The sequence below is a fragment of the Leucoraja erinacea genome, chromosome 24, assembly GCF_028641065.1.
Source record: "Leucoraja erinacea ecotype New England chromosome 24, Leri_hhj_1, whole genome shotgun sequence".
NCBI lineage: Eukaryota > Metazoa > Chordata > Chondrichthyes > Rajiformes > Rajidae > Leucoraja > Leucoraja erinaceus.
In genome coordinates this window covers 9,147,351-9,291,529 of record NC_073400.1, presented here as the reverse complement: position 1 = coordinate 9,291,529, position 144,179 = coordinate 9,147,351, and the positions used below count along the sequence as shown (strand labels likewise).

The 144,179-nt window shown below is 43.5% G+C and overlaps 3 protein-coding genes across 4 annotated transcripts; 1 reads left to right on the top strand and 2 right to left on the bottom strand.

Moving 5' to 3' along the window:
* Window positions 1-7,145: 7,145 nt before the first annotated feature.
* LOC129708629 (protein FAM187B-like) lies at window positions 7,146-9,981 on the bottom strand. The gene is made up of 2 exons (XM_055654505.1): window positions 9,777-9,981; window positions 7,146-8,880 (listed from the first exon to the last, which is right to left on the bottom strand). Exon 2 carries the CDS (start codon window positions 8,803-8,805, stop codon window positions 7,579-7,581), a length of 1,227 nt encoding a protein of 408 aa, XP_055510480.1. The 5' UTR covers window positions 8,806-8,880; window positions 9,777-9,981; the 3' UTR covers window positions 7,146-7,578.
* Window positions 9,982-11,815: 1,834 nt separating this feature from the next.
* Window positions 11,816-17,862, top strand: LOC129708628 (protein NYNRIN-like). The gene has a single exon (XM_055654504.1). It carries the CDS (start codon window positions 12,742-12,744, stop codon window positions 15,388-15,390), a length of 2,649 nt encoding a protein of 882 aa, XP_055510479.1. The 5' UTR covers window positions 11,816-12,741; the 3' UTR covers window positions 15,391-17,862.
* Window positions 17,863-30,545: 12,683 nt separating this feature from the next.
* Window positions 30,546-143,928, bottom strand: def6a (DEF6 guanine nucleotide exchange factor a). Of its 2 annotated transcripts, none has more exons than XM_055654502.1 (12): window positions 143,743-143,928; window positions 106,504-106,644; window positions 85,592-85,777; window positions 54,476-54,700; window positions 52,776-52,922; window positions 52,554-52,662; window positions 47,151-47,341; window positions 44,963-45,070; window positions 43,282-43,448; window positions 39,241-39,439; window positions 35,330-35,420; window positions 30,546-31,834 (listed from the first exon to the last, which is right to left on the bottom strand). In XM_055654502.1, exons 1-12 carry the CDS (start codon window positions 143,836-143,838, stop codon window positions 31,761-31,763), a joined length of 1,734 nt encoding a protein of 577 aa, XP_055510477.1. In that variant the 5' UTR covers window positions 143,839-143,928; the 3' UTR covers window positions 30,546-31,760. The 2 variants fall into 2 exon arrangements, with proteins under 2 accessions (XP_055510477.1, XP_055510478.1); XM_055654503.1 differs by lacking the exon at window positions 143,743-143,928 and adding an exon at window positions 143,536-143,684.
* Window positions 143,929-144,179: the final 251 nt, after the last annotated feature.

The following is a 144,179-nucleotide window of genomic DNA, read 5'->3' as shown; positions in this document are numbered from 1 at the left end:
CCCAGACCCTGGCACCAGGGAGGCAAACTACCATCCGGGTCTCCTGACTGCGTCCACAGAATTGCCTATCTGACCCCCTAACTGTAGAGTCCCTTATTACTATTGCCCTCCTCTTCTTTTCCCTACCCTTCTGAGCAACAGGGCCGTTCTCTGTACTGGAGGCCCGGCCGCTGTCGCTACCCCCACGTAGGCTGTCCCCCCCAACAGTACTCAGTACTTAGTCTAGTAACTTTATAAAGACAAATCAATTGAAAAACAAAATTATTAGCAAGGTTAGCAATACCTATATTCCTTGGAAGCCTTGTTATTGTTTTGATGTAATTAGGAGGCAGCCATGATCCCAGGGGCCTAGCGACCATAAAACAAAGCGCGGGATTGGTCAATTTGCGTCCGACCTCAAAGTCAAACGTGCATTGATTGGACAATTGCTACTCGGAAAAAATTGAGGTTTTTCTCATATTTAAAAAAAATCTGCAGGTTTTGGTCTTGACGAGTTTCAGGTATGACTTGTATAATATTTATACACAATGTGTTAAAAATTCAGGTAGTTCCGTGAGTTGGGTCACGAACTTGAACAAAAAAGCTCCTCTGCCCACAGCCTAATAATCCTCCAACATTTCTGCCACCTCCAAAGGGATCCCACTGCTGGCCGTATCTTCCCATCTCAACCCCTTTCTGCTTTCCACTTAGGAAACCTGACCGGAAATCTCTGGAGACTTTGCGCCCCACCCAAGGTTTCCGTGCGGTTCCCGGAGGTTTTTGTCAGTCTCCCTAATGGTTGAAAGTGCTTTTCCGGTCCGGCGATTATTTCAAAAAATTCAAAACTGGCCGCGACTAAAAATAGGTTGGCGTTTTAGAAATCGGTAACAGGTTGCAGGTAGTGGAAGGCTACCTGCAATCTCCGGCAACCACCTTCAACTAGCATCGCAACCGGCTTCGACTAAAAAATTACCGATTTTTAAAACGGCAACCTATTTTTAGTCGTGGCCGATTTAGAATTTTTTGAAATAATCGCCGGAACATAGAAGAAGCAGAAACCACTTTCAACCATTAGGGAGACTAACAAAAACCTCTGGGAACCTCCGGTAACTGCATGGAAACCTTGGGTGGGGCGCAAAGTCTCCAGAGGTTTCCATTCAGGTTTCCTAAGTGGGACAGGGGCATAGGCATTTTCCTCTGCAACCACAGGAGATGCAAGACCTGTCCCTTTACCTTCCCCCCTCGACTCCATCCAAATGACCCAAACAGTCTTTCCACGTGAGGCAGAGGTTCACTTGAACCACCTCCAACCTCATCTACTGCATCCGCTGTTCCGGGTGTCAACTTCTCTACATTGGCGAGACCAAGCACAGACTCGGCAATCATTCGCTGAACATCTCGGCTCAGTCCGTCTCAACCAAGCTGATGTCCCGGTAGCTCAGAACTTCAACTCCTCCTCCCATTCCGAATCTGACCTTTCTGTCCTGGGCCTCCTCCATTGTCAGAGAGAGGCCCAGCACTAATTTGAGGAACAGCACCTCATAAAGTGCATTCAGAAAAAGCTGTTTAGAAATTTTTGCAAAGTAATTAAAAATAAATAACTGAAATATCACATTTACATAAGCATCACAAATATCAAATGTACATATATTTATATTTACCCTTTGTTATGACACTCAAAATTGCTTGGGTTCATCCTGGTCTGGGAAGTGACCAGGAACCTGATGGAGCTCTGACAGAGCTCCAGAGTTCCTCTGTGGCGATGATAGAGCCTTCCAGAAGGACAACTATATCTGCAGCCCTCAACCAATCTGGCCTTTATGGTAGAGTGGCCAGACGGAAGCTACTCCTCAGTAAAAGGCACATGACAGCCCGCTTGGAATTTGCCAAAGGCATGAGAAACAAGATTCTCTGGTCTGATGAAATGAATGCCAAGCACCATGTCTGGAGGAAACCTGGCCAATACCATACCCACAGTGAAGCATGGTGGTGGCGGCATCATGCTGTGGGGATGTTTTTCAGCGACAGGAGACTAATCAGGATCCAGGGAAAGTGCAACAGAGCAAAATACAGCGAGATCCTTGATGAAAACCTGCTCCAGAGCATTCTGGACCTCAGACTGGAGTGGAGGTTCACCTTCCAACAGCACATAGCCAAGACAACGTTGGAGTGGCCATGAATGTCCTTCAGTGGCCCAGCCAGAGCCCGTACTTGAACCCGATCGAACATCTCTGGAGGGACCTGAAAATAGCTGTGCTTCGACACTCCCCATTCAATCTGACAGAACTTGAGAAGATCTGCAGAGAAGAATGGGTAAAATTACCCAAATACAGGTGTGCCAAGCTTGTAGTATCATACCCAAGAAGACTTGAGGCTGTAATCACTGCCAAAGGTGCCCCCAACAAAGTACTGAGCAAAAGGTCTGAATACTTATGGAAATGTGATATTACTTTGCAAAAATTTCTAAACCTGTGTACATTGATGATAAAAAAAAATGAAAAGGGTTGTAACGTAACAAAATGTGGAAAAGGTGAAGGGGTCTGAATATTTTCTGAATGCACCATATTTCACTTGGGTAGTTTACACCCCAGCAGTATGAACATTGACTTCTCTAACTTCAGATAGCCCTTGCCCTCTCTCTTCATTTCCACCCTCACCCCACACACCTTCTCAGTTCTGCCACTTGTTCCACTATCTTCTTTGTCCTATCCGCTCATCAGTCTGAAGAAGGGTCTCGACCCCTCTCCAAAGATGCTGCATTTTGTGTCTACCTTCGATTTTACCAGCCACTGCAGTTCTTTCAGTTTCCTTTAACACACCTAGGGTGCCATTCTTCCAATGCAAGCCAGGTTCACGAGCAGAGCAGTCACCAAATGCAGCGCCGTAGCTGTCTGCTAACACACCAATCGAGCTGTTGCACCAAGTTCCATTGTGCTGCCTCTGTCCCTTCACTGCAGCAAGCTCACGTGCATGCCGCCCAGGGCTGTGTCCAGTGCAGCTCTGCCCCTAGAGCAGCTAAGCGGGCAGTGACTGTTGAAGGTGGTGGCATTGCTCCCAAGGTGCTCCAATGCAGCATGGTCACTGCAAGCAGCAATGCAGTCGGCACTCTACCATGCAGCATGTTGATTTTCCTAAAGCAGCCCACGTGCACCAATGTTATTCACACAGCAGCTCCACCGGAGGCAACGCAGCCCAGTTGCACATTTGCCCCTGCTTCTGCAGCCCAGCTGCGTCATCCATGGCCTGGGGCACGAGAGGCCAAGTCCTTGAGGGATGGATAATTAATTATTAATAATAAAAATGATTACGGGGAGAGGGCAAAAGGATTGCGGGGAGAGGGAAAAATGAATCAGCCGCAATAGAATGGCGGAGATGGGCCTAATTCTGCCCCTATGTTTCGTGGTCTTAATTCAGATTCAGATTCAGATTCAGATTCAATTTTAATTGTCATTGTCAGTGTACAGTACAGAGACAACGAAATGCATTTAGCATCTCCTTTGAAGAGCGACATAGCAAACGATTTTGAATAAAAAAAATAAATAATAAGTGTCCGGGGGGTGTCCGGGGGGGGGGGGGGGGGATTGGCAGTCACCGAGGTACGTTGTTTAGTAGAGTGACAGCGGCCGGAAAGAAGCTGTTCCTCGACCTGCTGGTTCGGCAACGGAGAGACCTGTAGCGCCTCCCGGATGGTAGGAGGGTAAACAGTCCATGGTTGGGGTGAGAGCAGTCCTTGGCGATGCTGAGCGCCCTCCGCAGACAGCGCTTGCTTTGGACAGACTCAATGGAGGGGAGCGTGGAACCGGTGATGCGTTGGGCAATTTTCACCACCCTCTGCAATGCCTTCCGGTCGGAGACAGAGCAGTTGCCATACCATACTGTGATGCAGTTGGTAAGGATGCTCTCGATGGTGCAGCGGTAGAAGTTCACCAGGATCTGAGGAGACAGATGGACCTTCTTCAGTCTTCTCAGGAAGAAGAGACGCTGATGAGCCTTCTTGATCAGAGTAGAGGTATTGTGGGTCCAAGAGAGGTCATCGGAGATGTTGACTCCCAGGAACCTGAAGCTAGAAACACGTTCCACCTCCGTCCCGTTAATGTGGATAGGGGTGTGCGTGCCGCCTCTGGACTTCCTGAAGTCTACAATGAGCTCCTTGGTCTTCTTGGAGTTAAGGGCCAGGTTGTTGTCAGCGCACCATGCTGCTAAGTGCTGGACCTCCTCCCTGTAGGCCAGCTCATCGTTGTTGCTGATGAGGCCAATCACCGTTGTATCATCTGCATACTTGATGATGGTGTTAGTACCATGTACAGGTGTGCAGTCATAGGTGAAGAGGGAGTAGAGGAGGGGGCTCAGCACACAGCCCTGAGGAACGCCGGTGTTCAGGGTGAGGGTTGAAGAGGTGTGCTTGTCTAACCTCACAGACTGGGGTCTGTTGGTTAGAAAGTCCAGTATCCAGTTGCAGAGGGAGGGGTCGATGCCCAGGTTACCGAGTTTGGTGATCAGTTTTGATGGAATAATGGTGTTGAATGCTGAGCTGTAATCGATGAACAGCATTCTTACATAAGTGTCTCTGTTGTCAAGGTGGGAGAGGGCGGAGTGAAGTGCCGTTGAGATGGCATCCTCCGTACTCCTGTTCTTGCGATAGGCAAACTGATAGGGATCCAGTGTGGGGGGTAGGCAGCTTTTGAGGTGTGCCAGGACCAGCCTCTCGAAGCACTTGGTGATGATGGGGGTAAGTGCAACTGGGCGGAAGTCGTTGAGGCTTGCCGCAGTGGAGTGTTTTGGCACTGGCACGATGGAGGTGGCTTTAAGGCAAGTGGGGACAACTGCTTGGGCAAGTGACAGGTTGAAGATGTCAGTCCAGACGTCTGTCAGCTGCGCAGCACAGGCACTGAGCACGCGCCCGGGATGCCGTCAGGGCCAGCAGCCTTACGTGCATTAGTCCTACTCAGTGCCACGTACACGTCGTAGGGGGTGAGTGTGAGGGGTTGGTGATCGGCAGGTAGCACAGCCTTGATGGCTGTCTCTAGATTGTCCCTGTCGAAGCGGCCATAGAAGTGATTCAGCTCCTCAAGGAAGGAGGCGTCGCTGGATGTGGGGGTGATGTTGGAGGGTCTGTAGTCCGTGATGGCCTGGATGCCTTGCCACATGCGTCGGGGGTCGGAGTTGTTGTTGAAGTGCTCCTCAATCCTGAGCTTATGGCAGTGCTTGGCCTTCCTGATGCCCCTCTTCAGGTTAGCCCTGGATGAACTGTAGGCTCGAGCATCGCCTGACCTGAAAGCGGTGTCCCGTGCTTTCAGCAGTAGCCTGACCTCGCTGTTCATCCATGGCTTCTGATTCGGGTATATGGTCACCTGTTTGAGGGAGGTGACACTATTGATGGTGGAGTTTATAAAGTCCAGAACAGAGGATGTATAGGAATCAATGTCCGTGTGAGAGTCAAGGGTGGCCTGGGCTGCAAACGCCTTCCAGTCAATGTTTCCAAAACACTGCTGAAGTGTGAAGTCCGCTTCCTCTGACCAGACTTTAACTGTCCTTACAGTTGGTTTAACCCGTCTGATGAGTGGGGAGTACTTAGGGAGCAGGAACAATGAGACATGATCAGACTGACCAAGGTGGGGGAGGGGGATGGCTTTGTAAGCTTCAGCCATATTGGTGTAGACTTTGTCCAGTGTCTTGTCTACTTTAGTGGGGAAGGATACATGTTGGTGGAATTTGGGGAGTACAGTCTTCAGGTTGGAGTGATTGAAGTCACCCGCAACAATGAAGGCTGCCTCGGGGTTGTGCGTCTGTTGTTTGCTAATGGCAGTATGCAGCTCTTTCATTGCAAGCTTGGCATTAGCATCAGGAGGGATATAGGCTGCAGTCACAACAGTGGAGGTGAACTCTCTGGGCAGATAGAACGGTCTGCATCTAACCAAGAGGAATTCAAGGTTAGCTGAGCAGTGACTCTCGATGATGGTGGAGTCCGTGCACCATGCTTTGTTTACATAAATGCACAGACCCCCCCCTCTGGTCTTACCAGAGTCTGATGTCCTGTCCGCTCGGAGTAAATGACGCCCCGATAGCTGGATGGCGCTGTCAGGAACGTCAGTGTTGAGCCAAGTTTCAGTGAAGATCAAGATGTTGCAGTCCTTGATCCGGTTGTGGGAGGTGATCCTTAGCCGGAGTTCATCCATTTTGTTTGCCAGTGAGCGCACGTTGGCGAGGAAAAGGCTAGGAATCGCTGCCCTGTGTGGGGCTAGCTCTAACCTGGCCTTTAACCCACCTCTGCGTCCCCGGCGGTGTTTTCGTACCCGTCGCCGTCTGTTGGTGCTTCTGGTGGGCCGAGCTGGCTTGGTGCGCGCTGGTGTTCTGCCGCTCCGTTGCTCCGCGTCTGCGTTACTCCGCGTTACTCCTTCAGCCCCGCGGCTCTGCTGATGGTCTCCAGCCCCGGGGCTTACCTGGCGTTCTCCAGCTCCACGGGTCGGGTGGTGGTCTCCAGCTCCACGGGTCGGGTGGCGTTCTCCAGCTCCACGGGTCGGGTGGTGGTCTCCAGCTCCACGGGTCGGGTGGTGGTCTCCAGCTCCACGGGTCGGGTGGCGGTCTCCAGCTCCACGGGTCGGGTGGTGGTCTCCAGCTCCATGGGTCGGGTGGTGGTCTCCAGCTCCACGGGTCGGGTGGTGGTCTCCAGCTCCACGGGTCGGGTGGCGTTCTCCAGCTCCACGGGTCGGGTGGTGGTCTCCAGCTCCACGGGTCGGGTGGTGGTCTCCAGCTCCACGGGTCGGGTGGTGGTCTCCAGCTCCACGGGTCGGGTGGTGGTCTCCAGCTCCGCGGCGTTCTCCAGCTCCACGGGTCGGGTGTCGTTCTCCAGCTCCGGGACTCACCTGGCGTTCTCCAGCTCCGCGGGACGGTTGGGCTCCGGGGATCGGGTGAGTACCGGGAGTCGGGTCAGGACCGGGGATCCGGTGAGGACCGGGGGTCGGGTCAGGGCCGGGGATCCGGTGAGGACCGGGGGTCGGGTCAGGGCCGGGGATCCGGTGAGGGCCGGGAGTCGGGCCAGGACCGGGGGTCGGGTCAGGGCCGGGGATCCGGTGAGGACCGGGCGTCGACGCGAGAACCGGGAGTCGAGCGTGGGCCGGGAGTCGGGCGAGGACCGGGGATCCGGTGAGGGCCGGGAGTCGGGCCAGGACCGGGGGTCGGGCGAGAACCGGGAGTCGAGCGAGGGCCGGGGGTTGGGTCAGGGCCGGGGATCGGGCGAGAACCGAGAGTCGAGCGAGGACCGGGGATCCGGTGAGGACCGAGGGTCGGTTGGGCTCCGCGGGTCGGATGGCGGTCTCCAACCCCGCGACTCACCTGGCGGTCTCCAGTCGGGTGCTCTGTTGCTCTGATGAGCTCAGACGGAAGAGGGAAATTGTCCAAAAAGTTGTTGCAGCCGCAGGAACCGAAGTCCAGAAGTTCCTGTCGGCTGTACGAGATGAGTACAAGGCTGCTCCGAGTGAGCAGCCTTGAAGCAGGTAAGGGGATCGTTGCTATTTTTCCCATTCTAGGGAGACACAGGGCGTCGCGGTGTGCTTAATGTGGTCTTGAGGAAGCAGTTGTGTACAGGAAGATCGCAAACAATTAGGCGTACACTAACTCCACCATGGCGCTGAACATGAAGACTATGGCGATCGTGCGAACGATGTACTTTATTCCTTGAGGCAATCTTCGGTTGACGTGGCGGTGTACCGGTGGCATCTCGGGCGTCTTGAGTTGGAATGAGGCGACCCTACGCCCATGCACCCAGCAGCGGTAGATGCCGCGGTCGGAGGGCATCACGTTTGTGATTTCGTAGATGCCGCCTCCTATGGCGTCGTCCAGCCAGTGTCTCCTGTCAATGTTGCCTCTTCGGGTGATAAATGTGGAGTCGCGCTGCCAGAGAACAGGCGTGTACACTGATGCCCCCGGGCATGTCATCCGGGCGTTATCAAAGATGTCATGGTACACCACCTGCCGTATCTTTTCGCGAGGCTCCATCCATTCGAAAGCGGTCTCCTGACCCAACGACCACCAATCGTCAATCTCCGGCAACCCCACTGGTATTTCCTCCTTCGCACACGGCTCGCGGCACATCTGGTACTGGAGCTCGGCGCCGCGCCGGGGCAAGGACTGCCCAATGTGCAGCTCCATCAGGCCGCAGGGCAAGGTGACACTATTCACCTCCAGTGCCTCGTCCTCATCCATGTCCTCATCCATGTCCTGGCTTAGTCTGGCATAACAGAAGCCCAGAACCTTCTGCTCCCCTATTATGTTGCACCGGTCACAGTCCTGCCATGGTCCCCAGCGGGTGTAGAGCTTGACCATGTGATGGGAAGAGCCCAAGTTGACCGTCAGGCTCTGGTTTGGCATAGTGCTCTCCCCCAGCTCTCGGTGGGACACGTAAAGCAGAGACGAGTCCTGCACATCGACCTGGTAGGCGGCTAGGGTGGAATTAGCCGACTTACACAGGTACAGGCCCGTGTCTGAGGTCTCTGCCTTGTCCATGATCAAGGAGCCGCTCCGTAGATCGGCTCGCCTTCCCATTTTGCCCATCGCCATGCGGTGCTGCCTCAAGTACCCGGAGGTGATGAAGGTGCGGGGTTCGGTTTGAGGCTGGCTGAGGTCTTGGTACTGCCAGTAAATGGTGTCATCTGGTACTTCTGTGGCACTCGGGCAACGCAGGCTGAATGGGTTGTTTGACAGGAAGGCCAGGGAGCAGGGGGCTGTGCCCGAGCAGTTAGCCCAGTCGTCCTCCTGGTTCATGAAGATGAGCAAGGCGCTCATTACAGCCAACGTGACCAGAGTCGAAAGCAATACTCTGCGAATCATGCTTCACTGATGGTTCGTCCAGTTGACTGTGGGCTGGAGCAGGGACGTAACTGTCACATCAACGGCTCCCCTGACCTCATTCAAGATGGCGGACAGCGGGGGTGATGCGCCGTTGTGTATGGCCGCTCCTCCTGCTGTCCGTCCTTTCACCCTTTTTTATTTTTATTTTTAGTCCTGTTCGTATGAAATGTTTATTGGAGGACTTCTTTTATGTGGTGGGTGGGGGAGGGGAAGGGGGAAACTATTTTAACCCCAGTTCTACCTGGTCGGAGATGCGGTTTTTCTCCGAACCGCATCTTCGTCCTCTCTGTGCGGCCTAGTCGAACTGGAGCAGCGCTGGAGCGGCGTTTCCTGCGGGGACTGCAGCTTCGACGGCGGTGTAGATGCTGGGACATCTACAAGGAGCGGGCGATGCCTTACCGGGTCGCCTTGCGGTAATCTCCGGGGCACTGTGACCGTCGACAGCACCGCGGAGCCTGGGATCCGAGATCGCCAGTGTCGGGGGTTCGGCCGGCGCGGCCTGTGAACTTTGGTCGTTGCAGTCTTCGGGGGGGAAGCGGCCGTTTCAGTCCTGGCCGCTGATGGACGTTCACCGACGCCGATGGTCCAGCTTCACGGCAGGAGGGCCTGAAGATACCGGGCTGGCTGAGGAGGCCAGATATAGGCCCCGACCTCGGGTGGACTATGAGGGGGAGAACTGGATATTTTTGGTGCCTTCCCTCACAGTGAATTCTGCTGTGGGGGGACGTTTCATGTTGATTTCTATAGTGTACTGTTTCTGTGTCTTTTTTCTTTTTCTCTTTTTTCTCTTTTTTTGATTTGTATGGATTTATTGCATTGATCTGTTCAATTAATTTAATCAATCTCTGTAAAGCACTTTGGTTCAAATACTGGTTTTGTTGAAAAGTGCTATATAAATAAATATTATTATTATTATTATTATCAATGGGCCCCTTGTGACTCCCCGTGACCTCATCAATGGGCCCCTTGTGACTCCCCGCGACCTCATCAATGGACCAAAAAAGGTGAATTTTTTAAGGGGAAACAAGGAAATGACAGATGCGTTGAACAGGGACTTTGGATCTGTCATCACTAAGGAGGACACAAACAATCTTCCTGATATAGTAGTGGCCAGAGGATCTGGGGTGACAAGAGGAACTGAAGGAAATCCACTTGTGAGGAAAGAGTTAACAGGCATAGTTGATTTAGACTAGGGATAGAAAAATAACTTAGAAAGAAATAAGGCAGAAACCAGACTGCTAGTAGATTAGAAAGTAACGATATAAGAACAGAGAGAAATTCTAGATAAAAAGTAACAGAGAAAGACTTCAGCAGGAGATAGTAAAGAAATTAGAACGAAGGGGAAAGGGACACGAAGTCACGCTCAACTACGCATGCTTGATGAGATTACATGAATATGTACGCACACCCACTATGACAAGATGCCTAATTTAAATGCACATGCGATGCATGATATGGGAGGTGTCTTTGACGTTAGGTGGGCGTTCCGAGACGTTCTCGTGGGAAACAGGGCTTTATGTTATGATTGGAAGAAGCTCAATGGGGAGGGATGAGAATGTGATAATAATGAAATGAACTGTATAAAGATAGAAAGCATCTCCATCTTCTTTGTGCCTCTAGTGGACCTCAGAGGAGGGGCACCTATTCTGCAGAATATGAAATTAATAAAAACACTTCTTTGTCTGAATTTGTCTCAAGAGCATTTGTGATTTTTGAATCTCACAACTTGGGGGCTCGTTCCGAGATCCAATACTCTAGACAGCTGACGGGAGTAGACGGACGAAGGGAAGGTGCACCCTGCTGAGTTCAGCAGTCTCAGACTCCTTGCTTGCCATCAGCTGTTTAAGCAGTAGTATCCGGACCACACAGAGACTCGGCAAAGAAGTGGGAGTAGTTGGAAATCGTGAAAAATCAATCGAGCAATTTCTGTGTACAGAACCCAGGTAGGAACAATGACTAATAAAGTACTTCCTGGGCGATTGTGGAAAGACCTTGTGGTTGACGCCCTGAAGCATTCAGGGGGCTGCAAGGCTGTAAGAAGGGAGGGGAAGATAAGAAGTTCTGTAGAATTTAAGACCTTGTACGGGCAAGGCAGATATGATGAACACTGTATTGAGAATATGATGAACATGGTATTAAGAATATGATTATGATAAATAAGGTAATTAAACACGGTGTTTAGAAAAAAGGGAGGGGAAAAGGCTGTGGGCCAAATCCCCGCATTCTGCCCAATAGTCCGTTGGGGCAAATGCTGGACCCTGGAGGGCAGGAAATACCCAGGGGTTGGAGGAGCCAACATGATAAGGTATAGTCCGTTGGGACAAATGCAGAGCCGGAGGGGGCCAAAATACCCAAAGGAAAGAGAAGACAGGGGCCGGGGTGGACGAAGATCACCCGGCCAACAGGACGGGGAGTCAAAGGGCAGAAGGGGAAGATAAGTTCGGTTGAAATTAGACCCCCGAGGGAGGTACCTAGGAGAGGACCCTGAGGGGGAAGGGGGTTTGTTAAATAGCCTCCTTGAAGATCCTTTAGGTCTGACAAGAACAGTTAGATCAATTCCTTTTCACAGAAGTGAAAAACAAGTAGTAAAGATTATGTTGCAGGCAGTAGAAAAACAGCAAATAAGGAACAGAGAGAGACAGGATGATGAGGGAGTTACTCCCGAAAGTAGCAGATAAGAAGACGGCAAAGGCCGGAGACACAGAGATACAGACAGAGAGAGAGAGCCAGACACAGAGATACAGGCAGAGAGAGAGAGAGCCAGACACAGAGATACAGGCAGAGAGAGAGAGCCAGACACAGAGATACAGACAGAGAGAGAGAGAGAGAGCCAGACACAGAGATACAGAGAGAGAGAGAGAGAGAGCCAGACACAGAGATACAGACAGAGAGAGAGAGCCAGACACAGAGATACAGAGAGAGAGAGAGAGAGACAGACACAGAGATACAGACAGAGAGAGAGAGAGAGAGAGACACAGAGATACGGACAGAGAGAGCCAGACACAGAGATACAGATAGAGAGAGAGAGAGAGACACAGAGATACAGACAGAGAGAGAGAGAGCCAGACACAGAGATACAGATAGAGAGAGAGAGAGCCAGACACAGAGATACGGACAGAGAGAGAAAGCCAGACACAGAGATACAGGCAGAGAGAGAGAGAGCCAGACACAGAGATACAGACAGAGAGAGAGAGAGCCAGACAGCTTTACTCAGAGAGTGGTAGCTGTGTGGAATGAGCCTCCAGTGAAGGTGGTGGAGGCAGGTTCGATATATGGTTTTATGGTATACCCTTAGAAAGTATTTGCTGATGTGGACAATTTGTTGGTTTGTTCCACAAGTGAAGAGAGAGAAATACTTCAGAATATAAGACAGCAGATGATGACCTTGGGAAAGGCAGGATATAGTTCAGACTAGATTGGAAATTTTGAAATTGTATGGTGAAATGGAAAAAGTACATGTCAAAGAAGTTAAATTAAAATGCAGACAAAGCAGCTGAAACAGCATCTGGAAGAGATGTCCAGGGTAAGTCTGAATCGATTTAGGTATGAGCACTGTAGTGTCGTTTATGCTGAATAAGGTAATTAAGAGGTTTGGTAAACCCACAGAAATCAGCTTTGACAACGGATTGTTTTCATTTGATGAAAAGAATAAATGGAACATTGAAGGTTAAAATAAATAAGATTTGTGTAATGCTCTGCCATTGGCACTGAAGAAATGTTGCATGCAAACTAACCAGCAGGTGACACAATGGAGAAGTTCCTGCAAGGGACCGAGTTTGGAACAGTTACAGATAGAATTTAAAAAGTATATGAAACAGTTAATAATGATATACAAGTCTATTTATGAACAGGTAAAGTAAAAGCTGTCGGAGATGGACCAGGAGGAAGGACCCTTTAAACCTGAAGACAAGGTGTATGTATTTATTCGGCCAAATTTTAGAGCAGGTATTGGAGGATTTCCCAGGTCACGGGGAAACGCAACTATTACAGTATGTGGATGACCTCCTTTTGTCAGGAGCAAGAGAAATGGAAGTGAGGGATGCCACAATAAGCCTGTTAAACTTCTTGGGAAGGAAGGGGTTAAGAGTGTCCCGTAACAAGCTTCAATTTGTGAAACAAGAGGTAAAATATCTGGGACATCTGATAAGTGGAGGAAAGAGACGAATAACCCCCGAAAGGATAGCTGGGATCACGAGAGTACCACTACCAAAGAATAAGAAAGAGATCCGAAAATTCCTGGGATTGATAGGATACTGTCGACTGTGGATAGATGATTACTCCAGACAAGTAAAATTCCTGTATGATAAATTGGGAGAAGAAAAAGACAAAGTTCAGTGGACTCCAGAACAGGAGGTGAAATTTGGGAAATTAAAGAACAGTTTGATTACTGCTCCCGTGTTGGCTCTGCCCTCAGTAGAACAACCTTTCCACCTGTTTGTAAATTCAGACAAGGGGGTGGCACTAGGGGTACTCACCCAGAAAAGAGGGGGAAATCGACAGCCAGTGGCCTTCCTATCAAAAATATTAGATCCAGTCTGCAGGGGATGGCCGGGATGCATACAAGCGGTAGCAGCTACCGCAATATTGGTGGAAGAGAGTAGGAAATTAACCTTTGGAGGCACTCTGGTTGTTTCTACACCACACACAGTAAGAACCATACTCACTCAGAAATCCAACAGATGGTTAACAGACTCCAGACTTTTAAAGTATGAGGCCATCCTGATGGAAAAAGACGATTTGATGATAATTACGGATAAGAACCTTAACCCGTCCCAATTCCTGTATCCAGCAGAGAAACAGGGTGACAAGGAAGAGGGCCCAGTACACTGCTGTAGTGAAATAATAGATTTACAGACAAAAAGTAGAGAAGACTTAGAAGAGCAACCTCTGGCTGAGGGCAGCCGGTGGTTCATAGATGGATCCTCCAGGTGCATAGATGGAAAAAGACATAGTGGGTACGGTATAGTGAACGGGGAAACTATGGAGGAAATTGAAAGCGGCAGGCTGCCTGGTAGTTGGTCAGCTCAATCTTGTGAATTATATGCATTAATGAGAGCTTTGGAATTATTGGAGGGGAAGGAAGGAACAGTATATACCGATTCAAAATACGCTTTTGGAGTAGTACACACCTTTGGGAAGATCTGGAAAGAGCGAGGAATGATAACAACTCGAGGTAAAGAACTAGCACATGAGCAATTGATAGGACAGACACTGGAAGCATTGCAAAAACCAGAACGAATAGCCATAGCACATGTGGCAGGGCATCAGAAGGGTAACACCCTGGAGGCCAGAGGAAATAGGGCAGTGGATGAGGTTGCAAAAAGAGCAGCCACAGAACAGATGGTAGAAATGAAGTCACTAATACCGTTAAGGGAACCAGAGGAAAAGATACCTATCTTTAGTGAGAAAGAACAGGAAAACATGAAAGAAATGGGGGCTCAGCGTACTTCAAATGGGAAATGGTGGACACCAAATGGAAAGCAGCTATTGAACAAAGAAATAATGAGGGAGTTATTAGGGAGATTACATGGACAAAGCCATTGGGGAACACAAGCCCTCTGTGACACCCTCCTCAGAACCTACGCTTGCTGTGGGATGTTTACCATGGCCAAACAGGTCATAAGGGGCTGTGTAATATGTCAGCGAATTAATAAGAAAATCATGAGAGCAGTCCCAGGAGGAGGACAACCATTAGCAGTTAGGCCCTTCCAAAGAATACAGATAGATTTTACCGAGCTGCCCCGGGTACGAACATGGAAGTACCTGTTAGTGGTAGTGGACCATTTCACCAGATGGGTAGAGGCATTCCCCACGGCAACTGCCACCACACAGGTGGTAGCCAAGATATTATTAGAACAAATTATACCCAGATATGGGATTGTGGAAACAATAGACTCAGATAGAGGGACCCATTTTGCCTCAAAGACACATGAAATGATATGTGAAGCACTGGGAATAGAATGGAAATTGCATACACCATGGCATCCCCAGAGCTCAGGAAAGGTGGAAAGAATGAATGGCACCTTAAAGACACAAATTACCAAGTTGATAGAGGAAACGAGACTCCCCTGGACTAAGTGCCTCCCGATAGCCCTGTTGAGAATCCGAACGGCACCTCGAAAAGACATAGGGATATCACCATATGAAATGTTATTCGGGCTCCCATACTTAGGGAAGATAGAAGGAGTCCCAACAATACAAGGGAACGATGTGTTCCTGAGGAACTATTTACTGGCAGTGTCCCAATCTCTTGCAGAACTAAAAATTAAAGGATTGCTGGCCCAGAGCCCACCACTGGACTTTCCAATTCACTCAGTCAAGGCTGGAGACTGGGTATTAATAAAAACGTGGAAAGAAGAAAAGCTGCAACCTAAGTGGACTGGACCCTACCTGGTGTTACTAATCACCGAGACAGCAGTACGAACAAAAGAGAAAGGGTGGACACACGCAAGTCGAGTTAAGGGTCCTGTGGAGGCCCCACCAGACGATATCAGCCCGTGGACAGTGCGCAAAGGAGAAGAACCATTGACTTTAATATTTACCAAGAACCCGCAGGAAAAATGAAGATTTCGTGTTGGTGGGTCGTGTGTTGGGTGGTTACCCAACTTGTAAGTAATGTAACATGCATAAAAATCACAATACCACAAAATAGAAGGTCCACCACCATCCCATTTAATGTATGTAAAGGAAAAAGGTGGTGCGGCTATAGAATGTATGTATGCACCCATCCCTGTAAAGATTGGCACGCGGTGTTTACTTCATCAAAATATGGGTGGCATCGGACCACCTATCAAACTGATAGGTGGAGAGTATATCAAAACCCAAACGAGAAATTGCCAGGACGCGTATATGTGAGCATACAGAGTGTTCAGATACAGGAAAGTGGTAGGTATTGGATATGTGCAGATAAAACAGGGAAGGACGCATGTCTGAAGTTTGAAATAGAAGTCAAGCGAGATGGGAAGATGGTAATATACGAGGATAGGGGAGAGGTGTTCAAGATAGATGACAGTCAGAATAGGGATCCCAGGGCAACACCTGTACCACCAGTAGTCAGCAATGTCACCAGGGAAAATGAGTCTAAGAAGCTGAAGATAATGATAGTAGCAGGAGAAACAGGATTAAGGCAGTTATATGAGAAGGGAATACCAACAGGGGGAAAAGGAGCCAACACCTGGCTTGCCTGGATGATGTACACAGCCAGAAGTATGCAACAAACCAATTGTTACGCCTGCGCTGGAGCTAGGCCTCAGCTGGTCCCAGTACCATTTCCCCTGAATTGGGATAGAACACCTAGGGCTATGACATGTATACTACAGCTATTCACGAATCCCCTCTTACCAAAAAATGCGATATGCCAGAGTTATCATTACCTATTTCCGGCCAGCAACAACAATACGAAGGGCCGAAGGGAAGACCCTCGACCTCCTCCATTTACCATTCCTTTTGGGGAGGAGGGGTTTGAGTGCTATACAAGAAATAACCCAGAGGGACAAGACATGGGGGAGGTGCTCAACTGCAATCAGACGTATAACATAACGGCTGAGGAACAGGGCCCACTGTTCAATAGCTCCTGGCTGAAAAAGCAGATAGTCAGTAGAGCCGATGTCTGGTGGTGGTGCGGGGAGAATACCCTGTGGCCCCGGTTACCAGGGTCATGGACGGGAACCTGTACCCTCATACAACTGATGATGCCCTTCACCATAGCAGTAGAACATGCTGTAGAACTCAATAAAGGAAGCAGACGACAAAAGAGAGAGGTGAAAGGATCATTCGACACACACATCTATATAGATGCGATAGGGGTGCCAAGAGGGGTACCCGATAAATTTAAAGCCAGAAATCAGATAGCTGCGGGCTTTGAGTCCATGCTCTTCTGGTGGTCCACAATTAATAAAAATGTGGACTGGATCAACTACTTATACTACAATCAACAACGCTTTATAAATTACACTCGAGATGCAGTTGAAGGATTAGCGGAACAACTGACAGCTACCAGCCAAATGGCCTGGCAAAATCGCATAGCCTTGGACATGCTACTGGCTGAGAAGGGAGGGGTGTGTGTAATGTTTGGCGAACAATGTTGCACATTCATCCCCAACAACACTGCTCCGGATGGGTCAGTGTCAAGAGCCCTAGCAGGGCTCACCTCTCTGTCTATCGAATTGGCTGAGAACTCTGGAGTTGACACCTCCTGGACCAGGTTTCTAGACTCCTGGTTTGGAAAATGGAAGCACATCTTTACATCTGCCCTAACATCAGTGATAGTCATGGTGGGGTTACTGTGTTTGTTCGGATGTTGTATCATTCCCTGCGTACGGGGATTGGCTCAGCGATTGATAGAAACAGCCCTGACGAAGAACAGTGCAGCCACCATAATGGCCCTCAGAACACAGTATGACCTACGAGAGGAAGATAGGGAGGTGAAGAACCTTCTGCTAGCATTAGAAAAGGAGGAGATAGTATAAATCAAGGGTGCGTAGCAAAAAGAAAAGGATGGATTGTGAGGAAAGAGTTAACAGGCATAGTTGATTTAGACTAGGGATAGAAAAATAACTTAGAAAGAAATAAGGCAGAAACCAGACTGCTAGTAGATTAGAAAGTAACGATATAAGAACAGAGAGAAATTCTAGATAAAAAGTAACAGAGAAAGACTTCAGCAGGAGATAGTAAAGAAATTAGAACGAAGGGGAAAGGGACACGAAGTCACGCTCAACTACGCATGCTTGATGAGATTACATGAATATGTACACACACCCACTATGACAAGATGCCTAATTTAAATGCACATGCGATGCATGATATGGGAGGTGTCTTTGACGTTAGGTGGGCGTTCCGAGACGTTCTCGTGGGAAACAGGGCTTTATGTTATGATTGGAAGAAGCTCAATGGGGAGGGATGAGAATGTGATAATAATGAAATGAACTGTATAAAGATAGAAAGCATCTCCATCTTCTTTGTGCCTCTAGTGGACCTCAGAGGAGGGGCACCTATTCTGCAGAATATGAAATTAATAAAAACACTTCTTTGTCTGAATTTGTCTCAAGAGCATTTGTGATTTTTGAATCTCACAGATCTGTCATCACTAAGGAGGACACAAACAATCTTCCTGATATAGTAGTGGCCAGAGGATCTGGGGTGACAAGAGGAACTGAAGGAAATCCACATTAGGCAGGAAATGGTGTTGGATAGAATATGGGACTGATAAATCCCCAGGGCCTGATGGTAGCAATGTTACAAAATTTTGAGATTTTAAAAATCAAGTCTGCAATTTATCCCATCAGCTAAAGCATAAAAATAAGTTTAATTTGACACCTAATTCACTTTCATATCTCAAATATTAAAAAGGTTATGGCCATTTTCATACTCGGAAATTAGCATCTTGTTCCCTATTGATTTTCAATGGACATAACAAAGAAGCTGTGATCGTGGACAGTCAAAAGCCCATAACTTTCTTAAAAATTAAGAGAACTGAATGAAATTTTCAGTTATCATAGATTGAAGCATTCTGAAACAAATATATATAATAATCTTACTTGGATGACCTGAAATTAAAGCGTATAATCAGTTGGTTACCTAATTGTAGCTAATTCCAAACTTCAATTACTAGATCTAAACATCTATCCATTTCTTAATAAATGATTAACATTTTTAAATATCCTAAGTGTCCAAATAATATTCACAAACAATTCACAATAAAACATGATATTTAAATCTCATTTACATTAATTTATAGGCCAAATGGAAGGAATTTAGTGTTTAATTGCTGTAAATTAAAGTCCATTTAAATCAGCTTTCTAGTGGGATCCTGTGAACGCGCTGGTTTAGAACGTTCACATTGCGATAGATTTGTGCCTTCAAATGCCCAGAAAAATACTGCGGGATATAATGGGCCCAAAATGAGCTACTCGCAACTTTAAACTTTGTATAAAAGGATCTTAAGAAGCCCTTTTTAACGTAAAAATAAACAGCTTATCTTCTGTTGTCCCCTGTATGAGATCGGGCCGGTTGCCGGCGGTCGGGGGTTTAGAGGTTAATTTTTAACCTACTATAACAATTAAATAAAGCCCTTAAAACTAAAAATAGCTCAAGCGAGGAAATCTTCCAGCGATTTTTCGTTAATAATTAACTAGGCTGAAAAACCTCGATTTGAACAGCCTAGGGAAAATCGCGTTTTAAAACCGCCCCCCTCTAAACGGCGCCAAAATAGCGCACACAGGCTGGGACAGATTTTCAGCGACGCTTCAGGTACGTTTTGCAACATACCTACTGATGGTCTGCATCCCAGGGTACTATTAGATATTAAGGAAGTGGCTCAAGAAATCGTGGATGCATTGGTGATAATTTTCCAATGTTCAATAGACTCAGGATCAGTCCCTGTGGATTGGACGGTGGCTAATGTTATCCCACTTTTTAAGAAAGATGGGAGAGAGAAAACGGGGAATTATAGACCAGTTAGCCTATCATTGGTGGTGGGGAAGATGCTGGAGTCAATTATAAAAGATGAGCTAGCCGCACATTTGGATAGCAGTAACAGGATTGGTCTGAGTCAGCATGGATTTATGAAGCGGAAATCATGCTTGACTAATCTTCTGGAATTTTTTGAAGATGTGACTAGGAAAATGAACAAGGGAGAGTCAGTGGATGTAGTGTACCTGGACTTTCAGAAAGCATTTGATAAGGTCCCACATAGGAGATTAGTGGGCAAAATTAGGGCACATGGTATTGGGGGTAGAGTGCTGACATGGATAGAGAAGTGGTTGGCAGACAGGAAACAAAGAGTAGGGGTCCCTTTCAGAATGGCAGGCAGTGACTACTGGGGTACCGCAAGGCTTGGCGCTGGGACCGCAGCTATTTACAATAGACATTAATGATTTGGTTGAAGGGATTCAAAGTAACATTAGCAAATTTGCAGATGACACAAAGCTGGGTGGCAGTGTGAACTGTGAGGAGGATGCTATGAGAATGCAGGGTGACTTGGACCGGTTGGGGGAGTGGGCACATGCATGGCAGATGAAGTTTAATGTGGATAAATGTGAGGTTATCCACTTTGGTGGCAAAAACAGGAAGGCAGATTACTATCTAAATGGCGTCAAGTTGGGAAAAGGGGAAGTACAACTTATGAAAGTAAGCATGCAGGTACAGCAGGCAGTGAAGAAAGCGAATGGCATGTTGGCTTTTATAACAATAGGAATCGAATATAGGAGCAAAGAGGTCCTTCTGCAGTTGTACAGAGTATTGTGTGCAGTTTTGGTCACCTAATTTGAGGAAGGACATTCTTGCTATTGAGGGAGTGCAGTTAGGTTTACAAGGTTAATTCCTGCGATGGTGGGACTGTCATATGCTGAGAGAAGGAGCAGCTGGCTTGTACACTCTGGAGTTTAGAAGGATGAGAGGAGATCTCATTGAAACATATAAAATTGTTATGCTTGGATATGGCAGAGGCAGGAAACTAGTTCCCGATGTTGGGGAGTCCAGAACCAGGGGCCACAGTTTAAGAATAAGGAGTAAGCCATTTAGAATGGAGACGAGGAAATACTTCTTCTCACAGAGAGTGGTGAGTCTGTGGAATTCTCTGCCTCAGAGGGCAGTGGAGGCAGGTTCTCTGGATGCTTTCAAGAGAGGGCTAGATTGGGCTCTTAAAAATAGCAGAGTCATGAGATATGGGGAGGAGGCGGGAACGGGGTACTGATTGGGGATGATCACATTAAATGGCGGCGCTGGCTCGAAGGGCCAAATGGCCTACTCCTGCACCTATTGTCTAGTGACCCGTGACCTTATTAATGGGCTGCCTTGTGACCTCATCAATGGGACCCTGCCACATCAATGCCGCTCCTCTTACCCCTTCCACAAAGGGTGATGGAAACGTTGTCACCTCAGTTAATAACATCCGCAGATCCCATGATGATACAAATCGCCTCTTTCATTTCCCATTTCCACAGCAAATCAGGCAAACTATTCACTGCACAAATCCATTTGAGATGAAATAAAATACATCTTTCAAATATCCAAAGGCTGAGTTACCCCTGTACCCTGTTCTCATGAGTCAAGATATGTCCCGGACGGGGCAATGAAATTCTTACTTGCTGCAGCACAACAGAATATGTGAACATGTAAACATCGTACATAATGGGGGAAAAAAAGAAAAAGTTCAATAAACAACAAATATAGTGCAAATAACAAATAGTAATATAGTCTTTTGCAGTTCAGAGCTCAGAGCTTATTCGTTGTTGTGTTTAATAGCCTGATGGTTGTAGGGAAGAAGGTGTTCCTGAACCTGGACATTATAGTTTTCAGGCTTAAACCTTCTTCCTGATGGCAATGGTGAGATGAGTGTGTGGCCAGGATGGTGTGGGTCTTGGATGATTTTGGCTGCCTTTTTGAGGCAGCGACTACAATAGATCCCTTCGATGGTGGGGAGGTCAGAGCCAGTGATGAACTGGGCAGTGGGCACAACGTTTTGTAGACTTTTTCGCTCCTGGACGTTCAAGTTGCCAAACCAGGCCACGATGCAACCAGTCAGCATGCTCTCTACCGTGCACCTGTAGATGTTTAGGAGAATCATCGTTGTCATGCCGAATCCGTAATCTGCTCAGGAAGTAGAGTCACTGATGTGCTGGGTCCAGGAAAGATCTTCTGACACATGCACGCCCAGGAATTTGAAGTTATTGACCCTTTCCACCATCTTCCCATTAATATAAACAGGATTGTGGGTCCTCATCCTTCCCCAACCAAAGTCCACAATCAGTTCCTTGGTCTTACTGATGTTGAAAACCAGGTTGTTGTGCTAGCACCATTTGGTCAGTCATTCAATCTCACTTCTATACTCTGTCTCGTCCCCATCTATGATTCGTCCAACCACAGTGGTGTCGTCGGCAAACTTTATGAGCATTATGTCCGTTGACAAGCATTATGTCCGGCTACGCAGTCATGGGTATAGAGTGAGTAAAGCATGGGGCTGAGCACGCAGCCTTGAGGTGCTCCTGTACTAATTGTTACTGAGGATGAATTGGTTCCTCCAATTCAAACAGACTGTGGTCTGTGGATGAGAAAGTCGGGGATCCAGGTGCAGAGGGATGCGCAGGGGCCCAGATCCGTGAGCTTGGTAACCAGCTTTTTTATATTTTTATTCTTTTTTTAATCAAAAATATTTATTCAAATATTAAAATAGTATTTACAATACAATAAAACAAAACACCACCATAATACAAGACAAACAAATATGCTAAGCAACTATATTGCAATCCTTGTCCAGGATACATTCAACCCCCCTCAGTGCCCAGCGGTCGCGGAACTCTCTCAGGGTGCCCGTGGACAGGGCGTATTCCCTTTCTATCCGCACCCGGGCACGGACGTATCCTTGGAATAGGGGCAGGCAGCCGGCTCGGGTAGAGCCCTCCACCGCCTGGCGCCTTGACTCGCGGATGGCCAGCTTGGCCAGGCCCAGGAGCAACCCAACCAGGCCATCTTCAGCCCTACCCTACGCTCAGGGTGTCCAAAGATGAGGAAGATGGGTGAAAAATGCAGCCAGAAGGCAAGGAGCAGCCCCTTTAGGCATTGAAACAGTGGCTGCAGCCTCACGCACTCCATGTACACGTGGTACACAGACTCTTCCAGCCCGCAAAAGTGGCAGGCGGGTGGCGAGTCTGTGAACCATGAGAGAAACAGGTTGCAGGGAACACCTCGGTGCAATACCCTCCACCCCAGGTCCCCAATGTAGAGGGGGAGAATCCTTGCGTAGAGGGACCCCCACCGGGGGCCCCTCGCGACCTGAATGCAACACCGACCGCCACTTGGTGTCTGGGCGGAGAACCAGGGTGAGGAAGTGCAGGGTTTGGAGGAGGAGCCTGTACAGGACACGCCTCCCTGCGTCTCGGAGGGAGACGAAGGGTGTCGAGAAAAGGCGGCTCAAATTGTGTGGGACCGGCTCCCGGGATGGATTGTGGCGCCTGGGTCCGATGACTACTTCCGGCTGAGCGGGGGCTTGCTCAACCACAAGTACTCCACACGTTTGAGCCCCCCTTGACAAGGACCGGCTGCTCTCACTCCCGGGCCATTCACCCTCCGCCGGTGGAGGTGGGGCCCGGTCAACGGCAACCAGGTTCCAGACTCAACAAGTCCCTGTAGCAGCCGGGCATCCCCATCAGGATCGCACAACTGATGCCCACCATCGGGATCCGCGTACCTCCTTGAAGGCAGCGGCTCCGTTGGAAAAAGTGCGTCGCCAGCACGTGCCACCTGGGAGGATGCCCTGAGTACAGGTATCTCTGCAAGGTCCTGAGGCGGAGAGCCGCCAACTTGGTGCGAATGCACACCAGCAACTGACTGCCCTCCTCGATCGGGAGACTCAGGACCGCTGTAGAGACCCAGTGCTTTCCGTTGCCCCAGAAGAAGTCCACCAACTTCTTCTGGATGATCCCAGCAAAGGTGGCTGATGGGACCAATGTGGTCAATCTGTACCAGAGCATGGAGGCCACGAGTTGGTTAATGACCAACACCTTGCCCCGGTAGGAAAGCACTCCGAGGAGACCCGCCCAGCGTCCCAGCCGGGTGATGACTTTCACCTCCAGCTCCTGCCAGTTCGCCAGCCAGGTCTCCGCACCTGGGACTCAGGTAGATTCCCAGGTAGAGGAGGTGTGTGGTACTCCACGTGAAAGACCTCATCTCCTCCGGGAAGGAGTCCACCTGCCAGGGACCCACCATTAGTCCAGAACATTTCCCCCAGTTGATCCTGGCAAAGGAGGCGGCTGAGAAGACTCATTGGCACTCACACATCCTCTGCAGGTCGACGGGGTCAGTGACCATGAGGAACACGTCATCGGCGTAGACCGAGAGGACCACCTCCATGTCCGACTCGCGTAGAACCATGCCCGTCAACTTCCACCGAAGCAGATTAAGGAATGGCTCCATGCAGATGGCGTACAGTTGGCCTGACACGGGGCATCCCTGACGTACTCCTCTGTGGAAGGGAATGGGGGCTATCAAGGATCCGTTGACGTTCACGAGGCACTCTGCGGTGGCGTATAAAAGCCGGATCCGGGACACAAAGTGCAGACCGAACCCAAACACCCTTGGAGTCCTCAACAGGTACTCGTGATCCACCCTGTCGAAAGCCTTCTCCTGGTCGAGGGAGAGAAGGGCAGTGGGTACACCGGTCTCCTGAGCCAGGTAGACCAGGTCCCGGACCAGATGGATATTGTCCTGGATGGACTGGCCCGGGAGTGTGTAAGACTGGTCAGGGTGAATCACTTGGGCCAGCACTGGGGCCTGGACGGTTTGCCATTGCCTTGGCAAAGACCTTGTAGTCGGTACAGAGGAGGGAGACTGGGCGCCAGTTTTTTAGACGGCAGAGATCGCCCTTCTTGGGCAGAAGGACCACGACAGCCCTTCGCCAAGACAGGGGCATCTCTCCGGTCGCCAGGCTCTCCCTCAGTACCATGGTGTAGTCCTTCCCCAGGATCCCCCAGAAAGTGCGGAGGAACTCTGCTGTCAGTCCGTCCAGGCGAGGGGATTTGCCCCTTCGGATCTGATGGAGGGTCGCGGTCAGTTCATCCAGTGTCAGGGGGGCATCCAGATGCTCTGCACCCTCCGGGTCGACCGTGGCTAGACCTTCCCACAGATCATTGCACTTGTCCCCGCCGGAACTATGTGGTGAGAACAATGTCCCATAAAAGGAACGAACTGCTGTGTTAATGTCCTCTGGTTCAGTGACGGAGGAGTCATCATCAGCGAGCAGCTCCACTAACTGCTGACGGACTCCCCCCGCCACTTCTCCAGCGAGTAGAAGGGTGAACCGCAGTCCAAATCGTGGAGCAATTGGATCCGCGACCTCACGTACGCGCCTCGAGATTGCTCCAACGGTAGCTCCTTCAGCGCGACCTTCTTCTCCTGGTATTCCCTCCAGAGGATCGTGTCCCCGACGGTCTGACTTAGACGCAAATCCAAATCGAGCAGCTCGCTCCCGAGCTGTCTGATCTTGGAATTGCGTCTCTTGGTCGACCCTCTAGTGTACTCCTGACAGAAACTCCGGATGTGGGCCTTGCTCACGTCGCACCATAGCCGCAGGGAGTGAAATCCTCCCCACTTCCCCTTCCAGGTATTCCAGAACCTCTCAAACGAGTACCGGAAGCGGCGATCCTCCAGCAGCCGGTTGTTAAAATGCCAGTACGTGGACCCTCCCCTCGTGCGCAGCGGGGTAAACTCCGCCCACACCAGGCGGTGGTCCGAGCACGGCACCGGCAGCATGGAGGCCGCCGAGACACGGGAGACGTACGCCCGAGAAATGTACAGGCGGTCGATGCAAGACCCACCACCCTCTGACCTCCTGGAGACGGCCCGAGAGTCGGGGTGGAGGTTCCTCCAGGTGTCTACCAAGTCAAAGGAGCCCACGAGCTCCTTCAACTTCTTCACCGACTCCTGACCTCGCTGGAGACCGGAACCGTCTCCTTCCTCGAGGGTACAGTTGAAATCACCCCCGAGGATCACGCAGTCACCAGGGTCGATGGAGCTCAGCAGCGTAGACACCTCCCGGAACAGAACTGCATGCAAAACTAAATGGACTTTGACTTAACCAAAGTCCTATAAAGCAGCATCACAACTTCCTGACTCTTATACTCAATGCCCCGGCCTATGAACAAAAGCAAATCATATGCCTTATTTACTACTCGACTGTGAGATCTTGGGAAGGTAGAGGCGGAGAGGATGTTTACTCTAATGGGCGAATATATAACTTAATTCAAAACCTCTGCCGAGTTTAAAGGACCTAAACAAAAGATCAAGATAGTGGTAATCTACGAACTCCCACGACCTTCGTCTGTTCACGCACTCCTACAATTATGTCTACGAATTCTCACGACTATTTCGATGTCCTCCTTGTGAGTAAAAAGTTGCAATTTCTTTCATCCCGACCCGTGGACATTTTTTATCGGGCTGGAAAAAACGTCCCGACTTACCCGATGCCACGAGAATCTACGGCTAGCATAACGAGCCGCTACGATATATCTACGAACTCGTACGTTACGAATATTCTGCGAGTTTGAATCAAGGAGAAAACTCGTGAGAATTCGGGAATTACCTCGTGAAAGTGGGACAGGCCATTTACACTAACATGGGACTTTCACGGTTCTTGTGATCACTGATTACCGGCCTCGTGTATGTGGGTGTGTGTGGGGAAGGGGGGATGCCCCGTTCGCACCCAGCGGCCCGTGTGCGCATTTGCAGCCAACAAGTGTGTATCCAGCCTTTGCTGCTCCGCGGCTGCGGGGGTTGCCAAACGTCTCACCTTGCCGACAAGGGGGTCTCGCGCCAGCACGGTGTCTGGAGCTGTGGCCAGGTGTCTGGCGTTGAAGGTGTGGCCGGCATCGTGGATCCCAGTCTGGGATAGAGGGGAGAGGTGGTCGGGAGCGCTTGGGGGAGTTTGAGGATCGTTCCCGATCCGTAGGGCAGGTATCTGGGTGATAGGGTGTGTTGGCGACCGGGGCTCCGGCTCTGGGACACGGGTGGGCAGGATGCTCCTTATCTGAAGGACTGCGGTCTGGTACAATGACAAGGGTAGCAATAACGGCACGGCTGCGAGTGACTGTGAACGGGTCTCCCAATCCTCAACATGAAGCAATCATGTACAATAAACAGCAGCCCGCGGGCAATCGGTTGATCACTAATGATTGCATCGATATCTTGCTCGTTGCTAATTTATGAGGCAGCTCCTCAAGCAGGAATATCTCGCACCTCCCAAACCATAAGTTAGTCTTGGTTTTCTCAATTGTTTTTGGATTGTCGGCGAAGCAAAAGAAAAACAAATGATTAAGTGAATGAATTGCTGCTTATCAGGGATGGAAATCATGGGGGGGTTGGGGGGGTCACAATGAGGCCTGACACCTAGGACAGGCATCGGCAACCTACGGCCCACGGACTGGATATGGCTCTTAATCAGAAATCATCTGTCCCGCATGCGAATTTTTATTCAATTGGTTTTCCCAACCTGGGAACTGCAGCCAGTCCCGGGGCATGCAGGCGACCTGGGCACCAGCTAGACCTGGGGCAAGCGAGCCAACCTGGGAACTGCAGCTAGATGCTCGGGCTGCTAAATTCTAGGGGCTGGTGGCCTCCAACTGGAATTGACCTTCAGGGTTCTGGTTGCAGAGCCTGTGGACATACCATCACGGAGCTGGCTAACTTCAGAGGCTGTAGTGACTCGGGAGGCTTCGGTTTTGCTGCAACGTTTCAGAAAACATTGGGGTGGTGGGGTGTAGTTGGTACCATTTGAGATGGAGGATTCAAAAGGTAACCCACCCAAAAGTAGACACAAAGTGCTGGAGTAATTCAGGGCACTGTCTGATTCATCTCTACACCACTGCAAACATTGAACTGTCTGTGAAACTGATTCACTGCAATGCTGAGAATATGTTCTGCACTTGTATCTACCCATTTGCTGCACCTATTGTACTATAGTGCGACTTGATTGTATTTATGTTCAGTATATCGGATTCAGTTTGGATAGCATGCAAAACAAAGCTTTTCACTGTGCCTCGATACACGTGACAATAAACCCCTTTATATGGTTATCATTGTATTGAAGGAACCGGGCCTATTCAGAACAGTTGACAGATCAGAATACCACTAAAAGAACATGACTGCTTAATATAATGCAGTTGTTCACATGTAATGTGTTGTTTTGAATTGGCTTTTGCAACTTTTTTAAACTAAATCACATAAATGTTGTTAAGCATACTAAACAAATATGCGTTCTGGTTAAGTTCATACAATGAAAATTAAAACCATAAGAGAAACAATTGATTAATGTTGATTGAAGTTTCTCCTTCAAGATGATCCATGCCGTTTTAGTTGTATAGAATCCTTCATTGTCCCAGTTGTCATGAACCAAGGACAATTTCCTGGGATTTATGCCACAGTATATTTACATTTGAAAACTTGCTGACTATAGTGAATACAGTCAAACACTTTTACAGTACTTTCACATTCAGAGAACTGGCTGTCAGGTTCTTCAGCTTACGAAATAAGTGTTGGTTTCAACCAAGGTGAAAATAGAACTCAAAGGTCTTAGCAAATGGAATTTTGGTGAAACTAAAGCACAACACAAGAAAGTGACACGAGGGAATTAGCTCATCACGGGCAGTCCTACGGGACTTTCAGGGAGAATACGAATAATGGTTGAAAGAGTTCGTCAGTTTCAATAAGGTTACATGGGATTTACATAAAGATGACCGAGATGAGCTATTGTGATTTGTTAATAACTCACTAAGGTCTAGGGAGGGTGAAAAGTGAACATTTCTGTGGACAAGAAAGGCATTTTGAATGAGCTGTAATTTATAAAGGATAGATACCAAGAAGATCATGGGAGAAGGCAAACATTGAGATTGCATGGGAATGAATCTAAATGTGTTTCAGCAATAATTCAAGAGAAATACAGTGAAGGTAAAATACTTTATAGAAAACTTAGAGGCTTAAGGGCAGGAAGATTACACTACCCGGAAGACACGAGTTTCATGTCAGGTTTGAGGTCTTCATCTTTAAAAACCGTCATCCTGAGTCAAGCCAAGGAAGTACTACTTATACTACTACTACTACTACTACTTTAATTCAGTGAATGAATTTCATCATTTATGTCTTTCTTTGCTGAGGGCTGTCTCCTGGTATATGGGAAATTATCCAGGAACAAAACCTTTGGATGTCAGAGGGCAGTGTGGTGCAGCAGGGGTAGCTTGATGGAAAATATTGTCTTAATGATGTACAGAGGGATCTTGGAGTCCAAGTCCATAACTCCCTGAAAATGGCAACACAAGTAGATAGCATAGTAAAGGTGGCATACGGTATGCTTGCCTTCATAGGGTGGGGCATTGAGTATAAGGGTCAGTCTAAAGAAAGGTCACAATCCGAAACGCCACCCATTCCTTCTCTTGAGAGATGCTGCCTGTTCTGCTGAGTTACTCCAGCATTTAGTGTCTATCTTTGATGTAAACCAGTATCCGCAGTGCCTTCCCACACATTCGGGGTCAATATTGCATGCATGTCTGGTCTTCCCCACATAGGATGGATGTGGAGGCTTTGGAAGGGGTGCGTGGGCGGTTTAACAGAATGAAGCCTGGATTAGGGGCTATTAGCTACAGGGATATGTTGGATAGACTTGGATTTTTTCTCTGTAACTCCAGTGGTTGAGAGGAGAGTCGATAGAAATATATAACGTTATGAGAGGAATAGGTAGGGTAGACAAGTCAGAATTGTTTTTTTTCCCAGGATGTAAAAATCATTTACTGGAGGGCATAACTTTAAGATGAGAGGAGCAAAGTTTAAAAGAGATGTGCAGGGAAAGTTTTGTTTTTACACAGAGGGTAGTACGTGCCTTTTAAGAGATTTTTGGATAGACATATGGATATGCAGGGAATGGAGGGATACGGATTACGTGCAGGCAGATAAGAGATTGGCTTGGTGTCAAGTTTGGCACAGGCATTGTGGGCTGAAGGGCCTATTTTTGTGCTGTCCTGTTCTATGTTTTGTGATGTTGAATGCAAGGCCTAACCTCTCACATGCCTTGGTGAACAAGCCCATAATGGATCAGAGCTAGCTTAAGCACAAGCATTGTCTTCATACTGGAACTTGAGTACTAAGATTTGGATGAACTTGGTTCTGGAGTGTACTCACCACAAGTTGAAGTGCTTTCCATTAAATTTGATAATGAGGTTGTTCAGATTAACTCTGTAGGAAGTGTTTCAGGGCAATGGCACTGACTTGTTTGATGTTGTTCTACAAAGACTGGTGCTGTTGTAGACAGGTTGATTAGGAACAAGGCTAGATAGTCAGCTGTGCTATGATTCTAACAAAAACAGAGTAAATTTAGATGCAAGATACACAAAAACAATGGTCATGACTTACAAGTTCTCGTAATTTCACTAACTCATCTCCCTTGCCAAAACATGGATTGTGTACTCAATGTACTTGTTCGTATTTGTAATTTAAATGAGCTATATTAAATTTTGTATAGTTTAGAAATATTTGGCGGTCAACAGGAATAGACCTATTGCAAACACCAGGCTGATTGTTGGCCAACATATTTCAATCAATGGAGACAAACATACATAAATGCAACACAGATTTAGTTTCAACGTTTTCAATATATGTTCCCCTAACAATGAAACCAATATCTAAGTGAAAAATTTAAAAATTGTATCACATGCTTTAATCAAGAGAGTATGTCAATTGAAATTATAAACAAGATAAAATTGAGCAGAGAATTTATCAATATTTTGGAATCTATAATATACCAGCTTTCCCTCCAGATCTGTGACTTTCTACAAAACCATATAAACATTGAATCACACAATACAAAAACTGCTTTAAGTGGAAATATAATAAATGCTATAGAGGCTTTATCCAAGTTACTGTATCTTTCAGTTACTTTAAACAAAGCATTTACAACACAAAAACTATGAATTTGGCTATAACCATCAGTTCACCATCAATTAATTGATTAATTAGAATTGACGCAAGGAGGTAGTATCAGACAATCTGACTGTATATTAGGAAACAGTTTTAAATTATGTAATTTCCCTTGTTGCATTTTGTACAATATTAAACATATTATAATCATCTTTTATATTCACAAAACCCGATCCGCATCAAAACCTACCTTGAATTAATCAAACAGATACTTCTGGAGATCTGATGTTCATACCCTGCATTTTTTGTTCAAATGCTACACAGGTTGCATTTTACGAGTATTTATTAAAGATGACTGCATGTACACTTTACAGATTTAAGCATAAAAATAAAAGCGATGATATGATTTGAAATATATTTTACTGTAACCTAAAATAAAAGGTCATGTACATTTAAAAGCACATTGCAGGAATAAAGCTGCCAATGCCGAAAATACTTTTATATCCTCCAACCTACACTTGCATTCCTGTACAAAATCTGACAATGGTATAATGTTATTGACGAAACATTCGATATGTACATTCTTCACATTCACGTTTATAACACCATTCGGATGCAATTCTATGATCCAGAGCTTTGAACTAGTTTGCAATGGATCTGAACAGTTTGAATAAGAATGAGTTTGCTTGCTCAATTCTGGCTTTGGAATGACACACACTGACAAGTTTGGGCAAGTACTGTTTTAGATTTTTCTAATCAAAATCAGACCATTAGTGGTAGGGGTGTGTAAATACAAAGGTCTGTGGACTATTTTATTAGAAGGATCATCAATTGAAAACTTATTTATTTAATAAGGAGTGCCTCTCTATTAAAATATATGAACAAATTGGACAATAAAGTACCTTGAATTGAAAGGCAAACTTTTTGTTGTCTGAATTATTTTAAAGCCTTTTCTGGAGAGTAAAACAAGTTTCATTCAAAACAAGCCAACCATTGTTCACACACGTTTTTGATATTCAACATTCTTAAAAAATCCAAACTATCATGTGGTAAGCAAGAATGTAAATACAATAATGCTCCAATCTTATTTTGTAGTCTTTGTTCTTTCTCGAAGGAAGGAAACATTAGGCAATGCAAACAATTGTTGATCATTTAAGGGAATCTGAGATTATTTTGCTTGAAGGAACTTATTTGGAAGAAGCTCAAGATAATGACGACTCCCTTCTTGTCATGTGTCTTTCACGCTTATAAACTATTATGCCTGATGATGCAATCCACTCTGAAACATTGGAAAACTATTCTGAAACACCTGGTGCTCATACAAGTTCCATACAGTTTTCAATGTGGAATATGTTCCGGTCCTCAATTGTGAATCTTGAAACAGGTTTCTTATTTCCACTGAGTTTCATTTCAACTGTCCATTTAAAGCATGTCCTCCATTATGAGTGTGTTTGAAGGACAGTTGACAACGATTAATGGAAGTTCTCTTCCACTCACTCCAGCAGTTGCATAACCCCTCTCTTCAGGCTTTCCAGATAATTTTACACCTCCAACCTATGCCCTCCTGATCCTCGAAAACTTGATGTACTGGAAGATCCTGCTACTGGACGTTTCTCTGTGGTAATGTAAGCAAGTAATTAGAAAACATTTACACAATGATATGTGAAATAATTTTATAAACATTAGTCAATGCAGTCTTTTTTTCACTAGGAGATTTAATAAGAGACACTAATTTTCCTATTGGGAAAGAATCATTTCGGCTAAAAATGCACAAAATAAATGATTGGACTGAAGGATTAGATTGCTATTTTGCCAACCTGCTGTCAGGGAAAGCAAACAGTAGTACCTAACACAGTTGAATGATTCTGTTTAATGCTAATGCTTTTGTGTTCTTGTAGGAGAGGAAAGGAAGTGCTTGAGGCTTTAGTGAGGTTGAGTGCTATTCCCGTATTACACTCACTCTGGGCAGGTTATGTTGTTTGCATTTCCAACCTGAGACTGCTGAAACAGACACTATGCTGAGTTCTGGCATAGGAACAGATTAGCAGAAGGACAGAGTACAAGATTTAAGGACTTGCTCAAAATCTCCTTGTGAAGGTGCAGTGTCCGGTACCCGGACGTGGCGTCGAAGGACGAGAAGCCGAAGCAAAGAAGTGGAAGCCAAATAACCAAACAGAAACAAATCAGAAACACCAAATAACTGAAAGTGTACGAGGCCGAAACGCCAACTAACTGAAAGGGTGGGACGCCTAAAAGCAAACTCACCAAATGGCCGCTCTGCTGAAAAGTCAAATAACGGACATGACGTGGTGAGGTGTCGGCCATCTGGGGGCCAACTACCGGCAGCAATCAGTCAACCGTCGCCATCATCCGACCGGCACCCAGCCCGTCACAGTGTGGCCACATGGGGGAGACGAGGCGGAGGGTGGCCGCACTATCTGATGGACATGGGGGTCTGGACCAATCGCTGACAAGTCCCCCCCCCCCCCCCCCCCCCCCCCCCCCCCCCCCCCCCCCCCCCCCCCCCCCCCCCCCCCCCCCCCCCCCCCCCCCCCCGGGTAAAGTGATGTCCATTATTTGACTTTTCGACAGAGTGGACATTCGGTGAGTTTGCTTTTAGGTGTCCCACCCTTTCGGTTTGTAGGTGTTTCGGCTTTGTTTCCGTTCAGTTATTTGGCTTCCAATTCTTTGCTTCGGCTTCTCGTCCTTCGAATCCACGTCTGCAAACGGTAGTGTCCTTACCGACCCCTGGATGTGTCTGGCCCATGACTGCTTAAAATATTGAAGTAATTGGGTCAAGTTGGGAAAAGGGGAAGTACAACGGGATCTGGGGGTCCTTGTACATCAGTCTATGAAAGTAAGCATGCAGGTACAGCAGGCAGTGAAGAAAGCGAATGGCATGTTGGCCTTTATAACAAGAGGAATCGAATATAGGAGCAAAGAGGTCCTTCTGCAGTTGTACAGAGCCCTAGTGAGACCACACCTGGAGTATTGTGTACAGTTTTGGTCCCCTAATTTGAGGAAGGACATTCGTACTATTGAGGGAGTGCAGCATAGGTTTACAAGGTGAATTCCTGGGATGGCGGGACTGTCACATGCTGAGAGAATGGAGCAGCTGGGCTTGTACATTCTGGAGTTTAGAAGGGTGAGAGGAGATCTCATTGAAACATATAAGATTGTTAAGGGTTTGGACACGCTAGAGGCAGGAAACATGTTCCCGATGTTGGGGGAGTCCAGAACCGGGGGCCACAGTTTAAGAATAAGGAGTAAGCCATTTAGAACGGAGACGAGGAAACACTTTTTCTCACAGAAAGTGGCAAGTCTGTGGAATTCTCTGCCTCAGAGGGTGGTGGAGGCAGGTTCTCTGGATGCTTTCAAGAGAGAGCTAGATAGGGCTCTTAAAAATAGCAGAGTCAGGGGATAAGGCAGGAACGGGGTACTGATTGGGGATGATCAGACATGATCACATTGAATGGCGGTGCTGGCTCGAAGGGCCGAATGGCCTACTCCTGCACCTATTGTCTATTGTCTAATTTTTGGGATGGTATTAGACTTGAGCGACCTAATTGGCGAGTTTAGAAAAGTTAAAAAAAAATGACATGTTGAAAACCTCCTTCGACTATGTAGAAGACTAGTTATTACTAACTTCGGGAAAATTGGACACCGAATAGTGGAGAGTGGAGACGACCTCCTTCGATCTCCTTCGACCTCCCTTCGACTATGATGAAGACTATCTACGACTACCCTCGATTACCTACGACTAACATGCCGACCTACTACGTCTAAACTTATGATTAAAAAAAGTATAGATTTTTTCCATGGCAACCTTTTTTTACTCACAGGCATTTTTTTAACATATTGAAAAAAACGCCACGACCTAGCTGAGGCCTCGAGTGCGCAGAGACCACTCTCGAGCATGAAGGAGAGTTACGAAGACCTCCTACGACCTTGTGTCGACCATGCTGCGAGTATGAGTTGAGGGCGAACTCGCCAGAACTTGCGGATTTGGTCGCCCAAGTGGGACAGGCCTTTTAGGATCCCGAGACAAAGCATTGGGAGCTCACAGAAATCCATCCCAAACTATCTGCCCAATCAGTGGAGAGTCTATTTTCCACATCAAACATTTTGCTAAATTAATATCTTGCCATCAGTTATATTTTACAGTAAAGTAGGCTTATGTTCCAGGACCTCGACCTGAAAATACAGCGAGGCTGCCTGTACCTTTAGCCAAAGCCCAGCAACTCTGATATTCTATTATATAGAGGATCAAAATGTAAATACAGACAGGGCTGTAGAGAGAAAGAGCTGTGGAGAGTATAATGGAGAAGTGTGGAAAGTAATTGAATTGAGCAGATTGACTGACCAATTCCTTTGAATGGTTATTGATCTGCACTCTTCCCTCTCGTGGATGTAGCCCGATCTGCTGAATATTTCTTAATTTCCTGTTTTTATTTCAGATTTCAAGCATCTTAAGTATTTTTGCCTTAAAGCAACGACAATTAAAAATGATAAATAAGCACAGATAAAGCAGAATAAAAATCAAACTGTAATTTTAAAGGAGTTGGCCCACTGAGAGTAGTTGGAAGTGGTTATATATTGGAGCCAATATTGCTACAACATTTATACTGATATAATGTTTGAAATAGTTTTGACAAGTTTGGATTTGGTAGCCAGCCTGAAGGAGGCAAGTCTGACAAAATCAATTACATTGAAACTTTAGATGGAAGCATTAAAATTGTCTGCAGACATATCATGGATTCAGACAATAACTAGTTGACTGTTGCAACAATGACAGAAACACATTGTGACCTACATTAAGGACAATGACCTGGAATTTCTACAGCCACTCCCCGAGCACTTGGTGGGTGATCAGCAACCCGTCTGGTTAAACACAGATGTGAGAGTTGTCTTCTAGAAGAAGCCCAGCTTCTGCGATATTATGGCCTGTGCCAAGACAGCAAGGTTCATGTTTTTCTTACACCATTAGGACAGCCAGTTATAATAATTTTGGGCTTGCACTTTTTTATGTAAATTTTCAAACTCATACAAATTAAAAATTTGGCAAACATTTCCCCCCAAAAGCACAATTAATTTGAATTTTGTTGGTTACCTCCTGGTGCAATCGGATGCATTAGTCTGTTCATCTGCACATTCCAGTGCTTTACGTGTGAGCTTGCTTGATGTAATTTTCGTTGTGCAGCCTATAAAAGGAGAAATATTGTCAGATAATCAAATCTTGCATTAATACCATTAACCAATCAATGGAAAATAGATTCCCCAGTTAATTTTAAAACACTTGTTTTTCTGAGGAGCCTTTATTATTCCATCACTGCCAAAAAGACGTGCAAGCTGGGCTCATGCAGGGTCAAGCCCAGTAAAACTTTGAGAGCACAAACAAATCCAGATGATGTCATTGTCATGTTTCATTCAAGTGCTTCATTGATTGTGTCATGTCATCGAGTCATACAGCTGGAAAACAGGCCCTTCAGCCAAACTTGTTCGTGTTGGCCAAGATGACTCATCATATGTAGTCCCATTTGCCAGCATTTGGCCCATATCCCTCTAAACCTGCCTCAACTACTTCCTCTGGCAGCTCGTTTCACATAGCCAACAGCCACTGTGTGGAAAATTTTGCTCCTCAGTGTCTTTTTAAATCTTTCCCCTCTCAAGTTAAACCTATGCCCTCTAGTTCTTAATTCATCTACACTGGGAAAACGATTGTGCTTTTACTGTGTCTATTTCCCTCATCATTTTATACACCTCTATAATATTACCCCTCAGCTTTATGCACTCCAAATAAATAAAGTATGAACCTGCCCATCCTCTCCTTATAGCTCAGGGACTTGAATCTTGGCAACATGCTTGTAAATTTTCTCTGCACTCTTTCCAGCTTAATGGCATTCTTCTCTAATAATGTTAACATAATTCTACATTAAAAATGTTTGAGTCATTTTCTTTTTGATATAAAAGTTAACTTAATCCCCGTTTTTTTTAGATATGAAATAATCGTTGTCATGAGTTGAGAATATCCGCTTAACATGCCTTACGCAAATTTGCAACGAACTAACAGGTCCAGGATACTAGCCATGTTTGTCCCAAGTCTCAATGAATCCTAATATGATCAATGACAAATGAATGAATGAATGATATTTTATTATCACACGTGACATGTCACAGTGAGATTCTTTGTTTTGACCAAAGAAAACACAACTTAAATACAATCAGAAATTGCTGGAAAATGCCCCATTGGCCGGCAGCAGTGTAAAGTTTTCAAAGTTACAATATTTACGAGAAAATGGACGGAAGTGATGGCGGGTGAGAACAGGTGGAATAAAATTGCTGAATAGGCCAGGATGGTCCAGGGATGAGGTAAAAGTAGTTCAGACAGTGAGGAAGGCCGTCAGAAGATGCAGTGGGATTTAGATCTGTTACGGATGTGGCCAGAAAAATGGCTGATCACTTCAATCCAAGCAAGTATGAGGTGCTGCACTGGGAGACTGCTGCAAGGGGAAAATATACAGTTGATGGCAAGGCCCTGAACAGCATTGATTTACAGAAGGATCTTTGGGTCCAAGCCAATAGCTCCCTGAAAGTGGCATCACAAGTAGATGGAGTGAAAAACAAGGGGTATGGTGTACAAGGAATAGAATCAAAGAACATCAGATGCTGGTTAATACACAAAAGGACACAAAGTGCTGGAGTAATTCACGAGGACAACAGCATCTATGGAGAACATGGATGTGACATTTTGGGTTGAGACCCTTCTTCAGACTGTGTGTGTGTGTGTGTGGGTGGGGGGGGGGGGGGGGGGGGGAGAGAGAAGAAAGCTGGAAAGGGGGAGGGGGGAGGCAATTTAAAAAAAAAGAGTCAGATAGGATCCATCCAAGTTGTATGCATAGAAATCCTTGATATCCTCACAGCAGGTTAAGAATGTAATTAATAAAACACATGGAATCCTTATCTTGAAATAAAGAACCACAGAATACCAACACAAAGATGTAGGGAATTACAGTAAAATACTAGTTTGGTTGTAATTGGAGGATTATGTAAAGTTCTGGGCCCCCTCTCTCTCTCCCTCTCTGCCCCTCTCTCTCTCTCTCTCTCTGCCCCTCTCTCTCTCTCTCTCTGCCCCTCTCTCTCTATCTCTGCCCCTCTCTCTATCTCCTCTGCCCCCTCTCTCTCTCTCTGCCCTTCTTTCTCTCTCTGCGCCTCTTTCTCTCTCTGCCCCCCTCTCTCTACCCCCCTCCCTCTCTCTGTATTTGCCCTCTCTGAACTATCTCTGTTCCTGCCCACCTTTGTCTCTGCCCTCTCTCTCTGCCCTCTTGCTCTACCCCCTCCCTTTTTAGCCGTGCCTGCAAGTTGGGGGTTATGCGTGAGTGGATAGGGCTGGGGATGGGGTAAAAGGAGCGAATGAATAATATTAATATAATATCAAGGGAGGGGGGAAAGAATGGGAATTAAAACGCTCGAAGATCTGTATGAATTGGGGAATTTACTATCATTTCAACAACTACAACTGAAATATAATTTGAAAAATAACCAATATTTTAAATATCTTCAAATTTGTGATTATCTGAAAAAACACACAAAAGACTATCATAATATGCCTTCCGACATTGGATGAAGCAATGAAGACCAAGGCGGAATCAGCTAATTTAATATCGTACCTATATAATATCATTTTAAACATAGAAATACCCACAACAGATGGAATTAGAAAAGATTGGGAACAAGAATTAGCTATAAAAATCTCAAAAGAGACCTGGGATAATCATTTACTACAGGTGCATAACAGGTGCATAAATGTTCGATCAACGTACGACATACGCTCATCCAATTTAAAACATTACATAGATTATATTATTCAAAAACTAAATTAAATAAAATCTTCCCTAATGTTTCACCAATCTGTGATAAATGCCTGTGTCAAGAAGCTACCATAGCGCACTCTTTTGTTTTTTGTACAAAAATCCAAAAATTCTGGTATGAAATATTTGATATTTTTTCAAAATTGATCAAAATAAAACTGGTACCAAAACCAGAATGGATTATCTTCGGAATATCGGAAGATAACCCTGAATTAAACGTGTTTCAGAGGAATTTATTTAATTACGGGCTAATAATGGGAAAAAAGCTTATACTTAAATTCTGGAAAAATGCGCCGACACCAACAATAAAAATGTGGATATCAAATATGTTTGAAACATTACATCTGGAAGAGATGAGATTCCTCCTAGCAGGTAAAGCAGACCAATTCCAAAAGACGTGGTCTATGTTTCTGGACCTATTACAAGTATGAGGTGCAATAGTAATTTAAAAAAAACCAAATATATAAATAAGTGGTATCAGGACCTGGTAACGGGAGGTAAAATAACAAAAACAGACTTGGTTGGTAGTCCCCTTTCTGCTGAGTTTAATGTTATAATAGAGCGATTGTTTCTATTTTCTCTCTCTTTCTTTTCTAGGGTCTATTTTCTCACTTTACTTCCTTCTCTAACTTCTTTCCTAAGGGGCTTTCTTTTCCCAACACTCTTGCACTGCACGACTCTCTTGCACTTTCTTTACTTTCCTTACTTCTACCTTTTTCTTAAATCTCAAAAAAAATGAAGCGGTACAAAAAATGTATTAAGATATATGTGTTGTGTAGGATTGTAATTTACCGTACTTCTAATAAAAAAAAAAAAAAAAAAAAAAAAAAAAATAAAAAAAAAAAAAAAAAAAAAAAATTAGTGTGTGTTTGTGTGGGTGGTTAGTGTGTGTGAGACGCCGCAGGCCGCCGCTCCCCCCCCCCCCACCCACCCCGCAACCGCAAATTGAGGGGAAGGGACCCAATGGGTCCCACTTGGTCTAGTATACAATAAAAATCACATATTAATGTTTGCCCCTCAATTCCTATATACTATTATCAAATAATGTCCAACATTTAGAAAATATTGCCTTCACTTGTAACAACATCTGGCACGAGCCTCTTGTTAATCTCATAAACCATGACTATTGTTATGAGTCCTGAAATATACGTACCGCCACATCCTGGTCTGCTCGCTGCCTGTTGACCCGCACTTCCTCCAGTTGTTTCTGAGCCTCCTCCAAAATCTTTGTTTTATTTTCCATCTCTTGCTTTAACTCTTGCTTTTCTCTCTCGGTTTTTATAATTAGCTCTTCCTGCTCTTCCTTCAGCTGCATGAGTTCTTTCATCTTCTCTTCCTCCTCAGTCAGCAAGCTAATACAAAACAAACCATTGATGTCAGCAATTCAGAAGCACATTTTCATGCTGCTTTGGTGTGTACAAGAAATCTGCAAAATATATTCTGCAATTCTGCTTGGTCACTGGGGGACAAAACATGTGAACCAGACTTGAAACAGAACATCAAAGCAGTGAGAGCATTTTGGGAAAGTTCTTCCAATGCCCTAATATTGCTGTCTACTTGCCCCCAAGTTGTGTTTTGCCCCAGTGTGGCTCCAAGTGCAGCCTTTGGTGGGGCAAAGTTAGGCTCCAAGTGCAGCCTTTGGTGGGGCAAAGCTCAGACAGCCAACAGGATTCACAAAATGGTTTTGAGCTGGAGAGCCTCATCAACCATCACATCTCTCAGTACTACTAATTGTGAATGTATATGACATATACAAACAAGCACACATACTTTAGGTCTGTGCAAAAGATTCAAAATATAAAAAAATGTGTAATATTTAAAAAATACGTCCAAAATGCTATCACTTCGAAAAAACAATTGAAAAAACGAAAACTAATCAAATAATACAATAAGCTCCCATCATTATACACAATTCAAATGCCCTATTGAAATGAATAGGGCTTGGAGCAGGTTAAACCATGTACAGTGTCAGTGGGTAACCTTCCCAGCATGAGAACTGAGAAGCCTCAAGAATACTGCTGCTCCACTAGACCAATGCAACACTTAGCAACACAGGCTGCTTGCTAGAATAAATGGCTTTAGCTGACAGTACAGTAAAATGTGAATAATTTCTGGTGGTAACACTGGAGTTGCAGCAAAATATTCGGTCCACAAACATAATTCATATTTGCCCCACCTGTCAGTCATTTCAAACCATTCAATGCATTTAAATTTCTGCCTCAGAAGTTTGACCAGTTATTATTAGGGGTTTCTCCTTTATATCAACGAGCCCAAGCGTAGACTTGGTGACCGTTTTTCTGAACTCTTGCACTCAGTCCATCTAGGACTGCTGGAACTCCCCTTCCCATTCCCATATTGGCCTTTCTGTCCTGGGCCTCCTCCATTGCCAGGGTGAGGTCACATACACACTGGAGCAACAGCACCTTAGGCAGCTTACAACCTAGTGCTATGAACGTTGTAATGTCCATATTTTAGGTACCACTCTACCCTATTCTTTATCTTCTTCCCTCCCTCCATCCTGACCCTGGTGTATGTGTGTACCCTCTCTCCGTCTCTCCCTTTCTCCCCCTCAGTTCCTTTCCACAGATCTCTCCCCCTCTGGCAATGCATTTCATTCATCTTTCAAACCTCTTCTCCCTGTATCAACACCCTTTTGACTATTTTGTAAATGGGGTGAGAATCCAAAAATCAGAGGTGCATAGGGACTTGGGAGTGCTGGTGCAGGATTCCCAAAAAGTTAATTTGCAAGTTGAATCTGTAGTAATGAAAACAAACTCAATGCTAGCATTTAATTCAAGAGGGCTTGTATACAAAAGCGGAGTTGTAATGCTGAGTCGCCTATGTATCTCATCTTGCCCCGTAGACACAACACAAAGATAGCCTGATAACCAACAGACAATTTGTACAGCTGCTGTTTTAAACCATAGTCCCATGCATAGAAGGATCTGCGGCCTATCGTGTCCAGATCGCAAACAACTGTGACACAACTCTGTATTTGCAGTTTAAAATGTTAAACAATACTTCATATTGCAAAACAGTCCTGCACTGTTTTTAAAGGCTGAGTTCACAAACTCTATCTGATCCTCGTCACCATTGTAAGATATTACGGCTTCAGTTTGTAGATAGAAACAAGCACAGGTTTTCAGTACACGCTGTTGCTAGTGTGCGTCTTCTTTATTTCACAAAAGTACACTGCACATACTCACACATATTCACGACACTGATCAAGATATTGAATATATCACATGACACAAATCATACCATTATAGTACTCGGTACTTAAAGTTACAGTTATATACACTACACGTAAGTTTCAATGAGGTCTTCCTTCATCTAAACTTTTAATGATTAAATTAAAATTCTGAACGTGTTTTTGTACAATAACACTATTGCTGACATGTTAATGCATGTAAAACAATGTCAACAGTGTTAAGTGATCCAAACAGTTTCACTAAACAGAAGCATGTCCATGCAGGGACCAAGTGATTTAAGAATATTCAAGAAGTGTAATATCTATAGGTCTCAAACTATAGATTGGTGATTACTGTGTGCTCAGGAACTTTGCATTCTAAGTAAAATTCCACCTTGATTTACACGACTATCATCACATAATTAAACAGCGATTTTCCTGTGAGAAATTTATGGAATTGTCAAAGCTGGGTGAAGGCCAAGAACACAATTAGGATCGGATATTTTCAAAGACAGAAAATTCAGAAAGTAGTGTTTAAGTGATGCTCGGCTTGTGTTTTGTAAACCCTAAGCTTCAGCGAGGAGCGGGTCTTTTTGGCAGAGAAAATATTAAAGCCAGATTAGCCCAAGTACTCAAGGTTTTATCAGATTCACTTATTTGTTTTTTTCAGTAAGCGGAGGCTTCAGCACAAACCCCTGTGGTGTACCATTCCTTATATTTTGCTATGTTAGCTTCTTGTGACTGACATTTATCACAAATGGGTGAGACATTGGGGAAAAGTGTATTTATTTTAGTTTTTGAATAATATAGTCTATGTAATGTTTTATATTGGATTACCCAAAGTAGAATGGTTGTCATAATTTTGGAATATTTGAAGGTAATCTTCATGGCCATCTAATAAGTCTGGGGGCATATGTTTTTGTATATTTTTTCAGGATAATCACGGATTGACTTAATTATGGGCTAATTAAATTATGGGCTAATAATGGGAAAAAAGCTCATACTTAAATTTTGGAAAAATGCTCCAATACCAACAACAAAAATGTGGATTTCAAACATGTTCGAAACACTACACTTGGAAGAGATGAGACTCCTAGCAGGCAAAGCAGATCACTTCCAAAAGACGTAGTCTGCATTTATGGAACTATTACAAGCATAAGGTGCAATAATAAGTTAAAACATAAAGGCCACCAGGACCTGGTAATGGGGGGTATAAAATAAATTTTTAATAAAAACACGGTTGGTATATCCTTTTTTGCGGAGTTTTGTGTTACAATAGAGCGATTGATTTTCCTTTCTTTTTTTTTTTTTTTTCTTTCTAGGGTCTTATTTCCTTTCTTTGCTTCCTTCTCTAATTCCTTCCCTAAGGGGTTCTCTTCTCCCAACACTTTCCTGCACCTTCACGATTCTTGCTTACTTTCCTTACTTCTTTTATTTCTATCTTTTTTAAAGCTCAAAAAATGAAGTGGTACAATATAATGTAATAAGATATATGCGATGTATTAATGTGATTTACTGTACCGCTAATAAAAATAAAATAAAAAAATATATATATATATTTTGCAATCAGTAAAATACTCATTCATGTCCATTTCCTGATATGGCAGACTGTTGCCCACTCATTATACCTGGAGAGCTTTTATTTTCCATGATAATCTTTTCCAATGTCTTCTGAAAATCCAAATACAATACTTCCACTAGCTCCCCCTATATCCTATACCCACAACATATTACTTTTTCCGTGAATTCCAATTAATTGGATACACACGATTTTCATTCATAAAATCACATTGTCCTTGCCTGAAGACTGCATTTTTCTGTACCGCACTATAATGTCTTTAAAACGAGTTTTTAGAACATTCCCGATGCAGATGTTAAGCTAATTGGCAAACAGCTTCGTTGGCAAACAGCTAATTGGCAAACAGCTTCGTGCTTTCTCATGTTGTATTTAATTTCAAGACAGCTTTTGTTGCACCATTATGTAGATTTGTATTTTCCTCTTACTTGGTCTGTGCATATCTCTTCGATTCCTCTTCCTGCCGAGCAGATACTTCAGCAAAAAGAGCTTCCTCTAAACTTTTCTGCATGGCCTCCAGTTCTTGAATCCGCTTTTTCTGACGGTCTGCCTCTGCCTCCTTTAATTCCATCTCAACTTGCATGCTGGCTCGAGCCTGAGGAAGAAACATGGTCATTATATAGGCCAACAAACAAAAGTTGCATGTAGCTAGCTCTGGGTTACTGAGTCTTTCATCTGAGATCCAATCCCAAATATTGCAATTGATTGACGGAATGGAAATTTCCCAACGGCTCACTGTAAACTCATTCCTGGTCCTAACACCATTTACTCAAAACCATCAACCAAAAACTGTGCACAATTTTACCCAGGTAAGTTTCTGGGAGTAAGCAGGAAAGTACATCTCTGAGGCATGTACTGAGTAACTTTGTAGAGGTATGATACTACTATTCTTGTGTCACAGTGTTGATGTGGGATCCATTCCCTACAAATAAAACCATTCATCTCGATCAATGCAACTAAAATTACAAACAACAATATATACTTTTCTGAATTAAATAAATGTTTTATTTCTCAGGAATAACTCTTACTCCAACACTCCACCAGAGGTCTCTTCCTTCTCCTGATGTCCGTATCAAAGCCACTTTGCAGCATGATTTATTATCCATCTGCAGCCTCTGCACATTTAGCTTCGCTATGTAACAGTTTATTTCAACTGCACATCTGTGTTTAAATTGCTGAGCTGCTAATTGAAATCATGTCATGGACATTCTAGGATTTCCATCAAATGAACACAATGAATTTATCTGGCTCCTCCCAAGAAACGTGCCAACAACTTCCTCCATTTCTACAACTCACTTAAAGTGAAGCAAATGGTGTGAAATTCCATTGTCCCCATGACTCTAAGTTGATTGTCAAGTCCCACATGCTAAGCAAGATTACTGACCTCTAAATGCAGTAAAAAGCACTGATATTCTCATATATACTTTTGTTATGTCCAGACAACTTCTCCCTGGTCTCACAGTCTTTATGTCTTCATTAACCATAAATGACCGACAAGGCATCATATTCTGTTCCATAATAAACTGGGTTCACAAATCATCATGGTCACTGCTCTTCCAACAGCTCTCTGCCCCAATTTATTGAATGAAGAGTTCCCACTCTCATCATCTATAAATCCCATCTCTACCCATTCATAGGTCTTTCCATCTTCTGACCGAAACCTGTCCTCCCATCAGTCATGGAGAAGCCATTGGCCACATTAGCCCTTCTCCCAACTTACGTTATTCTGACCAACTCCTCTACCTCTAAGTAGCATTCCAGCAATCAGTTCCTGCAAACGTTCTCATCAGGTAACAGTTTTGTGGCTATGAAGTAAGCTGAGCAATTTTCCATATTACCGGCACCAGAAAGATCAGAAAGATGAAAATAAAAATTCGCACAGCAGAATAAAACAGGAAGAAACTGTGAAAGTAAATATATGTTAGCAGGTAAAAAGCAGCACAGAAATAATTGATCCAAAAATAATCATTGTGATGACTGATTAGGATCCACAATGCAAACTGAGGACCTAGACCCAAGTAGCATCACAGGGAGAGACTAAGACAGACAATTGTCTATTGTTTCCACAGTGACCAATTCTCAAAACATTTCATCTGTTTGGGCCCCAACCTGTTCAGCTTGTCGAAGCTGTATCTCTAACGCCCTTTGCATTTCTTCGTGCTGTTGTTTTCTTCGCTGATTCTCTTCCTTTAACAGTGTTTCCGCCTGTCTCTGAGCCTGGAGTGAGGGAGAGAATTAAAAAAAGATCAGCTTCCATCCATTACAAAGGACAAATAGTAAACTCATTAAAATGTTTCAAAGCACAATGCTCCACAGAGTTCACACTGTCCATTGATCACCCATTTACTCGAGTTCAATGTTATTCCAAACTCCCTACAATAGGGGCAATTTACAGAGGCCAAGTAATCAGTAAACCCACACGTCTTTGGGATGTGGGTAGAAACCAGAGCACTGGAGGAAACACGTGCAGTCACAGGGAGAACATGAAAACTCCACAGAGACAGCACCCGAGGTCGGGTTCGAACCCAAGTCTCTGGTGCTGTGTCAACAATCTATTCCTGCTTCCGAGGGAAAAGGGACAATCTGGGGAAGGGCTGAAGGAGAAAGAAAAGCATTCATATGAACAGCCATAAAATGAAATTCTCAGGTCTTATTGAAGTGCTTCAATATCTTTAGACAAAAGGCCACGCATAAGCCAAGACACATTTTTAAAAGTTTTGAAATGCATTTTAAAGATGATTTTGAAAAAAATAGCTCCCTGTTATTAAAACACTTGGAGTTCTCACAATTTCAAATGACATAAATGGATTTTTCTTGTTTAAAGTTTCAAATTGTTTTTAATTGAAGTTAAGATCACACATCCCCCCCACCTATGACACCCACAGATGGAAGATCTATTAAATGAAGGTTTGGCATTTCCCCCTTCAATTTTATCTACAACCTTCTTTGGGGTTTTTTTCTGCAGTATGGACACCAAATATCTTCCACGGCTCATTCAAATAACTTTACTTGTGAGACTTGACATTGTCAAAAGCTACATAGAAAGCAGTAGATTTGGAAGTCCTCCAGTTTCCGCATTTAACCAGCTTTTCTTCCAGGGATCCAGTCACCAGTGACAATTGGACAGAAATCAGCTCAGTCAGCAACCACACTAGCTTCCTGCCTGGTATACGTGGCTCAAACACTCACTGGGTATACCCGCTGAGGCAGTCTTACAAAGCTAATTAAACACCACAATATGGATAAGGAAAATGCTCTTTTGTAGCTGTTATTCCCTGAGCACAAATTATTCACTGGAAAATATAGATTTTTTATTTTCCAATCGATCCAAGAATTTCCGTGTCACAGCAAAATATGTCTTTAGAGTGCAGAGATGCTTGGTAAACTGACTCATCGATTTTATATTAATGCTTCTTTTAGCCTATGTTTTTACTAACTAAAAGAATGCTTTACTAGATGTACTGTTATCTGAAACAAAAGCATCGTTATAGCTTCCTCACCAATGGAATTTGCCTACACTTGTGTTTGTATGGTTTCAATGGATTGATTAAAACAGATAGTCAAAAAATCCAAATCATAATAATCAGGATTTCAGTAAAATGAGCTCCCATTGCACCAATATATATTACTCACCAAACTATGTTCAAATGTAATTGTTATTAAATTAGGCATTATAGCTGGGATGTCAATCTTGACTATCAGGGATGCTACCTGACTCACTGAGTTACTCCAACACTTTGTGTCTCCTTTTGGTATAAACCAGCATCTGCAGTTTCTTGTCATCACAATTGCATTTGCAGAATAGTTGTACCATTAATTCCCAGATGGTCAGAACCTTTTATCCCAGGGTGGAAATGTCAAGGACCAGACAGCATAGCTTCAAGGTGAGAAGGGCAATGTTTAAAGATGTACTGGGCAATTTGTTTATTACACAGGGAGTGGTGGGTCTGGAGTGTCTGCTATGGGCAGATACAATAGTGACAATCAAGAGGTTTTTAAATAGCCACGTGGATATGTAGAGAATGAAGGGATATGCTGACGGAGGAGATTAGTTTAATTTGGCATCATGTACGGCATGGACATTAGAAGTTAAAGGACCTGCAGAGTCTGAAAAAGGGTCTCGACCCGAAACGTCACCTATTTCTTTTCTCCAGGGATGCTGTCTGACCCGCTGAGTTAGTCCAGCTTTTTGTGTTTATCATAGGCTAAAGGACCTGTTAGTGTGCTGAACCCATTCTGTGTGCTGTTCTTGCTCTTCATTACATAATCACATTACCATTATTTTATTTTTGATTACCTCCTTAAGTAATTCAAGTTCTTGCAATTTTCTCTCCTTTTCCTCCTGAAGCTGTTTGAGTCTCTGAAGTTCTTCCTCTTTTGCTGCTCGTCGTTTCTCCCGAAGCTCTCGTTGATCACGTCTTTTCTGTTTTAAGTCCTTGTGTAATGATTTCTTTCCCTCGGCCTGTAACCGTATTGCTGTCTGAATGGCTGAATGTAGAAATATAAAATAAACGAGATTACATAGTCAGACCACTAAATTCCAAAAGGAAAAAGCACAACTTTCTCCCCAGGCTTCTGCAATTCCCTCCTCCATTTTTCTTGAATTGCCCAAGAGCAGCCTTCTGTCAATGCATCCGCCTCACATAGAACCTGCACAAATGATTGATGATTTACCACACCACCAACTAATGATGAGGAAGAGTGAAGGGCTGTTCTTATGGGAGATCAAAGTGCTTGGTTTGGAGAATACTTGGGCTTCAGAGAAGAAGGTGAGTAGAAGCAAAGTATAAATAACGCAGGCGGTTTAAGCTATTCTTCTGGTTAGGTCTGCTAGATTTATTTTTTAGTGTTTATGAATGAGGCGGTTGTGGCCGTCATTGGAGTTGTGTACTCCTCCTGTCAGATGTGGGATATCAGGGAGCAGTCAAGTGTCCTTGACGACTATGCCTGCAGGAAGAGTATCCAGCTGCAGCTCCTCTCAGACTGTGTGGATCAGTTGGAACAGCAGTTAGACACATGGAGGCAGGAGGCAGAATGAAGTTCCAGGGTGGTGGCCACATCCAAGGTTATGCCAGATAGATGGATGCTCACCAGGAGAGAGTCTCCTGTGGCTATCTTCCTGTCAAACTAATTTTTGGATACTGTTGTTAAGAATAAGGGGCAGGCCAATTAAGACTGAGATGAGGAAAAACTTTTTGAGCCAGAGAGTTGTGAGTCTGTGGAATTCTCTGCCACAGTAGGCAGTGGAGGCCAATTCACTGGAATGCATTCATGAGAGAGTTAGGGCTATATCTAACTCTCTTAGGGCGAAAATGCAGGAACAGGGCACTGAATCTGGATGATCAGCTATGATCATATTGAATGACGGTGCTGGCTCGAAAGACCGAATGGCCCACTCCTGCACCTACTTTGTAAGTTTCTGTGGAGGGGAAAATAACAGCAGTAGCCTGAACAGAGCCACCACATCTCGTTGAACTGCTCTGTTAAACAGTCGGGTAGGTCTATGTCTAGATGAGCTACAGTGAGAGGGAACACGCATCAGGGGTACAGACGGGTGTTTCTGTGGCCACTAGTGAGATCCCAGGATTGTAGGCTGCTCACTAATACCAGGGTTAAGCGTATCTCTGAGTTGGCACAAAGACATTCTGAAATATGGAGAGCAGCAGAGGTCATTGTAAAAATATATAATTTATGCTTTTGTGTGTTATGTATAATTTATGGTTCTATGTTTTCTTATGTGATGTTTTTTGTATGTCTGAATCTGTGCTTGTGATGCTGCTGCAAGCAAGACTTTCATTGTACCTGTACCTCACCGTACATGTTCACATGGCAATAAATTTGCCCCAAGACTTGAGACATTGGAACCACTGTCATAGGTTGGAAGTGAGGCAAGGTCCTGCAAAAACCATAGTCCCTTTTTTTTTTAAGACCAAATGTATGACTTCTCTGATCATGCAAGATTCCCGTACTATCTTGGTCCTTTTTTTCTGGATGGTGCTGGTTGTATTATTATGCTTTACATAACTTAGAGAGTTGGGTAAGAAGTTAACAATGCAGGACCTCCAGGGTTGTTAAGTCAGGATTACTACCAGTGGCATGAGCTAGTGAGGCAAGAAACAATACCAGTGCAGTTCTATATCTGGCCAAGGAGCTGGTGTAGGAGATAGGACTTCATATATATGGATCTCTCTTCCAGGGCAGGTGGGATCTGTACAACGGATGGTTGGCCCTGAACAAGAGGGGAACTAATATCCTTGCAGGGATGTTTGCTGGTACTACTTTGGAGGGATTAAAAGAGAATTGCACAGGGGTGGTAACCAGAGCAGGAGAGCAGCAAGTGGAAGGATGGATGGGAAGGTCGAGGTTGTGGCAAGTCTGAAAGGACAGGCTAATAAACATTATGAGACTGATGGGCTGATTATTTCAATGCAAGTGTGTTTATTTCAATGCAAGTATTATGGGTAAGGTGGATGAATTTAGAGTCAGGATCAATGCATGAAACTGTGATGTTGTGTCCATTGCTGAAACATACTGGACCTTAATTGGAAACAAGCCTAACAAGGTGACTGTCAATGGGAAAGTATTTTGGGGGCAGTGATCCAACTCTCATGCCTTATAGCAATTGCAGCGCCAGAGACCCGGGTTCGATCCCGACTGTGGGTGCGGTCTATGCGGAGTTTGTACATCCTTCCCACGACCGGCGTGGGTTTCCCCTGAAATCTTCGATTTCCTCCCACATTCCAAATACGTACAGGTTTGTAGGTTAATTTGCTGGGCATGTGTAAATTATTCCTAGTGTATGTTAATGTTCGGGTATCGTTGGTCGGTGCGGACTCGGTGGGCAGAAGGGCCTTTATCCGTGCTGTATTTTTAAACTAAAAGCAACTCTATAAGATAATGGCAAATAAGAATGAATCTGGCATTTAGGAGTGATACTAAATAAGGGTAATGTGTATTAAAGAACTGCAGATGCTGGTTTACACAAAATGTGTAGGTAACTCAGAGGGCCAGGCAGCATCTCTGGAGAGAAGGAATGCGTGACATTTCGGGTCGAGACCCTTCTTCAGATTGATGTCATGGGTGTGGGCGGGACAGAAATAGAATGTAGTCGGAGACAGTAAGACTGGTGGGAGAACTGGGAGAGAGGGAAAGCAAGGTCTATTTGAAGTTGGAGAAGTCAATGTTCAGACTGCTGGGGTGTAAGCAACCCTAGCGAAATACGAGGTGCCGTTCCTCCAATTTGCGCTCACTGACAATGAGGAGGTCCAGGATGGAAAGGTCAGATTGGGAATGGGAGGGATATATATATACGGGATCCCACTATTGGCCACATCTTCCTATCTCCACCCCCCCCATTCTGCTTTCCGCAGCGACCGTTCCTTCCGCAACTCCCTGGTCAACTCGTCCCTTCCCATCCAAAACACCAGCCCAGGTACTTTCCCCTGCAACCGCAGGAGATGCAACACCTATCTATCCAAAGTTATTGAGAGATCTCCACTCTTTTGGTGGGGTCTTGACCAAAATCTTGCTATCCTCTCTAGCCACCTGCAAGGTTCAAAAGGACTGGAGAGAAGCCAATGTTATTCCTTCATCTCTGTTCTGAAATACAGATAACCCATGAAATTATAGACCGGTGAGCTTGTTGTTAGTGTTAAGGAAACTTTTGGAAAGGATTCGTTGGGATTCTTTCACATTTGGGATAATTAGGGACAATGGATATGCCGTTGACTGCGGTAGGTCATGTCATTAACTTGGTTGAGTTTTTTGAGGTGGTGATGAAGGTGATTGACGAGGATAGAGCAGTGGATGTTGTCCACATGGATTTTAGTATGGGATTTGATAAAGTTCCTCGTGGTAGGCTGAGACAGACGATTAAGATGTACGGGATCCACAGCAACTCGGTCATTTGGATTCAGAACTAGCTTACTCTCAGAAGACTGGGGGTTGTGGGGGAAGGATGTTATTCTGGCTGGCGATCAATGTACAGAGGCGTTCCGCAGGGATCAATGCTGTGACCTCTGTTGTTTGTGTTGTGTAGAAACGACTTGAACATAAATGTGTTGGGTTGATTGTTCAAGTTTGCAGATGATACCAGAACTGGTAGGTTTGCGACAATGAGAAAGGCAGTCAAAGATATCGATTAGTTTAAGAGACTTTGAAGTCACCTCTCATTATTCTAAACACATGAACTAAGGGGTTACCCAAAGAACCCATGAACTAAGCTGCCCTGCGTGTCTTGATGGGACAATCTCTCAAACCTTGAATTAGCCTGGTAAATTCCGGGAGTTGCCTGGAATTCAATCTGTGAAAGTCGGAGGTGTTGTACTTTGGGAGGTTGAATGCAGCTAATGGTAAGACCTTCAACAGCATTGAAGTACAGACGGATCTTACAGTCCAAGTGCACAACTCCCTGAAAGTGGCAACACAAATAGACAGTGGTAAAGAAAGCATATTGTATGCTTGCCTTCATCGGTCGGGGCATTGAGTCAGGAAGTCATGTTATACCTTTATAGGAGTTCGGTTAAGCTGCATTTGGGGTATTGTGTAGAGTTTTGGTCGCCCCATTACTGGAAGAATGTGGATGTTTTGGAGATGGTGCAGAAGAGATTTACCATAAAGCTGCCTGGATTAGAGGCTATTAGCTACACGGAGAAGTTGGATTGTTTCCTCTGGAGCATCAGATGCTGAGTGGTGATCAATGTCCAGGGGTGTTCCACAGGGATCAATGCTGGGACCTCTGTTGTTTGTGATATATCAGCCAGATGCTGATAGAAATGTAGAACAATATGAGACGCACATATAGAGTAGACAGTAAGAACCATTTCCCCCCCAGGGTGGAATTGTCAAAGACTAGATGGCATAGCTTTAACATCAGAGGGGAAAACTTTAAACGAGATGTGCGGGGCAATTTATTTTTCTACACAGAGATTCGGGGTGCCTGGACAAACTGTCAGGGATGTTGATGGAGGCAGATAGGATTGTGGCATTTAAGAGGCTTTTCATTAGGATCATTGATATGCAGGAAAGGGAGGAATATCAAATAGTTTGGAAGGAATTAGTTTAATTTGGCATCATGTTTGGCACAGACATCACAGACCAAAGGGCTTGCTCCTGTGTTAAACTGTTCTATGCTGTCTATGTTCTCCATGTAATATTCAAGCAGGCCCATTTGTTAAATGCAATGAAGACGCAGAGTCTTGATTCATTCTTGCTGCTTCCTGATTTAGGACACTGGAAACAAATTTTCTACTATTCTTCGATTCTGCTGACAGCAATATTGAAATGTTTTGTGAGGAAAAATAGCAAGCAATTAAAAACAGTACCATGGTTAAATAACCTCAGCAACTTCAAATCCAAGTCTACAAGCCATCCTCGGGTAACAAACGGGTTCTGCTTTCATGGACCACATTAATTTAATGTTGTCCATAAGTCAGAAAGTACACAACAATTTCTTTATATGGTATCAATGCTATGGGAATTTGTTCATATGTAGGTGTATCCATAGGTCAGGCATTCGTAACCCAGTAAAGACCACTACTTCTAGTACAAGACTCCAAATTATTATCAGGCAACGCTTGATGTGCAAATGTTGTCACTGTCAAATTTCAGGCATTTCCACAGTTAAAACTTGACTTCAATAAGAACAGACAAGATGAGCTTTTGCGCAGCAAGGTGCACCCACAGTTTAACGTTGCCCTACCTGTTGTCCATTCCTGTCGCTGTTTTGTGTCTGATGCACACATCTCAAAAGTCCTTGATGGGGTCTTTACACAGAACATGCATCTTTTGCCATCTCGTTCTGATAGAACCTTAAACGCGAAAAGCAAAAGTTTATCATAAGAGCGAGGCATACTTCACAAAACATGAAATGATCAGATATATTATCAGGTATATTATCAGATTATTGGTTAATTGACTCTACCTCGACACAGCAGTTCCTATCCAAAGGGATAATGCCTTTCCTTTCCTTCCGATCTTCACTCACATAGTAGGACAGGACGTTCGGTTTGAGAATGAACCACCGCTCTGTCCAATTTCGCCTCAATTGCCCCTTCTTCCACAAGTAACCCTGGCGTAACACAAGATCAAAGCAAATCAACAATACGTGAAACTTTTAAGAAAGAACTGCAGATGCTGGAAAAATCGAAGGTAGACAAAAATGCTGGAGAAACTACGGAGGGAGCGGTCTCCGCGGAATGCCGAAAGGGGAGGAGATGGGAAGATGTGGCCAATGGTAGGATCCCGTTGGAGGTGGCGAAAATGTTGGTGGATTATCTGTTGTTGGTGACAGCTGGTAAGGTGGAAGGTGAGGACAAGGGGGACTCTGCCCTTGTTTTACGAGTGGGGGGGGGGAATGGGGAGTGAGAGCAGAGCTGTGGGATAGAGAAGAGACCCTGGTGAGAGCCTCATCTATCGTCGAAGAGGGGAAACCCCGTTCCCTAAAGAATGAGGGCATCTCCAATGCCCTGGTTTGGAACACCTCATCCCGAGTGCAGATGCAGCGTAGACGGAGGAGGAATTGGAAGTAGGGGATAGAGTCCTTACAGGAAGCAGATGGGAAGAAGTGTAGTCCAGATAGCCATGGGAGTCAGTGGGTTTGTAGGAGATGTCGGTCAGTAGACTGTTACCTGTGATGGAGATAGTGAGGTCTAGAAACGGTCGGGAGATGTCGGAAATGGTCCAGGTGAATACTTCTGAATGATCAATTAAGACTATTTATGTTGCATGTGGCTAGTTTATTAGAAAGAATAAACCATTTTCCAACCCAAAGATTTACATCTGGGCAGAATAGAAATGACAGAATATCACCCAGATCATGACACTTTTTATAAATATATTCCCAGTATTTTCTGCTTCAATATTATTCAAAGCAATCGAAGTTCCTATTTCCTTCAATTCCTTTAAATCAAAATTTATTGATGGTTATATTAATAATCTCATCACACTCGCACTCGAGAACTGGATGCAGTACTTTCCACTCGTGAGCTTTTGACCATTGAAAGCAAGGCGCACTGCGTTGATTTCCACTCCTGACAGTTTCCATCATGAGAAGTTGATACCTGGCCCAGAAATTCAGTTACATAGGGCTGTGTTTCTCAGCAATACACATATTAAAAATGAATGAAATACGACTGTGACCATTTCCTGATGTCGTCAAAGCCCTCATTCAAGCTCTTATCCCAATCATATATCCAGCAACCCCTTCTGCATGACCTGCTCTCAGAACAGTCCCACCCATACCATTCCTCCATTCCTTCCATTGGTACAAACACACAACCCAGGCTTGATCTATTGCAACCACCCTCTGACACCCATCTCCTCCCCCCTCAATGAGCTCTGATCTCTAGCTACCAACCCTACCACCAGCCTCCAACCTTGTGCTCTCCAATGTCCCAGTTCAGTACAAAATTACAAAGGCTTGAATCAATTTCCAGCCAGATTGCTGTCATAAATTAACCTTTTACCCATACTGTGCACAGACCTGTATTCAAAGGCATAACCTACCTCACACACACACACACACACCCAGGAAACTCTACAACTCGACTCAAGGAAGAACGTAATGTGGGGAAGAACTGAGATAATAATAAATAATTCCAGTGTTTACTTGAAAATACATGCCTGTTTAAGCACATCTTCAATAATTTCTTGATAGACTTCCTCCACAGCCATAGTGAGTGTTTCTCTTTCTATTCCCCTGGTAAATCTGCCAGAGTTCACCCATTCCAGAAACACCCAGACTGTGATTCCGTTCTGGAAGGCCTCCTGAGATAAGAATTCATCCAACTCGCCCGCGTTCCATTCCATGCTCATTTCTGTACAGATCTTCTTCAGCAGATATTCCACCTACAAAAAGAATAATAGATTTCAGATATATGCTTGGAAATATTTCGATTCACTGCCCAGGATTAAAAAATCTAAACACTTCCAAATAAAGTTTAGGTCAGCATTAAGAATAAAGAAAAAAATAGAATCGCCAATTTCAGAATGTAAAATCAAAGCTTTGCTTTGATGCTCCAAATAATTCTGACTCCGAATACAGAACTATTAATTAATTTTATTATGCTTTGGGAAAAACTTTAACGTAACAGAATTGAATTTCAGGGAAAGACGGCTTTCTACATGTTGAAATTTCACAAATAGGGTATTTAGAATTAAAAAGGCGAGCCAAAACAATTTTACACATTGAGGAAGAAGCAGATTTCATCTTCAAATTGAGTTTTGAACAGAGGAGAGTAAATGACCATTCTCCATCTTTACATTGCAATTATGGGACAGAAAGAGACTACAGTAAATCCTCATCTACATACCGCCATCTACATAGCGGAATTCGATGTGACAGGTGGAGGCTCCCGTTGCATTGCCCCCACCCCCTCTAAATTCTCCCAAGTGCAAATGTTGAAAGAACTGAAAATTCTTCAACTGCTTAGTCCCTGATGAACGGTGATTGACCAATCTGACCTGCTGAGTGTTTCCAGCCTTTTCTGCTTATATTTTATATAATGGTAATTGTGGTAATTTCATCAATAGATGTGTAAACACCGGCTGTGATCATTGTGCACTGGTTTTTATATTGTAATGTGCTAAGCGATGTGTACATTTTCTGTTTTTAACCATACATTTATTTAGCTGTTTTTGCAACCTCAGGACATTCCAAATCTCTTTATCGCCAATTAAATACTTTTGCAAGCAAAATTTGCGTGGCACAGCAAAAGCCCGCAAACAGCAATGTTAAATCGACTGTTCTATTTTGAATGATATTGATCGGACAATGATCTGCAAAGTATAACATAGGATCTTTTACATCCACTTAGAGAGCAACAGACTTCTATAGAAATCTCATCCAAAATATCCAGAGAGGGCAGCACTTCCACAAGATTTAAGCCATCAGCCTAAACTGCGTGCTGAAGTAATGGAGATTTTAATACTGAATGAGCAGTGTGACCAATTTGATTTCACTGCCAATGGTGAATTGCGTAGGATGCGTATTTGTTCCCACGCAATTTTTATTTGTCCCCTTGTTTTGTCTTGTTCACCTTTCATTGCCCTTTTTGTAAAATCCTACCGTTTAAAGAAGAGGCATAACTTGAAATACAATCTCATCTTCCATCTTGGTGGATAATAAGTGCCTAGCTAAACATTCAGGTCTGTTTCTATTTGAGACAATACACGATCACTCAATATTTGGAAGAATGTTCCAAGATCACTTTGAAAGCTCAGGACGCCTAAAAAAAAATAGTAGAGTCACACAGATGCTGGTTCACAAAGAAACAAAATGCTGGTTGAGATTCTGGAAGAAATTCAGCTTCCATTTTTTAAACTGCAGATACAACACATAAATAAGAATGTGGTGCATTCCACCAGTCACTCTACATCACCCCCTCCACCCAATGCAAACATGAAACCCGTGGTTCCAGATACTCCATGGATTTCTGAAGATAGTAAGGATTCAGTTGGCTTCATACTGACAAACACACAAACTGCCTTTGAACCTAATACACCAGAAAGGGAATGTATGCGCTTAATACCATTGTTCTTACCAATTTTTAGCTGCACTCCTCTGACCTACTTAATTCCTCCAATGACTCATGGCAGGCAATGCTGTTTGATAATTGACCACAATGGTGCTGCTGGAACACCAAGGGTATGTTCATACCCTGTTTTGTATGAAAGGTCCACAAGGACAAGATCAGTGTAGCTGAGTAATTGTCATAACGCCAGTTGTTCTGCATTCCAATTCAGAAATCTGAGGACAATGTCATCATTTTTCTGGGAATGTACGAATCATACAACGTAATGGTTATGTAAAATAATCTGACTGTAATTTGAGGGTTCAATTGGAAACATGGACATTGGGAGCCCTGGAAATGTGGTACCTTGAACCTCAGCATTTTGACAGTGATAAGGGATACAGGAAATCAACAAATAAATCTACTTTAGCATTTGTAACTATTTAGTAAACCAGATAACCTTTCCTTCTTGTTAGGATACCATAGTCTGTATGAAAATATTTATACCAAAATAATGGATAGGGTCAATAACATGTGATGAATGCAAAACATTGCTGGCATCTTGGAGAGTGGTGGAATGTGGAAACCTTGCCCAATATTTGAATATCGTTCTGGAACTACGGAATGACATTCTGAGCAATGAGTGCCAATAAAAGCTGTAAATCTTCAGGATACTTGCCCTGCACCAGAAGCAAAGGAACAGGGGGAGATACAAAAGGGAAACAGGTCCTTCATCCCAACTGAGCAAATTGCCCCATCAAAGCCAGTACCTGCATTTGTACCATATCCTCTTTTTCCTTTCCCCATGTACCCGTCCAAGTGTCTTTTAAAGATTCTTGGCAAAAGTTATAACTGATGATCAGGGAAACCACAATGAAGAGGTGGGTGGGAGGTCAATTAAATGTTTCATTTTTTATAAATCAAATCTGGATGTCTCTTTCAAAAGTGCTCAGATCTATCCATCTGTTGAATAAATCATTAATGAAGCTAATTTTACCATTTTTCCAAATACTAACGACAATTCAGTTCACTGTCCTCCACACTCAAAGCATGCATTTGGGCTATATATTATATCAACAAAAATATATTAAATAACATATCACAAAATATATTATTAATTTCTATGCATTTGAATAATGTGTTTCTAAGAGTGAATCCAAGAAACCCAATTTTAATTTATTTTGCTTCTTTTTAAAAGAGAACAAAGCAAAATGGATTCTGAAGACAACATTGGTTAGTGTAAATTCAAATGTTGAAGCTTACGATGTGTGCATGCGCATTGTTAAACAGTGTACCGAGAGCTTATTTGAATTTTTTTTAATGTTGCTCAGTAGCAAAGGAAATGCCTGAAATGCTACAGGAAGTGCGGTTTCAGAGTAACTGCCCCAGCCCAGCACATCAGCTGGTTACAACTTATCCAGCTTCCACAGAGTGGTTTTTTTTTCATATAAATATATCGCTGGCTCAGATGCCACACAGTGTAGTGGCATCCCTTGGAACTTCATTCTAGGCCAGGGCTCATTTTACAATTAAATATTTAAATACTTGGTATTTATATATTTCAAATTTAAATAAGTAAATTTGGAAAATGCGTTGTAATTGCAATGTTTCTCATAAACATTGAGAAACATAAGCATGGAAACAGGCCCTTCAGCCCACCAAGCGATGCTGACAGTCAAACCTGTTTACACCAATCGCATCAACTCCGCCAGATTCTACTACTCCGCTGCACATTAGGGCCAATTTTACAGCAGCCAATTAACTAACCCTTGGAGCGCCGAGAGGATACCCACGCGACACTGGAGGAACATGCACACTCCACACAGACAGCAACCGAGGCCAGGATTGAACCCAGCTCTCCAGTGCTGTGACGCAGCGGCTCTACATTGTTTTACCTTAACAACTTTATTTGGATATTCTATTAAACAATAATTCTATTCTCTAAAAGATCAATTATTAAGAATAATTATCACTATGTTACACTTTTACTCAAGTGCTAGAGATGCCAGACATCAGGGTAAACACATGTCCTTTTGCTATGATGAAAACTTAATATTAGGTCTGGGCAGAGTTAACTGGGTTGAGGAACCATTCCTCCTTGTTATACTTAATGAATTTCACCTTCACAGTTCTGTTGTGAAAGACAATGCATTGTTGCATCACACACACCAAAAGTTGACAATTACAATCCATGGTGAGTGTTGAATTAACAGATATCAGCTGAGTTGCTAGTGAAAGCAAAACAATTGTGGACTAATTCTCACATTCTAATAAAACCCCCAAAATTCACAGCTACCAGACAAGGTCGCACAATGAAAGTTAAAATGGCCCTATGCTTAAATTAAAAGTACAGGTAAAGGGCCTGTCCCACTTTCCCGAGTTATTCACGAATTCTCCCGAGTTTTCAAACTCGCAGAATGTTCGTAACAAGTTCGAAGGAGGCCGTAGGAGTCAGTGGATATATCGTAGCGGCTCGTTATGCCAGACGTAGGTACTCGGGGCATCGGGTAAGTCGGGACGTTTTTTTAGCATGACCAAAAATGTCCACAAGTAAAAAAATAGCCCCGAGTACCTACGGCTGGCATAACGAGCTGCTATGATATATCTACGGACTCCTACGGCTCGTTACGAACATTCTGCGAGTTTGAAAACTCAGGAGAATTTGTGAATAACTCGGGAAAGTGGGACAGGCCCTTTACGAGTGAAGGCCCCCCATTTCAGATGGGTCTCCAAAACATCTGATAGTATATACGTAGCTCAGTGTACTTTAGTTTAGTTTAAAGATGCAGCATGGAAATATGCCCTTCCGTCCTCTGAGTCCAAACCATTGATCACCTGTTCACACTAGTTCTATGTTATCACACTTTGGTATCCATTCCCTACATACTAATTGCAATTTACAGCCAATTAACCTTTAAACCCACACGTATTTGGGATTTAAAAGAAACCGGAGCACCCAGAGGAAACCCACGTGGTCATAACGAGAACGTGCAAACTCAACACAGACAGCAGCTGAGGCCAGGATCTCTGGTGCTGTGAGGCAGCAGCTCTACCAGCTGCACCACTTTGCTGCCCCTGGTTAAAAAACAGATTGTAATGGCCTGCCAGCACTCAATTTCTAGGTTCACCACATTGCTAATGATCACATGGAGGAAGCAATAGGAGCCACCCAGCACAAACATTGTTGCATAATCCAAATTCGGTCAGCAATATCAGCAGAAAAAGATAAGAAAAACCGAGGTCTTTATTTCATGTCAATCATGTCCACTGTCCATCATTTCAGAACAGAATCAACAGGTGTTCCTGAAGTGCACTGCTTTTGTAGAGGAATGGCAGTAGAGGGTTGACGGTGGATATGCAATGGAAGACATTCAAAGACTGCATGGATGAACTACAACAATTGTTCATCCCAGTTTGGCAAAAGAATAAATCAGGGAAGGTAGTGCATCCGTGGATAACAAGGGAAATCAGGGATAGTATCAAAACAAAAGATGAAGCATACAAATTAGCCAGAAAAAGCAGCCTACCAGAGGACTGGGAGAAATTCAGAGTCCAGCAGAGGAGGACAAAGGGCTTAATTAGGAAAGGGAAAATAGATTATGAAAGAAAACTGGCAGGGAACATAAAAACTGACTGCAAAGGTTTTTATAGCTATGTGAAGAGAAAAAGATTAGTTAAAACAAATGTAGGTCCCTTGCAGTCAGAAACAGGTGAATTGACCATGGGGAACAAAGACATGGCAGACCAATTGAATAACTACTTTGGTTCTGTCTTCACTAAGGAAGACATAAATAATCTGCCGGAAATAACAGGGGACCGAGGGTCAAATGAGATGGAGGAACTGAGTGAAATCCAGGTTAGCCGGGAAATGGTGTTAGGTAAATTGAATGGATTAAAGGCCGATAAATCCCCAGGGCCAGATAGGCTGCATCCCAGAGTACTTACGGAAGTAGCCGCAAAAATAGTGGATGCATTAGTGATAATTTTTCAAAACTCTTTAGATTCTGGAGTAGTTCCTGAGGATTGGAGGGTAGCTAATGTAACCCCACTTTTTAAAAAGGGAGGGAGAGAGAAAACGGGGAATTGCAGACCAGTTAGTCTAACATCGGTAGTGGGGAAACTGCTAGAGTCAGTTATTAAAGATGGGATAGCAGCACATTTGGAAAGTGGTGAAATCATTGGGCAAACTCAGCATGTATTTATGAAAGGTAAATCATGTCTGACGAATCTTATAGAATTTTACGAGGATGTAACTAGTAGAGTGGATAAGGGAGAACCAGTGGATGTGGTGTATCTGGACTTTCAGAAGGCTTTCGGCAAGGTCCCACATAAGAGATTAGTATACAAACTTAAAGCACATGGTATTGGGGGTTCAGTATTGATGTGGATAGAGAACTGGCTGGCAGACAGGAAGCAAAGAGTAGGAGTAAACGGGTCCTTTTCACAATGGCAGGCAGTGACGAGTGGGGTACCGCAAGGCTCAGTGCTGGGACCCCAGCTATTTACAATATATACTACACCAAGTGCAGACCCATTGGGTCTGTTCCCCCAACGTGCGGTTGTGGGGGGGGGGGGGGGGGGGGGGGGGGGGAGGCGGCATGCAGCTGTCACACACACTAACTATCCCCCCCCCCGCACTCACCCTAATTACCCCCCTCGATTTATATTAATATTATTAATTTGCTCCTTTTACCCAAGAGTTCGGACTGGCGACCGGAAGCATAGCCCCCAAAGTTCACATCTGAAAAAGAACATGGGTATTGGGGGTTCACTTCTAGAGCATACTGGGGGGTGAAAGGGGGCAGGAGGCACTTTGCACCCAAGGGAGCAGGACCAAACATAGAGAGGGGGGACAAGAGGGGAGAGGAAAGAGGGACAAGGGGTGGGTTTTGGAGGGGGGGGAGGGGGGGGGGGAGGGGGGAAGTGGGGATTCCACCGCACTCACCAGGGAGAGGCTAGAAGGGAGATTAGAGGGGGTTCACTGTACACTGACAGGAGGAGGGGGACAAGAGGGAGGGGAGTCAGGGGGGGGGAGAAGGTAGAGGGTGGAGAGGGGAGAGAGAGAGGGGGGGAGAGGGGGGGAGGGAGAGGTGGAGGGGAAAAGAGGGAGGGGAGGGGGGGAAGAGGGAGAGGGAAAGGAGAAAGCGAAGAAGAAAAAGAGGGAGGGGGGTGCTGGGAGACCAAGGGGGATACCTGAGGGAGTATGAAAGGTGAGGGAGGAGAGGGAGGGGGAGAGGTGGAGAGGGGCCCCAGAAGGAGGGGGGGGTAGGAGTGGAGGGAAGGGGGAGACGGGGGGGAGAGAGGTGAGGAGAGAGAAGGAGGAGAGGGGGGGAGAGAGGAGAGGGATAGACAGGAGAGAGAGAGCGAAGACCATAACCACTGTTTATACTTTGGCAATATAACATTCTGAGAGGGAGGGGGTGTAGGGGGGAGGGCAGGAGAGGGGGGAGGGGATGGGGAGAGGGGGGAGAGAGGGTAGAAACACATAGATGTGGGAAGGTAAGGAGAGGGGGGAGAGGGGCTGGGAAAGGGGAGGGTGGGTTCTGGGGAGAAACATGAGAGGGGAGGAGGGGAGGGGGGTAAATCTAGGACAGAGAGAGAGAGGAGAGGGGGGGTGAGGGGGGAGAGGGGTTGTGAGAGGAGGAAAAGGAGAGGGGAGGGGGGAGGTGAGAGGGGAGTGTGTGTGGGACTGGGATATCGGAGGATATATTTACGTGTGTGACCAAACCCCACACGGCTAACATCACAGCAAAACGGAGAGGATGGACGGGGAGGAGAGAGGAGAGATAGGGGGGGATGAGGGGGGGGGGGAGGGGTTAACAGAGGATTCCAGAGGTGAGATCACAGGGAGGAGGTGAGGGGACAGGAGGGGGGTGGGGTTACAAAGGGGGGAGAGGGTGGGGGACAAGGACAGGGGAAATGGCCCAGAGAAGCACCGTGACTGGATACTGGTTGGCATGATCAGATCCTCCGATCCTAAATACGGAAATGGGGACAGGTCCGGAGGGGTGGGGGGGAGAATGCAGATGGGCCTTAACTCGCTGGGCAAGAGAACTGCTGAGCCAGTCTCAGCATCTATCCTTAGTTGATGGGGGAGAGACAGGGGAGAGGGAGTTATGGGGAGAGGAGAGGGGGAGAGGGGGAGGGGTAGGGGTGGGGAGGTCAAAGACTAGGAGGAGTGGGTAGGAGGGGGGATGGGGATGGATTACAAGAGGAGTTACGTTAGGAGAGGGGGGAGAATAATGAGTTGAGAGGGGGGGGGAATCGGAACTTAGGGGGAGAGGAGGGGCCGCGAAGGACTAACACCTAGGCACAAACAGGGTTAAGAGGACCCTAGACAACTGATTTTCTAGTGTCAGGAGACCATTACAAGAGGAATGGGGAGGAGGGAGGGGGATGTGGTTTTTAGGTTGTGGACTAGTGTTACCGGACCAAGAGAGGTTTTTTTATATGGGGGTGGAGTGGAAGAGGAGGGGGGCACGTTACAATTCGAACAACCGAAGAGAACATGCCCCGTCTAACTAGATCACACCACTGGACCATCATGCAGTCTACACTTTGCATTCCCGACAAATTCGTCTGCCCCAGCTACAGTTTAGTTTCAAAAACCATATTGAAGGAGAGTTACTTGTGAGCACATTGTGGCGAGACATGCCCGGTTGGGTCCACAGGCAGGGGAACAGTCGCCATGATCCGCGTGCAACAGCCTTCTACATATTTAGGCACGAAGAACTGGGGGGCAGCTACTAGCTGCACCCGATGGGGTTCAGTTACCCCAACGACAGGAAACAAATTTCCTGATGTGGATGGCGGGTTAGCGAGGGAGGAGACAACGGGGGATGGAAACAGCCGTTCACACCACGTAAAGCGTGAGGTCATTTCCCGGGGGGAAAATCCGGGAGGGGACCACACTATGGGGATTCGGGGGGGCAGTCACTCCGAGAGAAGGTGGCCAACCGACGGACTAGTAGGGCCATGGGGAGAGGGGGGGCGAGAGACTGGAGTCCGCTCAAGGCCGGTCGAGGGCTATGGTGAGAAGGAGCAGGGGAACATGAGTTTGGGGAATGAGCACAGGACAGGGGAGAGGTAGAGAGGGGGGAGATGTGTGTGTGTGTGAGGCAGCGGAGCTGTGAGGGGCAGCCCCATAGATTAACAACAGATAGATAGATGGAGGCTGTACAGGAGCCGACTGGATAGAACGGGACTTCAGACAAAGTCGAGGGGGAGGAATAGTATTGGATGAGCAGTCTCTGTACAGACTTATAGGGAAGAGGGAGAGATCAGAGTAGGAGAGGGAAAGATGCGCAAATATCAGGTTGTGGTCTCCACCAATAGGCCCCGGTTAAAGCAAACGAAAAGACCTGGTCCTAGTAGGAATTATTCTGCAAATGCTAGGGTACCAGATTAACTTCACTTGCCTGAGGGAGCATGCATCTTTACACCCAGACTGGTGTACAATCTGTCCCACATTCTTGTGTTGTAGGGATGGCCAGTGCACCATTAGCCATATAGTTGCAGGCTTTCACGTTTGTTGTGAGGTGACACGCCGGTACATTAGAGAGAGGTGAGATAAAAGTGAGATCGCAGGTTGCACAGCTCAGAGAGAAACAGAGGTCACTCTGGGAGGAAGGACAGCGGGGAATCTAAGTTGAATGATGCACCCCATCACATGAATGTCAGCTAAACTGCTGTTGCGATTACCCGGAACGCCAATTACCTCATGAATCATGTTTCTAAAAGTGAAATGGGGGTCACAAGTACTGTAAGCGGCCTGCGCCCACTTTCCGAGTTATGCTGGATCACGCCCCGGGACTTGCGTGTTCACATATCACCACTGTGGTCAAACCCGGGACCTGAGCATTCACGAAGGTCAGCGGGTCACCTACACACCGGCCTTGGCGCTGGAGGCTAGTCAGATCAGTGGGTATCCGCGAGATCGTAGGGCAGGGGCTAATGCGGTGGTCTGCGTACTCTCTGTCATATGGTCGAGCAGGGACCTGCCCCCCCCCCCACGGACCTGGAAAATGTCACCCGGTTTTGGGGGGGAAGGGTGGGAGAGACGGCCGTTTACTGGTACACTGAGCTCTAGGGAATATGGGAGGCAACAGGGGCATCAGTTTGGAGATTGAACAGAGCTGGGGGCAGGGGAGAGCTGAGAGGAGAGATGAGGGGGGTGGGGAGAGAACTTGGAAGGGGAGGGAGGAGGCGGTAGGGGGAGGTGCGAGGGGAGGGGATAAATGTGAGGTATCCACCTTTGGTGGGAGAGAGGAGAGGGTGAGGGAGGCTATAGGAGAGGGGGCAGGGGAGAGGGGAGAGGGGAAGATGGGGGGGGGAGAGGGAGCGGGAGTGGGAGGGAGGGAGACAGAAGGAGAGAGAGAGGGGGGGGAGGGGAGAGAGGGGGGGAGGGGGGGAGAGGGAGAGGAGAGAGGGCCAATAGGAGCCACCCCCAGCACAAACCATTGTTGTAATCCAAATTCGGTCAGAATATCAGCAGAAAAAGGATAAGAAACGGAAAAACGAGGTTCTTTATTCAGGTCAATCATGTCCACTGTCCATCATTTCAGAACAGATATATCAACAGGTGTTCCTGACGGGCAAGCTTTTGTAGAGGAATGGCAGTAGTAGAGGTTGACGGTGGATATGCAATGGAAGACATTCAAAGACTGCATGGCTGAACGACAACAATTGTCATCCCAGTTGCAAAAGAATAAATCAGGGAAAGGTAGTTGCATCGTGGAGAACAAGGGAAACAAGGATAGTATCAAACAAAAGTGAATTGAAGCATACCAAATCTAGACAGAAAAAAGCAGCCTTACAGCGGACTGGGAGAAAAATTCAGAAGAGTGGAGCAGAGGGGAAAAAGGGCTTAGATTAGGGAAAGCAAAAATAGATTATGAAAGGAAAATGGCAGGGAAACATAAAAACGACTGCAAAGGTTTTAAAGCTATGTGAAGAGGAGAAAAGATTATAAAGCAAAATGTGGGTCTTGCAGTCAGAAAAAAGGTGAATGGAGATGGGGGGGAGAGGAGAGGGAGAGGAGATGGGGGGAGAGGACCAGGGGGGGATTGGAATAAGAGGGGGGGGTTCTGTCTTCACTAAGGAAGGGGAGATGAAAGTAGGCTGCAGGAAATAACAGGGGGACGAGGTCAAAGGAGCTGGAGGGGAAACTGCGTGAAATCAAGGGTAGCCGGGAAATGAGTGTTAGGTAAATGGAATGGATTAAAGGCGAGGGGGGGCCAGTAGGCTGCAGAGGGGGGCGCAGAGAAAGAGGGGAGCATTAGTGATAATTTTCAAAAACTCTTTAGATTGAGGTAGTCCTTGAGGATTGGGGGAGCTAATGTAACCCACTTTTTAAAAAGGGGAGGGAGGAGAGGGAAAACGGGGGAAATGCAGACCAGTGAGGGGAAAAGCGGTAGTGGGGAAATGCTAGAGTCAGGTATTTAAAGAGGGTAGCAGGGGACATTGGGAGAGTGGGAGAAATCAGTGGGGGAACTCAGAGAATGTATTTCTGAAAGGTAAACGGGTTGAGGAGGGGGGGGGGGGGGGCGGGGGTGGGGGGGGGGGGGGGTAGGAGAGGGGGGCGAGGAGAGGGCGGGAGAGGAGAGTGGGAGAGGAGAGGGAGGGGGGGAAGAGGAGAGGGGGGAGAGAGGGGGGGAGAGGAGGAGGGGGGACAGGAGGAGGGGGGGATACAAGAGGGGGGGGAGAGGAGAGGGGGGCGGGGGGGGGGGGAGAGAGAACTGGCTGGCAGGGAGAGAGTAACGGGTCTTTTCACAGAGGAGAGGCAGTGACGAGTGGTGGTACCGGCGAGGGAGAGGAGCTGGGGGGAGAGGAGAGGGGGGGGGGGGAGGAGAGGGGGGAGAGGAGTGGGTCTGTTCAGCCAACGCAGGTTGTGGGGGGTGGGGGGGGGGGGGGGGGGGGGGGCGGCGGCATCATGCAGTGGTCCACACACACTAACGATTTCCCCCCCCCCGCACCTCACCCTAATTACCCCCCGCGATTATTATCAATATTTATTAATTGCTCCTTTTACCCCATAACCACCCTATCTACTAATGCATAGCCCCCAACTTGCAGTCACATCTAGAGGGGGGGTTTTAGAGAGTGAGGGCCGAGAGAGAAGGGCAGACCCAGAGGAGAGGGACAGAGGGAGGGTGGGGAGAGGGGAAAGGAGGGGGGGGGGAGGAGAGAGAGAGGGGGAGAGTGAGGGGGAGAGTGGGGGGGGAGGTGAGGGGAGGGGGGGGGACGAAGAGGGGAGGTTTTTGGGGGAGAGGAAAGGTGGAGGGGAGTAGGGGGGGGGTGAGGGAGCAGAGAGAGGGGGGCGGGGGAGGGGGGGGGGAGGGGGCGGGGGAGGGGCGGGTGGGGGAGAGGCGGGGAGGGGAGAGGAGAGGGAGGAGAGGGGGAGAGAGATGAGGGGGGAGAGGAGGGGGGGGAGAGGAGAGGGGGAGAGGAGGGGGGAGGAGGAGGAGAGAGGATGGGGGGAGAGGGAGGGGGGGAGAGGAGAGGGGGGGAGCAGGGGGGGGGGAGAGGAGGGGAGAGGAGGGGGGAGAGGGCGAGAGGGGGGGGGGGGGAGAGGGAGAGGGGGGGGGGGGGAGAGGAGGGGGGGGGGGGGGGGGAGAGGGGGGGAAGGGGAGAGAGAGAGGAAGGTGAGAGAGAGAGAGTGCCTTTTGGGAGAGGAGAGGGGGGAGGGAGACGAGAAAAAGGGGGGGGAGGGAAATAAGAGAGGGAGAGGAGATAAAAAAGGAGAGGAAGGAAGGAAGAGGAAGGGGAGTATGGCCGGGGGAGAGAAGGAGAAGGAGAGCAAAAAAAAGAAGAGGGGGACGGAAAGGGGAAACGAGAGGGAGAAAGAAGAGGGAGGGAGAGAGAAAAAAGACCTGGGGATTGGGAAGTGAGTCTGGTATCGGGGAAGGGAGAGTGGGGAGGTAAGAAAAAGGGGGAGGAAAAGTGGAGGAGAGGGGGAGTTCCAAAGAAACCCCCAGGGGAGAAGGGGGATGGAGGGGGGGGAAGGAGAGGATAGACAAAAGGGGAGGGGGGGGGGGAGAGGAGGGAGGGGGGGGGGGGGGGGGGGGGGGGGGGAGAGAGGAGAAGGGAGGTGAGGGCCATATTAGGGCGGGGGAAGAAGTTGAATGGAGATGTGAGGGAACAGGGCGGAGGGGAGCAGGTGAGTCGGGGGGGGGGGGGGGATGGAGAAAAAGACGGATAGAAAATGGAGATTGTCTCGCAGAACATTTCAAGATGAAACTTTAACCATATTTTAATTTTCAAACCACATTAAGGGTACTTACTCACAGTTGTGTGGACATGTGTTCAGTGTTATTCACAGCTCAGAGAAACATGACCCTCTGCCTTCCTCCAGCTTGCAGACTAATTGAGGCACACCACTTCCTGGTTTTATAGTCCATCCCCCCTGCCACCAGCGAGGGCAGCAGAGAGAATGGGGAATTTTGTAAATTCGTTAATATCTCTGTCATTTTTCATCGGCTGGAAAAATCCTCGGCACGCATGCGGCGGAGGGGGGCTCTGAGCGAGGTGGCCAAAAATGACGGCCGTAGGTGGCGGAGTCTCTCGGAAATCGCAGCACAGATCGCCAAAACCAGTCAAGAACAGACTTTTAGTAATATCAATTAATGATTTGGACGAGGGAATTGAATGCAACATTGCCAAGTTTGTGGATGACACGAAGCTGGGGGGCAGCGTTAGCTGTGAGGAGGATGCTAGGAGGCTGCAAGGTGACTTGGATAGGCTGGGTGAGTGGGCAAATGCATGGCAGATGCAGTATAATGTGGATAAATGTGAGGTTATCCACTTTGGTGGCAAAAACAGGAAAGTAGGCTATTATCTGAATGGTGGCCGGTTAGGAAAAGGGGAGACGCAACGAGACCTGGGTGTCATGGTATACCAGTCATTAAAAGTAGGCAAAAGTAGGCAAAAGTAGGTGCAGCAGGCAGTGAAGAAAACAAATGGTATGTTAGCATTCATAGCAAAAGGATTTGAGTATAGGAGCAGGGAGGTTCTACTGCAGTTGTACAGGGTGTCTAGGTGAGACCACACCTGGAGTATTGCGTACAGTTTTGGTCTCCTAATCTGAGAAAAGACATTCTTGCCATAGAGGGAGTACAGAGAAGGTTCACCAGACTGGGATTTCAGGACTTTCATGTGAAGAAAGACTGGATAGACTCGGCTTGTACTCGCTAGAATTTAGAAGATTGAGGAATTATTGAGGACTTATAGAAACTTACAAAATTCATAAGGGGTTGGACAGGCTAGATGCAGGAAGATTGTTCCCGGTGTTGGGGAAGTCCAGGACAAGGGGTCACAGTTTAAGGATAAGGGGGAAATCTTTTAGGACCGAGATGAGAAAAACATTTTTCACACAGAGAGTGGTGAATCTGTGGAATTCTCTGCCACAGAAGGTAGTTGAGGCCAGTTCATTGGCTATATTTAAGAGGGAGTTAGATGTGACCCTTGTGGCTAAAGCGATCAGGGGGTATGGAGAGAAGGCATGTACAGGATACTGAGTTGGATGATTAGCCATGAGCATATTGAATGGCGGTGCAGGCTCGAAGGGCCAAATGGCCTACTCCTGCACCTAATTTCTATGTTTCTATGAATGAAAATATATATATTTTTTATATATATTGGGACTTCTCTTAGCGGCTTGTAATGCTAACGGCAGATACTTGGGAAACGCTGTAAGCTCGTGAAGATTTTTCTACATGTTGAAAAATGTCCACGGGAGCTCCGAGTACTTACAAGCGGCTATTACCGTAATTCTCCGAGTTCGAATCAGGGGAAACACGGGAGAACTCTTGAATTAGCTTGTTCAGTGGGATAGGGATGGGTTAACAGAGATTAATGCTTGGTAGCTATGTAGTCCTTCTGTTTTTCCCATCGAAAACTATGCAGGATGATTATCATTTGCTCAAGCAGTACAGGAAACCACAAATATGTGTAAACTATGAATTTTACTTAAAGTAAATAATTCTATTCTACAGGAGGCATTTTACATGAACTGCCAAAAAGTGGTTTATGACAAGAAGAATCTTGTTTGTTATACGTTTTGTAAATTAACCATTACGTTCCATCTCTCCTGCAATTGAAGAATGATTTAATTAGGCATTCTACTGAAATGGTCAGCCTTTATTTCACAGCAACACATTAAGTAACCTAACACTGAGACGTTTGAAGCAAGTGACACACTAACTATAGTTTCAGATTAGAAAATAAACAGTTGTGGATTCTTAGTCTAAAGTGTAGATTATTAATTTGTTGAATAAGCCGTGCTATTAATTTGTGGTAGATATAAAATCAATTTGTTATTCCACCCAAAGTTAGGTTCCAGATGAGCACAGATTCAGCAGCTGTCATTAAATGTAGATATGGGGCAATTTCTGTGCAATGTATATTTACCTTTGTTTGATTGCTCATACATAATTTCCTGAACATTTGAAATATCAGCCAATTTTATTTATTGTTTATTTACAAGCATGTATATACCTGTAAAGTAGCCACCCCCAAATATGTCTCTTTTAGTACCTTTGAGTGCATACAATTATAGCTGAAACACTCATCTCCAATTCACCTCTGAATACCCATTAACATCCATGTATAGTTTAAGGCAATTAAAACATTTCCGTTCTTTGCCATCACAGTGGAAGGGGACTGTTCAAATTCGTCAGTTGGCATAGTTAATTCTAAAGCGATGGACAGGTAAGAGGTATAATATTGCACAAAGATCTGTACGTATTTTACTTATCTGCTACCCTATGATATAGGAAACCTAAACATGAGATCAATCAATATTATTCAAATAAAGTCACAAAATGCTGGAGTAACTCAGCACACAACGTTTTGGCTCAGACCCTACTTTAGATATATTATTCACATGGTCAGTAGCCCATCTAAAACAGCTGTTCAAGAGTGAATTTGATCATTGACTGTGGGGTGTCGGGAATGGGTTGCAAATGCGGGTGAAGTTGAAAACAGAAAAACGTAAACTTAGTTTTGCCATAATTGAAGTAACTAGTGAGAAGTAGGTAAAATACAACCCAAGTAAATTGCAGAACGTTTTTTTCCAAGAATATGACTGCATACCATTTGCTCCGGTAGTGTGTCAGCAAATGGTTTAGCAGAGAGGAAGTAATGGGAAGTTCAAGTTAGTTTGTCGGATTCACAATGAAATAAGAAGTCTCAATTCCAAATTGCACTGCATAGATTTACCAGAATCACAACAGTGATGAGATGTTGGGGTGACAAGGGGGAATGACTGGCGTTGTTGGGTTGAAAAGACAAGAGTGCTTGTAATAGTCTGACAGAGATTCATTAGCAAGCCTGAATGAAAGTGGTGACAACCCCAACAGTTTTACAGAAAGGCTATTGCAGGTGTTTGTACTGAAATCAAAGGAAATACAATTGGAGTTTGGAAATGACTTCCTTATTACAAAGTAGTTTTTTTAAAAATAATTATTTGGATGAACGCATTGCAGATGCTGGTTTACACCGAAGGTAGACACAAAATGCTGGAGTAACATAGTAACTGCCTTTTCTGGCTGAGATACTCCAGCATTTTGTGAATAAATAAATATTACTGAACTAAATGTCCAAACAAAGTCATTTTGTGATTCCACACTTGTATGGCTAACAAAAATATGCAACATACGTAACATAGCCTCAGAATAAAAGGACAGGGTGAAAGATTGCAACCTTCACTTGGTCCGCCCTGTTTCAACTAATGCAATCAACTCAACGAGCACAAACGGAAGATCAGATAGAACAAGTTGTCCATCAACTTTAGACTGTGCACGCCACATGAAAGAAGAAGAAGAAGAAGAATAAAAGGACATAATTTTAGAAAGAAGATTTTTAGGATTTCATTGCCAGAAAAGTGTCTGCAGGCCAAATCAATCGATATGTTTAAGGCAGAGATTGATAGATTCTTGATTAGGTATGGATGTCAGGGGTAATGGGGAGAAGGCAGAAGAATGAGGTTGAGAAGGAAAGATAGATCAACAATGACTGAACAGCAGCGTACACTAGATGGGCCGAATAACCTAATTCTGCTGCTGTAACTTTTGAACATGTGAAAAGATTTTGGGACAGATTTTGTGTTATTTAAGCATACAGTAGGAAATCAAATAAATCAGAACTATCTACTCTGTTAAAGCCAAACACATTGGCTTTTTTAAATCTTTACACAATATGGGAAATAAACAGGACAGACTTTCTGCAGCTTGCAGCTTTCTGGGTAAGCACCATCACCAGCTTGTTTCACTTAATTGATCGTACAGTGTTGTGGAGATTACAAACTGCCTTGGTTGCACTTGGGACTAAGTACAGAATTATTTACCAATGTGTGAGCTTATGCAAGTCGCATATTACGTAAGTCGGGAGGTGTCGGTGCAAATATTTGAGTATATCAATGATCTAGCAGAGAAGATTAAATAATATAACGAGACATACCTCATAGAAATAGGCCCTTGGTTCAACTCAAGAAATGACACCAAATGCTGGAAGAAGGGTCTCGACCCAAAACATCACCCATTCCTTCTATCCAGAGATGCTGCGTGTCTCGCTGAGTTACTCCAGCATTTTGTGTCTATCTTCAGTGTAAACCAGCATCCTACACAAGCGCTGGAGTAACACAGTGGGTAAGGCAGCATCCCTGGAGAACACGAATGGTGACATGTTGGGTTGGGACCCTTCTTCAGACCTTGGTTCAAATCCATTGGATAGCTTGAATGTAAAATGCCAAAGATTCATTCTCTTGTCACCAAAATGTCTTCTTATCTCTGCTCACAGTTAACCCCTTACTAGGTCCTCAAGGTATTACCACATGGATGCACTGAAAACAATGAACTAAACAGCAGACAGAAGTACTTGTAGTTTTTTTTGACATACAGAACAAACAGAAATAACCAGCATGAAGGTTGATTACCTATTATTTGCAAATTTGATACAAGTCAAGTTAAATCAAATTGACTTTATTGTGATATACATAAGTATGGCAAGGTACAGGCACAACAAAAATCTTGCAACAGGCACATGGACTCACACATCACACATAAACATAAGCAGTGCAAAAAGTAGCTGTGCCTGAACTTAGCGGAGTGAGACTTCTGGCTTCCATATCTCCTGCTCCCTGGTAGCAGTGAGAATAGGGCCTTACTCAGACGGTGGCAGGGGCGGAAATACTGGGGTGTACAGGGGGGACATGTCCCCCCCATGATTTGTCATCCAGACTTTATCAGCTGCTTTCTAAGGGCTAATTGGCCCATTCGCGGGGCCTTTCAGCGCCTGTCACGGCTTGAAATCAAACTGCTGCATTGAGGCGATCGAGGTTCCCGATGTTGAAGCCTCCGCCGGCCGATGAAAGACCCCGTGAACGGGCCGATTCAAGCCCACGGCCCAAGCCTCGCACTAATGCATCTCGCTCTCTCCTCCAGCCCAGTGCGCCGCTTGACTCGGGGGTGATTCGGCGCAGCGTGGAGTCGGCGCCCGATGAGCAGAGGGAACCGGGACCAGGTCACTGCCAGGGATGCGGTTCTCTATCTGGAAGGTGGAGGGTCTGCAGCGGCTGCTGTCAGGTACAGAGAGAGAGAGAGGTCACTCGGCACCGCGCATTGCTGCTGCCTCACAGCGCCAGGGACACGGGTTTAGATCCTGACTCCAGGCGCTGTCTGTACGGAGTCTTTTTCTCCCCACTAGCTCCTTGTCTGATGTTGATCTCACCCTTGCTGCGGAACAGACCGAGCACCAGCACCGAGTGCTCGTTCCGCCACCTCTCTCGCTTAAGTTTATTTTGACAGTGGGTCTCCACTGGGCCCACGGCTGAAGCCTCCGAAGCATCGTGTGTGTGTGTGTGTGTGAGTGTGAGTGTGTGTGTGCGTGTGTGTGTGTGAGTGTGTGTGTGTGTGTGTGTGTGTGTGTGTGTGTGTGTGTGTGTGTGAGTGCGCATGCGCTCGCGCCGAATAATTGTGTCCCCCCCATGTTTTGATAGCGATTTCCATGCCTGGTGGAAATCCATCCCATGCAGCTTTCGACAGTGGGGAGGGATGTGCCCGTGATAAGATGCACTGGCAGTCATTATCAAAATCCCAGAGATTATAGAACAGTTCTCATTGACTGGAAGGCAGAAAACAGAACCCATTGTTGCAAAATTTGTATGTCTGGACATAATGATGCACTTTGTATTAAGGCAACTCATACCTTCTGTGGAACAATCAATATTGCAACTATTGGTAAAATAATTATCCACATCAGTCAATAGAACAAGTTGTGAAAAGAGAATAAGATCTTTTAAAAATTATTCACATCCAGGCTTTAGTGTTGTAAGATAGATTCTATGAATCTAAGAAAGTTCAAATAACCTTGTCCCTTTTCTTTTAAATATATTATTCTCTCTTCCTCCTCAAAATATTATTGACTCTCTTTAATAAGAGGCCTAATAGCCATACAATAGCCCAATCAATGTTACCAATGATCAACATACATTTGTTTCTCTGTACAGGAAAGACCAAGGGGTACAAACTCACAGCTGGTACTGTGAATGATTTTGGGGAAGAATTTCAGAGACTTGGATGATAACATATTGACATTGGTGTTAACACAAAGTAAAAATGCACGATACACTCAAGACAGAATTAGTCATTGTGTTGAATGATTACAAACCAAAATCTATATCATCCTTAAATCTGACTTTTCTCACAAGGGTTCAGGCATGACCTATATACAGTAACATATCAGAATTTGTAAAGCTTTTTATTTAACAAATACTGCAGGCCTTTGTGGTACAACATCTCTGCTACACACCTTACCCACGATTAATAGAATATAATAATGCAAAGCAGAAAGTAGGAGTGGTGGTTCACAATTCAAATCATAAAAGAAACATGAATTAAAGAACATATTTGTAAATATTAACTTCAAAAACATAAAGCAGTGTACACTACGGGGACTGATGATCACTACAAACCAAATGACTCCAAACACTTAAGAAAGGAGCCATGTTAGTCCAAGGGATTCATGATAAGCACATGATTGTGGGTTGTACCACATAATTCGCTGCTCCCGTGTATGTTATATATTGTACTGTGGCAGTGAAGCGGCGGCAGCGGCGAAGCCTAGCGACGATGGGGCCTCGGAGGCGGTGAAGCCGTGCAGCGGCAGCGATGCCTCGCGGGTCGACCCGCAGTTGACGGTCGATGAGAGGGTGGAGGACCACAGTGATGGAGGTGGGGGGAGAACAATGGACAATAGGGACCTGGCGTGGGGGAACCGATGTGGAGGGGGGTGGGAGAGAGAACAAAAGGAGGAGCCTGCGTGCTTTGTAACTTTGTCAGTGCCGTAGTTGGCCGCTATTTGTACACATTGTGTATGCAAGCAAAGAATCTCACTGTGCCTAGTCACATGTGACAATAAAGTACTCCTGTATTTGTTAAAATTATTAGCTATCAAGAATCAAAACCACAAAGTAGTCTCAGGCCCGAAATATTTTAACCTTGCAAAGCATCTGAAGCAGAAAATCTTTTAAAAAATGAATGATCATCAGATTTCCCAGCAATCATCTTTTGTTCTCACACCAATTTTAAAATTCAAATATGACTTCATTTTTGATGATAAAGCTTTGTTTACATTGCTGCAATCTGGGCACAATCCCAAAGATTTATTGCAGCCCTCACCAATTTATTACAGTCCTCCATCCTTGTATTTGAGTACAGTGTACATAACTATGTAACTAAAACTTGCATTTATAAAGCACCTTTTACATATCTTTAAGAAGCCCCCAGCGCATTACATTACCAATGGTTAAAAAACGTTCACTGTTGCTAGCATAGGAAATTCAGCTGCCAAAATGCAAACAGAAAGTTCTCACAAACAATAATCTGATAACCAGATAATCTATTTCTAGAAATGTTGACTGTAGAAAAAGCACTCAACAACACACCAGAAATCATTCTCTTGTAAAATGTTCAAAACTGATATAAATGCTGTGAATCAATATATTTTGCAGCTAATGATAAATAATTGCTACAATTTACTCTACATTCCAAGATCCCCTCCAGCCAACATGTGCCCTAATATACCGTCTTGGCATCAATCTGTAACCTTGACTTGTTATGTTCAGGTACAGTACAGCAAATCTAGGAACCCTACTGCAATCTTTTAACAGTTCTATAACATTACTGAATTCAAGACATCAACCAAATATGCAACATTCTTGCTGGTCAATCGAGATACTCTTCAGAGAATAGTATTTTAAGGAGTTATTAAAATGCAGAAAGAGGGACCAGGCATGGGGGGGGGGGGGGGGGGGGGGGGGGGGGGGGGAGAGAACAAAGTGGGACCAGCAGGGGGTCGAGAACAGAGAGGGACCCTGACGCCAGCTGTGGTGTGGGAGCCGAGTCGGAAGAGGGACTACCGGGACTACATTGAATACTTCTGTAACTTTTTCGGCGCCCTATACGTGGCGACTCGTTGCGTACTTGTGTGGTGAATGCAAAACAAAGAATTTCTCTAAACCAATTATATGTGTCATCTGTCCATTCTCTCCACATGACCTGCTGAGTTCCTCCAGCAGTTTGCCCAGCACATGATCTGATCCAGTACTTTAAAAAAAAAAACACTTTACGAGGATGTTTCCGAGATGCGAGAGTCTGAGCTATACTGAGAGGCTGAGCAGGCTTGGACTCTGTTCCTTGGAGCACAGGAGGATGAGCGGTGATCTTATAGAGATGCATAAAATCACGAGAGGAATAGATACAATACAATAAAATACAATACCATTTATTGTCATTTGAGCCTCAGTGAGGCTCAAACGAAATTCCGTTTCCACAGCCATACAAACAAAGACAATTTCCTACAGACATACACACAATTTAATTCACACAAACATCCATCACAGTGAACCCACTGTGATGGAAGGCAAAGTCTTTTCTCTCCCCTGTTCTCCATTTCTCTCCCGATGTCCAAGCCCCAGGCGGGCGATGATAAGTCCCACGGCCATTTTAGGCCGTGCAGGGCGATTTACGGCCCCGCTCCCGGTCTAAAAGTCACAATGTTCAGGTAGATCAGGTAGACACACAGTCTCTTGCCCAGAGGAGGGGAATTGGAGAACTGGAGGACATAGGTTTAAGGTGAAGGGGGAAAGATTTAATAGAAATCTGAGTGGTAACTTTTCCACACAAAGGGTGGTGGATGTATGGGATGAGTTTCTAGAGGTAGCTGAGGCAGGGACTATTGCAACATTTAATAAATAAACAAGTACAAGGATGGGACAGGTTTGGAGGGATATGGGCCAAACACAGGCAGGTGGGGCTAGTGTAGATGGGTCATGTTGGTCGGTGTGGGCAAGTTGGGCCAAAAGGCCTATTTCCACGCGGTATGACGAGGACTCTAATCTGAATACATCTGTGAGACAAGTTTTGCAAGATACATGTAGAGTGCACAGAAATGGTTCAAAGACTGTAAAAATAGCTAATCTGCAATGTCTGCAAACTGGGAGCAGCTGATTACATCTCCTCAAGTAATTCAAACCCACCAACACATTGTGTTGATATAAAGGAAGCTTTATGCACAGAGTCCAGCAAACACACTTCAGGCAGGATTTAAGCAATGATACTAATTATTCTTCCAACGCAAAGCACAGCGAGGAAGAAATTATGGCTTACAGCATTCAAAGCCTTGCAAGAGAAACAAAGTTACAATGAACATCAGCGTGGAATGCATGAAAAATGGCCTTCGTTGAAAAAAGTCAAATTACAATTCAGAAAATACGCATGCTACTTCCATTAAAACAAAACTAACAAAAGGAGCAAGAATGATATTTACTCATTTTAGCAATATTAATGACTGAGCTACAAGGTTGTAACTTCACCTGCATGATCATTGCTCTGGGCCGCAGTCACGGTGGCTGGCATAGCAGTAGAGTTGCAGCGCCAGAGACCCTGGTTTGACCCCGACTACGGGTGCTATCTGTATGGAGTTTGTATGTTCGCCCCGTGACCGCGTGAGTTTTCTCTGAGACTTTCCGTTTTCTCCCACATCCCACCTGCACGGTTGTAGGTTAATTGGCTTGGGTTTGAATACTTGGTATAAGTATAAAATTGTCCCTAGTATGTGTAGGCTTGTGTTAATGTGTGGGGATCGCTGGTTGGTGCCGAAGGGCCTGTTTCTGCACTGTGTCTTCAAAATGAACTAACCTGAACTCTGGTACTTGAGAAATGATCTGAACCACATGTATGTTCTTTAGTACAGTCATCTATGCCAGGCACTGTATAGTTGAAAAAGGGTCTGAACTGCAAAACCTAGTCTGTCCCTTTACCTCCACTGACGCTGCCTGGCCTGCTGAGAACCACCAGCAGTTTTTTTTTTGCTCAAGATTTCAGTATCTGCCGGCTATTGTTTTCAAGTTCCCACAATGACCTTTCTGTCCTCGGCCTCCAACATTGTCAGAGTGTGACCCAGTGCAAATTGGAGGAACAGCACCTCATATTTTGGTTGGGCAGCTTACACCCCAGTGGTATGAACATTGACTTATCTAATTTTAAGTAGCTAACTTTATCTAACTTTAAGTAGCCCTTACTTTCCCTTTCTCTTCATCCCCTCCCCAGTTGTTCGACCAGTCTTAGTGTCTCCGACTACATTGTATCTGTTTGCTTTATCGTTACCTTCACCCGACTAACAATGATCGATTTTACATGTTCCTTGATCTACATTCCCTTTGTCCTGTTTTCACATCTTACACATCCCTATCTATACACTTCCTTATCTATATACCGCCCATTTCCCTGACATCAGTCTGAAGAAGGGTCACAACCCGAAACATCGCCCATTTCCTTCTCTCCAGAGATGCGGCCTGTCCCACTGAGTTACTCCAGCATTTTGTGTCTATCTTCCATTGTTTTCAAGTGTTCGATTCCCAATACAACAAAAGATAGCAACAAAATGCTGGAGTAACTCAGCGGGACAGGCAGCATCTCTGGAGTGAAGGAATGGGTGATGTTTTGGGTCGAGACCGTTCTTCAGACTATAACAAAGATTGAAAGCACACAAATAACCAGGAATTTTATAGCTACCTTATTTCCCAGACTAAAGCCAAAACATTTAATCTTCTTTCTCTATCTGTACCATTAACAACATAGTTAATATCAAATCCCCAGAATCAGTGGGAACCTGCGTGGGTGGTAGAGTTGCTGCCTTACAGGGCCAGAGACCCAGGTTTGATCCTGACTGTGGCTGCTTGTCTGTACAGAGTTTGTACGTTCTTCCCATGACCTGCGTGTGTTTTCCACGGGAGCTCCGGTTTCCTCCCACACTCCAAAGACGTACGGGTTCATAGGTTTATTGGCCTCGGTAGAAATTACCTTTAGTTGGTGTAGAATAGTGTTAATGTGCGGGGATTGTTGGTCAGCACGACTGGGTGGGCTGAAGGGCTTGTTTCCACGCTGTATCTCTAAACTGTGCTAAGATGCATGATAAGATTATTAAATTGTCATCATTACTTTGTTTAACCACAAACATAAATTATTAGATAGCTTGGCCAGTATTCTGGGGAAATGAATTCAGTTCCAACCTGGCCAATGCAATGAAAAATCTACCCCATCCACAATGGTTCCAACAAATACTTATGGTTCCTATGTTTTTGAAACTATTTCAAATCACATGGAAAGCCTCATCGATGGAACAAATACAACAGAAATGAAGAAACTATGAAATGGGCACAGAAACATCCTGACAGAGGCCGGGTGAGAAGATGTTTGGTCAAGGTAGACTTATAGGAGAACTTCTTCAAGGTAGACAAGGTAGATCAAACTCGTGGTAACACGTAGAATGTACGTAGCGGGTACGTCGGAGCTCGGGACGTCTCTTAGCGGCTCGTAACGCTAACGGCAGGTACTCGGGAAACGCGGGAAGCTCGGGAAAACTCGTGAAGATTTTTCAACATGTTGAAAAATGTCCACGAGAGCCCCGAGTACCTACGAGAAGCCATTACCGTAATTCTCCGAGTTCAAATCAGGGGAAACTCGGGAGAGCTCTTGAATTAGCTCGTACAGTGGGGCAGGCCCATTAGTTCCAAGTATATTGAAAATGTTTCCCTTTAGGCATGAACAGCGAGTGATGTATTACTGCTCAGTAAATTCTCTGGTCCTCAATAAGAGTTATTGCACCACATTGAGAAAGATCCATTAAATGACACAACCCTGCTCGATATTATCAGCACTGAACCTGGGTCTGATATTGTCCAGTTGATATGGATAATGGCTCACATCCTCCAACAACGTCTTTTACTGAACAACACGGTGACGCGGGGTAGTGTTGCTGCCTTACATTACCAGAGACCTGGGTTTGATCCTGACTATGGATGCTGTTGGTACGGAGTTTGCACGTTCTTCCTGTTTTCTTAGGGTGCTCTGGCTTCCTCCCACATTCCAAAGATGTGGAGGTTTGTAGGTTCATTGGCTTCTGTAAATTGTCTTGGCACGGATTCGGTGGGCCGAAGGGCCTGTTCCCACACTGTATATCTAAACGAAACTCTAAACTTAAAAAAAAAAATAAACACAGCCCTCTGACAATAAAGGTCCAAGACTGGACCTTGGAAATCATGGCCCACTTCCCATATTGTGGGAGTCACAGCAAGCTACTAGGTGGACAGAGAAAAAGTTTCAAGGAATCTCCATTGAACAAATACAACATCCCCATGGACATATGGAACGACATGACCCAAAACAGCTCAAGCATTTGGGCTGGCATTAGAAGTGGTAGCCATGCAGCGGGTGCACAGAGAAACACAGCCTGAAGGATGAACGGAGCTCATCACCTCCAGAACTATCCTCCTGCTCCTACTGCGGTAGAGTACAATGGCCTCATGGGCGACCACAGAACCAGAGTGGAAGTAAGTGATCCTCAACCTTGAGGGACTGCCCAAGAAGACGATGCCTGAAAACACACATTGCTTGTTTGATGGCCTCTTGGCATTGGCCATGCAATTTTTCTTTGTTTAGAAAATTTTCAATTACAGTATGACGATCCGTTATTCTCATTCAGTTGATGCTTCTGGAGTACTGTGATCAAATTTGGGTCCCATTTCTGAGGAAGGATGTGCTGGCTCTAGAGAGGGTCCAGAGGAGATTCACAAAAATGATTCCAGGAATTAATTGGTTAGCATATGATTAGCGCGACAGCACTGGGCCTCACTGGAGTTTAGAAGGTTGAAGGGACACTTCATTGAAACTTACAGAATAATGAAAGGTATAGACAAGAGTGGATGTGGAAAGGATGTTTCCACTGGTGGTAGTGTCTAGGACCAGAGGTCATGGTCTCAGAATTAAAGGGCGTTCTTTTAGAATGGAGGTGAGGAGGAACTTTAGTCAGAGGACAGTTAATCTGTGGAACTCACTGCAGAGGCCAAATCAGTGGATATTTTTTACGGAAGAGATAGACAAATTCTTGATTAGAACGGGCGTCAATGGTTATGGGGAGAAGGCAGGAAAAAGGGATGAGGAGGCAGAGATCAGCCATGATTGAATGGCAGAGTATACGCGATGGGCCGAATGGCCTAATTCAACTCCTATAACTTGAACTTGTGATGTTCAAATCAGGCCAAGAACAGGATAGTCACTAAATATAATTTTGGCAGAGTTCAGCCACTGCCGCATAGATATAAACTTGCTTGTAGAATACTAACTTGCACCACTTTCTCAACACCTTCACTAATTTTTGAACAACAGTTAACATGCAGATCATTGCACTTTCATAACTAAGCTAGTTTTGAAAATAATAACTTGCAATGAGACTTACAATCAGTCCAGCGCTTTAGCCATTGTAACAACATGCCACTGATTGCACATAACTGATGACTGTGGTGGAGAAGCTTGTGGTGTTCTGAGATCCTGAGAGCGATGCCGTCTGGAGCTATGCTTCTGGTAGGGCCACCCATGGCCGTAAGGTCGAGGGGGAGGCCCCTGACAAAGAGCAAGCCAACCAAGACCTCAATGGTGGAACAGGCGGAGGATGATGGCTGACTTTAATGGAGCGTCACAACAGCTGGGAAGGCAGATGAAGGCTGCAGCAGAAAAGGATCTTGGACTCCATGCCACCGGATCCTGACCCAGATCTGTCAAAGAGCGTGTGGTGACTGTCTGTGCACCAGTCTCCCCACGTTACACAGTCACGCACAGGCGTCCTCCCAAAAGACGACAGTCATACTCGTTTCGAGTGACTGCCCATGATGATGATGATGACTGCTGAACATCTAAGTCGACCAAGTTTACAGGGGGGATATTCACATCTAACAACATGGCTGATTTATTCAAGATTATTCCAACAAATGACTAATACATAATTTTCTTTTAAAACTAATTCTGAATCAGCCTCAGACAATCCGTGTACAGGCCCACAGATCATAGAGAATTAACAGAATGAGTATTACTTTGCAATTTTTATCTCATTTTGTACTAGCTGAGATAACAAGTATAGTTTGTCTGTTGCTGGTTTGATGTCACCCCAATCTCTGATAACAGCACTGCACACCACGGCTTATCAGGTGAAGAGTGCAAACTCAGGACTCATCGCTCAACATTGCGAAGAGTTAGAACAAAACACCTTAAAAAATACAACAAAGCACTGATCAGGCAGAATTCCACTTATTTTTCACTTTTTTTTATTTTTTCTGCCCTGACTTTCGTCTCCAACATTGCGGTTTGTGCATCACGTACTCTCCTACCACAACTAAATGCACTGCACCTATCTTTTGCACAGAGACACATCAAAAAAGCAGCTTATATCAAACAATGTCAGTAAACCACAATTCGTAAGGTTCAGACAATTTAAAATATTATACTTAAACATACTACCACAATGCAGCAGCACAGTGACAATACTTGAACATGGTCACATTGCCCTTCTCCAGCTCATATCTGGTTTAAAGATGGCCATACTGTGCATGGAACATATAGTTCAGGTGCTGGTTCTGCAGCATTGATCATGAGATCCCTTCTCCTCGAGTCAGATTAACTGCAATCAGCCATCGCACTCTCTCAACCAGACTTGCATTTCTGGAGGTGAAATGACACCAAAACCTGATGACTATTGCATATATGGGCTGTTTCCTTGCATTATGTGCAAACCGGGCAGTATAAGTCTGTATGGCAATTACCTCACAGATCTGTATGCAAAAATAAGAATCTCACTGGACCTTGGTACATGTGATAATAAAGGAACCATTGGACTCAAGAAGACACAGAGTGCTGGAATAGCTCAGTGGGTCACAACTGCCGATCTCAATTTTGTCACATCGTTTCTCTGTCCGTGATTATAAATGGTCAAATATTTAAAATGTTTCATTTCCCACTTCTCTTGTGAAAGATCATTGTGCTGTTTCTCTCTGCACTACAGCTGTCTGACGTGATTCGTATTTCCAGCACTTGTTACTTGTAATTTTTTATTGTTAATGCTTATTTAGTTCCAATGCCATCTCCATTATTTCTTGCTGATAAAGGAAATGTACCAAAAAAGCGAATTTCACTGCACCCTTAATTGGTACACATGACAATAAACAGACCTTTGTCTAGTGAAGCTTCTGTGATCCGAGCTGCAATCTACATGTTTTCCATTCTGTAATGGATTAGGTGTGACAGAGATGCATTTGGCAGAGTTGGTGACAGCAGGAGTTATGCAGTAGTTTGCACAGCAACGTTTAGATGGACACTGAATCAGATTCATCTTACTTTGTTGTCACATACAACAGGGTGCAGTGATTTTTTTAAATTCATATGAAGAACATTGAGTAATCAGGACACATTGTAATGATAAATGCAGCTGATAACACAATTAATGACAAATAAATCTGAAGTAATACAAATGAATATCAAAGTGCAATAATGAAATGACCAAATAAGTACCCCTGGGAAAGGGCTATGAACAAGCTATTAGTTCAGGAGTCTGAGAGCAATGGGGAAGATGCTTTTAAGGTCAGAGTCTGAGTTTTCAAGATTCTGTTACTTCCCCCAGAAGATGGAGGAGAAACAAATGTAATGGCCAATGTAGCAGCATGCTGTGAACATATTGTGAATATTGTGTTTAGTTCTGGGCATCATGTTATAGGAAAGATATTGTTAAGCTTGAAAGGGTTCAGAATATATTTTTGAGGATGTTGCCAGACTAGAGGGTGTGAGCTATAGGGAGAGGCTAAGTAGGCTGGGTCTCTATTCCATGGAGCGGAGGAGGATGAGGGGTGATCTTATAAAGTTATATAAAATCATGAGAGGAATAGATCGTGTAGGTGCAAACCCAGTGTAGGGGAATCGAGGACCGGAGGACATAGGTGCAAGGCGAAGGGGAAAAGATTTAATAGGAATCCGAGAGGTAACTTTTTCACACAGTGGGTGTATGGAACAAGCTGCCAGAGGAGGTAGTTGAGGCTGGGACTATCCCATCCTTTAAGAAACAGTTGCATAGGACAGGTTTGGAAGGATATGGACCAAGCGCAGCCGTGGGACTAGGGTGGCTGGGACATTGTTGGCCAGTGTGGGCAAGTTGGGCCGAAGGGCCTGTTTCCACACTACAGTACAGCACGGGAACAGGCTATTCAGCGGCCCACAATGTCCTTGCCCAACATGATGCCAAATTGAATTAATCTCCTCTACCTGTTCTTGATCCATTCCCTGCATATCCCTGTGCTTCCTAATCCTCCTAAATGCCCTTACCTGCCTCAGCCACCACCCCTGGTAGAATGGTAGGTACCTGAGGCCAGGTACCTACCATTCTAAACCACCTCTGCGATTATAAACAGTTCTATCAGATGCCCTCTGTGCTTCTGCTGATCCAGGAAGATCCTCCAATTAGTGAAAGGAGAAACTGAGAGTTATCCGTTCAGGTCAGTACATCTTGGAACCGATAAAAGGTCTCTGTGCTGAGACATTAATTGTTTTTTTCTTTTCAGCAATTGGTGCCTGGCATGCTCAATGAATCTGACCGGTTTTGATTTCCGATTTCCTGCACTTTCCACAGTTTTATTCTGAGTTACTATTAAGTAGTAAACTTAACTTGGGAGAATGCTAAAATCCTCCTGCCTGCTCATGTCAGACATTTTCATTTCGCGGTCAAGTCTTAAAATTTCAATGATGCTTATGTTTTTACATTTCACAATTTGTAAAATAAATCTGCACGTTACAATAAGAACTTCCCAACAAAACATCAATAACGGAACCTCCAAGTGCAAGACAGGTCAGCATTTTAAAGTATGTCAAAAATCCAACCAATGGATTCATTTAAAAATCAATACAGTGCCCCTACAAATCAGGAATGATTCTTAATTGCACAGTATTGTGAATACATAAACTTGCCTTCTGGATTTAGCTCCAGTCAAAATAATCATCATTTTCCACAGAATTCTAGCTGACCATAACTTAAATTAACCTTTTGTTTAAAAATAAAAACTGTTAATTACTGGACAACTACCAATCTTCTGACAACTAGTGGTCTGGCACCTCCTTTAATCCAGACAAATTTACGAGAGTGCACTTAAATCGCCCCTGGTAGTTCCCCCTGAAAATGTGGTGCCTAGGCCGGGTGAGGCAGTCAATCCCGACCTCATCGGGACTTCCACGACTGATCAGTGGGTTGAATTTGCCCCCTGTGACCCGGGCTCTGGATGTCCAGCCCAATTGGAGCCAGTAAATGACAGATCCATTCCCATAGCTGTCTACTGCGGCTGACTTTGCGGGTCGATATCTCAGCTTAGATCGATGGTGGACCTGTAATATTACACCTGTCCCTAATTCTAGAATAAAATGCAGAAACATGCAAAAAAAATAAAAGCCAAAGGTATCTAATCTAATATTAGAGCCAGCATCTAATATAGCCAATTCATTCAATCTTTCCCCTTATTAGCAACATCAAAGATCACAGTGTAATGGACGTAGCACTAATGTTCTACCATAAAGACAGCATCACAGTGCATAGGATATATCGACAATACTAATCCCCTATGTCATCTGGATGCCCTGTGGATATGGTATTTATCTGATCCATACGAGAGAAAATCTTGAGGTAAAATAACTGTTCTTTGTTGACAAGGACATTCTTATCAACTTGGACATGCCGAAAAGCCAAATAACATTGCTCACCTATTCCAAGATCAAAACAGCAATCGTTGCATTCACTGAATTTTATTTAGCCAAGACCATTTCAGAGGATTCAAATCAACCTAAGAATACATCTAAAATGTTCTCACCTCATCAGGAACCATCATCAATGGATATTTGTCCTCGGACAGGAAGTTGAAGAGGCACCATAGCCGGAAGGCATCCCGATCTGAAATTGTACAGTTTCCGTTCTTGTCATGCTTGTAGTTCTTCTTTGCCGTTAAAGTCCAGCAGAGTTCATCAAAGTTTTCTTTGACAAATACACCTTCCACAACCTGGAAAAGTGTGTTTGATATTTACATTTAGTGGAGATTATCGAATATACATTTCACAACCAAATTTCTTCATTATATAAAATTCTTTACCTTCTTTACTTTGTTCTCTATTAACATAAACATGCCAGGACTGGTATCATTCACTCATAAAATTGATGTAATTTATCTGCAAATTTTATATATTAGTATAAAATAATTCCAAAATTGAAATTACTATTTAAAAAAAAAAGTATTTCCTGATTTGAAATATCATGAATAAATACAAATTGGTGACCCATATTTGCACGGTTTTCAAATATTTACTTGCTTCACTCTATAACGTCATTTAAAACATTCCAGTGCTCACTATTAATGCATTCTGCTTTATGCTTTAAACCTGATATGCTTCTTGGTCAGCATGGACATGTTTCCATGCTGTATATGACTATAATAATAATAATAATAATAATAAAAGGTTGAGATAAGGGGAAACTGTATCCTATGCTGAAGGCCTAGTCACCATAGGGTACAGATTTCAGGCAGATGTCAAGTGAATCGGAGATACAACATTTAATGTGAATAATGAATGGTTGAAGCTTGCAATTTACATTTTCCAATTTACATATACAATAACCAATTTACATTTACCAGCACTTCTTTAGGAAGTGGTTGGTATCCTAAACACAAAGTAAAAAACATGCTATGATAGAGAAAACATGCAAACAGTACACAGGCAACCACCCAGTGTTTGTATTGAAGTTGGGCCCCTCAAACTGTAATGTAGTTGCACTGTGTGAATGTTAGGTGAAAATTTGTAGGGATATGGGGAAAGAACAAGGTACTGACATTAACAGAATTGCTCTCTGAAACAGTCCCACCAATTAGCCCAGTTCATTGCTTTAAAATCGCAGTGATTCTACATACAGGAGTATCTAGTTTTGGCTTTACATATTAATTCTATATTTCCCTCTGACATAGGAAGCCAATCAACCCATAGAATACAAGCTGGCTCACAAAGAAATCCCATTTCCCCATTAATCTCCCCTATAGTTTTCTACATTCCCATCACCTCCCCCAGATTCTACTACTGATCTATACACGAGAGACAATATGCAGTGCCAATTAACCTGCTGACCTGCTTGGCTTAGGGATATATTAGATAAAACTGAAAAAGCTGGAAATCATAGGAGAACATGCAAAGTCCAACATGCAAATACCAGAGGCAGCAACTCCACCAGCTATGTTAGTTCCTATAAGAATGGCAAAGTGGCATCTTAGCTTTGGTATTGCCAAGTATGAAATTTGGCTGAAAAAATGAATAGAGCTACACTAGAAATCAACAAGCAGAAGCTCTAATGTAATAATTCCTGATTCGCTGAAAGGGCTACATCTAAACTGACACTCACACAAAAGTTTTTTGCGTTCAAGAGCCCAATTAAACTTGCCAGAGACCAATGCTTTCACACTCTGATTAATGTGAGTAGTCATGTGTTTAATCTAAAACCGAGGGCAGAGAGTTCAGGTAAGTCCGAATGTATGATCCCAAGTTAAAAATTCAAGGCTGGGGAGTTGAGCAAAGTTGTATCAGTGGCTAGAGATTGATAACGATAATAGGACATCAGTGACTGACGATATAGCAGAGAAAAATAGAACGTTAAAATTATTGGCATGATATCAATATGAAAATGTATTGTTTGAAATGATTGAGAAATGAGCTTAGATGTTAGATATGCAATCACTCGTGGAAATCATTCACAAATTCTCTAATAATTACCGTCTTATACCAAATAAAAGTACACAAGTCAGTAGTGATAATATTGAATAATATTGAAAACGGGTTCCATCTAAACCAACTGTGTTCACTCATGTGCAGCGTTTTTTTTTAAAGCTGACGATAACCATATCAAAAGTGAAAACACAAGGTGCACACACTTTAGCTGGGTTAGTGCAGGAGAGTGGCCTTGAGATAAATGCCACTTTCTTGCACCAACCCCGATTCTATTTCATCTTTTCAAAATGTACTTTGGAATATTTAGTTCATAAGTTCGTAAGTATGGTGGCATAGCACTAGAGTTACTGCCTTAATCCCCTGTCCCATGGTATGAGTTAATTCCATGAGTTCTCCCGAGTTTGCCCCAATTCGAACTCGGAGATTTACGGTGATGGCCACTCGTCTGTACTCGGGGCTCTCGTGGACATTTTTCATCATGTTGAAAAATCTTCACGAGTCTTCCCGTGCTTACTTTCCGTTAGTGAGTCTTCCCGAGTACGTGCCGTTAGCACTAAGAGACGTCCCCGAGCTCCGACGTACCCACTACGTTCATTCTCTGTGCTTACCACAAGTTTGATTTTTTTTTAATTCGGGAGAGCTCTTGGAATGAACTCGCACCGTGGGACAGGGCTATCACAGCGCCAGAGACCTGGGTTCAATTCTGACTATGGGTGATTGTACGGAGTTTGTACGTTCTCCCCGTGACCTGCGTGGGTTTTCTCCAGGATCTCCAGCCTCCTCCCCCTCTCCAAAGACATATAGGTTTGCAGGTTAATTGACTTGGTATAATTGTATATTGTCCCTAATGTGTGTAGGATAGTGTAAGTGTGTGGGGATCGCTGGTTGGGGTTGATTTTGGTTATGGGCCGAAGGATACAAGTGTTTCCGCGCTGTCTCTCTAAATTAAACCAAAGTCATAGTAGCAGAATGAGGCCATTCTGCCCACAGTCTACTCCACCATTCATTCATCGCTATTCTATCATTCGCTGTCAATCCTACTCTCCTGCCTTCTTCCCCTAACCATAGATACTAATCTTGCTTAACATACTACTCTTCTCTGTAGATGCAAGAATCTTCAGCAAAAAAATGAAGTGCAAGAGGAACGCAGTGGGTCCCTCATCATTGAATGGCAGATCAGTGAGAGACTGGCTCATTCCTGCTTCGACTTCTTGCATTTTTACATTCCTAATCTTAGCAACGACAAACTGTAAAAATCAATACAAATGGAAAATGTTTTTCACATAAATACTATTCAGTGAGAAGAATGAATTCTTGGAAAAAGTCAAAGCTTGAAATTAAATGCATCATATTTAAATGTGAAAAGCGTTCATGACTATACAGACTATAACAACAGCAAAAACTAGATAAATAAATGGGTTTGATTTTAAGGCCATTACAGAGATGGGCTTGTATGACAACCAAGATTGCGATGTTTTGAAAAGATTCAATGGAAAAATAACTGGGGAAAGCTCTGATAACAAAGAGGCCATTCTGGAGAAAATATCACAACTCAGAATCTAGGGAAAGGAGAATTACCCTGAAAATATAGTGATAAAAGGCAGGGCATATTGGTTGGAAACGCTTACAGCGCAAAAAATCATTGTTGAATCAATTATCATTCATAAATAAGTTAAGCTTATAAATAATGTAGATCAATGGTGTGGGAGACTTCAGTTTAATAACAAATTAGATAAGTAAATTAACAAAATTAAGGAGCACATATTAATTTGAGTGCTTTCTGGAACAATTATGCCCAGAGTAAGCGATCATATGTGGTCTAATGAGTAATTGACTCACCTCACTAAGGGATCTTCCTGAGATAAGAAATCATAACATGAAATAATTTTTTGATTGACTTTATAATTGGCTTTACAATATAATTATATATTTTTTTTAATTGTAATCAATACATTATGAAACCAGATTTAAAGTACGACTTCAAATACAAAATAAATCTGGCAAGATCATAAATTTAAGAACTTAGATCCTTTCTGAAGTTGAACCAAATGGCCTTAATCTTCAAGAGTGAATGTTGAAGGGGACAGTGCATAAATGTTTGAGTGGTATTTTTAGACAATAAATCATTAAGGAAACATTGCGTCAAACTGCTTTGTGTTACCCTTGTATGATGGGTTCAGGTCAAATTTAGGATTTATGGTCTTGGTATGGATATGGGTTTACAAAAGTAGAAGGTGTTTAAATTCTTTGCTGCATCACCTTCCAAAGCTAATACAGAAACATTGAGATTAATGCCCCAATACAATACTTGAATAAACTCCACCTTGGTTGTGGAAGTCAGGTTTTCATTTGGCTACATATTGGGTCAAGCCAGATTGGTAGTATTGATAACTTCCCTGCCAGCAATCCACTTTAGTGACCATACTCCAGTGATGATTGAGAGCTGGACAGATTTTTTTAAACATTTAATACAAAACGAGTTAAAAAGCATATCTCGGTATACTTTCTAATACCAACACGGCAACATTGATTAATGCATTTGAACATCTCCGACAGTGCATATTTAATCATATTAATTGCAAGTACTTCTATTATAAAATATTAAAAAATAACTTTTAAAGCATGTTCAAGTTTATTTTTTGGATTGTACGGCAGGAGTGTGTGTCTTAGCTGTCTAGTATTACAGTGAAAACTTTTAGAATGTACCTCTTTTCTGACCAAAAGATCAAGTTTAATAGTCGTTCATTGAAGGCCACAGCCAAGAATAATTACTGATTAACTCACCTTATTGGCAGAGCCATTTCTGTAGTTTGGGCCTGTTAGTAATTGGGTATTTTAAAAACTAACAATTAAGGCCACAGAAACTATTTTTTCAAAAGTAATTACACTGATTGTTCCAGATTTCTCAAACAGTAATTCACCCATCTAAATTAGCTGCTTATCAAAAAATACAAATATGATGTGTTGAAAATGACTATAAAAACCCTCAAAATGTGTTGCAATAAAGAGTTAACATTAAACGGAATTTAAATGCAAGTTGGAGCTGTAACAAAGCAGTCCTTCATACCAGGAAAAAATACTGTACAGGAAGGAACTGCAGATGCAGGTTTAAACCAAAGATAAACACAAAAAGCTGGATGGAGTAACTCAGCGGGTCAGACAGCATCTCTGGAGAAAAGGAATTGGTGATGTTTCGGGTTGAGACCCTTCTTCAAACTGAAGAATGGTCTCGACCCGAAACGTCACCTATTCCTTTTCTCCTAGGAAAGCATACTTCTGCATTGACCAAATTACTAACAAGATCAACTGCAAACAACAAAACCCTTAACCTCCATCTTAACAAAGATTAGACAATGCTCACTCAAGTTGTTACATTTTCAGGTTCCATCAGAGACTAACATCATCAACATCATCATCCACTAGTCAGCATCAACATTAAAACATAACTAATTTGCCAAAGTTTAAAATGGTACCTCCAAGTATATCTGAAACAAATAAATCATAGTGATCTAATCAAATATGCTGTCTAAAATGACGAGGAACAGCAGAGCATATTGAAGACAAAAAACAAAAACAATTTTAAGAAAGTGGTGATAAAACAACGGAATAAGGGTAATAATCAATATACTATTTCTGTACAATTTGCTTATCAGGGATGTGCGAGCACGTGGCAACTACTGGCCTAAAAAGGTAGACAATCCTGCATTGTTTATTTAAATACTACATGATTGAAAGGGTATTCAATAGGAATGAAACACACCAACATTCATTTCATTGTCAGCTTGCATCACTCCAGAAATCAGTCTGAACAGAGCAAAAAACAAACTGCTGCGGGAACTCAGCAGATCGAGCAGCAAAAGGATAGTTACTGTTTTAGATCACAACTCTAGTTCAATGTGTGGAGGGGAGATAGCCATGTCAAGTCAAGTTTACTGTCACATACAGCCTACCATGCGAACCTTGTCAAATGTCTTACTGACATCCAGATATACAACATCTACATCCCTAATCACTCCTTGTCCATCTAAATGCATGTATATTTTATCTTTCAGAATACTCTCTGGTAACTTTCCAACTATCTGCTAGAATTTGTTAGAATGTGTTAGATTTATGATTTGCGAAGTTAAAAGGAGCCAAAACATGGCTTGCAGGATCAATATACTATTTCTGTACAATTTGCTTATCAGGGATGTGCTAGCGTATGACAATACACTACTGGACTATTTGAAAGGAAATAATTTCACTGTGCATTTGCACAGTGACAATAATAGTATCATTGAAACCATTAAACAGGAATTGAGAATCTAATGTTAAGAAAGCAATATAGAATGCTAGTTACTTATTTGAAATGATTTCACTTAAATTAAGTGTATTTAAGGCTTTTAAATGTTCCAAATGTAGAGGAATTTAAAACGATTACAATTATTTTAAGTTTGTAAGCTGACAAAGTACCATCCCCAACTTTATCATTGGTGAGGTGCATTATGTTGGCTTCATGTTTCACTTCATGTAGCCCAGTCATCAGCCAGAGGATGATGTCAGACTCCAGGATGAGGTGAATCAGCACATTATGCCCTCTGCATCTATGTGGTTACACCAAAAATAGACACAAAATGCTGAAGCAACTCAGGCAGCATCTCTGGATAGAAGGAATGGGTGACATTTCGGATCGAGACCCATCTCTCAGTCTGAAGAAGGGTCTCGACCCGAAATGTCACCCATTTCTTCTATCCAGAGATGCTGCCTGTTCCGCTGAGTTACTCCAGCATTTTGTGTCTATCTTCGGTGTAAACCAGCATCTGCAGTTCCTTCCTACACACTCTATCTTGTTGCAATCAGACGTAGACCGGCTGTAGAAAATACTGCAAGTTGCATCCAGCAAACACTCCCACACTTCCGTCAGACCAAGAGGAATAGTGAACGTGCACTTCGGAAAGAGGAAGTCTTTGCAAAGCAAGAGACTGGTCAATATTTTCAATCACAGGACCACAAGAAGGTAGCAGGATCCTGAAAATAAATAACTTAATCATCTCGTTCAGGTGTTGTTCCAGATAAATATTGGCCAAGGCACCCAAGAGAGCTCCTCTGGGTTCCTTCCTTCAATCTCATAGGAACTTTAAAGGCTAGCTAGAACAAGAGGCAAGACCTGGTTTAACTTTTTTGCCACTATTCCTTTGGAGCAGCAGTGATATAATGTAAGTCTGTATGGAGTGGGACTGAACCTATTCCCTATGAGAGAATTCACTGTGCCTGTCTAGCTGAAAAATAGTATTAATCAGTTCCATAGGTCAACAATCAAATGAGCAATATATAAACAAGTTACTATTTATTGAAGTTATTTTCTTCAGCAATTAGAAAATAAAAATCTAAAAGCAAAAACCTGACGATGCTGAAAATCTGAAACATAAACAGAAAATGCTGGGAGCACCAGGCTAGGTCTGCCAAGATCCATGGAGGGAGAAGTGATTAAATTATTTTATCTATGACTATTCATCAATTCAAATGCAACGTCAACAAATAACCTGCAATGCGGACACTCCCTATTGTCCCACAAATACTGCGTTACCTGCTGAGTATTCCCATCTATTTCTGTTTTTATTCCTGATTCAGGGCCATGGCAAGTGTTAATTGTAAGTACTGTCCAGGTAGTACATCATAGACTGAACCAAAGATAGACACAAAAAACTGGAGTAACTCAGCGGCTCAGGCAGCATCTCTGGATAGAAGGAATGGGTGACGTTTTGGGTCGAGACCCTTCTTCAAGGAGATCCTGAAGAAGGGTCTCGACCCGAAACATCACCCATTCCTTCTCTCCAGAGATGCTGCTTGTACCACTGAGTTACTCCAGCTTTTGTGTCTATCTTTGATTTAAACCAGCATCTGCAGTTCATTCCCACACATAGACTGAACCACATTGACTGCATGGAAGACAGACCATTTGGTGAATTTCTAGATTCCTATTAGTGACATAGTCCTCTAATGAGCCAAGTCAATCTGAAATGGTGTCAGTTTTTACTGTTATTGGACCTTACAGCTTTTTTTTGTGCATTCCTCAGCGAGCATCAGACAAAGTGTACTTCTGATGGGCCAGAACAGCTGGATCTGCTCCGAGGGATACACGGCCAAACACTGTGAAGCCACCAGTTACAATCTGGATGATGAGAATACCAGCTCCAAGATGTCTGATCTGCATCAGGAGTCGGATGGCTGCTGTGATGCTTCTGTACCATTCATTGTTCAAAATCCATTTGAGGGGGAAAAAGGGGGTTATAAATGACTCTAATCCAAAGGATACAGGTTAATAATTGCTATATTATCCGTAATAAGCTGCAGATTTAGGTGGTGAATGTTAATGTTATTAATCTACTTACTAAGAGCTGCTGCCTTACAATGTAAGAGACCCAGGTTGAATCCTGACTACGGGTGGTGTCTGTATGGAGTTTGTACATTCCCCCTGTGACCGCACAAGTTTTCTCCGGGTGCTCCAGTTTCCTCCCACATGCCAAAGACATGCAGGTTTGTAGGATAATTGGCTTTGGTAAAATTGTCAATTGTCCCCAATGTGTAGGATCGTGCTAGTGTCCACTGTGATCGCTGGTCGACGCAGACTCGGTGGGTCGATGGGGCTCTTTCCGCACTGCATCTCTAAAGTCTAAAGATGGTATATCAAGTGAACACCACTTTTATTCATAGGTCTTCTTTTTTTGTTTTTTTTTTTTTGTTTATTTTATTAGAAGTTAATACATCACAAAACAGTACAGTGGCACCTAATTTTAGGTGCCAACTATGTAATACCGTAATCCATTCTATGTACAACCTCTAGTTTTATGTTATAAGAAAGAAGTAAGCAGAACAAGAAAAAGAAAGCAATAGAAAGGGGAAAAAGTGGAAAAATAGATGGTAGAGAGTAGAAAAACGTGAAGTGTGTATATAAAAAATAAAAAAAGGAAGAGAGAAAGAGGAAAGTAGAAATAGAAGAGAAGGCCCCTTAAAAGAGAATTTTTCAAATCTGTATTCGGAGATGTAGCTCTATCCGCGTCATGAACTGAAATCAGCAATCCTTACGGCACCGCTGCATCACATGATTCCAAAAAGTCGATGAAAGGAGACCAACTCTTTAAGAATTGGTCATATTTATCTATTAGTCGGAGTCTCATTTCTTCAAGGCGTGCTATGTCCATCATATTCCTAATCCACATTTTTACAGTTGGTGTGGTTGTATTTTTCCAAAATTTAAGTATCAATTTCTTTCCAATTATTAACCCATAATTAAAAAAAACATTTTGATCTTTATTTAAATTGGTATCTTCTCCTATTATTCCAAATATAATCCATTCCGTTTTGGGTTCTATTCTTGACTTGAAAATATTTGTAAATATATCAAATATATCACTCCAAAATTTATTCAACTTTGTACATCCAACAAATGAGTGTGTTATATTAGCGTTTTGAAACAAACATTTATCGCATCTGGGAGAGACGTTTGGATAAAATTTATTCAACCTCGTTTTTGAATAATATAGTCTATGTAATAATTTGAATTGAATTAAATTATGTCTTGCATTAATAGAACAGTTATGTGTATTCATCAAATATTTTTCCCATCTATCCTTAGAGATCTTTGTCATTAGCTCTTGTTCCCAATCTTCCCTTAATGCTTCTGTTGAGGGTGATTCTCTATTTAATATATTATTATAAAAGTATGATATTAATTTTTGTGAATCAGCCTTGATATTCATTGCTTCTTCTAAAGGATCTAAAAATATAGTTTGAAATCTATGTGTATGTTTCTTCATAAAGTCACATACCTGTATATATTTAAAATATTGATTATCCTTCAATTTAAATTTTAATTTTAATTGTTGAAATGATAACAGTTTGCCCACTTCATACATGTCCCCTACTTTCCTAATCCCCAGTCTATACCATTGTTGATATGTGTTGTCGATGAGAGAAGGTTTGAATGCGGGGTTGTTCAATAGTGGGGTTAGTACTGATAAATTATTTAATTTCAAGGATGCTTTTATTTGTTTCCAAATTCTTATTATATTGTGAATAATTGGGTTCTTCTTATATATTATACTATTCAATTTTATCGGTGAGAGCAGGATCGTTCCTATATCGTACGGATAGCACTCCTCTTTCTCCATTCTTATCCACTCCAACTGCTGAGTGGAACTATCCAGCCAGTATATTATGTTCTTAATATGCACTGCCCAGTAGTAATATATAAAGTTAGGTAATGATAAACCCCCCACTTCTTTAGATTTGCACAAATGCTTTCGTTGAATTCTATGTGTTCTGTAGTCCCATATAAAATTAGTGATAGTGGAATCTAATTTTTTGAAAAAATATTTTGGAATATATATTGGGATTGCTTGAAACAAATATATTAATTGTGGTAAGAAAGTCATTTTTATAGCGTTAATTCTACCTATCAATGAGAGTGGAAGCGTTTTCCAACATTTAATCGTATCATTCAGTTATTTAATAGTGGTATAAAATTGGCACTAAATAATGATTTGTGTCTTCTCGTAATTTGAATACCCAGGTACTTGAATTTTTCTGTTGCAATTTTGAAGGGGAATTTTAGTAAGTGTCTCGAATCCTGTGATTTTAAAGACATAATTTCGCTTTTATTCCAATTTATTCTGTATCCTGAAAAAGAGCCGAATTCCTCAATTAGTGTTAATAAGGTGGGTATACTCGTTTGTGTATTAGTAATATATAAAAGGATATCATCAGCGTATAATGAAATTTTATTCTTTGAGTCCTTGCTGTTATATCCGTGAATATTCGGGTGATTTCTAATCCTTTCGGCCAGCGGTTCTATCATAAGGGCAAATAGCAATGGTGATAAGGCACACCCTTGCCTATTACCCCTTGATAAGTAAAATTTTGGAGATAGCGTATTGTTAGTTAATATTCTTGCCGTAGGTCTATCATAAAGTAGTTTAATCCATCTGATAAAATTCTCTCCCATATGAAATTTTTGGAGTACCTTGTATAAATACTGCCATTCTACTTGATCAAATGCCTTCTCTGCATCCAACGTGACCACTGAGATATCTTCATTGTCCTTCTTATGAGAGTACATTATATTAAAAAGCCTTCTCAAATTATTAAATGATTGTCTTTTGGGTATAAATCCCGTTTGATCCGTATTTATTAAATTGTTAATATAATTATTTAGCCTTCTAGCTAGAATCTTTGCTAAAATTTTCTGATCCGTATTTAGAAGTGATATAGCTCTATAAGAACCAGGCTCATCTAAATCTTTATCTTTTTTTGGTATAAGCGTTATTGTTGCTTCTGCTAGGGTTTCTGGTAGTTTATTTTCAGTATAAGCCTGCGTGTATAAATTAAATAATCTTGGTACAATAGACAATCTTGGTATTCATAGGTCTTCAACTGAATTATAAGCATAGTGCAAAAATGTTACGATAAAACTGTATGATAATCCCAAGAGAGAAACAACATTATGGATTTAAGGTAGCACGTTTAACAAAAATGCATTGGCTTAGATTAATCGGTTAATATGTCCAAATGACTATGTTGCAGCAATCCTTCTAGCAAAGAGATTTGAATCCAATTTTAAAAGATGTTTCATTGCATTTTAGTTCCAAAAAGTCAACATATTTTCCTTGTTCCCACAGCAACAGAGTTCACTAACAAATCATCTGTGACCTTATAAATGGCTCAAATTGCCAAATTCCTAATCTGTATGTTCACATTCAATTGGAAAACCAGCAGCATGTATCTTGAGGTTTGTGTAACTGTGCCGGACCTGAAGGAACTTCACAAAACAAAGCAAGTGTGCTGATCAGGAAAGGGAAGAGGTAAAATGGCTTTAAAACGATTTAAAACTAATCGTAGAAACAAGGAACTGCAGATGCAGGTTTACCAAAGAAACACACAAAATGACTGTGCGTTCGGCAGCATCTCTAGAGAACATGGTGATGTTTTGCGCTGGGACCCTTCTTCAGACTGAAGATAGACACAAAATGCTGGAGTAACTCAGTGGAACAGGCAGCATCTCTGGAGAGAAGGAATGGGTGACGTTTTGCTTCTTCAGATTGATGTCAGGGGAGAAGGAGATACATAGATAAGGAAGTGTAATGTGTGAAAACAGGACAAGGGGGCTGGAGATCAATGAAAATATAGTATAGATCATTGTTACACAAAAATGCTGGAGAAACTCAGCGGGTGCAGCAGCATCTATGGAACAAAGGAAATAGGTGACGTTTCGGGCCGAAACCCTTCTTCAGACCAGAACTAGGATAGATCATTGTCAGCTGGGAAAAGGTAACAACAAAGCAAACAGAAATAAAATGTACTTGCGAGACTGTCAGACTGGTCGGGGAACTGGGAAGGGGAAGGGATAGAGGTGGAAAGCAAAGGTTAGTTGAAGTTAGAGAAGTCAATGTTCATACCGCTGGGGTTGTAAGCTACCCAAGCGAAATACGAGGTGCAATTTGCACTGGGCTTCACTCTGACAATGGAGGAGGCCCAGGACAGAAAAGTCAGTGTGGGAATAGGGGGGAGGTAAAGTGTTCACAACCGGGAGATCAGGTAGTTTTAGACTGATTGAGCAGAGGTGTTCAGCGAAACGATTGCCGAGCTTGCGCTTGGTCTCGCCTATATAAAGTAGTCCACACCTGGAACAGCTGATACAGTAGATGAGGTTGGAGGAGGTGCAAGTGAACCTCTGCCTCACCTGAAAAGACTGTCGATGTCTTTGGACGGAGTCAAGGGAGGAGGTATAGGGATAGGTGTTGTATCTCCTGTGGTTGCAGGTGCAAGTACCTGGGGAGGGGGTGGCTTGGGTGTGAAGGGACGAGTTGACCAGGGAGTTGTGTGGGGAACGGTCTCTGCGGAAAGGGGTGGAGATGGGAATATGTGGTTAGTGGTGGGATCCTGTTAGAGGTGGCAAAATTGTCGGAGGATTATTTGTTGCATGCGATGGCTGATGGGGTGGAAGTAGTGGTTTCTCTTTAATTAGAAAAGATGGTTCACCATTCAAAAATTAATGCAACACAGGATTCGGAACTACTTAAAAGGGGAAACAGAATATTCTTTGCTTGATGGTTCCCCAGAAAAAATGTCCCAAAAAGCTTCTAGGAATTTTTCATGGTGGCATCAATATTGGTGAACAGCATAAGGTCAGATGGGAGTCAGCATTCAACAATACTCCGCATGGTAGATTGTGAGAAAAATAATGTCTATGGGATTGAAGAGGAAGTAAAAAAATGGTTCTAAAGATATCCCACGGAGCAGATGTGAAAGTGTGGAAGTTATCGAGAGTATTAATTACTGCATGTAATGGATTCAGCAGGGTCCATTACCAGGATATTTGCTGTTTGTGAATCTTATCAATGATTTTGGACTGAATGTAGGAGATATGATTAAAGTTACTCCAGTGGATGCCAAAGACTTGACCAATCTGATGTGATAAGAGTTGATAATATTGGACAAAATTAAACAACGAGTAAGGCGGGCAGAAAATAAATGGGATTAATTCTGGAGAAGTGTAATGTTATGGAACTGGAGAGGACAAGCAAGATAAGATAGTTAGACGGTAAATGGTTGGATATTGATAAGTGTGCAAGGATCTTGGTATTTCATGTCTGCAGATCGCTAAATATAACGATAGAAAGATAATGTTGTTAAGAAAGCATATAATGTTCCTGCCTCCAAGCTAGAGTACCAATTACATTTCTATTCACTATGTGAAGATGTGATAGCAGTAAAGGTGATGCAAAGGGTATAGATGAAGACGTTGTCACAGAGGGGGAGATGTCAGCTATGAGGAGAGACTGGCTAGATTGTGTTTGTTTACTTTGGAATAAAGTTGGTTGGAATGTAAACTTAATTAAGATGTAGAAAACAATGAGAGGTAGATATGGGGACAACAAAAGGATCAATTCCTCTCAGTAGAGTCAGGAAGTAGAGAAATATGTTGAATTAATTGCAGACAAACATACTTACTCCACGAGTGGCAAGAGTCTGGAAATTACCATGTGAAAGGAAGTAAAAGCAAAAGCCTATATATACACTACATTTAAGCTTGAGAATGGCTAGAGGTGGAGAGATAGAAAGAGGTTAAACAATTATTATTTTGCTGGTATGAATCACATCACCTACGACTAGAATTCGCCGCGCATGTCACTTCCCCTTAGTGCCTCAGTCATGACATATATATATTAAAACTCTGTGGCTGGCTGGCTGTGTGTGTTTCTGCCTGACTTGTGGGTGCCAGCCTTTGATTCGTTGCTACACCAACACCAGACCCAGAAACTCCCAGATTTTTTCCATTTCGGTAGAGATTTCACTTTTCATTCCAAGTATTCACTCCTCATTAAATTTTGTTGTGTTTATGTACACATTTTTAATAAAATCCTTCTCCCCCCCCCCCCACTCTCTCATTTTGTCGCCTCCTGCTGGCCAGCGACCATAACGGCTGCCGGCGCACCCCTCTCGCCTCAAAGACGCCATTTAAAAACAGAGTGCTGGAATCTTATGTTCCTGGAAATGCTTGAGTTGGAGGACCACGTCTCCCGTGGGGGCTACGGGTAGGGAACGGCTGCGTTGGGGGAGCAACGGGTCTGCACTTGGTCTAGTTAGTAACTAAAATTCAAATAGCATTTTAAGAATGGCAGAAGATAGTGACCTTGCTAAAGGGAGTAAGGCTGCAAAATTGAAGCTACTCTGCTTCTTTTCTAAAAAAAATTTGAATCTTGTTTTACAAGTTAAGTCAAGAGAGTTTATTGTCATGTGTCCCAGATAGGACAATGGAATTCTTGCTGGCTGCAGCACAACAGAATATTGTAGGCATAAATACAGAACAGATCAGTGTGTCTATATATCATAGATATATATATATATATATATATATATATATATATATAAATATATATATATATATATATATATATCTATATATATATCTATATATATATCTATCTATCTATCTATCTATCTATCTATCTCTATCTATATCTCTATCTATCTATCTATCTATCTATCTATCTATCTATCTATCTATCTATATCTATTCTTGACCGGTTTTGGCGATCTGTGCTGCGATTTCCGAGAGAACACCGCCACCTATGGCCGTCATTTTGGGCCACCACGCTCAGAGCCCCCCTCCGCCGTATGTGTGCCGAGGATTTTTCCCGTCTATTAAATATGACAGAGATATTAATGATTTTATAAAATTCTCCATTCTCTCTGCTGCCCCCGCTGGCAGCAGAGGGGAGGGACTATAAAACCAGGAAGTGGTGTGCCGCAAAGTATTTGCAAGTGGTGTGCCTCAATCAGAGCTCTGAATGACAAATGTCTACAGCACTGAGTACCCTTAATTTGGTTTGAAAATGAAAATATGGTTAGAGGTAAAAAAGCACTGCCTGCAAATGGTTGTTTGGGTTTGGGTTGAAGTAAAAAGGCACTCCCTCCACCCTCCCTGCCCCCCCCTCTCTCCTCCCCCTCCCCCTCCCCCCCCCCCCCCCCCCCCCCCCCCCCTCCTCTCCTCTTCCCCCCTCTCTCTCCCCCCTCTTTTTCTCCCCCTCCTCCCATCCATCCCCTCCCCTAAACCCCCCCTCCACACACCCCTACCCCCCCTCCCTCCACTCCCCCTCTCCTCTCCCTCTCCTCTCCTCCTCCTCCCCTCCATTAGCGTGAGTGCGGAGGGGTCTAGTATATATATATATACTAGACCAAGTGCAGACCCGTTGGGTCTGTTCCCCCAATATATATACATAAATAAACAGATAAAGGGCAATAGGCTGTTATAGTTCAGAGTTTGGTTGAAGTTGTGGTTAATAGGCTGATGGCTGTGGGGAAGGAGCTGTTCCTGAACCTGGATGTACCAGATTTCAGGCTCCTGTACCTTCTACCGGATGGCAGTGGAGAGATGAGTGTGTGGCCTGGATGGTGGGGGTCCTTGATGGTGTTGGCAGCCTTTTTGAGGCAGCGACTGCAATTGCTCACCTCGATGGTGGGGAGGTCAGATCCGGTGATGGTCTGGGCAGTGTTTACTACTTTTTGCAACCTTTTCCGCTCCTGGACACTCAAGTTGCCGAACCAAGCCACGATGCAACCGGTCAGCATGCTGTCTACTGTGCACCTGTAGGAGTTCGAGAGAGTCCTCCTTGACAAACCGACTCTCCGAAATCTTCTCAGGAAGTAGAGGCGCTGATGTGCTTTCTTTATATTTGCATCAGTGTGCTGGGACCAGGAGAGATCTTCGGAGATATGCACGCCCAGGAATTTGAAGTTCTTGACCCTTTCCACCATCGACCCGTTGATATAAACGGGATTGTGGGTCCCTATCCCACCCTAATCCTAATTGGAATCTTGGAGCTGTGTTAAAACCTGTACTTAAAGGATCCAACAGCCGTTTACAAAACAAATAGAACAAAACGTTTAGCAGGACGTCACCACCCATGCAGATTGGATGTGGACAATCCTACTGCTGAATCAGTGTGCTTTGCCCTGACAAAATAGCGTGAATATCTTCCACACCTTGCCTCTTCAGAATGGGGAATATTGATAAATATATTTGACAGCAAAAACATATTTTGGGCATATTAAAATTCATTTCAGGTGTACAACCGGCCATTTAGCTCAAGAAAACTCACACCTGAAAGCCAAACAGGTCCAGAATAATATGCAATAACATTTCAATTGTCTTAAATATCAGTCATTTCAACTGATGGATTACTTCAAATTTGCATCAGCTTTTCAATAAAGTTCAAATATCCATTTTTAAATCTATTTTATAATTTGAATTGATTTGTTGCTCCGACTAGCCTCACTTTCCATTAGCTTCACAGTACCACCAAGCACAGTCAGAGTCATACAGCACATAAACGGCAGCACACGGGAGCAGCGGTAGAGTTGCCAGAGATCCAGGTGAGATCCCGACGATGGGCGCTGTCTATGCGGTGTTTGTACCTTCTCCCTGGGTTTTCTCTGGTTTCCTCCCACACTCCAAAGACGTACAGGTTTGTAGGCAAAGTTTTTTACCAAAATGGTTTTGGTAAAATTGGAAAATTGTCCCTAGTGTGTAGGACATCGTTGGGAGTACGGGGATCTATCTTCGGTTTAAACCTGCATCTGCAGTTCCTTCCTACACAGTGTACAGGGATCGCTGGTCGACACAGATCTGGTGGGCCAAAGGGCCTGTTTGTGCACTGTATCTCTAAAGTCTAAAAGTCTAAAATAAACAGGTTCTTTGGCCCAACTTGCCCATGCCGAACAAGATATTCCGCGTTTACCATATATCCCCCTGAACATTACCTAACTATGTATCTGCCCAATGGCCTTTTAATAGTTCCTGTCTCAAATACCTCTGGCAGCTCGTTCCAAATACCCATCACCCTGTATGTAAAGGCTGCCGCTCAGATTTCTATTAAATCATTCCTCTCTTAACATAAACCAATGTCCTCTGGTTCTTGATTCTCCTACTCCGAGTAAAAGACTGTGCATTTACCTAATCTATTCCCCTGATGATTTTATATACAACTTGTTGACAATGCAAATTCTGGACATGAACCAAGTCGCGATATTCTGAGGTAAAATGTATCGGTGCCAAAATACTACAGGAGACCCAAATATTAAAGAAATGCTCCTTGTTCTGTCTTTGAGCCTCATACTGCTTCATATAAAGTCTGTCTCAGTTACTTGCCTCAAGGTTCAAATATTCTGTACAATTAACTCCATTCAAGGAGTAACAAGGATACATTTATTGGGAAAGGCTGAACGGACTGACGTTCTGGTAGAGAGAGAGCTGAAGGGTGAACTTTTGATAGTTATAGGGTTTGATAGAATGTGTCGAGAAAGTGTTTCTGTTTGTGGGAGACCAAGACTAGGAATCATAGCAGGGAAATCAGCAGAAACTTGACTCATTGTGTTATGAATGCAGAAAGCACTAGTTCAAGGAGTGGTCACGGGGAAAATGTAGATGTAGGCAAAGGCAATCCAGTCAGTTAAACTCGAGATAGAAATAGAACCAAAGAACGTACTTAAAAGGAGATTCAACGATGCATTCACTTAATCCTGCACAAAGAAATTGATTCTTGAATAAAATGCTTCAACCATTTTACTATCAGAAACCAACTTACAGCAGTCAATATTTCTTCTAACAACCTACACATGTGCAAAGTGAAAAGGAATTGAATGAGGTGGGTGAAGATCACTTTGAAAGACAAGTAGGTACTCGTTTCAGGGCCACAACATTCTCAATCTAGAGATTCCAGTTATGAGACTCTCAGCAAATGCACATCTCTGCAAACGCATTGTGGAAGATCTGCTCCAACAGGTCGAGACACTGACAAGAAATTCTTTGACAGGTGGAATGTCATTTTAAAACAACAGCACATGGCAGAATAACTACTTTTGCACGTCATCACTGCAAAATGTTGTACCATGTGAGACTCTAGATATCAAGTGTCTGGAACGAGCCGTACAGAATTAAAGAGCTAAAAAACCCTTCATAGGTGGAAGGAAACTACGGTGCCCTCCATAATGTGTGGGCCAAAGACCCATCATTTATTTATTTGCCTCTGTAATCCACAATTTCAGATTTGTAACAGAAAAAACATCACATGCGGTTAAAGTGCAGAGTCAGATTTTAATAAAGGCCAATTTTACACATTTTGGTTTCACCATGTAGAAATTACACCTGTATTTATACATAGTTCCCCCATTTCAGGGCACCATAATGTCTGGGACACAAGTTTGTAATTGTTCAGGTGTATTTAATTGCCTCCTTCAGGTAGGTATAAAAGCTCTGCACCAAGTCTTTCTTCCAGTCTTTCCATCACCTATGGAAGCTTTTAATGCTGTTTATCAACATAAGGACCAAATTTGTGCCAATGAAAGTCAAAGAAGCCATTATGAGGCTGGGTAACAAGAATAAAACTGTTAGAGACATCAGCCAAACCTTAGGCTTACCAAAATGAAATGGTTGGAACATCCTTAAGAGGAAAAAGAGCACTGGTGAGCTTACTAATCACAAAGGGACTGGCAGGACAAGGAAGATCTCCACAGCTGATGACAGAAGAATTTGCTCAATAATAAAGAAAAATCCCCAAACATCCATTCGACAGACAGAACACTCTTCAGGAGTAGAATTGTCAATGACCACTGTCCGCAGAAGACTTCATGAACAGAAATACCGAGGCTACACTGCAAGATGCAAACCACTCGTTAGCTGCAAAAATAGGATGGCCCGGTTACAGTTTGCCAAGCAGCACTTAAAAGAGCAACCACAGTTCTGGAAAAAGGTCTTGGGGATGAGACAGAGATTAACTTATATCAGAGTGATGGCAAGAGCAAAGTATGGAGGAGAGAAGGAACTGCCCAAGACCCAAAGCATACCACCTCATCTGTGAAACACTGTGGTGGGGGTGTTATGGCCTGGGCATGTATGGCATGCATGTATGTATGTATGAATGAAGGAACTGGCTCATTTATTTTCATTGATGATAAAACTGCTGATGGTAGTCGCGTAATGAATTCTGAAGTGTATAGACACACCCTCTCTGCTCGTTCAAACAAATGCCTCAAAACCCATTGGCCGGCGGTTCCTTCTACAGCAAGACAATGATCCCAAACCTACTCCTAAAACAACAAAGGACTTTTTCAAAGCTAAAAATGGCAATTCTTGAGTGGCAAGTCAATCACCCAAGCTGAACCCAATTGAGCATGCCTTTTATATGCTGAAGAGAAAACTGAAGGGGACTACCCCCCAAAACAAGCATAAGCTAAAGATGGCTGCAATACAGGCCTGGCAAAGCATCACCAGAGAAGACACCCAACAACTGGTGATGCCCATGAATCACAGACTTCAAGCAGCCATTGCATGCAAAGGATATGCAACAAAATACTAAACATGACTACTTTCATTTGCATGACATTGCTGTCTCCCAAACATTATGGTGCCCTGACTATGTATAAACATTCACACCATCTCCAAGATTTCATTCTCACTCCGTCCAAAGCTGTGATGTCTCCCACTCAACCACTACCACAGCCAGCCCCACAAACACCGTTAATCTCTCTTTATTCATGACCAAGCAGTAAATCCATGTACAAAACTGTTGATATGTTGTGCAAAGATTATTTAGCAAGTCACATCATCCTTTGGATATTCTGCAATGTATAGTTCCCAGTACCATTCACCACTTCAATGCATTAGCCTAGCATTGACTTTTGATAAATTATTGAAGATGAGCTTTTGAGAGGTCACCATCATGTCAACTGATGGCTAAGTATCTTGAGATTATTTAAAGGCAAATCATTAGCCATGACTGCACATTTCCTCTATCTCCTTGTCTCTGAGCACATTAGCCAAAAACACATCAAAAATTAAATCTAATAAAAAAGTTATTTTCTATTAGCAGTAACATTTTGAGTTTCATATAACCCCAAAATTATTTGCAGGTAATATAAAAAGATTAACTAGCCTTAATAACATATTTACTGAGATCCCAGGGATCACCATTAATATATAGCCTTCTCTTGTTAGTGAGGGCACCATTCATCACATCATGCAAACAAATGTGGACAACGTGATCAAACTTCGGCCAAGAAGGTCCCCTCCTGCATTGCACTCCATTTCAATCTTGACCTCAGGTGGAGTTTGTATGTTCTCCTTGTGACCACAGGTTTCCCTGGTGTGCTCCAGTTTCCTCCCACATTGCAAAGACCAGTGGGTTTGTAGGTTAACTGCCCTCTGTACATCGTCCCCAGTGTGAGGGGAATGGATGAGAAAATTGGATAACATCCAACTAGTGTGAAGGGGTAATCGATCGTCAATGTGGACTCGATGGGCTGAAGGACCTGAATTCATGCTGCATCTTTAAACTAAACTAAACTTGCATCCAAGCCCAGCAGTACAATAACACTTGATTCCCCATTCCCCTGGATTGAGGGCATGGAAAAAAATCTAAACGTTAAGACTAAACAGAGATTAAAAAAACATGCATGCAACATTTGGTTAAATAAGGATTACCTTATCAAGGATGTATTTATTGAGATAAGGCATATAGCCCTGGCTGGAGACAGGCCCATCATCGTCATCTCTGAAATGTTCTTCAAGTGCTACTGGGTCATGTGGGATATGTAACACTGTACACAGATTATGAGACAAGACCTGAAAGACAATAACATGCACAAAGTTACTATGTTTCTTTCATATCTGCAGTAAACTCAACCAGGACCCTTCTTTGCAAAGAATCCTTAATACAAATGCAACAAGCAGTGTATGGAAGGAATAGGGTCCTTCAAACTGGCATCAGCGCTGGTTCAATTACAGCAAACCTGCTAGTCTTCTGAGGTAAAAGTCAGTATCTATGCACTGCTCTCTAATTCACAGTGTCACGAGTCACTGAGCGATAACATTGTACATCAGGTTCAGGAAATCAAGGCTAACTCTCAGCACAATATTTAGATTTTTTAAAAAGACACCATTGACATAGTGCCAGACACAAGGAATTACTTTCAGTTAGAGCGTAAACAGAGAGAGGACCATCCTGTCAATTGGACGTTAAAAATCTCTCAGCACCAAACCCTGAAGACTTATTCCAGTACCAATACTGAAGCAGATTTTTCAACCAGCTTTGTTCATTAATGTTTATGTACAAATGAACTGCTGCATCCCTGAAAACCACTACACTGACTACATAAGCTGTAAGGTGTTTTGCACAATCCTGAGGTTGAGATAAGTGCTATGTAAATGAAAGCCTGTTCTTCCTGAATCCAGAGCAAGGGAAGCCAAATTGAAAGAAAGATGACAAGAAGTGAATTTGAGACAGGAAGATTAGGTGCAGAAAGAGAGGTTCTGCAGCTAGTGGTGCATTCACCAGATCATTCAGGAGAACAGCAGAAAGTCAAGGGATCATCAGGAGCATAAGCAACTCAGAAGCTGGGCATTGTAGAAATAAGTAGGCATCTTGGATTGATTGCCAGTAGAATTCAGTTTGAAGCAGGGTCTTGACCCAATTCTTCGCTCCACAGATGCTGCCTCACCCGCTGAGTTTCTCCAGCATTTTTGTCTACCTTTGATTTTTCCAGCATCTGCAGTTCTTTCTTAATCATTTCTATAATGTGCAGTCAACGTTCAAAGCTAATTCTACATCCATGTGACAAGTTTAAAATCTATTCCATTTCATCATCAGGAACATAGGCCATTTATGCAGAGTTTCAATTGCTTGCAGAAGATTCAATTAGATAGAGACGAGGTGCCACAGAAGTGACAAATATCTCACTTCCCTGCTCATGTGCGGCTGTGAGATCATGACTCGAGATCAATTAACATACAAGGTATCCAGCTTAACTGCATCACAACACCAGTGATCTTGCTTTAACGATTTCATTCAAAGCCACGCTCCAGAGAGGCAATTTTGTTTTGCAATAATTTGATGCTGCAATCTACAGTAAAGATTTTGCAACGGGATCATACAGTTTGAAGGCAAATAAAATTGTACTACAGGAGTGCAATTGCAGTGTTGCTGAATTTCATTTTATTAATATCTCTCTCTTACATGTCTATCCAACATTCTATTAAACATTTAAATTAATACAGTAGGTGAGCCCCCACTATTTTTCCAGGAAATGCATTCGGAGAACATTCTGTCTTTCCTAAAAGTTCTAACTTTTAAACTCTTGTATCCTTATGCAAAGCTGGAAATGAAGAATGTAAAACCATCGCACTTTTTTTTCTGTGAGCAAGATAAAGATTAACGAGCTGTCCCTCCTTGTATTATGCTGTAAGCAGCCACCAAATATAATGAACAAGTCTCTAATCCTCTTCCTAAACTTCTTTACTGCGATAATGCACTTTACCTCCTACAAGATACCAGCGAGAATGGTGAGCCTACAAGATTAACAAGAGTCAGTTCAGCTTTTGTGTTTTCCATCCCAGAACAGACTCACCAAAGCGTCAATTGTCTGCTCAAGTTCAAACAAATGCCTCAAAACTCATTGCCCGCCAGTATAATGTTTGCAAATGGGCACACTCGGCACATAGAACAGGCTTCAAATCACGTACCTGAAGGTACATATGCTGTAACAATATACCCACATCATACAACCACCATCAGCCCCACCTCCCCTAAAGATTCAAAATCCACGGCAAGAGTCTGGAAAATGTATATCACTTCCACGTCTCTAGTGTCAATTCTCAGCGAAGACATGTAACACTCACAGAATCCATCAAGAGATCTCAAGCACCAGTTATTTGTTGGCAGACTGAGGAAAAGAATGTTTGCAGACAAAGACTCAATCATTTATTTATTTGCCTCAGTACTCCACAATTTGAGATTTGTAATTAAAAAAAATCACATGTGGTTAAAGTGCACATTGTCAGATTTTATTAAAGAGTATTTTTATCTGGGTCACACTAATCCATTATTCTTAGTCAAAATTATTAAAATTAGAAGATTTAGTTGCATTTAAAATAGCACAGATAATGTTTAGGGCCAAAAATAAAAATGTACCTGGAAATATACAAAAATTATTCAATGAGCGAGTGGGGGGTTATAATTTAAGAAGAATATTTAATTTTAAGGTACAAAGAGTCCGCACGACCAGAAAAACTTTTTGTATTTCGGTCTGTGGAGTAGGATTGTGGAACAGTTTGAATGTGGAGTTAAAGCAATGTCCAAATATGAACCAGTTCAAAATGACATACAAAAAACTTTTTTTCACAAGGTACAGGGATGAAGGGGATGGTTGACAAACAGGGGTTAATGTTTATTTATTATTTTATTTATTATTAATTTATGTTTTTGGTTACTTCATACATATTACTTGTATGTGTATATCAGTTGTATGTATATATATATGTCTGTATGCATCTCTAAAAATTGTCTGGGGTATTATTATTATTAATTAATTAATTATTAAATATGGAAGAAGGGTTTAGGGAGAAGGGGTGAGATTAAATGTTATTCTTCTACTCACTCCTTTTCGAGCTTGTAAAGAAAAAGTGTTGGACATTTAAATTTTGCTTTATGCTTTTCATTGCTTTGCAAATATTGCCTGGAATGTCTAATTGTTTGACTATTATTTCGATTTTGTTGTTGTTATTTATTCCTATTTATGTCTTTACTTGTTCGGAACAAATAACCAAATAAATAAATAAATAAATGCATTTTGGTTTCACCATGTAGAAATGACAGCTATGTTTATACATAGTCCCCCCATTTCAGGGCACCATAATGTTTGGGACACATGGGTTCACAGGTGTTTGTAATCGCTCAGGTGCGTTTAAACGCCTCCTTAATGCAGGTATAAGTGAGCTCTCAGCACCTAGTCTTTCCTTCACCTTTGGAAACTTTATCAACATGAGGACCAAAACTGTGCCAATGAACATCAAAGAAGCCATTATGAGACTGAGAAACACGAATAAAACTGTTAGAGACATCAGCCAAACCTTAGGCTTACCAAAATCAACCGTTTGAAACACCATTAAGAAAAAAGAGAGCACTGGTGAGCTTGCTAATTGCAAAGGGACCGGCAGGCCAAGGAAGATCTCCGCAGCTGATGACAGAAGAATTCTCTTTATAATAAAGAGAAATCCCAAAACACCTGTCCTACAGATCAGGAGCCATGTGTGGAATGTGTGGATTCAGGAGCCATGTGTGGAATGTATGGATTCAGGAGCTATGTGTGGAAGACTTCGTGAACAGAAATACAGAGGCTACACTGCAAGATGCAAACCGCTGGTTTGCCAGAAAAATAGGATGGCCAGGTTAAGCCCTTGCCCTACTTTCACGACCTCATTCACGACCTCTGAGTACCTAATAAATCAAGGTCACGGTAGTAACCCACGACTATCTACACGACTATGTCTACGACCTCCTTCGACCTCCTTCGTCTATGTTGAAGACTGGCCGACCATGTACGTTATACTGCTGTTTGCAGTAACTCTTGATTCAGCAGCCAAGGCAGAAGGGGAATAGCAAGGGTGACGAGGAAGCACAAGAAGAGGTCTCAATGGGTGAATGGAGATGATGTGGTGGACTGTCCCAGTGCACCAGATGACTGGAAGAGAGTGGTGCTGGGCTTTGACAAAAGATGGAACTTTAAGCACACGTGGGGCAGTGGATGGCAAGCATGCCATTCTTGTCCCTGGCCCTGTTCCCCTTAGTTTCCTTTTTGTACAGGATGGCATTCTGCTGGAACCATTCCTCGATGTCCCCCTCCTGCTGCCTGGTGAAGGTGTTTTCGTCCCAGGGGCATGGATGCATTCTTTGCTGGAACCAATGAAGGATCCCATCAAGGGGTCTCTCATGCCCTCCTCCTGCACTATCACCTCCTGCCAAGAGTGGTGTCATTTGGACCCCTAGGTCCAAACGAAATGGGGCATAATTACCTTCCTCCCAGCACCTCCCTCTCCACTGCACCAATCAGGGCAAAGTCTGCCTCCCGCGGCCATGAAGCTGTGTCATACACCGGGGGTGTTGGAAAGGGCGCTCGCTTTGCCGCGCGGGGCGGTGCCTTCAAATGAGGCAGAATGAAGGATTGGGTGGTGGTGGGGACATACACTACCACCCTGGTCTCCTCCTCCAGGGGTCTCTCATGCAGGGCTACCTCCTCCTGCACTATCACCTCCTGTGGCATCACCTCCTGCCACTCCTCCACTCCTCCTCTTAGGTGGGCAACACCTGCTTGGCCGTTTTTTTTAAAGTGTTGTGCCCTCCCCCTGTGCTGCTGCCTTTCTGGTGCCATCTCTAAAGCACAAGTGTCCTCTCCAAAAAACTCTCCAGCTATGAATGAACATGCCTTGGAGTGACAGAGGTGACGTTCTGCTTTTAAATAATTTTTTTCTACTGACCTTATTTTCACCCCGGAGCTATTACCTTCGACTGCCTCCGACCACCTACGACTAGCATCACGACCTACTACGACCTACCTACGACCTACCTACGAGTAAAAAGTATTGATTTTTTCCATGCTGACCTTTTTTTTTTTTTAAACTCGGGGACATTTTTAATCAGGCTAGAAAAAACTCCGTGACCTACTTGATGCCACGAGTACCTATGACTAGCATCACGACCTACTACGACCTCCTATGACCGTGTGGCGACCATGCTGCGAGTATGAGTCAAGGGCAAACTCGGCAGAGGTCATGAATTAGGTCATGTGGGACAGGGGGCTTTACAGTTTGCCAAGAAGTACTTAAAAGAGCAACCACAGTTCTGGAAAAAGGTCTTGTGGGCAGATGAGATAAAGATTAACATATCAGAGTGATGGCAAGAGCAAAGTATGGAGGAGAGAAGGAACTGTCCCAAGATCCAAAGCATACCTCCTCGTCTGTGAAACACAGTGGTGGGGGTGTTATGGCCTGGGCATGTATGGTTGCTGAAGGTATTGGCTCACTTACCCTCATTGATGATACAGCTGCTGATGGTAGTAGCATAATGATTTCTGAAGTGTATGGACACATCCGATCTGCTCAAGTTCAAACAAATGCCTCAAAACTCATTGGCCGGCAGTTCATTCAACCAAGCCAGTATTCATTCATACTGCCAAAGCAACAAAGGAGTTTTCAAAAGCTAAAAAAATGGTTAGTTCTTGAATGGCCAAGTTAATCACCCGATCTGAACCCAATTGAGTATGACTTTTATGTGCTGAAGAGAAATCTGAATGGGGACTTGTCCCCAAAACAAGCATAAGCTAAAGATGGCTGCAATACAGGCCTGGCAGAGCATCACCAGAGAAGACACCCAACAACTGGTGATGTCCATGAATCACAGACTTCAAGCAGTCATTGCATGCAAAGGATATGTAACAAAATGCTAAACATAACTACTTTCATTGACATGACATTGCTGTGCCCGAAACACTATGGGCCTTGAAATTTACAAGGAAGGTATTAATTCTTAAAGAAAGATTCATGTGGTTTGATAACTGGAATTTGTACAAATGATGACTCGTGTTTTATAAAACCTTCTTCTTAAAATGAAAACCACAAGGACAGCCATTCCCCTTTCTTCAAGAAGGGTTTCGGCCCGAAACGTTGCCTATTTCCTTCGCTCCATAGATGCTGCTGCACCCACTGAGTTTCTCCAGCTTTTTTGTGTACCCCCTTTCTTCAATGTCTTTCTCATATTAAATCTAATACATTTACTATTCCATCTTTCATATACAAGGTGCATTGGGGATGCTTCAGTCCGTACTTGATCTTTGATGATTCCAATAGTGAAATAAGAGAAAAGTATCAAAGTCCCATCAGTTATAAAACAGCACTTTCTGATGTTCAGATTCAATCTCCTTCGGTGACAATATTTTAAACAGAAACTAAAAATGAGAATTAGCTGGTTGTGCGAAATGAGCAGAGATTCTTTTACGATACTTCCATCTTCTTTTCCATTGGTGAGGGCAAGTAATGCAATGATTGCGTCCCCATCCACATGATGTACAGCTGCTACCAAGACCCACAGAAATTTCTCGGGAATTATATTAAATTTAGGACAGAAATTTGGAGAGAACAGAGGAAAGAAAATAAATTGAAATGATTTAAAAGCACTGACTACAATACTGCTTTACTGAAAATAGGAAATGTTTATAGAAAGGTTTGGGTGATCATTTCAAAATTATGCTATTATATAAAGGTTTACAATATTGCAACCTTTATTATAATCATACATCTATATCACAATATTTATTTAACATTCCATGTGCTTTGATTGTTAATTAAAACATTTGTTTACTGATTTTCTCTGGAACTTCGGAGGTTGAAGTTCTTGACAGCTATATATAAGATTATCACAGAGGTGTAGATAGGGTGGACAGTCAGAACCTTTTTCTGATGGTGGAAATGTCCAATACTAAATGGAATTGCCACAAGGAGAGTTAGGAATTGTTTTTTACTGGAGATGTGCAGGGTACATTTTTTGTTTAACAGAGAGTGGTAGGGGCCTGGAACACACTGCCAGGGGTGGTGGTGGAGGAAAATACAATAGTGGCGTTGAAGAGGCTTTTAGATAGGCACATGGAAGTGCAAGGAATAGAGGAATATGGATTATGTGCAGGCAGATAAGATCAGTTCAGATAGGCATCATGTTCAGCACAAGCATTGTGGACCAAACGCCCTGTTCCTGTGCTGTGCCGTACTATGCTCTATTTACAGTCCATTCAGCCCGCAAGGGGACATGCCAACCGATTAATATCAGGTGATTCCATTGAACATGGAAACATCAGATATCCAAAAAGGTGAATTCTTAACAAAAGGGCCACTAGATCTTTGCAGTTGAGGCAAGTACAGTTGGTCTGGTGCTGACTTCAAAGCTCATGCCAATATTTCAATCAAACTGCAACAAGTTTCAATGAAGGGTCATAAAGAGCCAATTAAGCAATCAATCAATTAATCTAATCTAACCTAATCAATTAATTAATTACAGGGCTGGCTAATTAATTGATTCATTCATTCAACCTATGTACTAATTGTGATTTTAGTTTTAGCTTATGATTTAGCCGTGAATTGACTAAATGTGGGGAGAATAAATTGCAGAAAAAAATACTGGAGGAATGGGAGAGACATGATGGGCTGAAATTACCATCTTCTATGTAATGATGAGGAAATATGGAGCAATCATTCACATTCAGTTTTCACATCACAATTCAGGATTTACAATTAAGGAAATAGGAGGACATAGGATTCAATCCAGTTTTATAATGCAATGTGCACCAAGGGAAAAAACACAACAACATATAATGTTAATGCACAAGTGGTTCATTTTGATGTGTTCTACGATTTAAACAGCACACTGGTTCACCTATGGCATTTGTCACACCCATTCCTCTTCTAATAACATGTAAATGTTAAGGAAAAGGAAGGTAGAAAATTGCAACACTCAAACTTCTTTCTCATTCGACACCCTAACCTGCTTGGGTAAGTCCCACCATCTGAGCATTAACAACCAATTCACAGGCCCTGTAGCTGAACTTGTTGATAACTGTCCCCATTGAGTCATTTCAACTCACCCCGTCACCAGAAACTCACTTTGTTCTAACATCTTTCCCCCACCCTTCCTTCCTGCTGAAAACTAGATTGCATCTCTCTACCTGAATACAAAGTGCTGGCAGTATCTGTGGAGGTTAAGTTCATTAGTTGTTCAAGAAGGAACTGCAGATGCTGGAAGATCAAAGGTACACAAAAATGCTGGAGAAACTCAGCGGGTGCAGCAGCATCTATGGAGCGAGGGAAATAGGTGACGTTTCAGGCCGAAACGTCACCTATTTCCTTCGCTCCATAGATGCTGCTGCACCCGCTGAGTTTCTCCAGCATTTTTGTGTACCTTAGTTCATTAGTTTATTGTCACGTGGTTTGAGGTACAGTGAAAAACTTTTGTTGCGTGCTATCCAGTCAGCAGTAAGACAATACATGATTATGCTCGAGTCATTTACAATGTATAGATACATCATAAGGGAATAACGTTTAGTGTAAGGTAAAGCCAGCAAATTCTGATCAAGGATAGTCCGAGGGTCACCAAAGAGGTTAATAGTAGTTCAGCACTGCTCTCTGTTTGTGGTAGGATGATTCAGGTAATGGTTAGGTGACATTTCCACAAAGTGGATAAATGTGAGGTTATCCATTTTGGTGGCAAAAAAAAAAACGGAAAGCAGACTATTATCTAAATGGTGGCCGATTGGGAAAGGGGGAGATGCAGCGAGACCTGGGTGTCATGGTACACCAGTCATTGAAGGTAGGCATGCAGGTGCAGCAGGCAGTAAAGAAAGCGAATGGTATGTTAGCTTTCATTGCAAAAGGATTTGAGTATAGGAGCAGGGAGGTTCTACTGCAGTTGTACAGGGTCTTGGTGAGACCACACCTGGAGTATTGCGTACAGTTTTGGTCTCCAAATCTGAGGAAGGACATTATTGCCATAGAGTGCAGAGACGGTTCACCAGACTGATTCCTGGGATGTCAGTACTGTCTTATGAGGAAAGACTGGATAGACTTGGTTTATACTCTCTAGAATTTAGAAGATTGAGAGGGGATCTTATCGAAACTTACAAAATTCTTAAGGGGTTGGACAGGCTAGATGCAGGAAGATTGTTCCCGATGTTAGGGAAGTCCAGGACAAGGGGTCACAGCTTAAGGATAAGGGGGAAATCCTTTAAAACCGAGATGAGAAGAACTTTTTTCACGCAGAGTGGTGAATCTCTGGAACTCTCTGCCACAGAGGGTAGTTGAGGCCAGTTCATTGGCTATATTTAAGAGGGAGTTAGATGTGGCCCTTGTGGCTAAGGGGATCAGGGGTATGGAGAGAAGGCAGGTACGGGATACTGAGTTGGATGATCAGCCATGATCATATTGAATGGCGGTGCAGGCTCGAAGGGCAGAATGGCCTACTCCTGCACCTAATTTCTATGTTTCTATTTCAGATCGGGATCCCTCTTATCTCTTTATTCCAGTTCTGACAAAGGGTCGCATACCCTAAGCACTGACTGTTTCCTCTTCCACTGTCATGGAGTTACCGACTGTTTTTTTCCAGCATCTGCAGATCTTTGATTTTCTCAAGCATCACACACATATTTCAAAAAGTCTATCGACTAAGCAACAGCCAATGTTTCTACTTGTGTCATAGTACTAATAGAACAAAACTTTGAATTAAGCATTTTTCTCTAAAGATTGCAAAATGATTAAGTATTATGATCTTAAAGACTCTTAAAAAATGCAGTAGTTGTTACTTCAAAATCCAGTATATCGTACTTTAAGTACTTCATTTCTGATGATAGACATAAAATGCTGGAGTAACTCAGTGGGACAGGTGGAGAGAAGGAATGGGTGACGTTTTAGGTCAAGACACTACTTCAGACTTTCTGTCCTAGGCTGATTCTGTAAATGAAAGGGTGTCAGTCTGGTTTCTTCCAGACCAAGCAGTAATATTCACTGTGTGTAAAAAAATCTCAATAGATTTTACACTCATTTTACATCCAACCTATTTCTGGCATTCTTTGGGTTTCCACACAGCTTGACTTCACCATATATTAGGTTATACACAGTCAACAATTTTCCAAAAAAAAAGTATTTTTAGATGTCTTGATGCACAGGGCACTGGAGTAGTAACACATTACGAAAGAGATGTGAGGGAGGTGCTTGCTTCACTGTACCTTAATTGGTACATGTGACAATTACATTGAATCTTGATTCTTACTGCAGTTATAGGACCAGTTTCAGAAGGGATGGAGTACTCTGTTCACTCAATGGTATTTATCTATAAACTTGTTTATTTACCAAACATGGGATTTTCTGGAAGACCAAACTACTGGTTGGCTGCACAAAGTCTTGTCCAATCCTGAACTGGTCTGAAACATGGGAAGAACTGGACGGCTGGTGGGCCAGTAGTGGGTCTGCAACAAAGGTCGTGAAGCAAAAACAATTGCAGATGCTGGAAACCTGAAATAAAAACAAAATGCTGGAAACACTTGCCAGGTCCCACTTTCTGTTTCTTTTTACTTTCCCACTTCTAATGAGGGGTCTTCAACCTTCAAATCTGTTTCTCTTTCTACAGATGTATGCTTTTAGCAATTTCTGTAACCATTTTTGGACTGCAACAAGTAATTGGTCGGTCATCCATATAGGTATTCAACCCATCTATTCACATGTAAGCAGGTAGAGGCAGGACATGCGACCAGCTTAGATGGTCATCTTGGTCGGCATGGAGGAGTTGGGCTGAAGGGGCTGTTTCCATGCTGAAGAGACATGTCTATGTCTCTGTGACTATGTCCAGGCATATAAATAGGCTGCCTTTGTGAAGGGCACATGTGTCCTTAATGTTATACAGTTCAGGTATTTGCAAGCTAACATAATTTCACACTTTTGTGTGATAATGGGGCTATGCTTAGCCCGACTCCCTGCCTTGTGCCTGCAGGTCGCATGCCACATTACATGGATATTATTTAGATGCACACAGGTTAGAAAGTTAAAACACAATATAATTTGGGTAGATATAAAATGTTGGAGTAACTCAACAGGACAGGCAGCATCTCTGGAGAGAAGGAATGGGTGCATTTTGGGTCGAGACCCTTCTTCAGACTGATGTCAGGGGAGTTGGTGGGAGCCTTCCGCAGACCCGAAACATCACTCATTCCTTCTCTCCAGAGATGCTGCCTGCCCCACTGAGTTACTGCAGCATTTTGTGTCTACCTACGATTTAAATCGGCATCTGCAGTTCTTTCCTACAACATAACTTGGTACCGTAATTCGAGATATAAATAGGTAGGTAAATAGGTAAAATCAACATCTGAATCTGAATCTGAATCTAGAGTCAGGATATGCAACTATAAATGTGGTACCGTAATTGGAAAATGGACTATGGTTTAGTTAACCAAGAAAGTTTAAATACTAATGGTAGAGATTCGCTTTCATTGCAAAAACAACCAAGCAGACATGGGTGGAAAATAATTTAACAGAATTTCTGCAAATTGCTGAGAAGCTGTGCATTAGTTTGAATGAATATAACATTTTGGCACAAGTGCCCCGTAACATATGCCACATGTATCACAGTGTCATTGAGAGATACAGCATAGAAACAGGCCTTAACAAAGTCCATGCTCAGCATCAGCTACCCATTTACACTAATCCTATCAATGTTCTTCTCCTCACATTCCCATCAACTCTCCCAAATTCCACACAAACCAGGTTTGAACCCAGTGTCTGGCGCTGCACGCAGCAGCTCTACCAGTCAATATCCTCAGGAATGTAGGCAACTAATCATCATAAGATCATGTGACAGGAGCAGAATTAGGCCATTCGGCCCATCGTCTACTCTGCTATTCAATCATGGCTGATCTATCTCTCCCTCCAAACCCCTTTGTCCTGCCTTTTCCCCATAATCTCTGACACCCGTACTAATCAAATCATCCAATATTGCAAGACATCAACGTCACCAATGTGTAACATCGGTGTCAAATGTTACATCAATTGTTTGCTTAAAAAAATTCTAGTGTGAATTAGCCAATCAATAGCTTCCCTCTAGGGCACAAAGTAACTCAGCAGGTCAGACAGAACATGAACAGGGGACGTTTAAAGTCAGGATACTTATTCAGATCCCACTTCCACAAGAGCTTCACTCTTTCTCCACAAATCAATTGTCTTTTTTTAGCTAATATTCCTTGTCATCTAGGCCTCACTCTCTCATTGCTTCAGCCGCAATTTTTTAAAGTTTTTTAAAGCTGCCGATATCACAGTGAATATGGAAGTCATTCTGTTCAAAACAAGACCCCCAAAATAGCAACATGATGAATGACCTGGTTCTGAGAATGTTGATTGAGAAAGAAAATAATTCTGTTCAATGAATCATGCTCAAACTCCATGATAAGGCAAACAATAAGGCAATCAATTCATGTTATAGGAGCAGAATTAGGCCATCCAGTCCATCAAGTCTACTCTACCATTCAATAATAGCTGATCTATCCTTTCCTCTGAACTCCATTCTCCTGCCTTCTCCCATAACATCTGACACCCGTACTAATCACGAATCTGTGAATGTGCCTTAAAAATACCCAATGACTTGACCCCCATAGCCATTTGTGGCAATAAATTCCTGACTCGCCACTCTCCGACTAAAGAAATTCCTCCTTATCTCCAACGTATTATCATACGTACGCCTGAGGTCCTAATGTGATAGGAGTGAGAGGATGGGGCCAATGGACACATTCCAGAAGAAGGACAACTGTCAGCTGAGTTGCAGGAAGTCATCAACAGAGTTGGTACTGTGCTTCAAGTTGGAAGAAATTAAAGGATTTGTGGGCAGGACCTGAATTCAAACAAGGTTACACAAAAAAGCTGGAGAAACTCAGCGGGTGCAGCAGCATCTATGGAGCGAAGGAAATAGGCAACGTTTCGGGCCGAAACCCTTCTTCAGACGTGCCGCCCCGCCGACCATCCGCCCACCGGGACCTCCCACACATCGCCCGCGGACCCCGACTCAACCGCCCATCGACTCCGAACATCGGGTCCGCTGACCCTCGCCACTGGACTCTCACCATCGGGTCCGTTGACCCTCGCCACTCCACCTCCCTCCAACAACCCACAGCCGTCGCCTTACCTGGAGCCTGGACTCTCCACTGGGCCTGAAGCCTTCACTCTGCTTACTCCCACTCTCCTGGGTTTGACTCCACTGGGTCCTAGTGCCAGTCGACCCAGCCTGGTCTACCTCATTGGCAGTTCGACTGAGTCTCCCCCCACCCCCTCTAACCTTAAACACTGAATTCAAACAAGTTGGATTGCAATTGACGGAAGCCAATTAACCTACAACCCGCACATCTTTGGGATGCGGGAGGAAATCAAAGCACCCGGAACAAACCCACGCGGTCAACGGGAGAATGTGCACACTTTGCACAGAGAGCACCCAAGGTCAGGGTCGAACCAAAACCTCCTGCTCTACCAGCTGCACCACTGTGTTCCCCACAGTGGTTACATTCACACCTCTCCCACCATGTGCACACCTTTCTCTCACCACCCCCGACACCCACATCTTTCTCCCACCACCTCTGCCACCCTGTTTCTTTCTCCTCCTCCTTCCACTCATCTCCCAAACCTCCCTCCTCAGAGACCACCAATTCCCTTTTATTCCCCCCTCTTTCCTCTCCCCCAATCCCCTTCCACCCATATCCCTCTCTCCATGTTTTACATTTCACTTCTCCTCTTCTTTCCTTATCTGACACCCTTTTGTCTCCATTTCACCTCTAACCTTTGTTACTATCTCCACCTGCCTGCCAACCACCTCTCTTCACAGTAACCACCTAACACTTACCAGTTTTTGCCCCCCCCTAAGAAAGACACAAAATGCTGGAGTAAATCAGTGGGTCAGGCAGCATTCCCTGTAGAACATGGACAGGTGACATTTTGGGATGGGACCCTTCTTCAGACTCTGCAGTTCCTTGTTTCTACATTTTGCATCTCCCCTACCTCCGCTAACCAGCTTACACCCCTCTACTCCATCAGTCTAGCGAAAGGTCCTGCCCTGAAACCTCATCTGTTCATTACCCTCCGGAGATGCTGCCCAGCCCATTGAGTTCCTCCAGCATTTTGTCTTTTTTGCTCAAGATTCCAGCATCTATAGTCTCCTGTATCTCCATAGCAATATATCGAACTTTGAAAACGTTTCCTCTCATGTTCTAATTAAGACAGATTAAAAAATAATTCACCAACTCATTCAAAGATCGAATTTTATTCAGGCAAATGTTTCAACGTTTAGGATATTAAGTCAACTTGCAAATAGGATAGTTATTTGAACATATTAAATTGTACAGATCGAGAAACAGAAATACCGTGCTGCCATTCTTTCCATCGTGTGCATTTCATCAGATCTTACAGGAAATTCATGATAAGATCACTGGGTCACGTAGGAACAAACAGCAAGTCTATGCTAAAATGTGCACAGGTCATACAGGTCCACAATTTGTATACATTGCTCATTAAACTTACTCCAAGATAGTTCCAACAAGAAAATGAAGATCACTTTTATAATTGTATTTCTAAAGTGCATAGAAAATTATTAAAAATGGGCAGATGATACATTTCATAATCAACAAAGCTGGTTTCCTGCCTTGCACTTCCTCTACTACGTATTAACTGCCGTTAATTGGATGACGACAAAGCTGTCAGTTTCCATAACTTCTTGAATTTCTTCAGAGTTTTTTATCAGCTTTAACTTGCAAAATGTCATCTGGAACAATTTGGAAAAACCAGTGTCCACATCCCCTCTCGATTACGTATACACATCACAAAATAAACCCACCAGCACTTCAGAGCAGCGTAGAACCAACTTTGAAAATGCACCAAACACAATATTATGCACTTTAAAAGTCTATTAACATTACGACCCAAGTTGATTTGATAGGCAGGTTGGTGGAGCAAGTAAGAAAGGCTAAAGATGAAAAGGAGACAAGAGTGTCAGATAAGGACACATGTTGCCTCTTTTTCACCTCTAGCCCTTGTCACTTACTCCACCCATCAGCCATTCAATGCTTTGTGGAAACATCTTTTGACTGCCAGAATAAATGAAGATCAAAAATTATCCATGCTGAATTATCAAAGTCCCCAGCCAAAGGTAGCTATCAACTCACAGCACTTGCTATTGTTGAGAAAAAAATGGCACTCATTGCTAATGGGCGACTTCTGTTTAAACACACACAATGCACAAATCCAAGTTAATTCAGAGGATGACTGAGCCACTGTAAGAATAAGGGGTAGGCCATTTAGAACGGAGATGAGGAAAAACTTTGTGAGCCAGAGAGTTGTGAATCTGTGGAATTCTCTGCCACAGGAGGCCAATTCTCTGGATGCTTTCAAGAGAGAGATAGATAGAGGTCTTAAAGGTAGCTTAAAGTCAAGGGATATGGGGGAAGGCAGGAACGGGGTACTGATTGTGGATGATCAGCCATGATCACATTGAATGGCGGTGCTGGCTCGAAGGGCCAAATGGCTTACTCCTGCACCTATTGTCTATCACAAAAACAGGCCTCAAGACCCACTGTGTCCAGGCCGTCATTTGTATTAATCCAATTTTCCATCACTTGACCTAGAATTTTCCATTCCTTGGAGAAGAACAAACCCAGCCTATCCAAACTCTTCACACAACTAAAGCACTCCTCCCCAGGAAATTCACTGATGACCTTAGGGGCTAGCGGAATCAAGGGATATGGGGAGAAGGCAGGCACGGGTTATTGATTGGGGACGATCAGCCATGATCACAATGAATGACGGTACTGGCTCGAATGGCCAAATAGCCTCCTCCTGCACCTATTTTCTATGTTTCTATGTATCTAAGTAACTTCCTCTGCACCCTCCATATGTTTCCTATGGTGAATAGAGCTGCACATAGTACCTCCGCTGTTCCCTCATGAAGTTGTATCACAACTTACCCATTCTTACACATTTCAGTTGATTATCCATGTGATTGATTATTCATTGGTGCTGGCCTGTTCTCAGATCCTTACAATTATACACCAAGGACTCTCTGTCCCCCTCAAATTCCCTACTTGAAGTTGGCTGAACTAAAGTGGAGATTCTTTGACCACTAACAAAATGAACAAAGTTACAAACACAAAACATTCGCAGTTCACACAAAATTGTTTCTCTTTCACCAGCAGTAATTGAAATTGGTCACATTTCATCTACACCAAGGATGACAGATCCTGCTTGCTCTGGATTGTACCATCATTCAAATAAAGTAAATTATCATTTCCAAAAATCTATGCACTTGATAGAAATGTAGCCATCGTGCCTAGTGGTCCTTTGAAAAAGCAGTCTTCTTCAGTACTACAGTTCTGGATTTTGTTTGCAAACCTTCAACCTCCCCCTCCCCCTAATGTACCTGTCCAAAGTTCCTTTTTAAATTATGCATTGCCTCAGCTTCCACCATCTTTGCAGCTCAGGCTTTCCAGATCCTGTGAAACATTTCCGAAAAAACTTCCTTCCAGATCCTTTGCTCCACCTGGAGTTTGCTAAAGCCACAACCGTTTATTTCTGTTAATTTTCCTTTAACATTTTGCCACAAATCTCCTGCAAAGGCACACTAAGCTGGTAATGAAAACTAATAGAATGTGACTTGGAACTGCATGGCCTTAATATAATGGCTGACCTTAGTATAAAACACATTCTGACTCTGGAGGTAGGAGAACTGGCAAAGGAATTTATGTCACAAGGGCTTATTGTAAGCAGGTTTAACACACTGCCAGGCATTCCATATTTCTTGCGTTCATAACTAATTCTGTTCAAGTGGGCTTGACTATCAGACAAGTGCGGAAGGGAACCTCGTATCCAACAAGGGAACTGGAGAGTCTGTGATCCCATGTTTGCAGAGAGCCATAAACATCTACACTAATACTGTGAGTTGATGTCCAATTAAAACAGAGCCACTCCTTGCCCTTCAGGCAGCTTTACATTAGACCATGAATGACATTTCTCTGAGAATCTGCCAGAGCTCTGGGGAATACAATTTGCAGAATGGTACTGCAGGCTACCAATGGAGTTCTGCTGAACAACTGATCATACAGTGCCCCCTCTATAATGTTTGGGACAAAAACCCATCATTTATTTATTTGCCATAATTTGAGATTTGTAATAGAAAAACATTGCGTGGTTAAAGTGCACAGTCAGATTTTAATAAAGGCCATTTTTACACATTTTAGTTTCACCATGTAGATATTAGTTGTGTTTATACATAGTTCGCCAACAACACCACCGTTATTGGACGAATTACAGATGGTGATGATTCAAAATATAGAAGTGAGATCGACCGATTGACCAAATGGTGCCAGCACAACAACCTGGCTCTCAACATCAGTAAGAGCAATGAACCGATTGTGGACTTTGGAAGAGGAAGGATGAGGTCCCACAATCCTGTTTATATCAACAGGTGGTGGAAACTGTTAAAAACTTTAATTTCCTGGGCGTACATATTTGCGAAGATCTTTGCCGGACCCAGCACACTAATGCAATTATAAATAAAGAAGATCAGCGCCTCTACTTCCTGAGAAGATTACGGAGATTCAGTATGTCAAAGAGGATTCTCTTGAACCTCTACAGGTATACAGTATGGCACACTGAATGGTTGCATCGTGGCCTGGTTCTGCAACTTGAGCGTCCAGGAGTGGAAAAGACTGCAAAACGTTGTGAAGACTGCCCAGTCCATCACCGGCTCCGACCTCCCCACCATCGAAGGGATCTATCGAAGTCGCTGCCTCAAAAATGCAGCCAGCAAGTTCAGAGACCCACACCATCCTGGCCACACACTAATTTCACCACTGCCATCACAAAGAAGGTACAGGAGCCTGAAAACTGTAATGTCCAGGTTCAGGAACAGCTTCTTCCCTCTAGCCATCAGGCTATTAAACACTACAACCTCAAATAAGCTCTGAACTACAATAGACTATTATTATTGTACTACTATTGTTTGTTTTTTGAGAATGTGTGTTTGTGCGTGGCCGTGTGCGTGTACTTGTGACTGTTGGTGATGGTGGTGCTGGCGGCAGCAGCAACCTCCTCCCCCTCCCTTGCCCAGCCCCAAGCCCAGAGTCTGGGCCAGCTTCAACTCCAGGTCGGGGCTGAAGGCCGCCCGCAGCGTGGCCCAGTCGAACGCCGGGCCAGAGGAGGCTGAGCAGGCGAGGTCGGGGCCCTCGCTCCTCTTCGGGGTTGTGGATGAAGTGGCAGCGGGAAACGTAGGAGCAGAAACTGGTGGTGTTTAAGGTGTGGCACGGCTCCATCTTGTACTTGGGTTGGCGGTTGAGGGAGGGCAGCTCGGTCAGGTCATGGTCGAACTGGCACTTGTCGCCGCAGCGGCCCATCAGGTTCCTCTGGAGTTGGAGAGGGGTTGGGCTGGTGTTGGCGTGGGACTGTGGGTTCTCAGTGCTGTCGGTGGGCCTGGGGCCGGTGTCCCATTGGTCTGGACGTCTCCGGCCGCCCCTCCGGGCGGGGATGGGACACTCGAGTGGGGGGGGGTGGAAAAAACGGTGACGGTCCAGTGGCGGTTCGGCAGAGCTTGCGGTTCAGCGCCGGGGACACGGATATGGTTCGATCCTGGCTGCGGATGAGGCGCGGTTCTGCAGATGAGAGCCAGTCCAGTCTCCCCCCCTCCCCCCCCCCCCCCAGTCTCCCACTGAAAAAAAAAAAAAAAATTGGACCCAAACTATATTCAATGAATCTACAGTGCTTTGTTCGATTTTTATTTATAGCGTTCGACCTTTGACAAATCCCACGATTCCTTGCGTTTTTCAGAATACCGACCTCGATTATTCTCCCACCTCCCCATTTCTTTGCATCAGAACTAAAAAATGTGGTAAAATGTTGGAATGATAACTTGTAATGCAATGTTTTAAAAAAAATTCAAAGTTATTTCTGATGCTAAATTTGGCATCAGAAATAACTTTTCTTCAAAAAGCAACGAAATTGAGTGACAAAAATAATTTTAAAATTGTGACTCAGAGGCTGAAGAAAAGGAAGTACTCAAGTGTAATCATGAAGCAGACAGACTAATGCAGACTCAGATGAATGGGTGTGCATTAGCATAGAACTAGACGTCAGCTGAGCTAATGAAAATAAAACTATTTTGATTAAATCTCAGCTGCAGGTTACTTGGATTTTGACACGGAGTCAGAAGGTTGTGGCTTCAAGTTCCATTCTGGAGATTTGAGCATGGTAATATAGGTTAGTGCAATGCTGGACCAAGCCTGTAGTACTGCTGTAGATGCCATTCTTTGAATGAGATATTAAAATCACGGCCTACTCTGGTCACACAGAGGGACATAGAGATCTATTGGCATTACTTCAAAAAGTAGCAAACTTAATGCTTATGACCTGCCCGATGTTCATCCTCCGATAAACATCGCAGAACATGGTCTAGTCTTTATATGCAATGAGAACTTGCTCGGTGTATATTGTCAAGTCAAGTCAAGTTTATTCGTCACATACACATACGAGATGTACAGTGAAATGAAAAGTGGCAATGCTCGCGAATTGTGCAAAGAAAAACTACAAACAGCTACCAAATTTCCTACATTACAACTGTAATGCCACTTTATAAGTGTTTCATTGAGTGATTGGCGTTTTGAGATGTTCTAAAATAAAAAAAGGCATAATACCCATCTTTAAGTGCAGAAAGTATAGATTGAGTTGACATCTACAGCAACTGGATAATGTTTGATTTAGAAATCTTTTACCATGCCTTTGAATCTTTGGATACATATTTCGATTTTCCTAGGTATTTGTCACGGCATAGAAGCAAATTATACCAAAAATGCACGTAATATTTCAGCCAAACTTTATGATATATGAAAATGTGAAAAGGAAATGCTTTACAGGAAGTCTGAAGAAGGGTTTCGACCCGAAACGTCACCTATTCCTTCGCTCCATAGATGCTGCCTCACCCGCTGAGTTTCTCCAGCATTTTTGTCTACCTTCGATTTTTCCAGCATCTGCAGTTCTTTCTTAAGCTTTACAGGAACATATCGCTTTCGTAAGTCAAAAAATTACCAGTTTTGAAAGGGCATTGAGAAGTTATGTAACTAGACAAAATGATGACAGGTAATGTGGAAAAGTACGATGCTTTAACTTTTGTGCAGTTAGCTTGATGCGTTGTTTTATAAAATCCTCAAAGTACAGCAAGAGTTACAGGAAATTGGGAAGACAGCCTTCATTGCAAAGTCATTATAGTGCAAAACTAAGATTGGACTCCAATTTTATCTAATGATTGAAGGTGCTTCATTGAACATTTTACAGGGCTTTAGTGACATCTCAGCTAGATGATCTCCTCCTGCCTCCACTGAAGACGTCAATAGATAGGAAATGGAGGTTGTGATGAGGGATAAAGTGAATGGGGGTTTCAGTTTTCCCAGAACTTGGTTGAAGGAGATTTCCACACATCCAGTTTTGGATGGTAGACAGACATTCTTACAATTTAGAGAGAAGGAAGTTAGTTCAAGGCAGTTAGTACTGAGATGGATTGGGGTGCAATCAGCATACAGTGAAAACTTGTCCGTCTTCAAAAGACAGTATCTAGTAAATGAGAAACATTTGGGTAACAGATTTGTAAACTAAATCCTTGGGAGACAAATGACACAAAACGCAGGTATCAGAAGAGAGCCATAGAAACATAGAAATTAGGTGCAGGAGTAGGCCATTCGGCCCTTCGAGCCTGCACCGCCATTCAATATGATCATGGCTGATCATCCAACTCAGTATCCCGTACCTGCCTTCTCTCCATACCCCCTGATCCCCTTAGCCACAAGGGCCACATCTAACTCCCTCTTAAATCTAGCCAATGAACTGGCCTCAACTACCCACTGTGGCAGAGAGTTCCAGAGATTCACCACTCTCTGTGTGAAAAAAGTTCTTCTCATCTCGGTTTTAAAGGATTTCCCCCTTATCCTTAATAGCTGGTGATTCTCTACGATTGGATGGGCAAGAGAAAAATCAGATAAATACAGTCCCACCAAGCTAGGATGTTGACCATAAGTTCACCATGTTCTTCATGCTCCACATGGAATGAGGAGGCATGGATACCTTTATCACAGAATATCACAATGCCTTTTAAAGAAAGATGCATTTCAGGCTGTTCTAAAATGCAGTAGAACCATGAAAGTATTTCAGAAGTGTGATCATATTGCAACATATGAAATGAGGCAGTCAATTTATCCATAGCTAATTCCCACAAGCAACAATTTGAGAATAAACAGAGAATAAGTTTATTTCTTTAAAATGATGTTGAGTGGCAGCTAAACACGAGCTGATAAAATATTATAATGCATGCTATGTATTTTGGAATAACACAAGTTAACTAACAGCAGTGGTAATCACACATAAATGCATGATGATTCTTTGATTGCAACAGTTCAGGCCAATGTATGAAACTTCAACATGTTCTCTTCCACCTGATTACATGCAGCTGATGAGAGGTTCAATGGAGACCACAGCTGACCAGTATTCAATGACACCAGTGCCCTCTGGAGAGGGCTCAGCTATTACTTCATTCTGGCTGAATGTCTGGACCAATTGCGGAATAACCGGTTGAACGAACTCCTTAAGGAAACCAACTTGGCTCTACAAATGAACAGGAAAGCTGTAAAACCTTTTTTACACTGAAACAAAATTAAACAAATTGCAAAATATTCTTCTAATGGAACCACAATGAGTGACCATAGACAAACTGGAACAGTGGGCATACTACTGCACACTGCGCTAGCAAAGACTAAATAGTAAATTCTTCAACTTCTTCATAATTTTACTAAGACTTTGTCTTCTGTCTGAACTGAAATTGGTTAAATTAATGGAATCTCATGATAAGGCAATTCATTGGTGTATCAATATTTACAAGTGATCGCTCACCAGTTATGAAAATGAAGTTTTAGGAAAAATAATTGGTGAGGAATATACACCCCAGTGAATTTAGTAAAGTCTCATATTGTTTGGGCAGTACACTCTTCAAACATGTGTTATGTGCAACAACATGCTTTCTCATGCTGATGTTCTTGTCTCCATTACACACTGGACAAGCACAGAAAGGCACCCTTCAGCCCACCATGTCCTTGTCAACTATTTTACCCATCTACATGCGCCATTTTCCCACTTTAGGTGTATGTCATTCTATGCCTTACTTACTAAATGACTCTCAAACATTGTAACTACCTCCACAATCACCTCTGGCAACAAATTCCAGATACCAACCACTCCCCATGTAAAACAAAACTTTCCCCACAAAGTTCCTTTCACACTCCTTTCTCTTATTTTAAACCCCTGAACTCTTATTTTTGATACCCCTACCATGGGAGTAAGACTGTGACAATCAACCCTGTCTACGCTTACACAACTTTACATACCACCAACAGATGACCCTCAACCTCCACTGCTCCAGGGAAAACAATCTCAGCTGATCCAATTTGCTCCTATAACTAAAGCCTTCCACTCCAGCTAACATCTTGGTGAATCGCTTCTTGTTTCGCTGACATTCGCTGACTCACAAGCATATTCAGGCTGTTTGCCACTCCATTTGACGTGGACATCGAAATCGCACCGGAAAATGTTCAAATTTAACTTATTGAGATGCCTTGCAGCGATTTATTAAGATCTAAATTTAATGCAACGGACATATCTCTAGTAGAGTTCCTCAAGACATATCTTCTTGAAACTGGTATGTACACCAACTTGGTAGACCACGCTGTTTGGCCTGCCCTGTGCTTGAAATTGAAATGGAAATGAAATGAGTTGTTTGGCCTGCCTGAAACCACTAATTTTGGCCCACAAGGCCCCTATTAGCCGAGAAACCAGTCCCTTTCATCCAAAATGGCCGTATTAGCCCAGGAGGAGCATTTTGGCCCAAAAGGCCCGTGCCAGGCCATGAAAAGTCCAGAAAAAGTGCCTTTCACTGAGCTCACTTATTTTTTGTTTTAAAGGCCTTTACTAGTCCAGGAAGGGTCACTTCGGCCCATCAGTAAGTATTCCCCCTGCAAGTATTAAATCTCAGCCCAGTATTTTCTCCCTCCCTTCATTGGCTCCCTGTGAGATCCAGGCCAGGATAGACTTTCCTCCTTCATTGCTGTGATCTGCAGATAAAGATGAAAAATGTATAAAATTGAATCTCCACCCTCTCCCCTTCTCTCTCACAGAGTCTCTCAAGTTCAAGTGAGTTTATTGTCATGTGTCCCTGATAGGACAATGAAATTCTTGCTTTGCTTCAGCACATAGTAGGCATTGACTACAAAATATATGAATAAATAAACTAATAAAGTGCAAATAACAGATAATGAGTTATTAATGTTCAGAGTTTTGTCCGAGCCAGGTTTAATAGCCTGATGGCTGTGGGTAAGTAACTGTTCCTGAACCTGGTCGTAGCAGTCTTCAGGCTCCTGTACCTTCTACCTGAAGGTAGCAGGGAGATGATTGTGTGGCCAGGATGATGTGGGTCTTTGATGATACTGCCAGCCTTTTTGAGGCAGCGACTGCAATAAATCCCCTCGATGGAAGGAAGGTCAGAGCAGTGTTTACTACTTTTTGTAGTCTCTTCCTCTCCAGGGCGCTCAAGTTGCTGAACCAAGCCATGACGCAACCGGTCAGCAGGCTCTCTACTGTGCACCTGTAGAAGTTAGAGAGAGTCCTCCTTGACAAACCGACTCTCCGTAGTCTTCTCAGGAAGTAGAGGCGCTGATGTGCTTTCTTGATAATTGCATCAGTGTTCTCGGACCAGGAAAGATCTTCAGAGATGTGCACGCCCAGGAATTTGAAGCTCTTTACCCTTTCAACCATCGACCATTGATATAAACGGGACTGTGGATCCCCATCCTATTCCTTCCAAAGTCCACAACCAGTTCCTTGGTTTTGCTGGTATTGAGGGCCAGGTTATTGTGCTGGCACCATATGGACAGTTGCTCGATCTCTCTTCTATACTCGGACTCATCCCCATGAGTGATACGTCCCAAAACAGTGGTGTCATCAGCGAACTTGATGATGGAGTTCGCACTATGACCGGCTACGCAGCCATGAGTATAGAGTAAGTACAGCAGGGGGCTGAGCACGCTGCCTTAAGGTGCTCCCGTGCTGATTGTTATCGAGTCTGACACATTTCCACCAATACAAACAGACTGTGGTCTGTGGATGAGGAAGTCGAGGATCCAATTGCAGAGGGATGCGCAGTGACCCAGTTTTGCGAGTTTGATAACCAGCTTGGAGGGGATGATTGTATTAAATGCCGAGCTGTAATCAATGAATAACAGCCTGACATATGAGTTTTTGTTGTCCAAGTGGTCCAGAGTGGAGTGGAGGGCCAGCGAGATCGCATCCACTGTTGATCTGTTGTGGCGGTAAGCGAACTGTAGTGGGTCCAGGTTTTTGTCGTGATCGGAGTTGATTTGCGCCATGATCAACCTCTCGAAGCACTTCATCACCACAGGCGTTAGTGCCACAGGTCGATAGTCATTGAGGCACGTCACCTTACTCTTCTTGGGCACTTGCTTGGGCAGAATTTCTGGCAGTGTTTGAGCTGCTAGCCCACCAGGCCTGAGTGACTGAGCTGCCAGCCCACCAGGTCTCAGTGACTGAGCTGCCAGCCCAAGAATCCATTCAGCCCACAATGTCCATACTAGCCCTCTGGAAACCAGTCCCTTCAGACCTTGAACTCCTACTAAATCTCTTTTAAAAGACTTGCACTCTTCAAAGCACTATTGACTTGTAATTTTCTGTTCCCAGTCTATTTACACCGTGTTCTCTTAAGCTATTGAAAGTTGCTTTCCCCCCAATTCAAGACCCTAACTCTTATCCCTTTCAATTACTACAGCTGACCCTCACATAACAATTGCTTGGATAACGGAAATTCAAAATTGCACAATTTACACGTAACTACCCAAACATTTGAGATATGCAATAAAATTAATTCTCTCTGAATTCATGACAAAACACAAAATTCATTGAAGAAGAAGAGTTTTGGCCCAAAACGTTGCCTATTTCCTTCGCTCCAGTAGATGCTGCCACACCCGCTGAGTTTCTCCAGCACTTTTGTCTACCTTCGATTTTCCAGCATGTGCAGTTCCTTCTTAAACAAAATTAATTTTCTCAACTTGCATTTCTTGACGCATGCAGAGACGACATGGCTTTGCGTTATGGTGAAATCACAATATAGACGACACAGTGGCGCAGCATTAGAGTTGCTACTTTAAAGCGCTTGATACCACGAGTGATACCACATTTCTTTCACCACGCTATTGAATTCAAGATTCATAATCTATTCTTATTTTACAACCAAGAGCAACTTTAACTCTTAACAAGGTAAAAAGTCCCAAGGCACTTCAAGAACATAGACTCAATTATATAATTTTCCACCACTGAGAAGTGATCAGGTGGAACTCTGTCTTGCACCTTCCGCTGACCAGACATTAATTGAAGCCAACCCCTGTCTCATTGAAATTTTCTAATGCAAAAAAAAAGACACAAAGTGCTGGAGTAACACAGTGTGTTAGGCAGCATCTAGGGAGCACATGTATAGATAATGTATCAGGTCAGGACACTTATTTTGACTAAATGTGGTGGGGAGGAGATTGGGGGAGAAAGCTGGAAGAGAGGAGGGGCATGACAAGGGCTGGGGAGTAATATGTGGATTCAAGTGAGGGGGTGGTTGATGGGCAGATGGCTCGACAAAGTCCAGAGATAAAAGATAAAGGTTTGAGATAAAGTTAGAAGAGTTGTGAATTCTGAATCCAGAGGAAGGAATATAGGAGAAAGGAGTGGAAGGGGAAAAATTAGTACAAATCTAGGTGGGGCACAGGACAGAGAGGGGGTTCTTTGTGAGATAGTTGTTACCTAAAAACGGAGAATTACATGTTCAAACCGCTGGGTTGTAAGCTACTCATGCAGAATATGAGGTGGTGTGCCTCCAATTTGCCTGTGGTCACACTCTGGCAATGGAGGAGGTCCAGGACAGAGGTCATTATGGGATGGGAAGAGGAGTTAAAATGGGTTAGCAACCAGAAGATCCAGCAGCCCATGGCAGATCGAACACGTGTTTTGTGAAATAGTCGCCGAGTCTACGCTAGGTCTCGTCGAAGTAAAGCAGTGCACAATGGGAATAACAACTGTAGTCGCTGTCCAAGGATTCTAAACCAGGACTCAGCTGTCTGGATGATTCAGTTCCAGTCTGGTAAAAATATAATTACAAACAACAGCCACTGGAACAAGTTGTTTTTCACCTAAAAATGTTTCAAACTTTGTAAGGATTGCTGCCAGTTCTAGTATAAGTGGTTCAAGGTCAGGAATCTGTCGAAGACAACTTTTTTAATAGCTGAATAATAAAGCACTAACTTTCTGCAAATATAAAATCAAATTTTCAGCAGTAATTGTGAGATATTGGACATAGAACAGTACAGTGCAGAAACACGCCCTTCGGCCCACAATGTCAGTGCTAAACAGGATGCCAAGTTAAACTAATCTCCTCTGTTGGCATGTGATCCATATTCCTCCATATTTATGTGCCTATCTAAAAGCCTCTTGAGCACCAATATCATATCAGCTTCCACTACCACCCCTGGCACTCACCATTAAAAAAAATCTTGCCCTGCACAACTCCTTTAAACTTTTCCCTCTATCCTAAATCTATGCCTTTCAGTATTTGAATTTTTACCCTGAGATAAAGGTTCTGACGGTTTACCCAATCTATGCTTCACATAATTTTATATACTTTTATCAGGTCACCACTCAGCTGATAGAACTCCAGGGAAAACAATCCAAGTTTGTCCAACCTCTCCTTATAGCTAATGCCTTCTCATCCAGGTACCATTCCAGTAAACCTCTTCTGCACAACTATCACCAAAGACTCCACATCTTTCCTGTGATGCCCCAGCCAGAACTGTTCGCAATACTCCAACTGAAGCCTTGCAGACTCCCCAAGCGGAATATGAGGTGCTATTCCTCCAATTTCCGATGGTGCTCGTTCTGGCCATGGAGGAGACCCAGGACAGAGAAGTCGGATACGGAATGGGAGGGGCAGTTGAAGTGCTGAGCCACCGGGAGGTCTGGTTGGTTAATGCGGACCGAGCGGAGGTGTTCTGCGAAACGATCGCCAAGCTGCCGCTTGGTCTCACCGATGTAGATCAGCTGACATCTAGAGCAGCGGATGCAATAGATGAGGTTGGAGGAGATGCAGGTGAACCTCTGTGGCACCTGGAACGACTGCTTGGGTCCTTGAATGGAGTCGAGGGGGGAGGTAAAGCGACAAGTGTAGCATCTCTTGCGGTTGCAAGGGAAAGTGCCAGGGGAGGAGATAGCACGGGAGGGAAGGGAAGAATTGACAAGGGAGTTACGGAGGGAGCGGTCTTTGCGGATGGGAGGAACATTGGAGGAACAGCACCTCATATTCCGCTTGGAGACTCTGCATCCTGGGGGCATGGACATTGAATTCTCCCAATTTTGTTAGCCCTTGCTGTCTCCTCCCCTTCCTATCTCTCCCTCAGCCCTCGGGCTCCTCCTCCTTTTTCCTGTCATTGCAGATATTCAGATTTTATAAAAAGTAATTATTTCTTTAAATTTCCATTCAGAAAAACAGACAATGGTTCATTCAGTTTGTGCAAAAATTGCACTTTAATGTGGGCCATGAATTCTCAGAAGTTTCTTGACAAGTTTGGTGGCCTCATATAGGGAGCTCTGTGACCTCAGTATCAAAAGCAACAGACTGTGAAAAAAACCCGCCACAACATTGTTTTTTACAAAATTGATAGTGTTTATCCATTTTAAAGTTGTCAAGGCCTTATTTACACTGATTATCAACTACCGAGTACATAGACCATTACGGCATTAAATGCTGATGCCAACAGCTACATACTTAAGGGAATGCTTGTTATAGGGTGGAGCTGCTCATTTATAAGGGCTGGTCAGTCAGAAAATGTTGCTACCACTTTGACATACACTCATTTTGAAGCCAGGGCAAGTTAAATGCTGCGACTAGAATGTGTTATTGCTTTGAATTTTAGTCATGCACCACAGCAATAGGCTCTTTAGCACACCATGTTGATCAAGATGTTTGTTTGAGCTAGTCCCATATGCCTGCATTTCACCAATATCCCTCTAAACCTTTCCTATCCATGTACCTGTCTTTTCACAATTGTGATCGTACCCACCTCTACAGCTTCCTAGCAACTCATTCCAAATACTCATCACTCTGGGCGAAAAAGTTGCTCCTCACGTTCCCTATAACTCTTCCCTCTCTCACCTATACCCTCCAGTATTAGACTCCTATACCCCCAAGAAAATGACAGAGCATCCACCTTGTATATTCCCATCATGATTTAATCTAGCGCTACAAAGGTCACCACTCAACTGCCTACGTACCATTGAAAACAGAATCAGCCCATAGCTTAATAACTTACTTTACCATATAACTTAAGCCCTCTAGTAATGGTAACATTGTCGTGAATCTTCTCTGCACACTTTCCAGCTTAATGGCAGCCTTCCTATAGCTGAGCAGTATACCAAGTGTGGTCTGAACAATGAAGTACATAGAAACATAGAAAATAGGTGCAGGAGTAGGTCATTAGGCCCTTCGAGCCAGCACCACCATTCAATATGATCGTGGCTGATCATCTAAAATCAGTACCCTGTTCCTGCTTTTCCCCCCATATCCCTTTAGCCCTAAGAGCGTACAGTGGTGACGTGATATTGTAATTCCTGTACTCAATATATTTACCAATGAAGACAAGCGTGCCATATGCCTTCTTCACCATCCTGTCTGCCTGTATCGCCACTTTCAGGGAACTATGTACCTGTACCCGACAGTCTCGGTTCTACAATCCTCTCCAGAGTTCTACTATTTGCTGATTTCCTGAATTTTACTAATTACAGAATATTATTGTCGTCAGGCAGTACATTGTCCAAAGCCTGGTATATCTGGGAATTTAGCAGTGATTACTGTTACGAGAATGTGTGGGGTGGGGGAGAATATGTGACGATGAAGGGGATAATTGGATTGCTCCAAAAATGCTGTTGCGAACTTGTTGGGGTTAAATAGCTTCCTTCCACATCTCGCATGAAATATAGAAGAGAAAATGCAATGGTTATGGCCCCTGGGATGCTCAGGTCCTGTTAAGAAACTACACTCTAAGAACCATGTTAAATTGAATCACCACTCTTCTTTTTCAGAAGTCTGGACTAAATGCAACAGAATTAGTCCTACCTTTACAGTTTGAGAACTTAACTGGTCCACTAAAAATCTTAAATTAAAAGCAGATATTGACAAAAACATTTTTGAAATAAAAACCAACTGGTTAACTAATGCGTATTATAGAAATAAAATTATACGGAACTTTGTGCTTTTATTATTTTTTTACTTCACCTTGATTGATTGAATTGAAAGATAGAGCAGAAAGTGGCCTTTCAGCCCATCGAGTCTACAACGACTATTGATCACATTAGTTTTATATTATTCCCCTTGTGCATCCACTACCTACACACTAGGGGCAATTTACAGGGGTCAATTAACCTAAAACCCTTCACATCTTTGAGGTGTGGAAGTAAACCAGATCACAGGGAGGAAACCCACAAAGTCGCAGGGAAAACTCCATGTAGACAACACCTGAGATCTGGAATGAACCTGGCGCTGTAGGGCAGCAACTCTACCAGCCGCACCACTGTGCTGACCACAGGGAATCCCCTAGGACCAAAGATGGCTTGCTACCACTCTGGTCCTCTGGGCTCTGAGAGACTGACAATGACAGTGTGGGAACTACAGATTCTTTCACAGCTGAGGTGGAAGTGGTTGTTGGGCAGATGTAAAATGGTGCGCATCTTCTGCCTTTGTGTGCCTCTGTTGCGCAGACACAACACTATCTCAAACACGATCTCTATGATTCGTAATCATAGGCCCGGGATTTCCGAGAGTAGATGGGCATGCTGCAATCTTGCTGTCTGGCAATCTCCTCTCACAAAGAAATTTGGAATAGTGTGAGCCTTAGACAGCCTTTCTCAACCTCATTAAAACCTTTGACTCCATCAATGAATGGGTAACGCACAATATTTTCCTCAAATTCAGCTTCCTGCTGAAATTGTTCACCATATTCCATTACTTCACAGTGGAATTTCAGCCAAGAAGAGGTGATCATGGGCATCAAACAAAAATTGCATCATTTTTTTGTTAGAACTCCTCAGTCTTTCCGGCTATAATGATTTGCATATTCTCCAACAAACTTCCCACAGAATTGCAGTTAAACCTTCATAACGATCTACAATTTCTTGTGTCATCTGCCCATTCATATCACCGATGCTGCCTGACCTGCTGATTTTCTCCAGCACTCTATTTCTTCTTCAAGATTCCAGCTTTGAAGAATTTCTCATTCATTAAGATGGAAAGACCTACTCTTCTAGCAGTAATCATGCCAGGCTTCCAGTTACTAGACAATGTACAATGTACCTCTTGATGGCCACAATATTCTAAAGTCTGTAAAATATCAGATTTCCACATGGTAACGTTATGTTCCTAATCCTTAAAACCCAATGGAAAGCTGTTCAACCCATCCTTTAATGACTTGCCCTGTCTATGCAAGTCCTATTCCACTAAATGTACCAGACCCTGAACTGTCTTCTAATTAGGCCTAAAATGCTTTGAGAATGTATTAAACTACTCTCCATAATGATTTTGCAAGAGCACGTAACTGGAGTGATTCCAATTATTCTTATTCGTTTCCAGATCTGGAACCCCGAAAGTAACATTTTATTGGAGACATTGCCAAGTTTATAGAATTTCGAATGGAAATGCATTTATATAGAACCGCTCACAACCTCAGGTCATCCTAAAGAACTTCACTGTCATCCTTACAAAAGTCTAGCAACCTGTTGTAATGTAGGAACCACTGAGCCAAACGAGCACAGTACAGTTTCACAAACAGCAGTTCGATAAAGATCAGATAATCTGCTGTTGTGATGTAATTTAAGTAATAAATATGGTGAAAACATAGGGATAACTCCTGTGTTTAAGAAGGAACTGCAGATGCTGGAGAATCAAAGGTACACAAAAAAGCTGGAGAAACTCAGCGGGTGCAGCAGCATCTATGGAGAAACGTTGCCTATTTCCTTCGCTCCATAGATGCTGCTGCACCCGCTGAGTTTCTCCAGCTTTTTTGTGTACCTAGGGATAACTCCTACTCTGTTCTGAACAGTGCCATGAAATCAATCGTCCACCCGAGAAGATGCATTGTCTCATTGGATAAAACTTTTTGAGACTGCATTTGAGAAGAGTTTAGATTTTTTTTGTGCTCAATTCACTGGAATCTGATTGGAACCTTTAATTGTCTCATTCAAATCAAGTGCTATTATTGAGCCAAGTTGGCATATAAGAATTTCAAGTTTTATTTTCTAACCCTAGCTATATATGTCAATTACTATAATTTATTTTGCACTATGTATAGTTCTGCATTGAATAAAATACATTCCTACTAAACCACAATGACACCCACACAGAAAACCAAACTTTTTGCAACACAGTACTTTGAGCTTTTACACTATTTCCCTCCATTTTGCTTACACTGAACCCATTGTCATACCATTGCATCTGTTATAGGGGCCTATAAAGTCTGTATCAGCAAGCATTTTAGCCATTCTGCCATCTCCATTATTACTCCAAATTTGTTCATGTGCCGAGATGGAATAGTTCCAACAATACTTGAGAAACTCGGTCCCTTTTAAAATAAAGTAGACCACTTGATTTGAACCAAATCCACAACCCTCAATAATCACTGCTTTCATCTCCTGAGTAATGTGGCTACGGTTTTATGCCTTCAGAATCACTGAAACACCCTTAAGGATTCTTCAACAGCATTTCACAAATTTGTGACCATCTTTCCATCTGGAATTTTGTTACAATTTCATCACCTACAAATTCCATTTCAAGTTTAGTTTACTTTAGAGATACAGCATGGAAACAGGACCTATGGCCATCCAGTACACAGTAACCATTGGTCACCTGTTCATACTATCCCACTTTCTCATCCACTCTGTACACACCAGGGGCAATTTACAGAAGCCAATTCGCCTACAAACCTGTAAATCTTTGGGATGTGGAAGGAAACCAGAGCACCCAAAGGAAATCCACACAGTCACAGGGAGAGCGTGCACACTCCACACAGACAGCACCCAAGGTCAGGATCGAATCCGGGTCTCTGGTGTTGTGAAACAGCAGCTCTACCAGTTGTCCCACATGTATGAGCCTCAAATAAGCAAAGAAAGCCTGGGCAAGTGACATTAAAACAACCATTGCAAACCACTCAATTTAACTGCATATGCCTGGCTACCTCTGTAAGCAGACACAAAAGGCTGGAGTAACTCAGCAGGACAGGAGCGTCTCTGGTGAGAAGGAATGAGTGATGTTTCAGTTGAGACACTTCTTCAGACTGATGTCAGAGGAGTGGGCGGGACAGAAATAGAATGTAGTTGGAGACAGTAAGACTGGTGGGAGAAGGGGATGGAGAGAGAGGGAAAGCAAAGGCTATTTGAAATTAGAGAAGTCAATGTTCAAACCGCTGGGGTGTAAGCTACCCAAGAAAATATGAGGTGCTGTTCCTCCAATTTGCATTGGGCCTCACACTGACAATGGAGGAGGCCCAGGACAGAAAGGTCAGATTGGGAATGGGAAGGGGAGTTAAAGTGCTGAGCAACCGGGCAATCAGGTAGGTTAAGGCGGACTGAGCGGATGTGGTTAGCTAAACCACCACTGAGCCTGTGATTGTTCTCGCCGATATACAGGATATATATTCTCCCCCTCCCCCTTTATTTCATTTGTAGAGATTTCCCCAACAATGCACATTAGTAGAGGCAGATTCGCTACAATGATAAATGATCTCTGCCAGGGAGGCATTTGGATGGTTCAAATTGTTGTGGTACTATTGCGCCAGAGGACAACATTTCATTCTCTCCAAGGGGGCTCTGCAGGTTTCAGTGGGTGACAAATGGTTTAGTATTTGTCACGATGATCTCCTTGGTGAAAAGGATCGTAAACATTTTGTTTAAACAAGGTAGCGTAAAATTAGTTGAGGCCATGAAATGTCATCTCAAAAAGTAGCATCATCGGTAAAGGAGAGGAGTTATGTCAAGGAAAAAAAAAATGACATTTGCAGATATATTTGGAGCTTTTGCATACTTTTATGTAACAAATGCAAAGGACACCTGCTGAGATTAGTTGTTGCAACCAAAGATACTATAGCTCTGCTCTAGTATCTTTGGTTGCAACTGAGAGCGTCACATCTTAACAGTTGCACAAGCAGTTAAACAAAGAATTCTGGAAGAAAGAGAAACAAGGCACTGCAGATGCTTGAATCTTGAGCAGCAAACAAATTGCTGTAGGAACTCAGTGGGCCAGGCAGCATCTGTGGAGTGCAATGAATGAAGGGTCTTGATCCAAAATGGCATTTGTCCATTTTGCTCCACAGATGCTGCCAGGCCTACTGAGTTCCTCCAGTACTTTGATTTTTACTAAAGAATTCTGCAAACTGCTGTCACTTATATTCTGTTGTTGTGATATTTACAAATCACAATAGTAGGTCATTTAGCCTTGTATCCATTTCAATTACAAAAGAGATACCCAGCTATTGATCTATAGCCCAGCAAGTCACGGCTCAGGTATACATCCAACGTAATGTGTAAATGTCTTGATGGTTTATTTTACCTCCAACAACGCTTCAGTCAGCATGCTTCATCGATAAAATATTGCTCTATTTATTCTGCCAATTACTTCAAAATTTTGGCCTCTTCTTTTCTGGCCAAGAGAAATAGCGACAATTTTCCAGTTTCTGCAATTTTTTCATAAATCTCCTCTACATTCTCTATGCAATCACACCTTTCCTGTAATTTGGTGATGGGAACTACTAATTGTTGGGCATGCCTCATAGTTCCAAGTGTCCACTGTCAAAATCAATGTCCAGTTTATGTAACATCTGCAAACTGTTTTATCACTCTTCCCGCATTTTTAGTTTAGTTTAATTTATTGTCATATGTACTGAGGTACAGAGAAAGCTTTTTTTGTTGCATGCTATCCAGGCAGCAGACAGACTATACATGATTACAAATGAGCCGTCCACAGTGTACAGATACAGGATAAATGTGAAAGTGCAAGATAACGTCCAGTAAAGTCCAATTAAAGGTAGTCCAAGGGTCTCAATTTTTTTTTTTCTGTTTTTAGTCCAAATCATTAATAAATGAAACCCAGGCTAACAAATACTGATCTAATGGAATCCCGTAAGTACTAGCCATCCAGTCACAAAAAGATCTGCCAACCATTACCTCAGCTCTTGCCCGAGCTTGCCATTTTCCCTTAATTCCACCGGCCTATACTTTTACGACCAGCCTGCCATGCAATCAACAACGTTATGTTAATTTGAAATGACATTCAGTATTTCATAAAATATTCTCTGTAAAAATAAAATGTAACTAAGTTTATAAAAGCATTCTAAAGTGATCAGTACTATTGAATAACTTCCCTGCTTGTGAAAAAAAGGCTCTCTGTTGCTCAATCTGGTTCTGACATCACTGTTTCTGACCTGCAGTGACGATGATGATGATGATGCCAAGTTCAAAACCACATTGGAAAAAATAATACTTTAGGGCCTGCTAAATCTTTGTAGATAAGCTTGTCTCTCAGTGTCAGCAACACATACAGGCCCTTCACCACTGACCACAACATCTAGGCCAAGATCTTGACTCAATGATATTTCATTGCAAATCGTTAGCGAAGAGTTGACCATGTGAACGGTAGCACTATGTCAGACAGCTGTGCGTTCAAACCTTACTCTTGAAACTTAAGCACATAATCCACACTGACAGTTCAGGGACAGATACTTTGCTATTCTTTCCAACGTTGTCTTGTTATGTAGGAAGTCAAACCATAGCTCTTTATTTCTGAAAATTGACATAAAAGATCCCGCTGTCATGTTTCAATCAGTCTTGACCAACATTTACCTCTCAACTGAGATTTTAAAGAAATTGACTATTTCATTGTCCCACCATTGTTTCCGTGAGCTTTCAGTGCGCACACAACTACATTACGATAATCACCGGAGCTTAAAAGTACTTACAGTATTTGGTTTTGAAGTGTAAACGAGTATTCAGACTTCAGAGTTTGCGGAAAGAATTCTGCCACATATTCTTTAAAAGATAGTTTATTTTATCCACCTCAGACTGAGTACCAGGCTTGATAACATGCTTCTGAATACCACCCAATGATCAGTCATTTTCCATATTTTCATGCTGCACTGTGTCCAAACATCTTAAATTATCTGATCCCTGCTCTCAGACTGCTCGTGAATTGTAGCAACTGTTTACGACGGCAAACTTTGCCCGACATAATACGTACATTTGACTTTTACAGTATTGATGTGTTAAAAACACCTTGGAGATACAAAAAACTGCAGACGCGGAAATTTTGAGCAGTACAAGAAATGTTGGAGTAACGCAAACCGACCAGGCAGCATCTGTGGTGGAAATGGATATCAAGTCTGGTCCTTCTTCAGTCTGTTTGTCGTGGGGGAGGGGGGAGATGGAAAAGAGCAGTGGGGGTGGGCCAAAGCCTGGCAAGTGATAGGTGGATACAGGTGGGAAGTGAGGGTTGATTGGCAGATAGGTGGAGTAAATGATAGAATTAAAACAGTCAAAAGGATGTCAGACGAGTAGCAAAGAGTGAACTGTAAAACCAGAGGAACGGATATGGCGGGGAGTAGAGGGAAGAGGTGCGGCATGTTGTGCACCCCTTTCTCCCGTTATCTCGTCTACCCATGGTGCCCGACCCGCTGAGTTACACCAGCACTTTGTGTTGTTTAAAAATACTTTTGCTGAAGAAAGAAGCTAAACGCAGTATCGTCTTGATAAGGATTCATTCTGAAGCTGAATATTATTTTTTTTCTGGTTGCACATTATTTGGGAGATTAATCAAAACCAAACTTTAGTTGAAATCGCTGACAACGGAGACATACAAATGTTGGTGATTCTACAAGTCTTCAGAAAATCTATGTTTTATTGCATCCATCCCACAACCCGTCCCTTCATTCTGATTACGCACACATTATTCTAAACCATGAACGATGTAGAATGCACGCAGACAACGGGAACAGCAGTCATTTGAACTATCTTTTAAACTAAGTTGCTTTGGCAAATGCCAGTCAAATAGCCTTTCGGCTCTGATATAGTTTCGTTCAAACGTTATTCGGCATTAGAACTCAAACCTGCATACAGAGAAGAGGCATGATCAACTTTTCCTTCTACCATTTAGATCAAGTGTGCAATAATCTAAATTAAAACTAGCGGTGCCTGTAGGAAGGAACAGCAGATGCCGGTTTACACCGAAGATAAACAAAATCATTCTGAAGAAGAGTCTCGACCCGGAACATTCACCCATTCCTTCTATAGAGATACTGCCTATCCCGCTGAGTTACTCCAGCATTTTATGTCCACTAGCAGTGTTTGATGCTTCAACGGTGATCATTGATCAACATTGTAGCTTTCATCAACCTTGCCACAATCACTTTTGGTTTACATATTACATTAACTTTTAAAGCCACGCGGTCACGATGATGTTTCTGAAAATATAAATGAAATTCATTTAGCAACTGTGCATGGACAGGTTGGTACTGCGTTTTTTGGTGTTATATTTGGTTGGTTTCTGAAGACTCTGTGACTCACGCCAGCCTCTGTCTGCACTACACAAGAACTCTAACCGCTTCTGCCTCGGCAGAGCTCGACGTTTCCTGTGTCCGCGTCTCTCACACAAATAAAAAAAGTCTGGTGGCAAAGGCATATCATAATTGTGGCTTATCATAAAAATGGCTCCAAGTTGCAGCTTGAAGCTGACATCAACTCAGATCGGTACAAATTACAAGTGATAACAGATAAGTCAAGGCAAGCTCATGGCAAATTAGCCACGAGGGAAGCACTGGTTAACTTTGTTCCAGACACTAAACTGAGAATACAAACTAGAAGCCAAACAATCAAACACAGGTTAACTAAAAACAAGTTACTTCATCGGCTCCCTCACAAGTTGAAAGACTTCCTGTCACTTAAACTCCATTACAAACGTACTTGTTTGCTGTCTTGTGTGGGAAGAAACACGAGATGGGAAGTCAGGCTTGTGCCCAGTTGAGTTGACTCAAGCAACAACTTGAGCTGCCACATCCTCGGCTACCCACTCCATGCCAACACAAGAGCCCAACTCCAGCCAGCCAGCTCCTTGCTGCCGGAGCCGTCCCCACCACCAGCTCCCCGAGCCCCGCCCGGCACCGCCCTTACCTTCAGCTGGGATTTGGACACTTTGCCGCTCTTCTCCACGTCCAGCGCCGTGAACGCGTACCAGATAGACTTCAGCAACTCGCCCCGCAGCTCCATCACTGCAGCTGCAACCAAGTCCCGGGACAGCGCGGGCGCGGGCACGGCCCAGCCTCCTGCTGACGTCGGCGTCCCGGGACAGCGCGCGTTCACGAGCGAGCACGCGCCGCCGCCGCCGCCAGCCCCGGAGCGTGCACGCGCGGACAGCCCCGGAGCGTGCACGCGCGGACAGCCCTCAGAATCAGCACCAATCCTCATTTCTGGTACTTCCCCCTCCACTTGACTCAAGCAACATGTGGCCCTCGTGGTTTTGTTTTCAACAATAATGAGGAAATACGATCACTGCATACCTTTTCTTTAGCAAAACACAAAGTGCTGGAGAGATTCAGCAGGTCAGGCAG

Coding starts and splice junctions, on each gene's coding strand:
- LOC129708629 (XM_055654505.1), bottom strand. CDS start 8,805: ATGATTCGCAGAGTATTGCTTTCGACTCTGGTCACGTTGGCTGTAATG.
- LOC129708628 (XM_055654504.1), top strand. CDS start 12,742: ATGTATTTATTCGGCCAAATTTTAGAGCAGGTATTGGAGGATTTCCCA.
- def6a (XM_055654502.1), bottom strand. CDS start 143,838: ATGGAGCTGCGGGGCGAGTTGCTGAAGTCTATCTGGTACGCGTTCACG. Junction 85,778..106,503: donor ATAAATACATCCTTGATAAG/GTAATCCTTATT, acceptor ACACTTTTCCAG/GTTGTGGAAGGTGTATTTGT. Junction 52,923..54,475: donor TTGAAGATGTGCTTAAACAG/GCATGTATTTTC, acceptor GTGTTACGCCAG/GGTTACTTGTGGAAGAAGGG.